Raw genomic sequence first — 121,822 nt, 5'->3', positions numbered from 1 at the left:
ATGTAATGGATTATGTACCAAACTACATTTTTTTGTCAGGTAATTTGTCAGGACAACTGTTTTTTAGTAATCCACCCAGCACTGCTCACTGTCTATAAAAGCATTGAGCAAGACACTGCATCTGCAGAGGCCAGCAGCAACATGAATCTTTAACCTCTGTGTTTGAATATGTCTCTTGACTGTACTCAATAAAAAGTGAAATCCATATAAATCTATGTATTGTAATGATTAAAGTGACATTCATTAATATTGCATTTTTCGTTTAATCTATCGGACCTGGACCTACACTGTTTGGTAGGGACCTGTCTCCACTAAAGGCTCTAACCCTAACTCTGAGAAGATCATTTTCTGTTCTGTTCAGGTAACAAACAGTGTATATATATATATAATTTAAATTTAAGAAGGTAAAAAGCAAATAGTCTTTTAGTAGGAAAAGGAGAGCACACCGCAACAATATTTTATCATGAACACTTGTTTAAAAGTCCACTGAGATATAAAGGTTTAGATATTGACAGAAAGGTCTTTGATAACTTACATAAGATGTGTAAAGAGAGGTGCACTGATTTCATACTCTATTTCTTTCTCATCACAGTGCTTTTTCCAAAATAATGGACAGAATGTTAAATTGAAATATATAAAATAGTGAAAATAAAATCTGACTAAAAAGTATTCTTATGCATTACCTGATTTTGTGCTAATATCACGGTAACACTTTACAATAGGTCCGCTATTTTGTATTTATTCATGTTTATGTACTAAAGTTTATGTACAAAATCATCAAAAAAAGTTACATTCTTAATGCATTTTTTTTTCTTTTCTTTATAAAATCAGAATGTGTCTATTTCCATCCTTGATAATCATTTATATATTATTTGGGAGGAATGGGTATACACTGAAATGATTCCAGTCTCTTATCTTATCCCTGATTGGTGGAATTAGTTATGTTCCAACTGTGGTCTCCCCTAGTAGTTGATAGTCATTTGCCTCATATCATTACATAATCATACTTTCACAAATCATTAGCTAATGATTAAATAAAGCAGACAACTGAAGTTGCTTTGACCCATTGTGGTAAGTAACACATTGTACAATATACAGTACAATACATTGTTGAGGAATTAATAAACATGATTAATTAATAACAATTCATGTATTACTTAATCTTTTAATCATGGACTCTTTATTAGTTGCTGATGCGGTAATTATGAATACTTTAGTTCTTCACGAGTCATAAATTAGCTCATTTTATCTGTGTTAAGCATGAATTTAAGCAAGAATTTATTTGTGGACCCATATTGTAAAGTGTTACCGAACTCTTTTTTCCAGTAGGATTTTGTCTGGCTACTATTGATTTGCATTACTGTTGATCAAAGACCTTTAAAACAGTCATAAACCATCAGTTTGTTAACCCAGTTCATGTTAGACATATTATATCGCACATATATGCAGGCATGCGCATATAGACTCATTCCCTCATTAATGTGGTTATTATTCTACAGACACTTTTATAAGACTCTGAGCCAGCTGTTGGACAAATGTGTGAACTTGACATCAATCCAGTACTGCACAAGAGAGACAGGAAAAGACATTATCAAACACAGACGGTTGGGCAACCACTGTATGATAACTTATCTAATCTAGGCCACAAATAAAAGCCTTTTTGTGAGGGTTTGCATGGGTGACTTTGTCAGTGATTTTAACAGTATTTATTAATGATAAGGGATTTCTTTATTCGGTTGATAGTTAGAACCATTTGGGACTGATATTGTGCTGTAAATTGTAAATCAATTGTACCAAAATTATGTTCCTGAAGTAAAAAAAAAAAAAACTAAGGTTTTGTATAGAATGTACAGTGTATTGTCTCAGAAGCATTTGAGGTTTGTAATACACACCATTATCAACACTTACTCTGGTTACAGGCAGCTTTCTGATAAGTGTTTGAGCACAAACTGTTCTGGAATGCTGTATATTGTGCAATAATGGCAGCATGTGCTCACATATAAACAGCAAAGAATAATTTTGGTGTAATGTAAATATAATTACTAATCTGAAATGGCAAGTGTAAAATAATGAATCATGAAAATCTTTTTGAACGAGCTTTAATAGAATAATTTTACAGTTAAGCGGATTTTTTATATTTAGTCATTCACAAACAAATGTGTATTTACATATGTAATTCTACATGTGGCTCAAACAGTCATTGACTCCATTGTTTGATGGCACATATGATTTTTTAGCAAACACATTTGTTTATTCACATGCTGCACGAACTTTGATCTGGACATTTGAGTTGGATCCAACCTTCGTTCCTGCATTGATGAGCTTATCTTTTGTCTTAGGAGGCAAGTTGCGCTTTTTAGAGTAGATAATGCCACGGATCTTCTCCGTTTTTGTGCTTAAAGTCCTCAATGATAGTTGTGTCCAGTTAGTCATGAACTGTGAACTAAACGAAGACGGACTTTCAGTTGCATTTGTTAGATACTTTGATAACTTTGATTACTTTATTTATTTATTTATTTTTTAAAGTACTGGCACCAGCCATCTCTGATATGCATTTTAATTGTAATTATTTTGAACATTGTATATTTGACAAAAAAAAAATCTTAATTTCTATATAACTTTATGTTTAAATAATGCTGAGGTTATCCTGAAAAATCTGAGGGGACATTTCCTTGCAATTTGATTGGTGGAAATTGGCAGCACTATGCAAAATAAACAGACAAAAATCGATCATCTCAAACCCACCCTGCTGTTTGTTCAGTAGTTAAACTTCTGAAAAAATCTGAAAGCTGTACTTGATGAAGACGAAGAACATTGAGTAGTAAGATTTTCAGGCTGCCACATGAAGAATTGGCCTATTAGTTTATTTTAATTCTTTTGAAATGTAGATTTCATTGATACATTAAATAAACACATGTATGTGCATTATGACACTGATGATAAAATAGCTTGATATGTTGTGTTTTCATCTATTATGAAACAATTTGCAAATTTGGTTTTGTTGTGTATATTTCAAGAGTTTTTTTTTAGCAGAAAAAAGTATAAAGGCCAAATCGGCACGCTTCCATGGAGTGACCAAAAGACCATTGCCCCTCTGTGTCCGAGGTACATTTATATTAGTCAATATGAACTGTTTGTTTTTCAACTCAGTGTTATCATGGTCTTTCAATTTCAAGATTCATTTGTTAACTTGGGAGGGAGCATATATATATATATATATATATATATAAGTTTTGATAGTGTAGACTCATTTTCTATGCTTTGCTGTGATGGATCTCTAATTTGTTTTTGTTTGTTTTTTTTTTATTTGCATAACATTTTGAAAATCACAACATGAATTTTAGAAGCGGATATTTTCAGATTGACGTAAGAACCCGACTGATGTTGGTTTCGGACGTCAACACGATTTTCATTTAACCACAATACAACATCTGTCCAACACTCAAGAAAAGGTTATATTGAACTTTAAAAGGTTCTATCAGTGCTGCGTATTTGGAAACCCTAAAAGGTTCCTGCAGGTCGCAAAAGCTGCTTCCAAATCATCAGTTCTCATTCTCCTGGATCTGTCTGCTGCCTTCAACACTGAACCATCAGATCCTTGTGTCCACCCTCTCATCACTGGGCATCACATGTACTCCTCTCCTGGTTTGAGTCCTATCTCATAGGTAGGACCTTCAGGGTCGCACGGAGCCCTGCGGGTCGCAAAAGCTGCTTCCAAATCATCAGTTCTCATTCTCCTGGATCTGTCTGCTGCCTTCGACACTGAACCATCAGATCCTTCTGTCCACCATCTCATCACATGTAATTCTCTCCACTGGTTTGAGTCCTATCTCACAGGTAGAACCTTCAGGGTCGTATGGAGAGGTATCCAAAGCACATCAACTGACCACAGGTGTTCCCCAGGGTTCAGTGCTTGGACCGCTCCTCTTCTCCATTTAAACCACATCACTGGGTCCTATCATACAGGTTTCTATACCATTGCTATGCTGATGACACTTAGCTCTACCTCTCATTTCAACCAGATGATCCCACAGTAGCTGCATGAATCTCAAGCTGTATGGCTGACATCTCAGCATGAATGAAGGAACATCACCTGCAGCCACCTGGCTAAGACTGAGCTTCTCGTCCTCCCCGCCAATCCGTCTCAACAGCATGACTTCACTATCCAGCAAGATTCTTCCTCAAACACCACATCAAGGTCGGTCAGAAATATTGGAGTAATCTTCGATGACCAGCTGAACTTCTCAGACCACATTACAAAGACAGCTCAATCATGCAGGTTTGCAATGCGCAACATCAGGAGGATCAGGCCTTTCCTAACTGAGCAGGTCACACGGCTTCTTGTCCAGGCCCTGGTTATTTTTAGGCTTGATTACTGCAATGCTCTTCTGGCTGGACTTCAATCATGTGCAACTAAACCTCTACAAATGATCCAGAATGCTGCTGTCAGAATGCTGTCTAATCATAAGTATTACATACAACAATGCAACAAAACAATGCATTGACATTTACTTTTGACTTTTGGTAGGCTACTTTTAAAAACGAGTACTTCTGTACTTTTACTTATGTAAAAATCGGTCTTTACACCTTTTACTTGTATCTGTACTTTCACTCAAGTAAGTAAGTTGTTTAGACACTGAAATCTGACAAGCTGTACACTGATTTGGGCTACATGAGAAATCACAAGGCAACATCTGCTGCCTCCTGGTGGAGATGTCGAACATATTTTTCCATCTCAAACCTATGAATGCTATCCTTTTGTAAATTATAACATTTATTTTGGAAGCGGAAGGATATAATTTAGATGGTCAATTTGAGCTATGTCTCTTTCAAGAATCGTTTAAGAATTGAATAATAAAATACAAATCCATGTTTATTTTGGGTAATGTTATGTCAGGTAGGCTACAGTCAAACCAAAATGTATTCAGACACCTTCAACATTTCTCACGTTGTTGTTTTTTTTCGCTATAGTGGGTAAAATGGTAATATAATATGACAATTTATCAGTGAAATATCAACTGATTTGATAACTGAGTTCTTAGGTTGAATAGCAGTCAGCTGTTAAATTTAAGTACAGAATTAAATAATAACAATTTAGGTCAACCAATTACCAAGCAATGCTTAAATTTTGCACCCACTTGTAAAAAAAATATCAAAAATGATATCTGGTGTCTGAATAATTTTTGGTTAGACAGTAAATTAAGTAATTAGGAACCAAGGTATAATTTGCCTTGATTGAATTTTAAAAATAATTCAAAAGCTGCCACAATATAGCATATAGGTTATGTGAATGTATCAGCTAATGTATCAGTTTGATTCATCTGGGTTTGCTGAGGACTGGATGGGAAAATGTATTCAAATTTTAAAGTTAAAGTGAAATGGCATATGCACCGTGTTTTCACCATCATGATGAATTCCTTGAAACAGGAAATGTATATTATAATATATAAATAAAGGCTATAATCAATATTTAATGACCTTTCTATACTTTACATTTTAGCTGATAGGAGTTGATAAAATGTACTGACAAGTTTAAGGTATAAATTGATTACGGGCCAACATTTCTCTATAGGATCTACTGCAGTAGCCTAAATGAGGCTTAGCTATGCTTTCAAATGTTTCCTCTGTCCGACCATATATGAAGAGTTCAGATGCAAAAGCCTCTAAATGCCATTTGAAATTTTCTTCTTTAATGATGATTTTTATCAAACTTGTATATTTAAGTTCAGTAATTTCACTTAAATAACAATTAATAGGTAATTATCATTGCCATTTAAGTGAAATCACTGAATTTAAATATACAAGCTTGATAAAAATGATCATTCTAGAAGAAAATTTCAAATGGCACTTAGAGGCTTTTGCATCTGAACTCTTCATATATATATATATATATATATATATATATATATATATATATGGGCCTATATATATTTGGCGGTTGTCATTTACAACACAATATACCAACATAACGGTCCAAAATGGTTCAATTTATAACCTGGATGGTGGAAAATGCCTTATTATAGTAAAAATAAATAAATAAATAAATAAAATAGTAATAATAATACATACTGTCATACCATTTAAAAAAAAAGATCACTGAAAAAGTCACCCATCCAAACCCTCACAAAAGGGATTTTATTTGATTAGATAGCCCAACTGCTATAGTATAGTTGCCCAAGCATCTGTGTTTGATAATGTCTTTACACATCTCTCTTGTACAGTATAGAACCTACAGGTTCACACACATTTTAGTTGATGGGAGTCGAAAAAATGATAAGTTGACAAGTTTACAGTAAATTGCTGTAAATTGTTTATATGCTAAACATTCCTCTATTGGATCCACTGTTGTAGATAAATGATGCTTATTGTCAAAAGTAAAGGTAGTATCCAGTAAAAATTGTATCCAACTGCAGACCAGTAGGCGCTTTCTTTTCCGCTAGCGACCAAGAACTGTTTTTTATTGCAATCTGCTCTACTTCGGAGTGTACGGATTCGTCCAAAGAATAGCATGGGTGTTTATGCCCTGACAACAACGTTGTGGGTGCTCAGAAATGATTATTTTGCCTTTTTTGTCGTCAACAAAATCGCATCGTTTCTAACATCATGAAATCTGTTTTTTCAATGTGAACGTTTCTCAAAGACAATACTGACATCCCATTCCCAAATAAACGAGTCCCCCCTACAGTCTAACGGTGGACTCGTCCATTGACAGCGGAGCAGAGCTCGGTGTGTGGTGTCAGGTCTCTCGCTCAATGATGAGGTTTCAAGTGCGCCTTTGAGATGTTATGGAGTCTGTAGAATATTCGGCAAGTTATAACTTTTTCGATTCCCTTTTTTTAAAACAACATTCCAACTTTTAGAGTACAAGATTAACCTGTATGTGTAAGCATACCTTATTTAGTTTATTGTTTTTAGGCTACAAGCTTCTGTGAGTTTTTTTTATAGCGAAAATGTTGAAAGTTTTGTGAGGACACTCCTTCTTCAGACGGACTAGCAAGGCTACAGCTGACAAATTGGAGAACGTGTCAGCTCTGTCGTTTTCTTAGAGGTAAGTTAAGTTGTTGTCTTTTTCTAAAGCCACTAGTGTATTTTTCAACATATGCCGGTTTTTGGAACCCATTATTTGCATAATAGCGGTCCATGGGAATTAACACACTCTTTATGGCACTAAAACTAATGCATTTCGGCTTCGTGTCTCATATTAGCAGTCTACGTTGGTTTTCACGATGACACGTGTGGTTGTTTCGTTTTTCTAGGTTAGAAAGATTTTGTTTTATTTAATTTTTTTTAGTTCATGGCCAGGTCACCATAAAAATCCATGTATGTTTGGGATGGGTTTAATGCCCAGGAAAGCTGACCATATGATGTTAAGGGACTCTATCTTACCCTTTGCATTTAATTTGATATTTGATGTATTATATCACTAGATTCATCAATTAGTATTATTATTATTATAATTATTATCCACAGAGTAAAATATGTGAACATATTTAGTTAGTTACTATATATAATACAACTGTGTGTAATATAATTATGATAGTTCTCTTATGTCATATTACTATTTGCAGTACAGCCTCTTTTCAGTGCCAGTCTGTAGATGGTCTAAAAACAATAAGTTATTCTTCCAATTCAGTCATCATTTGTAGTCTTTAATTCACCCACTGTTATGATCACCTTTTGGGTCACAGCATGATCTTCACAGCACGACTAAGAGGTCGATTCCCCACTTTTCCAATCAAGTCGCTCCATGATGCCTTGCAATAATCTCAGTGGCATATCTGCCAACCTGCTATCAGGGTCTGAATAAGCTCGGAACCATTGACAACATTACATTTCTATTTCCATCCCTAGTTCTGGTAAATATCAGCAAAATGGGTCAATTTGTTTTGGAAAAATTCATTGCCTGCTTATGATGATGGGAAATGTATTGGATGACCTCTTGGCATTATTAAATTTAGCGACAAGCTATTTCGAGGAAAAATACCCTGAATTCTCAGACAAGGGGACAAGTGTATTGTTTGTTTTCGGTCCACCGGAGCAGCAGAAAAACTGGGTTTTCTGTTCTACTGATCTTTTGACACCTGTCAGGGTACATTTTAGTTAGGCTACATTGGGGAATAGAAGGCTTAATGAGACACACAAACACACACACAGTTAATTGAGCTGATGTTTTATGCATGATGGGTCAATGATGAATACTACACAACTGCATGCTCAATTGCACTGATGTGTACAAAATATGTCCCACTCCCACACTTTCCAGGTTAAGTTTTTTTTTTTTTCTAGCTATTTGTTCCGTGCTCATGGCAACCTGGCACATATCTTTGTTTGATTTGAATGGGATGTAATGAAACCTGTTATTTGGTAATTAATTAAAGGCAATAGTTGCACTGTATAGCTTTTCACACTGGTCTGAAAAATCTGGTGTCGAGACACAACATTCACGTGTGCCAGAGTGGCAGTGTTGTAATTGGGGCTAGTTTATTGAGACGAGGGAGGGTAACAAGATGAGTTTGTGCAACCAAGACTGCTGGGAGTGAAATTGGAAACTAGGGCTTGTGTGGAAATCCTCAAGGAATGTTTAGGCTACGTCCACATTAATCCGGATAGATTTGAAAACGGGGTTTTCGTTTAAAAACGCTCTCCGAAACTTCTAAATTCACTGTACTGCGCATGCGTGAAACTTCACAAAAGCTCACTGAGATGATACAGATGGGAAAATAAATAATGTTATCGCACAATAACAGGATAATTTTATTTGGCAAAATATCTCACCATCACGGATGCGTCCAGGTCGCATTCAGTCACCATATGTTTGGTCTAAAACGCAACTGCTCTCCTGTTTTGCCGCAGGACAGCAAATGTGAATAAGCTACATTATCGGTCATCTTTGCAGTGCTGTGCTATGAAGAATAGCACATATTAAGTAACATAGAAAGTAACATATTTTAGCAATAGTGTAAAAATGAATAACACATAACAGGCACAATACCGATAAACATGAATATCTATTGGTACTACATGGATCACATGACTAAACTTGCGTCATCGTTTTTAAATACCTCCGGTTTCACTGTCCACACTACAACGCGAAAACGGCGTTTTCAAATTTATCCACTTTGGAGAGCGTTTTCCAAACGATACGTTTTTGTTGACTTAAAACGGCGTCTCAGTGTGGACGGAAGGCCAAAACGGAGAGAAAAATATACATTTTCAAACGAAAACGTATTAGTGTGGACATGGCCTTAGTTAGGGACTTAGTGTGACGGAGTAGTCCCTTTAGAGACATGGCAGAGAGAGAACGGGCAAGGGTTAAACATTCAGTGGGAAGAAAGTGCAACGAAACTGGCATTTAGGATAAAATGAGAAAAGATGTTAAATTAACAAATGCACATATATTCTTCTGGACAGACGGCTTTAGTAAATTAAATAACATATTGAAATACTCTCAAGCTTGGCTGCACATTTCCATAAAATGAATGACATTTCCAAAACTATTTTCGCACTTAGATGGATTGTTAACCCAAAAATGAAATTGTTGTCATCATTTCACTCTGACGTTCCAATCCTGTATAACTTTCCTTCCTCAATGGAAAACTTGTGCTGAAGAATGCACTAGTAATTTCTTTCCATGCAGTTACAATGAATGGTGACTAGAGCGTTCAAGCTTTAAAAAGGACTCTGGATCCCTATAAAAGTATCATACAAGTAGTTGATATGACTAATGCATTTTCTGAAGTGCATTCAATAGCTTTGTGTGAGAAACAGATTCAATTTGCTGTAAGGGTTTGCTCTCAGTGTTCATGATAGTTCATAAAGATGTCTGATTTGTGAACAGTGTTCTTTTGAGTTGGTGACCTTTTCAGTGAATCAGTTTATTCGATCCACAAAACCATTCAGAATGAATCAGTCTGATCCAGTTCTCAAGTTCCACTCAATTTGCTGGTCCTGTATAATAAGACTATCAGTGAATAACAAGTGAAGTGAAAGCATTAAATGTCAGTCTGTTCCTCTCACAAAGCTATCATATATTTCAGAAGACTTCCATACAAAACGTATATACGTATATTCAGTTCCCATTCTTTGCAATTGAATGGAAAATGACCAGTAAATTCTCCTTTGGTGAAATTTAGCCATGCAGGCTTGGAATAACATGAACGTATTTGAATGATGTCAACATTTTCATTTTTGGCTGAACTATCCCTATAAGAAACATGAGCTCAATCTTTCCAGTGTTAACAATGCAGAAGTTTAATGTGGAAGTAAGCTGTTTTCTGTGAATGTGTGAGACTTCCAATTTATTGGCCGCTATAGGGAAATGACGTGAAGAGTAACAAAGTGCAGTGAACGGTAAAACTATTTGCACTACAAACCAGTGTGTTTCGAATTAAGACATTAAAATATGACAAGAAATTCAACTTGGCAGTATCCAGCAGGATTATACAGATAAAACTGAATGAAAAGAACATACAATTTACAAATAGCCACCACACTTGCATGAAAAATAAGGTGGATGTGTTTTCCAGTTTTCTTTGACTCTATGGTTTATAGACAGACAGACACCAGTTGTGAAACCACCTGAAAAGCATTATGGTTTGTGACTGGAGTGGCAAAGGATGCTTTTGAATCGTGAGGTACTGGAGCATACAGTGATACACCATCTGCTCTCAATCCGAGGAGATGTGTCTCATTTTTCTCTGTTCTGATTCAATTTTTTTGCAAGGCGCTTTTCAAGCATTTTGGAAATTAGGGCTGTGTTCAACTCCTCACTCCTCTCATCATGTCTTTCATTTGGTTCCTCTTCACAGAGAATGAATATGTGAGTCTCTGCTCTATTTATGTGCCCCCTGTGATGTTGTTATTTCTACTGGACCAGGGCCTATGGGGACCCTTCTTTTTTCAGATTTTTTTCCATTTAACAGCCGCATGAGCTTACATTTTTTCCTTCAGAATGGAAAGTTCTGGGTTTCTTGTGGCTTGGTGAGTGTCTGAGGGAAAAGAGGGAGGGAGAAGCAGGCTACGCCCATGTTTCTGTCTATCTGCCTGCATGCTACCAGGCTAGCTTCACCCATGTGACTTCAGCCAAGGGAGGGGCCACCCTTATGATGGCCTTGACAAACTAAGCAAACGGAGCAAAGCCATTTTCTGAAGAGTTGGACATATCTAGAGAACCAAGTCTAAAAATACTCATGACATGCATTTCTGAAGGTAAAATGGTAGATACTACCTTCTTGAGAAAGTGTAGCTTTAACTGTAATAAATTGAGCATGTAGACTATATACACACACACACACACACACACACACACACACACATATATATATATTTACACTGTATCTTTGAAAATGAAAAAATGAAAGGTTTTTGGGTCAAACTATCTCAGTTATCCATGAGTTAATATTTATTCAACAGAAAAAACTATTTGTGACGGGTGTAAATCTGAGCCTTAATGACGATTTGATACGATGCCGATTTCTTGAGCCAATTAACGATTCGATTATTTTCGATACTAAAGAATTTCCCGCGATACGATTCGATTCAATACTAGATGTTTTTAAATTAAGGAAAAAGAAAAATTATATATAAATATATATTGACCATTTCACAAGATGTAAACACTGGTCCAGAAACACTTCTTGTTTCAGTTTGTAACTGTTTTCTTTATTTCACATGTAAAGAAAACATCTTAAAGATGTTGTTTAACTTTTTGATTCAGTTTTATATGTTCTGTTGGTTGTATTTTATCCCAGCTTTTATGTAGTGTTAAAAAACTGAAACAGGAAGTGCTTCTGGACCAGTGTTGTTTACATCTTGTGAAATGGTATGTAATGTATATATATATATATATATATATATATATATATATATATATATATATAGATATATAGATATATATATATATAGAGAGAGAGAGAGAGATATAGAGATATATAATATCTTATATATATTATTATATCTATAAGACCTTATGTAGCCCTGCCCCTTTTCAGCGTTGCGCTCGTTGTCTTTTGACTTCCAGTGTGTATTTTCACAGCGATCTTGCATAGGTATGAATGAACTACTCGTAAAAAAAATTCCCGGTCGACATTTTTTAAGACATCTGATTTACAATGTTAATGACAAAAATTACAATAGCCTACTCATGATAACTTTTGTTAACTCCACAATAAGTAAATCCACTTCGATGCCATACAGAGCGACCGCAAAAACGGAAGTTCAAAGACGGCGCCCACGTTTCATAAGCAGTATTTTTTGCAAACGACAAGATCTCTTACCACTGTTCCATCTGTTTTCCTGAAGCTACAAACCTTCCACACCCATGACTTGACGCTGACTGGAGTGTGTACAATTTCACTTTCATTGCCAGCTCGCTCTGGCGGTTCCATCGCTCTTGAAAGTCAGACTCAACAATGTGTGTGAATTCAGATTCAGATAGACTGTGAAGCGGTGTGAAGTTGAAGACTATAATGAGGTTAGCGCCACCCACAGTTTAGGAATAGGTTGTACGCATTTGTCGGAGCTGATGCTGAAAATAGACAGGCGGCAAAATAAACACATTAATCCCCTGCGGACGCATCGAATCGGCGGCTGTATAATCGATGGATCGATAGGAATCGATGAATATTTACACCCCTTGCTCTGTGAATGCAGCTCGAGATAGATGACAAAGGGTATTTTAGTCAAATGAAGATTTATTTTTCCAAACAGAAATATGTTTATGTCTTCTGCACCAGCAGTTTGCTCAGGTCTGAAAGTGGCTCACTGACTTGTGTCTTATGACCTATGACAGTAAAAGATCTTATAAAAATCGAAATGATTTTAAATAAAATGTAATGTAATTTAACCCTGAAGTAAAAAGTAATAATATTTTTTAAAAATGAAATTCATTTAGATACATTACACGATTTATATATTTACAAATAGCTTGACTTATTAATTTTTTTTTTCTAAAACTAACGTTTTCTAATTATAAATTATCAGATCAGATATTTTAAAAGCCCTATGACTTTAACACACAGTCAGGAGGGGCTCCAATGTGCATTGATATAATTTTCTTTTTTATTTTCTTTTATTTTATTTTGGTTTGGTGCTGCTGCATGTTGGTTGAACGACATGACGTTTTTGGTTATAAATTGATTTTGAAGTGGTTTTGTTCAAATATTATTTCTAAGATTTAAAAGACTGCCAAACTTCTTAAAAAAGTTTTTCTTTTGAATAATTATATGCTTTTAATGAGGTGCTTTCTTTCTTTTACTGTAAACAAGCAAGATTCAGAAATATGAACGTAAAGAAGAAGCTGTAGTAGAAAGAGTAGATAGAAGTCAGTGCATATGGCCATGTCGCTTATATAACCTATCGTTAATTTTCACTTCCTGCCACCTCACCGTTTATATGGTCTTTATAGGATTTGTTTAAATAGAACGAGCAGTGCCTCACACTCTGCCCCCTCTTAACGCTGCAAGCACAGGCTCATGTACAGTAAGAGACACCAACCGTTCCAAATTACCCACACACACGCAAAAGAAATAACATTTCTTCCTCATCTCCCTGGTAACCCACGGCCTCTTGATTGTTGCTAAGGTGGTCTGGTGGCAGTTATGCCCTCATATCAGCCTCCCTCAATGCCGCTAAGTGCCCTTCCCCTTTAACCCACTGTGAAGGAGTCAATTCTCACCTTAACAAGGTATTAAATGGTTTCCATGGATACCAGGATCCACTCCTTCACTTTGGAAGGCTAAGACGTTTCCCATTATTCTGAAACATACATCTGGCAGAGGAAATGTGAATCTCTTTATTGTGGCTTGCGTAGGTTTAAAAATATCTAAGTAGCTACTTTATTTCTTTGTGTTTGTGCTGACAGGGAGCAGCAAGAGTCTGCGCTAGAGTTTCATCATGGGTAAACAGAACAGCAAGTTGCGACCTGAGGTCCTCAACGACCTGCGGGAGAACACGGAGTTCACGGACCACGAGCTGCAGGAGTGGTACCGCGGCTTCCTGAAGGACTGTCCTTCGGGCCACCTAACGGTTGAGGAATTCAAGAAGATCTACGCCAATTTTTTTCCCTACGGTGACGCTTCGAAGTTCGCGGAGCACGTCTTCCGCACCTTCGACACCAACGGCGATGCCACGATCGACTTCCGGGAGTTCATAATCGCCCTGAGCGTGACCTCGCGCGGAGGCCTGGAGCAGAAGCTCCGTTGGGCCTTTAGCATGTACGACCTGGACGGCAACGGATACATCAGCCGGGCTGAAATGCTGGAGATCGTACAGGTGGGCTTTTGGTGTCATTTGTATTTCTGTATTTTAGCTGGCCAGCCATTGTTTTTTTTTAGAGAAGCTTGTTCCATATCAATATTGGCTCAGTCTAATGTTTGGTGATACAGACCTCCTGAATAAACAGATCTCCTCAATCAAGTGTTCCACAGGCCATATGGTCTTGCCACAAATGGTGACCAAACACAAAGGCTTTGTTCGCTACTTCAAAGGGACTGTTGACTCTCAATGTTAATAACATAGATGGCTCTTTTACACCTGCATCAGAGGACATGATGTAAAACAATATCTGAAAGTGACATTACATGTATCTGTCAGAGAAACTGGCTCATGATCATTTGCATTGATTACACTGATATGAAGTGTTGATTGAAGCTGTGACAGTGACAGCTGCGTTATGCAACTTTTGCATCAGTTGTAGCATTATAAAGACAAATGTGTTGCTATACTGATAACTGAAAGCGTTGCATGTGACCGCAAACTATCATATGTTTTTCACACGGTTACATTCATTTTCACAGGCAATTTATAAAATGGTGTCATCTGTGATGAAGATGCCCGAGGATGAGTCAACGCCAGAGAAACGCACAGATAAGATATTCCGACAGATGGACACGGACAACGATGGTACGCCTCCTGAGATCCGTCTCCCACTCACCGATAATATTTATATAGACTCCACGGAAAGTTAATGGCTAAACCACGGAAAATATGCACTGTAAAAAATGATATGCTGTCTTTGTTTTAGAGTAAAATCATCTAAATCAAGATTTGTCTTGAAAGTTTACTTTTCCTCCTAGTCAATTGCCAAATAGTTTCTTTCCTAAGCAACTTTGTTTTCCAAGTTGAAACCAAGACAAATTAAGAAAATAAATTTTCACAGTGTCTATGACAACCACAAATGAACAAAGTCATATTTAGAATTAATTTAAGTTCCAGGATATTTGATCACCACTGAAATGTTACTCTTGGAAATGAACAAAATAACCCTTTTGTTGTTGTTTTTTTTTTTTCAAATCTATAGGTAGACTGTCTCTGGAGGAATTCATCAAAGGTGCCAAGAGCGACCCCTCTATCGTCAGACTACTGCAGTCTGACCAGAGCACCTCTCAACAGTTATAAAACAGCTCTTAAAAGCAGCTGACAGGTGCCACTCACATGCACACTGAAAAGACAAGATTTAAGAAAATGGAGTCGCTGGCGTTATCAATGATACATTTCTATCTTTCCTGCTTGAAAGGTTTCCTTGTTCGTGGTTGGTAACCTCTTTCATCATTCCAGCCTGTTTTTATTTTGATGTAATTCTGTTTGGATTGCCATTGCTGAGTTGTCATGTCTGGGCCGGGTCGGATTGTGAAGGACCTCTTGAAATCAATCGTCAAAATTCACTTTTAGCAGCTACTCACATTTGAAAACTGAATTCCTCAGGGCCTCATTTATAAAATGTGCGCACGCACATTTAGCATGCGTATGCTAAAACTTTTCCTTGTGAAAGAGGGTCGGAGTATTGCAGGGATTTGTAAATATAAGCAATTCTTACCACTCTCTATTCTCAAATAAGGGAAATGAACTTTGACGTGCTATATTATATGTATCGGAAACCATTCAGCTGGGCACAATTTCAAGATCATTTGCGATTTGTGTAAATTCCACTTCGGGAAGAGAGGTGTATGCATGTTTGTTCTCTGAATCATACGTATGCACATTTGAGAAATGAGCGTAAGATTGAATGTAGGATGGCGTCTTCGCAACATTTTATATATGAGGCCCCTTATGATTGGTTGCAACGGACAGTTTTTTTGTCCAATCAATGCTCTATAGAATGATGCTGCAGACTTTGTCGTTGCTTCATATCTTTTAGTGATGGCTAAAACTATTTTCAGTGGTTTGCATTCCATTCAAACAGTAAATTAATCGTCAGTACCACGTGCACATTTTCAGAATGGCTATTCCGCTAAAACATGAAGTTTCTGCTAGTAAATATTTTGTTTTTCTGCTAGTAAATATTTATATTTTGTTTTGCATTCATTCAAGCTAAAGTATCTTCAAAACACTATTTTTGGTTAGATGTTGGGTTTTATGCATCAGGTGCATTTGGAGCAGCCTGCTGTCTGGCCAATTATTAGTATTGCTTCTTTTAGTATGTAACATGCCAACAGTTTTGGGTCAAATTTTTTTTTTTTGAAGGAAATTACTTTTATTCAGCAAGGATGCATTACATTTTCTACATTGTTATAATTGTTTTTTTTTTAAATAAATGTTCTTTTAAACGTTCTATTCATCAAAGAATCTGGAAAAATGTATTCATTGTTTCTACAAAAATATTAAGCAGTGTGTAATCTTGCTAAAAATTCAGCTTTGCCACCACAGGATTTCATTACATATTTAAAAAGTTATTTTAAATTGTATAAAATATTTAATAGTATTACTGTTTTACTGCATTTTTGATAAAATAAATGCAGCCTTGGTGAGAAAAGATTTCTTTCAAAAACATCTTACTTTAACCAAACTTTTGAACAGTAATGAAATGCCTACTTTTGGCAGCTGGGGTTTAATTTTCATTGTATTTTGATTTCAAATGTAGCATTTAGATTTCAAATCAATATGAATACACTAGAGTAAATGGGTCAGAAATGTGCAATTTATTCATTCATAATTATTTTTCTCCGTTTTGGTTTCAATTCTAACAAGCACAGACAAACTTTTCATAACCATTTCTGCCCTTAAGTTAAAAAAACAACAACAACAAAAACCAGCTACCGTCAGCCTTTAGGCTACTCATTAATATTTAAATGCTATTGTCCAATTGGACATATGGCACAGATAGAATGGCAGACAGGTCGTTAGTTTCCAATTTGGCTTTTACCAGTCCAGTGTCAACATGAACAGTATAGATGCTGTTGAATAAGTAGCTTCATGGAACGCAACAGTAATATCTAATCGTCTTCCCAAGTTTCTGCTAATGGAAACATTGGAAAATGCTCATAATCTGCTCTTTTGCATGTGTGGTATTTTATTCCTTAGTATTTTTTCTCTGCAAAATGACTGTTGAAGTGAAATGCCAAAATGAATATTTGTACTGGATATATATATATATATACATTAGCTTTCATTTCTAATTTTGTATAGTTAATTGTGGTGATGGTTGTATACTGCAGCTGGGATTGGGATGTCCAGACATATTGTCAAGCCAAAGCATCAGTAAGAATCTGAATGTTGCATCTTTACAACTGAATATCGTATTTGTTTGCATGAATTCTCAATAAACCACTGATTCATAGGCCACTGGTGAATAGCTTCTATAATAAAAATGACTCAATTTATTATTTTTGTTTTATTTTCATAACAAAAACATTTATTTCAAAACAAAGTTGTGTAAGAAAAATCTACACAACACCCACATTACACCCGGTCAAACACAGACAAATGGGCAATCTGGGATGCAGGTTGGCTGCCATTCTTTTCAGTAACAATTTTAAAACAAATAGCCAAATAATAATAAAAGAAAAAAAGTCACATGAGAGGGATAAAGTGTGAAAATGGAAACCACTCCAATGCAATGAGCTGCTGAAATCATAAAGGCGAATATAAATAACCACTGGTTTATCTCATTACCAGAAAGACCAGTACCATCTGATTAAATCTTGTCAATGAATCTGATATTAGAAAGTGTTCTATTAAGAGCCTCTGTGTGACGTCTGCTTACTGGAAACAAGTGATTGATAATCAGTCACATTCTGCTTCATCAAGCTGATTGAAAGATCCAATCAGTCACAAAGTCAAAATGTGAAGGAAAATGAGGAAGAGCAGAGCTCAATCATGATGTACATACTGAAAAGCCTGACGAACAGGGGGTGTTTTCTTTTAAAAAGCTGCACAACCATTTGCTTTATTTGTATGTTTTCAGGAGTCTGAAGGAAGTCCCTACCATCCCCTCATCCATGGGAGAGAAGACATGGGCATCAGTTGTGTCTCAGAGATCTAGAGTGGTTTAGACCAGGCTCATAACTCATCCTTCTCCAAATCGTCCAAATCCACGTCGCTCAGGTCAATGTCATCCTCCATGGGCAACTGAGGAAAGGCCAAAAAAAAGGGGGGGTTGAAAACAGGAAAGGATGACATCCATCCACCCTCACACTGCTCTCTCTACTCACCACTCCATCTTTCCCATCCCAAGGCTCCACAGTGTTAATCTTAGGCAAAGCTCCGCCTCCCACCGTAGCAGTGGAGCCACGGCCAACAGAAAGTTCCCTGCATAAATAGACATTAATAGTTTAACAACATAGAACAGACAGACAGTTAGAAGGGCCATTATAAACAACACCTTAAATTTACTGTATGCGAACGGTCTCTGTGACGTAACTTGTTTCCTTGTAACATAAACTTCAGCCTTCTGTTACCTCAGGAATTCGTGGATGCCAGTTTCACTGAATGAGCCTTTAAGTAGAGCGAACTTCATCTTGCGAGCATTAATGGCTGCCATTGCGGGATAGCCAAATCCACCGATCCCAAGAGAGGCCTCCAGCTCCATCTGTGCCCCTGCTTCAGTCCACAACCAACTGTGTAGAGAGAGAAGAGAGTGATGTGTCTGACTGCATCCCACTCTCTATTCCCTAATGTCTCATCTCTGGCACACAAGCAGCGACATGCACTGGTGTTATTTATGGGCAGGCTGATCTCAACTTGTACTCTAGATAATGCTGAAAACACTGACCCCCACATCTTCTTCTTGTATTTCTCTGCCATCGTCTTCATCACTTCCATGTAAGAGTTTCTTCCAGATGCACCTGTGAGAGCAGAGAGAAAATCTAAATAACAGTGTTGTTGCATCTTATTGCTTAATAAAACTATTGCAAATTGGTGCTTAATTGAAATAGAGCAGAAATAAAATAATTAGATTATAAACTTAAACATTGCCTTGGCAACTAACTGACAAAAAAAGTTGAAGTACTAACATTAAAAATAATAATAATAAAGAACTTAAACACCACTACAGAAACCTAATAAAATCTATATATATATATATATATACACACACACAAATATATATATATATATATAAACACACACACACATATACATACATATATACACAATTATATTTTAATTCAATACTATTTTTGTGTAAACTTAAAATCAATCATTTAAATTCAATTTAATTCAAGGTATAAAGATTACATTTAACAGTTATTAAATTAGTCCAACTCGTCAAACCAAGCGAACGTTAGATGACAGCAAATGTAAAAATAAAATGAATCCAATAACCTATAACTAATATACTGTGCATCCCAAATGACATCACTGTTTAAGAGGCTTGTCATTTTCTAATTTTTCTTCTAAATAACAATAGTTTTGATGAAATCACTTGATGCGCGTTTTAGGTTGCCGTTGTATCGTACCCGTGTCGAGAATGTGAGGCAACACAGCAATCATACATAGCTGATAGTCCTCACAGGTCTTCTTCAAAACGTCTTCACTCACAATCTAAAGGAAATAAAAACCATGTGAATATAGACCAAACTATACCTATTATTTATTTGCAAAATATTTATCAAAAAAATTGGTAACACTTTACATGTAACAAGGACACAGTATTTACTATAATAAGACCTATGAATAATTGCATACAACTACCTTAACCAAACCCCAATCCTAACCCACTAGGGAGTGCATTTAAACATAATACACATTAATTACACCATATTCTATAATATGCTTAAAAAAAATAGAAGAGAAAATACTCACCTCTTGAAGCTCTGGAGGTGGGATGTTATCAGAGTAGAGATCCATGGCACTAGCAACGATGTCAGATCGGGTACGTCCACCCTGAAAGTCCTCTGGCTCCTCTCCTTTACGAAAGATCTTGATGGTGGGGAATCCTCGAATCTACCGATAAAGAAATAAAGCAGAAAAGACACCGTTAATTAACTCAATGACCTGTGGAGAAAAAAAAAAAAGGCACAAGCACCACAGGCATTCAACAAAAATTTTCATTGTCCAAAAAATGAATTGATATTTTTTTGATGACATAAATGGGATCTGAAAATAAATTAGGGACAATATAAGAATTGCTGGTAGCACTTTATTTTACTGACCATCTTCATGCACATACTATGTAAATATTATAGTTATTACAATAACCCATAAACCTAACCTTATCCTATGTTGTTACCTTATATTAACCAGTACTTTTTAGGCAAGTACACATACTGTAAAATAAAGTGTAAGACAGTAAATAAGTACCCCATAGCGGCTTGCCAAGCCCTGGTGAACAGTAGCATCCACAGCACCCAGTTTCACTTTACCCTTCGTCTGCTCTTTGACTTCTGTGGCAGCTGCCGTCCATTCTGGCTCAAGACTGGAAACATTAAAGAAAGTCAGCACGGGAAAGCCCAGCCAGCAGAGGAATTTCATTGCATCTTAGAATCCTTGTAAATAATTGAACATTGATTCAACGCTTCAATAATGCATGGCACAGCATGTCAGGTACGATTTCAGGAGAATGACAGACAGACATGATGTATGCGAGACACAGAGGAAACCACTTACTTTTTGCAGTGTCCACACCAGGGGGCGAAGAACTCCACCAACCAGATATCATCGCTGTCCAGCACGGTACGGTCAAAGTTATCGTCGGTCAGCTCCACAACATCCTTCTTATTTCCAGCACCACCTCCACTCTGCTCACAACATCACAGAGGAGTCAATCAACCAATGGAAGGAAAACAAACTAAAAAATACTTCATGCTGAGCTTCAATACCTTTTTGCTGTAGTCTGAGCCTCCAGTCTTTCCACCAAGCCTGTCTTTGACCAGGGAGCGAAGAGCATTCAGAGCTGCGTCTACAATGGCCTGACTGGCTCGGCCACCTAGGACAGAGAGAGAATTAACAACATGCTTTCATATAGCCATAAAACACATTCTTTACAAGATGTTTGATGCAGAACTGAACCTTGGTAATCCTCTGGTTTATTTTTATTGGCTCCAAAGATCTTGATAGTTGGGAAGCCTCGGACTCCATACTGGCTTCCCAAGGAGTTGTGTTGGTCTGCGTCCACAGCACCCACCTTCACAATGCCCTGTACCAAAATACAAATGGTATCAATTATCTTTATAATTTCTCACTTTTTGACTTGTCCAGTTTATAACTGTGGTGAGACATGCTGCTTTTTATTTATGAATTTTTAGAAACAAAAATAAGGATTTTAATGATTCAGGTTTCAATTCATGTTCCATTACAAGTATGGTTCATTAACAACACAGTCCTTTTAAGAGAGCACCAAATACTATAATATTACTATAATAGTAAATACTATACTACATTCAAAGGATTGTGGTTCGTAAGATAAAAAAAAAAAAAAACAGCAACATGTAATATTTAATTTAATTTACAAACTTAATTTGGTACTCAAACATATTATTTTTATTAGTCATCAATGCTAAAAACAGTGCAGCTTAATTTCCGCAGAAACGGCGATACATTTTTTTCAGGATTCTTTGACGAATGGAAAGTTTAAAATAAGACGATATGAAAAAAAAGAAATATTCAATAACATTATAAATATCTTTACTGTCACATTTGAACAATTAACATATCCTTGCAAAATAAAAGTATTAATTTAGTTTTTAAAAATAGGTAGTTTATACTACATTTTGGAAGAATGATGCTTAATAAACCATTCTGAGCCAGTAAATTAAACTGGTTCTGAATAAGCCCCCGTTCTCGATTGTAAGTGCAATTAATTATTACGTAATCTTAAATTCAGAATTTACCTTTAAAGCTGAGGCTGCTTTTTTCCATTCAGGAGCCAAGCTCTTGCAGTGACCACACCTTTAGAAAAATACATAAACATCATAATGAAACATAGCTACACTGGTGTAATAATGATGCTCATGACTGTATTATGCATCATATGCAAACGAAGACTAACTCTTAAGGCACTTCATTTGCATTGCTTTACATCTCATTAGAGTAGCTATGACTCACACTTTCAATTTTATACAAGATAGCAACAGATTGGACTGATTCAGCACCAGCTTTCTAGACAGTAACCTGATCTGTAACTAAAGATCTAGAGATCTCTATAAGCAACACATATCCGGGTTCCACCACTCTTGCAACTTACCAGGGGGCATAAAACTCGACCAGCCAGAGACTGTCACTCTGTATGACTTCCCTGTTAAAGTTGGAGGGGTTGAGTTCAACCACATCATCACCAGCAGAGTAGAGGCCGTGGACAGAGAGTACAGTCAGAGAGCACGCCAACACACCTGAGAAGATAAAGGAGCATCAGTACTGAAGTACAGCAAATGATTTCAACAGCTCTATTAACAAGATCTACAGCATGAAACATTGCACATGGTTCATAATCATATCAACCAGGACTTTCTACTAACGTTACCAGACTCTAGACACTTACAACAGATTACTGCAACAATTATAACGCATTTAATTATTATTTTCCAACTGGTCTTCTGCAACATGAAGATGAAATTGCTGTAATGAATAGGCCTAACCCACCATGACACACTCTAACTAACGTTATGTACTATACGGTGCTACACTTACACGTATGTATTTAATGTAAACAAAGGCTTTATAAAACACACTTCAATTAGTTTAACTTTAGAGAGAATCAAAGTTTCTCCTTTTGTCAAATCAACGTCCAAACCAGTTCTACAGTTTAGGCTCAGTCTATGCATCTCACAGTTTTGCTTGCACACGAATTTGAGTCAATAAAAGGCGTCTCTTAAAGCTGAGTTCACGTCTTATGTCATAACTCACCCAGTAGCGCTCGCATTGTTGTTCTTTGTGCCTAATCAATTGTCTTGTTCAAGACTTCTTCAGTCTGTGTAATGCTGTGTGCACCCGCCGCGTGAACTCTCTCTCCACCTCACTAACTGTATCACACGACCGGTCTCCAACCAGCAGCGTAACAACACAGCACAGTCGTACCGTGGCCCGCACTGATTGGCGGCCCTCCACCCGGAGACGACCTTAGCCAATAGGAGCTCGACGTGTAGTTCTGCATCTCGGGAGAGGTACGGTGGCTGTGAGGGGGCAAAATTGTTTACTGAAATCTACAACACATCAAGTAATATAATGACAAAACGTTGCTATTTTATCTTACATTACACCACTTTGACCCAATTTAATGTAAGATAAAGACAAATACTGCTGGTATTTATAATGTAAAAATATATACAAACAAGACGCATGTTCAAAGAATGATTTTAATTTGAGCCATAATATTATAAAGTTTACATACTAGGTATTAAGTTACTTTAAGAAACCTCTTAACACACTAGAGTATAAAAAATAGGGTGTTCTTCAACTAAGGCACTTGGGTACTTTTAATACCCCTGAGGTAGATTTATTAAAACTATAGCAAATTTCAACGTTGTCTTTACATATTTAAATCTATGACAATATAAGCCATCTTAAGTAGATAAACCATTAGGTTAGTATTGATTAAATGCAGAACGTCCATTTTTACGACATTTCCTATCAAATTTCCTGTGTCAAATTTACACAAATTATGTTTAGAATGCACAAAATGTCAGCTATGCAATGAACCTTAGCAAAGGTCAACCATTGTTCATTAAAATGTCATTAGCATCAGTTACTCGGAATGGTGAGATATGGTGGATGGAAATGTTCACGACTTTCAGAAATTAGACTTAAATGACAATATTTCAGATACTGCATACTATTTGTAAGTACACAAATTAACTTTATTCCAGTTTTTTTAAGAGTTCACAGCGCCAAAAGGCTCATAGTTGAAAAAAACACCCATAAAAAAGCCTACATACATACAAAAAATAAAATTATATTATGCCATGCAATGGTAAATACATTTATTTAAATGCATTTAATCAGAAGTGCTTTTAAGTGATGCTATTGATTTCAATAATCTGTTTTGTGCATATTGTGATGATAGCAGGTGATTGATCAGCTTATCCTGAGATGTTGAAAATCTTCTCGATGAAAGCTGAAGGCAGAGAAAAGAACAGAAGGCCCAAAAAGATCAGCCCGGTTATGCTGAGCAAAGTCACCACTGTGGCCAACTTATACTGCCGCCAACCCATTATGCAGGTCACCCGTATTGGACTCAACAGCCACGACAGGCTAGTAGATGGACGACTGTGTGAAAGAGAACAGGGTTTTAAACTACCTCACACACATACATGCATACCCACACTATGGAAACAAGAAACGTGCAGTTTTTATTGCAGAGTTCATTTTATTGTCTTCATACTGACAAAAATAAATTAATCAATCCATATTGCACACTTGTGAACAAGAATTAAAAATACACTCTTTTTATATAAACCAGCCAAAATCAGTGCAAACAAGTCCATGGTCAAATGCCATTCATTAAATAGAGCAACAGTGCATAGCAAGCAAACAAGTACACAGCAAGCAAAATCAACAGTAGGACGTATAGGAAAGAGTATTCTATTGTTTTCTTTAAACTTGAAATGTCAAATTAAACATCATTCCCCTATTAGAATCTGTGTTTCTCTAAAGGATAAACAACATTGCTGTAACTTACTGGAATGCAGACGATTTGTGTCATGGACTGAAAGTGCAAACATCAAGGCAATGTTTAATCAAATAACATACTGTATATGAGGCCTGTAACCCTATCATAATATTTTTTTTCAGACTGCAGCCACTGATGAACAAGTCATCTTTCTTAAGACAAAGTTGCATGCTTATAGTGCTTTTAGCAGCGACACGTTCACGTCTAGACAATAACTACAAAATCCAAGAATTTGAAGCAATGCATTTATATGAACATATACCATAAACGCTAGTCCAGTTTCATTTCGTACCAAAAATAAGCACTGCTGCTTTCTTCATGTGACTAATTATTCTTGAAATGTACAAATAGAAAGATAAATAAGATAATTGATCTTTTCCAGGTAAGACATGCAATTTGACACCGAAAAAGATATTTGATACGTTATGCTTAGAGTGCAAATATGAGAGATGGTAAACTCTTGAGATATTGTTTAAAAATAAAACAAGTGCTTTAAATTGAAACCAATTATTAAAGGGACACTCGAGAGGTCAAGGGCAAATGACTCCTCTTTAGGCCCCAAGCAGCTTCTTGACCAGATAGCCTGGCATGCTGTAGAGAAACAGGCCCACCATGATTAGCAGCAGCAGAGCCAAGATGATCTTGATGATGAGCCACTTGTAGCGGTTGCATATCAGGTAACGGATAGCCTTCAATGGGCTCAAAAACCACAGGAAGGTGGTGTCAGGACGGCTGTGATTGGAAGTGGTGAAGGGGTTGCAGGTAAGAAAGATGAAACCAGGGATGATGGAGGAAGAGAGGTAATACAAATGTTAGTGGTTAGTAAGATGATTGGTAACATGATTGAAAAGTCGTAAAATCTCTTAAAAGGCATTTTAACCGTTTGACTTAAAAAGGAAAGTTTGATAACGTAACTATGAACATGAATATTGAATATTGCAGTGTTTATTATATATGTCACTTCCACTTGCAATGACATCTCTTCTCTGATGACGTGTGCGCCAGCCAATGATTCCATTAATTCCCAATGGATAAATGGACAAAATCATGTCCATCATCAAGTAAATGATGGCACAATTTTAATTGTTTGGTAAACTCTTCCACAGAGCTGGTAAAAACGTTAGACTAGAGTTAGTCAACGTCGGTCCTAGAGAGCCACTGTCCTGCAGAAATTATCTCCAACCCTGAAAAAAACCTCAACTGCCTGCATCCTAAGTAATCCTAAAGATATTGATTAGCTTGTTCGGGTGTTTTTATTAGGGTTGATCATCCATTGCTCTCCAGGAATGGCGTTGACCACCCCTGGCCTAGGTCTACTGTGTGTGTGAGAATGATACTGTAACTTTGCAGTGGGTTGAGCTCAGAGCAGTAAAATGACACATCAGGCAACAAAGGTAAGTTCAGAGAAAGCACAGTAGCAGACAGTCCTAAAATCTATAATAAATAATGCAAGTCATTGACAAAAGAAGAAACCAGAGGAAAAATGGCCACCAAAAAGACTTGCAGCTATGCGGTAAGAAAGAGTTGGGATGACAAAATGGAAAACACTTAATCACACACAATCTCTCAGGCCCATGTTGTAAGCCTTTAAAAATGGAACGAGTAACAAAAAGACAGAAATACACTGATGCACAGTTTGAGCTTAAAGGTTTGCTCAGAGAGAGACAAAAAGCAGAGAAAACAGAGGCAGTGAGAGAGGGCTACCAGTGATCTTCCCCTCTCTCCTCACGCCCCTAGGAGTTTCTTGACCAGGTATCCAGGAATAGAGTAGAGGAAGAGCCCAACGAGGAGGAGGAGCAGTAGCAGGCCCAGAGCCTTCAGGATCAGCCAGCGGTAGTTGTGCCAAATGAAGTATCGTATGGACTTCAGAGGGTTCATGAACCACATTAGACTGGTGTCTGGACGACTTTTTCCAAAACAGGAATGGTGGTTGAAATGAAGGAAACGAGCAGGAAAGGGTAGGCGAGGGAAAGGGCAGTCACAGGAGGAAGGAAGGATGTGAAAGAGGAGAGTGGGAGTATTAGAAAGGGAAGTTAACAGTTTCAGATGGGCATTCTTCACTGGACTTCATAGTAGACTTATATAGTCTACACTAGAGTATATCTTTTTATTCATTATCTGAAACTGCATTTTTCTCTCAGATGTGCTAGGTGAAGCGGAAACAAATATGTGTAAATGATCTGCTTTATATCTTACTTTGGTTTCTCAAGTGGCTCAGGTTCATTCCGTCCAAGGCCGACTGGACTTTTCTCAGCCTCCTCAGCTGTCAATAGATGGAGCTCTGCTTCCACTTTTCCCTGCAAACATGACATGGTTTGAATGTTCATGAGGTAGCCTTAGCAATTATTCCAAATACACAACATGCTGGCAAATTAGTAAAATAACCTTTAGATAATTGCATTGTATTAACTCACCGTAAGCTCAAATTCATCATTCTCATCTCGGGCCACAAATGGCCACCAGCCCTTCACTCTCTTCTGTTTGAAGATGGAAATGGTTGGCAGCTCATGTTCTTTGAGAACCATGTTGAGAGAGCACTGCTTGGCTGTTTTTGCCCCACGGGGAAACTTATTTAAGTCCAACTCAATCGCACCTGTGGAATTAAATCACAGGCGGTATAAAAAATATATTTTGAATGAAACACATGGACTTTTAATTGAGCACATTATTAACGACAATAATCAAATTACTCTTCAAACCCCAAATTATGTTGCTATACATGCATATAACTCATACATATCTAACAATATTTATGTTTTGTGAGCATACCCAGGAAGTCATCAGCAGAGAAGTGATCAGCATCCCACACTTGAAGGGTGAGTCGAGCAGGAATCTTGTACTCTGTCTCATCCCAGGAAAACATGGATTCCTTCTTGGAGATGACTATCTTCTCCTCAGCCATTAGATAGTCAAAGGGGTAGACAAAGCGCCAGTTGAAGTTTCCCTCCCCAGTTAGAGAGTGATAATGCACATCTGTGTCCTGTTTATCCTCCTGCTGTCCTTTCAGCCAACTGAGCAGGGAGATGATTTTCAATTGTTAGAAGTAGCACAATTATATTTTATTATTTATGCAAAAAAATATCCAAGCATGGTATACAGTACATAATAGTCATCAATGACTTATTGTATGTCACATGACAAAACATGCACAAATGAAATATATAAAATACTAAATAGACAACATGCATATGTTAGCATTTATACATATCAAGTTGTTGCTCCATTCTGCATCAGGAAACTGAACAAAATAAAAGTTATACCCCATGGTCATTGCAGTAAGATGTTATTAAACATTTTTTTTTTTGAAGTCTGAATTATTATATTTTAGGTCACACTTTATATTATGGTCCAATTCTCACTATTAGCTATCTATTAACACTGACTTTTGCCTCAATAAACTATTAATTACTGCTTGCTTATTAATAGTTAGTAAGGTAGTTGTTAAGTTTGGGTAGAATTAAGGGATGTAGAATATGATCATGCAGAATAAGGCATTAATATGTGCTTCATATAAGTACTAATAAACATCCAATATCCTAGTAATATGCATGCTAGTGGGAATTGGACCCTAAAGTGTTGCCATATTTTATTATAAAATGCAAAGACTAGATCATCAATGCATGACTCAGTGTTATGTTCTTGTTACTCTTTGAAAATATAATTTGAAAGAGAGTGCATGTAATTACAAAATAAATATACTCTCTAAATAGAAAAGAAAAATAGATGCTTGACCTGACATCTAGTCATCTGCACTTTAGGCTTGCATCTGCAGAGCTTTGTATTCTGTCCCAACAGCATTACATTATATAGGGCTACAGTCTGTATTATGTATTTCTTTGAACCATTAATAGCCAACTGTATGAATCAAATACATGCATAATTGTATGCGTAACTTTACAAGATAGATAGATTCAGTTCTTAAGCAAAATGTTGGTATGCAAATGCCACATGTCAGATTATAAATGTAGGTTTTGGCATGCAAAGAGACATTTCTTATGCTTTCATGCAGTAATTGATACTGTGAAAGACATCTCAGTCCCCAAGACATACTAAACAAAAATGGCTCTATAAACCAAGACCATACCAGTTATTAAATATTAAATTGAATATTAAATGTACATTTTATATTCAAATTTCTATATGAATTATGAAGGGAATTTAACTCAAAAGACAACTGAATTAATGTAAATACTATTATACAATTAAATCAGAGGTTATGACTAGAAATCTGCATCATTTTGAATGATATGGTCCAGTTTAACTAGGATCAGCATGGAAGGTAGTATTATTCTTTGGATGTGAATGGAGGGGGCAGGTACAGATTTCTGCAGGCGGTGGGGAGAGCGGTCAGGCCATGCGATTGTATCGTCTTTACCCCCTGACATAGATGTCAGACATCTTCTCTCCTGTCATGAAAGCATCGTCCTCTAGAACTACGTCATCAGTGTTCCAAATAATAACACGAAGCTCAAAGCTAGATAACAGCACAGCAATGACGTGGGGAGCAGGGAGGGGGATACACAAAAGTACATCAAACGCAACAAGACAGACAAACAACAAAAGGAAACAGAAAACAAACAAAAAGTAACAGATTAACCACACACTCTTCACACACCTGCCCATACCTACCCCCTCACAAATATGTCACTGGACTTTTCCCCTGTGAAGTAATCATCATCTTCCAGAATTACTTCGTCAGTATTCCATATTATCACCCTGAGCTCATATCTGGGAGATGAGTGGAGGGGAAGGAAAACAATGACAATGGGATCATCATCTCACACTGTAAATATTGTTTTAACCTAGAAAATTGAACTGGTTTAATTCAAATCAAAAATATGAGTTGTAACCAAAGTAAAAGGTAAAAACTGCTCCGTAAAGATGTGATTGACCTTTTCACTTTCTTAATGGATGTTCCTGGTCTTGTAATTAATTCCAAATTGTCGTCGTAATCAAAACGTTATAGTCTTCTCTTTTTAATAGTTAGTCTGTGCACACTGTTGGATATTGGTATTGAAAGTGCAAATAGCTTTTTAGGCATCATTTTACCAAACTCACAGGTCTGGTTCTATTCTGTAGAACTCACTTTCACAATTCAATCCTATCCAGATGAAATCAGGATCCGCTTTACATTTATTTCTACTTAATTATGCCATGCATTCAGAAATGCATTTATGTCATTAAACTGCACATTTGGACTTTTGGCAGTGCATGAATATCTCAGACTCAAGTAGGACCATTTCACAGTACAGGCCTTGTAAGAAATTGGCACATTCTTTAGATGATTAACATGAAAAAAATAAAAGGCAGATGAGAGGCGTGAAGATGGCAGAGTAAGTATGAGAAGTAAAATAATAAGGACAGTGTGTTGTTTCTACAAACTCTAGGTGAGAAAGGGTGTCATCTATTTTGTAGCTGAATCACGGTAGTATCTCTGTAGTTAAACATAGTTAAAAACTATTATAGTAAACAATTATATAGTAATTTGCCATTCACAGTTACTTCGTCATCCAAAGCTTTTAAGTCATCCAAAGAATATTAATTGCAAAAACAGTCCAGATAACAAACCAATCTGTTCCTTGCTTAAGGGTGTAATGAGCTAAGATTGAGAAAGTGATTTAAGAATGACTGATGACTAAAGCTTCCAATCTTTGTCTCATTTTCTTCAAGGCTAAACTCAGTGATGCACATATCAAAATTTCATTTTGTTCCATGTACCTAGAGACGTTAAGGAAAAAAACTGTAAAAAATGATTGCAACATTATGCACATATGAAATATTAAAGCCTTAACTGCAACAAACTATTTGAGATTAAAAGAGCATGAATAAAGGAAAGACAGCAAAAGTTTCACTGATCCTGATTCAAAATGTGTTCAAAATGGAGTAAACTGAGACTTCGAACAGAATCATCTACCTCTTTGGTTTGCGTGGTGATATGTCAATGGCTGGTCCTGGTGCTGGTATATCCATAGGAAACATGTCCACCCACATTTCAATCCTTCCCTGTGAGTTAATGAACATTTGATGAGTTAACCAGTTAGTTACAATATAATAATGACAAATTAATAATGATTTTTCCCTAAACTTTATTTTTTCAGTGGCGTTACAATTTTCATTTACATTCCCTCACTTATCAAGCATACATAAACTGCTGAAAATTATGCAGCTGTTTATTCATCCTCTGAATTTGCTACCAATGATGGAAAATTCAGCAAGGCCACTTGGTGAACATTAGAATATGTCCTTGGTAATAGAGCTGTATTTTGTTGCACACGCATGCATACCTGCTCTATGCCTGGCTTGTCAGGGTTGAGGAGCGGCCTGGTCTCTACATGCTCAGGGATGAGTTTACAACCAACACGTGGGATCTCCTCCCAATGCCTAAGAACAGTGAGAGCCAAGTGTTCTTCTGTCTGCTTCTTCAGACCTGTAAGCCAAAAATATATATCCTTTTTATAAACAATAGGACAATAAAAATGTTAAATTATCTGTATAAGCTCTTAAATGTCTCACCACTCTCATCCTCAATTTCTGTAACCCCAAGAAAGACGCGGTTTGCAACTTTGACCCTCCCACCAGGTCCATAGTGGGGTCCATCCAATTTGCCTTCTTTGCACAACTTAGCAAGGATCTGAGTTGGTTTCTGAGGGTCCCGCCATACATTGTAACCATGACTGTCAGTTAAAAATACAACACTGTTAGTTTAACACATAGTTTAAGACTTTACATTTGGCTTGGACAGTTCAAAACAATTTTCAAAACAATTTCTCTTTTCACATATGCTATTACAGCAATTATGATTACTTAGATCACATTATGTAAAATAAAGTAATCGATTGACAACCCCAAAATGTAAATACTTTAGCACGCTGTTCTATAAAGATTTGCGTCTTTGCAAATGTGTTGGTCCCATAAATCAAGTAAAATAGGGGCAGAGAGTACTTACACAGAGTAGTTGGATGCGATGCCACACGTGGGTCTGTGTTTGCTGTAGAATCTGTTCTCCAAATCAATCTTAGTCTCACCAATCAGGTCATCGGTTCCGACTAAATCCCAGTCATATACTGCCACAGTCAGCATGGACTCCATTGGGAATGTGGCCTCGATGTCAAATGACCTTAAGGAAAAGAGAGAGATAAGGGTGTGCTACATGAAGTGCTTTCAAGAAATTTATATCTTCTAGCTTGAGCTCCAACCATTGTTTTGGTTGGTTTACAATCGTATCGCCTACTCACTTTCCAAACACAGGATTCAGCTGCTTGGATATGTAGTTCTCCTTGTCCCGAATCTCCGACTTTCCCAATCGAATGACTATATATGGGTCTGCTTTACCATTTATATCTGCAGGATGCAGGTCTGTGGACTGAGAAGAGAGTCATGTTACTTTAGCTGACACAGTACTGCACTAATAACACCTACGTATAATTCAGAGTTGAATTCACTTACTCTAACGATATAAATCCTGATGAGAACATTGATAGGGTCATTGTGAGGTGTGCTTTGGAACATTCCCATGTTCGGATCAAACCCTGACTCCCGGATGATCTCCTCAGACAGTGGTAGTTTATACATACAGAGGGATCCCTGGTTCACAAGGAGACAGATTCAAACATGAAAAATGACATTCACACTCTCATTCTGAAACCTGATATTTACATATCTTTATGTATGTGTGTGTGTGTTCTTACCTTGAATCTGCCCACAATTCTGTCATCATCGACCACATTGTGGTCATCATCATCTCCAGCCTTTCCTCTATACAGATTGAAGGTGTGGAGCCAATCCTCAAAGTTACCATACTCACACTCCAGCTCTTTATTGTACACCTGAGAATGAGATAAAGGTGTTCATATTTATATTGAAATTAGCTAAAATTGCTACAGATCACAGTTCCTTTAGCTAATATACCCTTTTCAATTAAAAGTTTGGGTTGTGGATTTTTTACTTATTGATGTTTTTAAAAGAAGTCTCACGTTCTTATCATTTATTTGATAAAAAACACAGTAAAAACAGTAATACTGTGAAATGAAAATGATCGTTTTCAGCCATTATTATTACAGTCTTCAGTGTCACATGATCATTCAGAAATTATTCTAATATGCTGATTTGGTGCACAAGTACTTTTTCTTATTATTATCACAGTTGAAATGGTTGTATCGCTTAATATTTTTGGGGAGGCCATGGTACTTTTCAGGATTGTTTCATGGTTAGAAAATTCAAAAGAACACTATTTATTTGAAATCGAAATTTTTTGACAATGAAAAAAATGATCTTACTGACTCTTGAACAGTCGTGTAAGTGCATTCTGAATTAAAGTTCTTTATAAAGCAAGAAAGAAAAACACCTCCAGCTGTAGACTAATATTTTCAAAAAGACGTACTAACCATAAGTTCATCAACTTTTGGTTTTGGAGGTCGTTTTTCTGCGCCATCATGGTTCTTCTTTTTGTCCTTGGAGCTCTTCTTGTCTTTGCTCTTCTCCTTGGGTTTGGTGCCTTTCATAGGAAATTCATCAGCTTTGATCTCTGAGGTTATGGATGAATGGACACAGGTATAGATGGAAATGAGAAACGGATGAGCATGACACCTACGAGGCTAATTTGAATGGACGTTTGTAATGATGAACAATGATGTTTTCAAGTCATAAGAGCTATTTTAAACACTCAAACTAACATGGATTGTGTATAATTTACAAGATGGATCTCTTCATTAAAAACATTCATTAAATACTTTAAATACTCTTCATTCATACATTAAAATTCAATTGAATTACAAGTAATATATGGAAAAAATTGATCCCAAAGTGAAGATTATCATAGCTTGTAAACGTTTGTGTCCAACTTTCATGGCATGAAAAAGATCAGTATAACTGGGTTTAAGTCATGACAACAATAGTGATGGATGATATGATGGGTGATAGTGTTTATCAGAACTGTGTCCTGTGGTTACCTGCACTCTCTGCTGCTATCTCCAAATCTTCTCTTTCCTCTGCCTCTGCCAGAGCAGCCTCCTGGGCTCTGAGATTCTGCATTCACAGAAAGTTCAAATAAAAATGTACAGTATATATCAAATGTAAAGAATCTTTACTAAGTTGAAATTTAAAGACATCTCCTCCCCACCTCCATCATAGTCTCTATGGAGGCAAAGTATTTGGACCACCAATCCAACATGCTCTCATCCGGCTCATCTTCCTCCACATCTTCTCCCTTCTTCTTCTTCTTTTTCTTTTTTTTCTCTTTCTCCTCCTCGTTCTGTTAGCACAAAGGATATTGTGATGTTTATTTGATAATAAATGTAATGTGTTTACAGCGATTAAATCCAACTTAATGAAAATTAAATCTAAAACATTTAAATCTGTCTAAACCAAACCAAGACTTACCAAGTCAACTTTAACAACAGCATCGGTGGTCTACAAGGACAGGGCCACACAAAACATTCATCAAATACAAACATCCACAAAAGATTCTACAATAACATACTAGCATGTTGTTAAAGTCACCATGAAATCTGGAATGTGCAAAATAAATCATTATAAATGATTTATTGTGCACATTATTGTTATTTTTATTTATTTACCGGTATGTTCTGCCCCTGTAATGTTTAATCAAAATATTGCAATTCCTCTATCACAATTTCCATTTCATGCCAACTTTAAAATGGGACATTAAACTTAAAGCAGTAAAACGAACAGAACCACAGTAGGAACAAAAATACTCAAAGCCAAGCAGTTTTCTAAAATATAACAGCACGGCACATCTACTCACAGCATCAATCTTGACAACCGTGTCCATCTTCTTAATGTTGGGTTCAGGGTCCATATTGACCACAATATCACCTGAGGGATAAGAAATGGGACGGGAATGGGGGCGGGAATGAGACGTCCCATTGGTGAGAGCCATGTAGCCATTGGCCAGTCTAGCTGGAGTGGGTAGGGTCATAAGATTTAGCAACCAATGACCCAAGACCAGCACCAGGACAGAGAGGTTAAGACCATGAAGAGGGAAAGGAAGAAGAAATAGAGAAAAGGATGAAGAAGTCAGAAAAGCTAGAAAAAGAAATGGTCTGCACAAAGAATTCAAAATAAATAAAAAATTTTTTAAAAACGATAGACTGTAAATGCCTTTCTTTATTCACACTACCCTTCAAAAGGTTGGGGTTGGTAAGGTTTTTCTTTTGAAATTTTTTTTTTAAAGAAATCTCTTATGCCCATGAAGACTGCACTTATTTGACCAAAAATACTGTAAAACAGCAATATTGTGAAATATTATTACAAATGAAAATAACTTTTTACTTTTATATGTAATTTAATCCTGTGACGGCAAAGATCAGCATCATCGCAAGACGCTTCAGTGTCACATGATCCTACAGGAATCATTCTAATATGCTGATTTGGTTTCTTTTAATTACTAATGTTTAAAATAATTGTGCTGCTTATTTTTTCAGGATTCTTTGATCAATAGAAAGTTGAAAAGAACAGCATTTTTAAACAGAAATCTTTTGCAACATTTTAAATGTTGATGTTGATCAATTTCCTGCATCCACATAAAAGTTTGACCAGCTTGACATTTATGTCAGATGGCATGTTTAATGAATGTTAAGTAATTTGTCATCTTTGCATGCTAGAATTTAGTTATCATCATAAACAAAATTGTTCTTATACAAATATGAATTAGAAAAGCATTGGGAAAGTTACAATATTTTGCATTGTTATACTTAATTACAGATTTATGTCTATATGTGTATATGACAGGTACCTGTGTGAGCCCAGTTGTTAGCAGTCTTGTCTGGGGGGCTGTAGATGAACTTGCGAAGGCTGGTCACAGCATGAGACCCAACCAAGGTGTAGCGTCCAAATGCCCTACAGTCCACCACCCGAATATTGAGGGGTGGATGGAGTAGCTCATTTTCTGGCAGATCCTGCAGCACAAGATTACTTAAGTTAACTTTTTAAATTAAAAAACAGTGAAATATATAAATGTAATGTACAAATATAAATTAAATCACCACTTCAAACCACTTGACTAATGTGCTGAAGTTTGGATTCTTCTTGTAGTTCTGAATGAGGGCTGACTGAACTCCTTTCCCTGCACACTCAATGTCCACACGAGGCCTGTCCACCTGGGCCAGGTTGATTCTTTTAAGGTCCCTCAGACCCCAAAAGAGGACCTGGAGAGAAACAAAGGCTGCGGCTCAACATAACTGAAGCAAAAACGCATGAGCTTCAAATTTAGTTAACACAATTGTTAAAGGTACAATATGTAGGATTTTTGCAGTAAAATATCCAAAAACCACTAGGCCAATGTTATATATTTTGTTTAGTTGATTACTTGCAATATCCCAAACGTTTCCAACTATTTGTAAATCGTGAGACAACTGCGATTTTAACCAAGAAAACGGGTCGTGTGAGCAGGGGTGAGGGAGTCGTACTACCACAGTAACCATGGCGACAGACGTGGACAACTGGCTTATGCCTAGAGGACGCTCATGCTGTTGTTGTTTTATTCAAACATTATGGACCATGGCAAGCAGACTTTGAGACAAAAAGAGGACTAAAACAAAGATCAACATCTTTCAAGATGCTAAAAGCTCCACATCCGCGACTAACTTTGACTTCACAGAGACGCGAGTGTTGCATGTACTTAATTAGACAGGTGAGCAAATGTACATAAAACTAATCAATGTTATTTAGTTCAACATGATGAATTGTTAGAATACATGATCTGTATGTTATTTTAATGTTGATCAGCTTACTGCTATTCTCTTACAGCCAACTAACAATCTAACTAACAACATTCAACACACTAAAATACCGTTTAGTGTGATAGTGTAACTGTTAGAGCAAGTGAAACAGCGCTGCGTTACCTCAAGTTTAATTTGTCTAATAAACTGACCTGTGTGAGTATTAATTTAGCACTTGCGTGTAGTTCGGTAGAATGAAATGTCCTTATTCCTTAATATCTGTGGGACTCACGTTGTGTGTGGCGCTGGTATACGTCTCTCATTAGCAATCACGCCCTGCTTCACACCACAGTCATGTTAAAAACATAATTGTATTCACTCATCCATAAAAGATCCATCAGCTTGACGACAAGATCCATAATTACGCTTAATGCATCAATATACACTTTGTTATTGTAAGAGGATAGCGACCCCCTGGTGGCGAAAAATACTACATATTGTACCTTTAACAGTCTTATTGTAGCGTTCTACGGCTATTTTCACCTCTATGCGATATCTGCTGAGAACTGGTCTTATGCCCAATGGAACAGGCAGGATGGGCCCGCGGTCAGAATCAGTTGGGCCATCAATTGGAGGAAGTGCTGCCCGCCCTGCTGGACCAATCTGTGGATAAACAGATATTACAGAATGAAAATATATAACTCATTAACTGATGAAATAATAAAGTAATTACTGACTGATAATAATACTGATTAAATCCTCTTTTTTGCCAAACCCCTACCATGCCTTGAAAAACAGTAAAAAGAAAAGCACAGCAATAGCGGAGAGGATGAAGTCACTTAGACAAGAAAGGAAAACAAAGACAAGAATTAAAGAGGGGGGAATGTGATTTTGTTTATTGCACCTTGATTTGAGGCACTGCAAAGTCATGGACAGCAATGAGAGCCCTTCTGATCTCCTCATCATCATAAGGAATCTGTCAAGAATTCCATGGAAGTGTAAAGCAGAAAGATAGGACAGTGATGGGAAATGACATAAAAAGATCAAGAATCAAAGATAAATGAGAGGAAAAGAAACAGAGTGGTCTGTATATGTGCTATTTAAGCAACATTTACTGTATGAACAGATAGGCCAAGCATTGACAGAGTCCATTCAGGATTGGAGCATGTACATGTTGATCACAACCACTGTGTACAGGCCCCACCTGCAGTAGTTCAAAAGCAGCCAACAGATCTCCTGCAGTGCAGTTTCCTCTGTAGATTTGATAGTACTCCAGCTGGGGGGGAAACCGCGGCGGCCCGTAGTGTTCATCAACCATCTTAGTTAGTGGCTTTGCAAATGTTCGCCCAATGAACTCTGCTTTCCCCTGTATGCCACACACACACACACACACACACACACACACACAAAAAAAAAACATGACAGTTACACTACCGCCTCTGAACACCAGGGGTCAGTGTGGCCACATTGTAAAATCACTTTCACATTAGGGCTACTGTTTTGCTGGGTCTTTGAAGGGATACTCCACTTTTTTTGGAAATAGGCTCATTTTACTACTCCCAAAGAGTTAAGCAGTTGAGTTTTACCATTTTCGAATACATTCAGCAGATTTTCTGATATTTAGAAGAATATCAGTAACCAGTATCTGGTCTCGTTGACTTCCATAGTAGGAAAAAATATATACTATGGAAGTCAATGGGACCAAAAACTGTCTGGTTACTGATATTCTTCTAAATATCAGAAAAATCGGCTGAATGAATTTGAAAATGGCAAAACCCAACGTTTAACTCTGGGGGATTTGTAAAATGAGCCTAGTTTCAAAAAAAGTGGAGCATCCCTTTAAAATCAATCTTTGGTGGTCAATTTTACATTTTTGTTAAATGTAGAACATAAAGGTTTGCTTTCACAGAAGTCAAATTCTGCAATTGGTTGGTTTCTTCATCTATGCTCAATCCTTCTCTAAATTTAAAAAATGATCATTTATATTATATCTGACCTTGGCATTCAGCTGTCAATAAAATAAACCACAGCAATGATTACTACAAACTACTGTAGAGACTACAACTACAAAGAAACATCAAGTTGAACGGTCACAACCAAGGGAATGCAAGAGGTAGTTTATTGCCACAGGAAATTGTGTTTTTATCACCAATTAATGGAAATGGTGACTTGAGACTTGATCTTGTTTTTGGGACAGATTCCCAAGCAATCTCACTTCTTGCATGCCTTGTTGCATTCAGCTATCTATGCAAACACAGATTGACAGCAGTGTTGAAATGTGTTCACACTCTACTTAGCCAAAACGTCGTCCAACAAAAGGGCAGGACCAGAAGATTTTAAACAGGAAGAAACATCAAGTCAGGACAATAGGGCACATTTTCACACACTCTTATTGTGACGCACAACAGATTCTGACAACAGATTTGCCCACTGAACTAGCAAACAACAGATCATTTGGGATTTTTTGCTTTTATTTGTGACTATATAGGCTAAGACTTATATAAACTTACCACAGTGTCTTGGTCATATAGTTCAATAACTATGATTGGAGGGTCGTCACGGAGTTCACCAGCCTCACCGTAGAGTTCAACATTATCAAATACGAGCAACTGATCCCATGTAGGACACAGAGTCTCACTGAGGACCTGAAATTTACCACATACATGGATGATTCATCAATTGGGAGAACCTTTCTGCCTAAAAAAATTCTAAAATAAAAGGATATAGTATCTTTAGACTTGTTAATGTAATTACTTTTTCCTCATTTAAAGAGTAATTTCTTTAGTTTGACATTTGTGAACAAAACTATAAAAAAAATTAAAATAGCGGTTACAACCATTACGGCAAGCATTTTAGAAAACAATATTACATGTATTAATATATATAATACGTTTCTATAAATATATTTATATATGATGTATACATTTAATTTAACACTTATAAAACATAGTGAATGAAATGTTTATAAAACATTTTAAGGACTTAAAGTGCCTCTACTGAAGAGTACCCACAGTATTTGTGCACAGAGAACAGCATTAAATCAGACAAAACCGGTTCCATCGCATAACCAAAGACTTCAACACACACTCACCTCTGTCACCTGGCTGTGGGTGGAGAAAAAGACCCTTGCAAATGGGTCAGACAGGCCGCTGTTGTCAGCAGCAAACAGACTGCGAGCCTGATACATGTGTGCCCTCAGCTGAAACACCTGCTTCACTACAGAGGAGGATACAGCTTATCACATACTGCACATGTTTTAACATAAATGCAAAGAAACTAACATGTACAAACCATTAGGGCATATCTAATCTTACTGTTATAAACTAGGCTGACAGGAGGGACAGCTTGCATGCCAATTTCTTTTGCTGCTTTGTTTTCTTCAAAGCCGCTGGGCAGGCCGCTCAGGAAGTCTTTCCTCTGTTTGTTCAACCCCAGCCACAAATACATCTCCAGTTTAGCCTGAACTGTCCAGCCAGCATGCCCAAAGCCTTTCTTTCCAGGCAGCTATATTGAACACAAACACCCAATGCAGAACTTTTACATCAATAATATTCAACCTGATTTAAATAACACATTTATTTGTAGGAAGAAATATGAAAATGGGATATAAATTGAGAGTTACCCTGAGAAAAACAGCTTTAACTTTCCCACAGTCTTTGCCCATCTCTTCGTCAACAATCGAGAAGAGGATGTCTTTGGAGGGTATGCGGGCGTATGCTATGCGCTTGTTGTTGCTAATCATCCATATGAACACGTCAGGGATGCTGTGCTGGGGCTTAGAGGAAAATAAACAAAAACGGTGAGCCTGAGATGCCGATGGTGTATAGAGAATTAAGGTAACGTGATTCCTTTTACCTCATCTGCCAGGAAACGAAGCCTATGAAGGAAATTCAAAACTAGCTTGAGTTTTTCGCGAACTGTGTTTCTCTTCACTTGTGAGCGAATAGTCTTAGCCTGCTGACTCATACTCTCCTAGGAACAATATAACCATGTAAATTACATTCGACATCCAAACAGCAGTTTTTAATGTCGAAACTGAGACCAAATACGTTGAGTAGGTTTACCATCTCTCTCATACAGGACTTCAGCCTCTCCTTGTCCAGCTTGGTTCTTCCGGATAGATTCTGATCTTTGTTTGCCAGTGTAACAAAACGGCTTAAATTGTGGAGAATAGGGTGGGAAAAGTCAAAAGATTGCTGATTATGCTGTATAGACTTTAACTTTGATTGTTTAGATTCACTTCTACATTGTCTCACCTGCAACTTGTGCTGAGTTCTTCTAATACACCCCTAAGTCTGCGTTCTGGATACGCCTTCTCTGTTTTTATGATTTCTTGAACATCATTCAGACCTTCCTCCTGTTAACAAAGAAAGAAACGTGCATGCTTAAACACTATAACGATGTTTTACAAAAATAACCCTGAAAACTCCTGCTTAGGAGAAGGAGATTGACAGGATAACAGTCACATAGCAATTTTAGGAGGAGCCTGACCAGTTTATCTGCAATCTTGTCCATTATATTGGAGTTGTAGAGCCGTCTCCTCTGGTCCTGCCACCAGCTCTTGATGTAAATGCAGGGTTTCTTTTCAAAGTAAGGCAAGTGGAAGTAATTTCTGTAAATCGAGCAAAATGGACAGTTCAGTTCCAAGACACAAAGCTAAACAACAGCTATGAAAAAGTGTGATCTGCAAATATAAAAAAGGGATTTTGACACACTGCATTTGTTATACTAGTAACAGTGTAAAGGTTTTGCTCAAAACCATCATTTCCAGATGTTTGAAGACTCAATATTTCCTTGACATTTTATCTTTTTCCTTTCCCTAACCTCTGACCTGTCAGTGATAACTGGTTTCATAGGAGGGGTGGACGGCACAGACAATAAATCTCCATCATCCTCTGCCTCTTCATCGCTAGAGTTGTGGATGAGCTCAGACTCCTCTTCCTCACTTTCTCCTCCACCCTCTTTCTTCTTCTTTGTTGATCCAGGCTTGCTCACGCCATCTATCTGGTTACCATAGTTACCTAAATGGAAAAAATATGTACATGTGGAGCTGTAAATGTTTTATTTTTGATGTGTTGAATTTACTGAAGCATTGGCTGACTAAGTACATTGAAGAGTCAAAGTTTTGAAAGGTATTTTAAATTAAGCTCACCGATAGTGACTTCAAAGCTGATGGGTTTATCTCCAATTTTCCTGTCTATCATTGTGGCTTCCAAGAATGACCCGAAAAGGAAAAATTCCTCCATCTTCCCTGTGGCACTCTGAAAAAAAAAAAAAAAAGATCTTTAAAGGTCAGGATGCAAACATTGATTTTATATTAAAAAAGATAAAAAGACTGTTTCTGTGACCTTTTATTTCACAGCACTGGCACAACACAGCATTCTCAGACATGTCTAAGTTGCGTGTGAACTCATAAAATCATAATTGACTTGAGATGTTGGCAGCTCAGTGCTGCAAATTCAACCCAGCAGGAGTTTCCTCTCATCTAAATATATAATCTTTGATCCAATAAAACATTCAGCCTCTTATCACCCTCTTATATTCACTGTTCTTAGCAGAAAAAAAGAATTGAATCCATGCTCTTTCTTTTCCTACTGTAGTTACAGCAACTGATTGCTCATACAAAATCTATTTCAAAAGTGAGGGAATCACTTTTATTATAACTACGGCAGTTTAGTAGATAGTTTCTGTCATTCATACAATACAAAAGTTGAATTTAAAATAAATTCCCATATACTAAATGAGAATAAGGACTGACGTTCCAAAATGACGACAAAGCACCATTTAAGAGTCACAAAAATGGTTTATTTAACTTGTACTATATTTTAGCACTAATATAGCACTATATTTTAAGTCTTTTAAAGCCAAACAAAAGCTTTGTGCGAGAAACAGACTGAACGTTATAAATGGAAACTGTCGCAGATTTTTTTAAATGAAGTAGTAATGCTCGATTTGTAAATTATTTGTATTTTTGAGTAAAATCTTTTCAAACAATGTTGATCCACTTGTTTTGCTCATTAAATGATTTGCTCATTAAATGGACTTATCTGGTTCCGTAACACAAAGATGGATGCGAAGACTGTCAGGTGAATAGTGACTTACATTTCAGTGTGTTCTAGTGTTGTCAGTTGTTATGATACTGGAATTTCCAAATTCGATACGATACCTTGAAATATATATTTTCAATACCATTATCGAAACCATGGTGAGAACTGCCATATATACCTCCATAGAGATAATTAGTTATCTCATAATTTTTTTTAATATTTTGGGTAATCTGGTTGCAATACCTTACGCACAGAAGCTATTGCAGGAGGCTATTTGAATCGATGAACTAAATTTACAAAAAGACACAAGTAAATAATAAACAGTCAGTAATAAAATAAGAACAAATAAACAACTTGCAAACAATAGCACAAATAAATACAATAGAATGAAATAAACATGGCTTTAAGTTGTTTAGATGGGTCTAACAGTAGTATTCAGGAAAGAAATACTACAGAAATGGCAGTAATCCAATGTTATTAAATACAGATACTCACAATTAAAGTTATAGAAGTTATTCAGTCAAGAGCAGCAAGTGATTTTCTTTCTTTTTTTGTTCTTTGATTAACATGACAGACAGCAGCAGATTTATTAGCCTGCCACATCTGGGGGTTTGTGCACAGCTGTCAGGCAACATGACCATCAAGGGCCAAACATTTTATTTTTATTTTTTATTTTTAGGTGTGACATATTAAGACCTGTCCAGGGATAGCAGATGTAAAATAACCTTTTGGCTAATTCTGGCATACTATACATGTATTTATGTATTATTAGTGTGCATTGTCCCTGTTAAATAAACCTGAAAATAAATACAAATCAGAATAAAGCTACAGCACTGACACTCAACTGTAACTGGCTGAATGTATGCTTACTCAAAAGTGTGAGGGACAGAATCACCTCCCCGCGGCTGCTACTGTACACCCCTGTCTATAGCTTGGATTAATGCACAGGCTTTTAAAGCACCAGGTTAGTAATGCCATGAAGAGCAATTGGGACTACCAGCATCCTATGTTTGCCTCTTCATTGAGTGTGATAACAAATATTGCTCTTCAGTAAAATGCATCAGACAATCAATAGTTGCTCCCAGAGGCCACACAAAATCACAGACAGCTGGACTCCCACATCAGCAATGACTTTTTGTCTGAGGAAACAAAGCTTGGCCTTGTAATTTCCCAGTGGGCAGTTGATATTTCAAATAATCTAGACTGAGCTGTAATCAATCTGTCTTCAGATATGGTACAAGAGGTTCAGAAGGTTACAGATGCCTGGGACAAGATGGAATTTGAGTTTTTAAACACCGTACAATATGTAGGCCCGCAAAATAACCTATGTGTAATGTCATGGTGGGACAGGTACTGTAAGTATAGAATTAGTTAGGATTTAGAGATTTCAGTTCTGATCGCTCAAGTGAAATGTCACAGTGTTTTGACCCAATCTATAAAGAAGGAATAATAAGGAACCTCACCTCTGAGATGTTGGACACTGGCTCCATTTGTACCTCGGTAGAGCTTATTATCTCTGTGGAAGAGGTGTCCAGGATCTCCACTGCAATGCTAATGAGGAGGCGTGCCCTGAAGGAAACACCCTCCCCCAGCCCCTCGTTCAGGTCCTGGTGCTCATCCATCAGGGTGTAGTTGCGGGTAGAACCATACATATTCACCCAAGCTGGGCCCATAGTGGGCAAGAACCCTGGGGAGAGATGGAAGAGCAGTCAATTCCAGTGTCTTTTGTTTTTAGAGATCCACTCAAGCACTGTTTATGGATGTACACACATTCGTGTTCCATTGGGACAGATAACTGGTACCTTTGTCTCCATCATTTGAAATCTTGCGTAGATCGATGAAATGGGTTCCTATGGCAACATCATTCACCTTGTCTGAATCACGGATCTGAACTTTCAAACGCCTACACAAAGGTGGGAACATCTCAGTGAAGACTATTTGCTCATTCCAGATGGGCTCGTAGCTGCTCTTCTGAACTGACGTTTTACCCTGCATGTGTAAGGTGTCATAAGAAATGTGTATAATTAAAAAAATAACGGTTGCAAAAAGGTGAGGAAATGGATCTATTCGTGAAAGTTTAAATATTTATTACCAAAAACTCAGAACTAGAAACAGAACAACCGTTAATATCGTGATGTGAACGGACAAAGAACTCAAAGAAAGGCAGAGACAAATTTATCAACTAAATGAATGACTGGTGTAACGGATAATCAAACAATGAAAAACCATGGGAAGTAACTAACAGAAAACTAGGACACATGACAAACCCAGGCAAAATACAAACAAACAAGAGAATCCCTTACAATAGTAATTTTTCTCAATGTCTAATATATAAAATTGGATGGATAAAAATATTGATCTCTTACGGAGAGTCTTTAGGACTTTCTTACCTTCTGCCCTGCAAACTGCACTAGGGCATAAGGGTCCACAAGGTCCCTGTTCTCCCCGATAAAAGCTTTCTTCACGTTGGCCAAGATACTCGTGTTCATTTTAGGTAGTCCCTCGGCTCTATAAATCTTGACATAAAACCGAGCCCACTGTCTCTCTGATGGAACACCCTCCGGTAAAAGAAGATTTCTGTAATACATCATAACGAATATGAGAACAGACCAAGGTGACACTCAAATAAATAAATGAACAAATTAATAAATAAATGTATAAATAAATCATATAAATAACGCATCAGATGGTATGGTATGCAGTTTACACTTTTGTTCATGAACATTTGGGAATCTAAAGTACACTCAAATTTATAAATGCATGTAGGAATGTTTATGTATGAATATATCTGTTTCTAACCCCTCTATGTCATCCTCATCTGTTTCATTGGCCTTGTGGGGAGTCTTGATATTGTCTCCTTTTCCAACGACTGCAATGTCACACTTAACGTAACCTTTGCAGCCAGCTGTGATGTCATCAGGGTCGGACAGCATTGCCCATTTGTGATGGAACTGATGCTCTGTAATGTACAAGTACCAATTAATAGTCTTTTTCCTATCTAATAAGTACATATCTTACTTATTTCAATGGTTACTCACCAGCTTGTGAATAAACAGTTCCCACATCTAGTTTGAAGGTGCCTACCAGGGTCCCACTTCGTAGAAGGTTTTTAGAATGTATTACCTTAAATTTAGAAACAGAAATACAACAGTTTTCCAATGAGTTTTTATTTTATTTATAATACATACAATCATCTGCTGGAAGACGTGAAAAGATAATGTAAAGAGGATTAATCTACTCACTGATATCTTCAGGATCTTGTCAAACATGACATCTGGAGGCACGTGGAAGTCAAAGACAAAGTACTGTTGAGAGATAGAGAAAAAAAATGTATATAATGTCTGGATAAGAAGTTTATAAAGCTAGGTTGTTTTATGGATTCAAGATGAGTGGCGTGCTCAATTCCTTTTAAAAAAGTTTAACCTGGGTGCTCTTCGGTCCAAGGTAGGACATCTAGGATTTGTTAAGCAAGGAGTGCCTCGGTCATCAGAGATTTCTTTCTCTACTGTCTCAAAGCGAGGTTGTTTATCATATAAACAATGTGGGTGGATTTACATGTTATTTAAGTATTGATTCTGAAAAATATCATGAAAAAACGACAAGATAGCCTCTTTAGAGGTAGATTCTTGCAGTTCTAATCCGTTATACACTAGACGTGTCAGTAAACAGACTGCCAAACTGTCTGAAATGACAGAATTCTTTGCTCAGATTTTTCAGCAATGTGAATCTAACCTCATTGTAGTAGGGGCAGTTTGTAGACTCCTTCATTGATGTATACTTCTTTTCCTCTCCAATTTCGACACAAACCACAGGGTCCATGTTCAAACCAACCAACTGACGGGCCTCGATTACTGTAACACTGATCTGAAAGACATTTCAATCGGAATATTATCTAAATAAATTGATTAAAAATAATTATATATCTGGGGGGGAGAGTATAAACCACTCTGTTGGTGTGTGTCAGACGCTGATTAAGAATGATGAAGCTGTGTTTAGGTGGGAGGGGAATGTGTTATGCCAAGGGCTAATTAGTTAAGTTTGCTTTAGGGAATCAAATGACAAATGAGCTACAGTTTTCTATTGAATAACAGAATCATAAAGTAAATATATGCAAAGTATGCATATGTACAAATAAAGCCAAACTTTGGAAGGAAAATCAGTAAGTTTCAGTTTTTAAGTGACCATCTTATTCAGGTTTGCACAGTTAAAATTAACCACCAAATTGCGTTCGTTCTCATTTCTGCAACATTTGTGCCGTCTTTATTATACCCTCCAAAGCGACGAGTCGCCTTTAAACAAATAAACTTCTCTCCACAGAAACTTGCTTCCAGAAGAACACTTATTGCTACAGTGATTTATTCCTGCAAAGTGCAAACGAGTCCCAGAAGTTAATGTAGGACAAAAAAGGAAAAGCAACTTCCAGCATAATATGTACAGCCTAAGATAAGGAAATTAAAAAAAGGCCTAAAAACACTTACACAGCACACAAACTGTATATGGATTTCCTGCATGTAAAGGAATTACACAGTGCCAGAACTGAAACAAATTTGCAATTCAACAGCTCAACACAACAGCCATGCAGAGGACAATTAGTAAGCAAACATAAAAGGCTTCTCTGAAAAACTGAAGCTCAAGGCCAATGTTGTTTATTTGGGACTGCTCTGTATATTCAGGGCTTTAATGCAGAATGCACTACTCAAGGATAAATGCCACTGGTTTAATAGGCCGTGCAGTTACTGTGCTTTTGTCTCTCTTCATACCTGATAATCCACAGGACGCCCTGAACTGGGCTCCATCTTAATGTCAGGTTTTGATCTAAAAAACAAAAACAAGAAGTGAAGATCAAGCTTCATGAAATACATTTGAACTAAGCCTGTCAATTAATTAGTCGATTTAATCAAATTACACATGTTATGTTGAACCAGGTCTCCAATGTGACTATTCAAACGCATCACATTTATCACATTTAAAATAATAATAATTAAAATAACAAATATTTGCCAATTTCCCATTTTTAAACTCCAAATATTGTTCTTTCTTTACTGAAGAACTGAACAAGATTTGAAAAAAAAAGCTTTCAAAAAAAAAGAAATACTGAGGTTTTTATTCACTGTGACCTTTTGAAAGGATGCAAACAGATAAACTTGTGTACAGCTTTAAAAATACACATTGCGCACATCAGATATGTGACCTTTTGTTGGAGACGTTAGTGGTCACTGCAGTAACAGAGGCCAGTGATATTGTATCAGGGTCAATCCAACCGCCCAGACGCATAGCCTTTCGATCCAGATCTTCTGCATCCAAAATAGCTGGGTCATCTGTGCACAAGAGTACATCTGAGTTAATACTGCAGGTCTTTCCTATTGATGTCAAATGTAAAATCTCCAGTTTGTGACACAAATACTCAGTGAGAGACTGTAAAAACCATTTTAGTTTGGTTCCGATTTTCCTCTCAACTAACAAGTACATTTGCAACACTCTAATGATCAGCGATATTTACCTCCTTTTTTGTGGTCATCTTTGGAGCTACGTGTCTTGCCCAGTTTCATGGCTGAAAACACTCCTTTTCCTGTCCTACATAAAACAAACATTTGGGGAAAAAAGGTCACAATATGTTCACTGTGATTAGTTTTAAAATCACCACTACCTCTGATCCTCTCAAGCACTGAATAATTTATACCAGTTTAAACTAAGAAATATATTTATGTCACATAGATACTGTATAAAAAGCAGTCACATAAACACAAAACTTACACATACTATAGGTAAACAGTGGATAGAAATAAAAATATCCAAATATTTTCCATATACAATTTTTTGCTCTACAGGTGAAGCTTTATCTTGTAATTACACATAAAAAACAATTTATTCTCTTATAGACAGTGCTGGAGTGCAATCAAATAATCACTGCTGGAGCACGATAAGTTTTCCCATGATGGAAAATTTCTGTGATATTTATCACTCAGACGAGACACTTGTTTCAACAGCGAGACCCCTCCGACAATAGACCCAGTGGTGTCCAATAACTCTGCACTGATATTATGGTGATTAGATATCAGTTCTACAAAGGCCTGATGATGTCACAGGCCGGCTGGACAAATAATGGTCCTTAATTATTCAACAAGATGGACACAATTCTCCAATTAGCTGTGATCTGCGGATATAGATACTTTCTCAGGACAAGATGAAAGAAATCCCGATCGTTTTGTTCCTTAATTTCCTTTGAGGATTTTAAACAGAGTGAAAATGTATCAGGATCACAGTGAATTATCCATTACTTGGATGAATTGCATAAATCACCAAATAATAAGACAACATCACAAATTAGGACTGATTATGGAAATGCAGTTACTTATTTCAACATTTCAAGCATTATTCTGTATTCTCTATTTGCACTGCTTTGGTGAAAGCATATCCTCTGTAATCCGTTTCGTTGAATCTTTGTCGTCATCTCAAAGTGACACTATAGAAAAAGTCTTTAGAGCTTGCAAGTTTTTATCCATTAGTAAAAATTTTAAAAGTTTTTTTTTCTAGAAGTCAAGCAATTTACTTTTTAAAGGTGGACTAACACCCTTCTAAAATACATACTGAGCTGAAGTATATATTTTCTATACCAAATATAGAAATGACATATTTAAGGTAGGCCTATTTACCAGGCATGTGCTCAGGGTGCAACAGGTCACTTATTGAATGACTGAATATATATAATAAAACACCAAATTAAGCTTTCAAATGTTTTCTTATTAACAGAACTCATGGATTAAGCAGGTTTACTTAACAAGTCTATGAACTGCAAAACAGAAGGAAGTTTCCATTAACATTGCTATGAACTCCCCAACAAAAAACACATATACAGGATACTCACCAAAAGCTGACAAGCTCCAATAGAGAAATATGTGCACTGAGCCAAATGGGGTAAAAAAAAAAAGAGAGGTATTCCTGACTAGAGTGTGTACTACATGTCCATTTTCAGTGGCTAGTCCAGATAAAAGCAATACATTTAAAATAAACACACAGGCAAAGAGACACTTCTCAAACTAAATGGGCGTCCACAATAAGGGAGAACTTGAGATGAAGCTCAGGTATGAGTGAAAAAGTAACAGGAGAGTATGTGACCTCATACACACACACACACACACACACACACACACACACACACACACACACACACACACATACATAGATACACACTCACAAGACAACACTCACTGACACTCACTTTCTTACAGATGTGACCGATACAATTACTTATATTAGATAAAGGAAATTGATGTTATTTTTATGTTATATTTTATGTTTATATAAATCTATAAAAAAATGTGGGGTCAGTAAGTTTTTTTTAAAGAAATGAAAAAAAAAAAATTCCGAAAGGATGCCTTAAATTGATCGATACTTAAAGTGATCTTGTCATATACTGTATATTAGTAAACAAAGATGTTGCATAGTTTGTACTATATAAACTTGTATTAACACAAAATATGCAAAAATCTTTGTTTACTATTCTATAATATACTTTAGATCAATATTTTCCATTTTCTCCATTCTGTAAGTATTCATTTTACCAATTATAAAAGTGCTGTATTAACTGTCCTGACTTATCAGATGTACAAATGAACAGTAACTGGACATAATAGTCTTCACCTTAACTTAAACAATGTCATCTTAGTGGCCCTAACAAAAAATAAAAATAAATAACAAACAAACAAAGAACTCTCCAGACTATGCTTGGGCTTTCATTTAGATTATGATTAGTTTGGACAAAATCGAGAAGAAAAGGCTGTATTGTATCAAGACATGATAAGGTAACCTAAGACTAATTAAATGATTTTTAGAGCGTGATGAGACCAGCTCCGTTTAATCTAAGGCTTCACTTCACCAGTCAAGGAGAAACAGGCAACCCACAGCACAATCAACAGCACAAACCACAGCACAAACAACAGCGGTTCTCTGTGTCTTTGGGACTTGTTGGAGCTAATTCTGTCTCACATGCAATATTCTTACTGAAAGTCTAGCACTACTTCCTCTATGTAGGGCAGACTTTCAGCACTAACTGTTTAGTCAAGAAAGGATGGTCAGGAAACCATCAGTCTGACAGACAGCATTGCTACAGAGAACAAAGCCAGAGTCTCAGATTGCGCTTCGAGATGCACACAATGGAGGCACTATTGTGAATGCCTAGAAGGACATTTGTGGACACTGTCAGTCTTTAAGGTAGTACTTGAGACAAATAAATAACATTTGTTTAATCCCATCATTAAATGTCAAATTGTGCACTTTCGAGTAGTTTTCATATGGTCAGCTCAGTCGATCTACATTGAGTGTCCCTTAATAAGTTAAACTTTTACAAAACAACAAGCCCACTTTGATAAAGACACTACCCCCCCTTCCCCCTGTTTACTGAAGAGTGACCTTTGCATATTATTTAGTGTGTAGGGGTGAGCTCAGGTGACATTTTATATTTTATGAGTCAAGATGCTAAATTGGTATGCACTAAAAGTCACTGATCACAAACCTGATGAGAAAGGAACTTCATTTGTATTTACTGGCATTTAGACATGATGGAATATGAGCACAAATAGAGCTGATACAGCCCACCCTTGACAGGGTATAGCGGGAAGGGATTGTCACTGATTTTGGCGGCTTCTTCGGCCAATGAAGACCAGTAAGTAAATATCATGGCATTGTATATATATATACACTCACCGGCCACTTTATTAGGTACACCTGTCCAACTGCTCGTTAACACTTAATTTCTAAGCAGCCAATCACATGGCGGCAACTCAGTGCATTTAGGCATGTAGACATGGTCAAGACGATCTCCTGCAGTTCAAACCGAGCATCAGTATGGGGAAGAAAGGTGATTTGAGTGACTTTGAACGTGGCATGATTGTTGGTGCCAGAAGGGCTGGTCTGAGTATTTCAGAAACTGCTAATCTACTGGGATTTTCACGCACAACCATCTCTAGGGTTTACAGAGAATGGTCCGAAAAAGAAAAAACATCCAGTGAGCGGCAGTTCTGTGGGCGGAAATGCCTTGTTAATGCCAGAGGTCAGAGGAGAATGGCCAGACTGGTTCGAGCTGATAGAAGGGCAACAGTGACTCAAATAACCACTCGTTACAACCAAGGTGGGCAGAAGAACATCTCTGAACGCACAGTACGTCGAACTTTAAAGCAGATGGGCTACAGCAGCAGAAGACCACACCGGGTGCCACTCCTTTCAGCTAAGAACAGGAAACTGAGGCTACAATTTGCACAAGCTCATCGAAATTGGACAATAGAAGATTGGAAAAACGTTGCCTGGTCTGATGAGTCTCGATTTCTGCTGCGACATTCGGATGGTAGGGTCAGAATTTGGCGTCTACAACATGAAAGCATAGATCCATCCTGCCTTGTATCAACGGTTCAGGCTGGTGGTGGTGGTGTCATGGTGTGGGGAATATTTTCTTGGCACTCTTTGGGCCCCTTGGTACCAATTGAGCATCGTTGCAACGCCACAGCCTACCTGAGTATTGTTGCTGACCATGTCCATCCCTTTATGACCACAATGTACCCAACTTCTGATGGCTACTTTCAGCAGGATAATGCGCCATGTCATAAAGCTGGAATCATCTCAGACTGGTTTCTTGAACATGACAATGAGTTCGCTGTACTCAAATGGCCTCCACAGTCACCAGATCTCAATCCAATAGAGCATCTTTGGGATGTGGTGGAACGGGAGATTCGCATCATGGATGTGCAGCCGACAAATCTGCGGCAACTGTGTGATGCCATCATGTCAATATGGACCAAACTCCCTGAGGAATGCTTCCAGCACCTTGTTGAATCTATGCCACGAAGAATTGAGGCAGTTCTGAAGGCAAAAGGGGGTCCAACCTGTTACTAGCATGGGGTACCTAATAAAGTGGCCGGTGAGTGTATATATATATATATATACACATATATTCAGGGTGACAGACAACACCAAATAAGGCAAACAGGTCGACACAGTAAGCTTGCGGAAGACCAGAACCTGATGCCATTATGATCTGGCATCCTTTTATACTGCTTCAGCGACGCCGTCACATGACGTGATTAGGCTACACCAATCGAGATTGAATAGTTGACTTCAGACGCTTCATGCCGAAGGCAATCCCCAATGTGTCGATCCTCGATGCAACGCGAGTTCCCTCGTAAGGGAATGGTCGTGTGCTGTACCTTGTTTCCCTCCTTCTGGATACAGTAGTTATATGCTCAATGTTAAGTCTTTATAAGTGAGTCATTGAATCATTCATTCAAACCAATTTAAAAATAAACAAATAATTCTTTCAAATTAGTTAAATATTTTTAAAATAGACAGCAGCAATTCACATTTTGTCAGGACCTCTATAAATTACATGTTATTTTGTTTAGTTGTCTATTCAGAAATTGTGAGCTCATTCCAAACAAACAAAAATTATTGTCAATTCATCCAGTCTCGTGCAGCTCTAAGCACACATAAAAAAGAACAACATTTATTTTAAATAGAAATCATTTGTAAAAGGATAAATATTTTCACTGTCACTTTTGATCAATTTAAAGCATCCTTGCTGAAAAAAAGCAATTTCTTCCCACAAAACAAATCCACTAAGTGTGCATATGTCTGTGTGTGTGATCATGCAGCTAAAATAGAGTCAATAAAAAAGTATCACTGGCCATTTCTCAACCATGACTTGGAATAAATACACAGCAATACATTTAAACAGAGATAAATGGGGTGCATTAAAAATCATAAAGCAGCACAATAAATTATGTATCACTAGAGCACTTAGGAGATCTATTGGTGTCTGATGTTAGTTTCACTGGTGACCCAAAATACTGAGCTAAACCAGGAACTCAATGCCTTTTCTTTATTTCAAATCACCAATCAGAACAAAGTTGTGGTGTAACATACAGTAACTATGACAATTAGCCTACTTTTCCCCACAAAGGTTCACTCCATAATCCTAAATATTACACATTTTAAACAATTAGACGGTTTAAACCTTATTCCAGAGACATTAATAGACTAAAGTGCTTGTTTTAATGAGTCTCATTTGAATTTGTATTGCAATTTTTTTCTGTTGAATCTGTTCAGAACAGGTAATTCTGACAGCTAAAACCAGCCTGTGAATAGATATTTAAACTAGTTTACCTGGTCTCTAAGCTGGCATTAGTTTTAGCTATTCAGCCGGCTGGTCTCCCACTTTGTCCAGCTAAAACTTTACAACAACAACAAAATATTCAAAAGAGACAAGCATAATTAACTGGGTCACACTGTGTAAGTAAACCACCTTAGGACAGAATAAAATTTGGGTTTTTTTCCCCAAGCTGGGAGGCAATTTCTGCTTTACTCTAACATGAAAGCACCTCATCTAATCCTGAAAGTAAACATACAATGTTCTCAATATGATAATGATGTTGTACACAAAAGCTGATTGAAGCTGAATGGTTCAATTGAGGTATCAAAACCTTTTCAGGTTGGTTCAATGATACAGGTGCTTTTGAGGAGCTCTTCAAATGACATGTAAAGAAAAGAACAAAAACCCTTATAAAATGAAGGAAAACAAAGGACTGTAGATTTTTCACAAAAATACTGGGTTTTTCAACCCAAATTTGGGTCAAAGACAGACAAGCCCAGACAATGGGTTAAACTGCTGGGTTTGTATATTTTTGACCCAAATTTGGGTTGAAACAAGCCAGCATTTTTTAGAGTGTACAAGTGGTTACAAATAAGAAAATGGCAATGCAAATCCATCACAGCCATTTAAATATAGCTTTGGATATAAGTCATATACTTATTCCAATGCATAAATGTACAGTTGCTGGGAAGTTATATAGTTATATACATATAGACAAACATGATTGTGCAAAATACAAGATTTCATTCAGTGTTTCTTGTGGATAATAATTCTTTTTAAAAAAAATATTAGCCATACTCTTTTTCCTGCAACTGTGGATGGACATTGGACTGTTACATACAGAATATCTGAGTATATAAGGTGCCTTTTTAGTGCAACACAGCCCACATACTCATGAGATGTGTTGGAAGAGAGAGGGGGAGGGGGGGGGTGGTCTAGTGGAGATGAGAGAGGGGTCTAGTCATTAGAGAGGACTAGCACTGAGAAGCTTCAGAAGCTACACACACACACACACACACACACACACGCACACACACACTTTCTTTATAAAGAAACTCCAAAAGAACTCACACACACTTTCAGAACTAACTAAAACTCTACAACTAAAACTTGTAATCAATAATGAAACAGCACCAGGAATTAAGTTCAAGTGAGGACAGTGGGTGACATTATTAAAAAAGCAAATGCCGGTTCCCTTTCGTTCGGGAACTCCTACGTCTCGTCGGAGGAGTGCGTCTGTTTGCTCCGTTGGTTCCCCAACAAATGGTTAACCTTGTGAGTTCCTCCATCACCCCTCCGGCACAAGGCGAGGCGGATCACCCGGCACCAGGTCTATTACCTCTTGTAGGAGTTGTTATTAGACTGGGTGGCCTTAACAGTGGTCCCTACAGTGACCCATGTCTTCCACGTTCCAGCTACCCTCCGGGTTAGCACAGTGCCTTGTCCTCGACAGTCCCGTTCTGTCATCCCTGCTGCTCTTGCGGAACAGCAGTGTGATTCTTCCTAGCTAGCTCCCGCCGTAAAGAAAACTAAGAAACTGTTTTGGCGGGAAGCTAAGCTGGGCGCTGGAAGGGGCCAGCACCATGGCGTGCTATTAGGGATCCCAATTCGTTGGAAACTCCTCCGACAAGACGCTGGGGTTCCCGAACGAAAGGGAACGTCTCGGTTACGTGTGGTAATGGGAAGAGGAGGAGGGAACAGAGACGTCTAGTCCCGTCACCATGCTTGCTGTACCATCATAAAATTCTTATGTTGGTCACACATCCAAAAAGAGTACTCTGTGATTCTGAATGCCAGTCTCCACATCGGCACGGTGATTGACAGCTGCACACTCTCCTCAAACATTGTTCATCCACGCTGTGAAGTTGATAATTTCGCAAATGACTGCAATTGCAGATTTCAAACAGAGATGGCGACAAAGAGGAAAAAAACGCCAGACTGCAGCTTTAATTAGTCAAAGAGTTAAAGATGCTGACTGCTGTGAAAATAGTACAAAACGCAAACACTTAAAAAATCATGTTCAATTATATTCAGTTCAGAATTGGAATACAATGCATCAGCATGTTTTCAAGTCTTGAAGAGCAAATTCTTGGTGTGAGCTAAAAAGCCATCTATAAAGCATCAAAGACATTGGTTTTGTGCTCACTCCTGGTCAGAAACAGGAAATATGCTGTATAAGGACTCTACACACTTTATTTGGGAGAAAATAAGCAGACTTCTCTGGTGTGTGTTTGTGTGTGACTAAGCAGCTGTCATCTATGCCAACTACACAATGCATAATAAACTATCACATCACATCCTATTTATTCAGACCTGAGCGCTTCCTTCGCTTCTCCTTTCCCTGTCTCTTCTCATTTACTGTTACCATCTGCAGTTAATTAATGCTAAATAAAAATATGCCAAAGTTGCTTTATTAGTAACTATCATCATGCATGAATATAAGGCCCATTTTCAGAGGCATCGTGAAGAGAATAGCATTTAGATACAAACTATAGGTGAATCACTTCATCTCATGACAGTGACTCCCGAGTTAAGACATGAGAAGTTGCAGTTCTACAAAAGAATGTGAAGTTTAAATGAAGACAAAATTATAGAGAAATGAGAAGGCAAGCAATGTGAATCAGAACAGAAAAACACATCACCTTTCATCACTTGCTTAAGTGAACATGAATCTAAAAAAAACGATTCCAGAATCAATATTTGTTTTGATAACGATGTGACATGTTGTTTGAACAATAACTAATGAATTGCCATCGTCAAATACAATATCTAAATGAAACGGCTTTCAAACAATCCAAACAACCCTTCAAAAGCACTAAAATCTCTATTGTGGCTGCTCTAATTTTCCTAATACCTTTTAACAACTCCACCAATTTAGATTTTTCTAACATTAATCATTCATACACATCATGTAAACATATCCACATAAAACCACTAATGGTGCCCACGCACAAACCATGCTGGAATAGTGTTGTGTCTTTAATAGTTATAATTTATGGATTAAAGGCCCTGTGGAGACTGAAAGGCTTAGAGTAAATCAATACAACCCACACATTTAACTTGTCCATGTATTCATTACTCAGCAAAAATGTATACAATATACATGTTTATCTAGCACTGCGGTCCTGTGAGGCAAGACATTTGTTCCATTGTATATCACTATACAGAGGAATGCCATTAAAACTCTCTTAACTTGACATGTCAAATGGAATAATAAAAATATGCAAGAATGGTTAATCTAATTTCCTCCACATTATCTTCTTCATCACAGAGTTATCGGTGCAATATAAGCCACAACATACCGAGGGTGATGATGATGAGGGTGATTTTGTTAACAGTGATCGATTAAGAAGACACACTCACTTGCGGAATGTGGGAATGCCGTGGATAGATCGCCCAGGTGACGTCCCGGAGCTTTGGCTGCGTCCAGATAGTAAACTGTCTGTCTCGAATTGAAAGGTTCCATCACAGTCATCTGGAATATCAAGGAATTCACCATCGCTCCACACCTTCACACTCCCGTCCATGGTCTGATATTTGATCTCAATGGAAATATTTGTCTGAAATACAAAAAAAAATTAAAATGAATTACACATATACACAGTCAGTATGTCATATTATATGCCCAGTAAAAATATTGAATATATAAGGCATGTCTATCTTTTTCAAGTAGACTATTGAATAATTGTCTTTTTGTGCATGTTCTTTCAAGTAGGCTTCAAAAAAAAACGAAATTGACTTTTTAATAAGAATACATTACAAACGTTCACAGGTTTCACAAGCAATGACCACTCTTGTCTAACCTAGACACAACTTTTAGGCTGAGGAGAGGTAGAACAATAAGATTCAGGTTAGGTGTTAAGAGTTAAGTGCTAAGGTTAGGGTCATGCGACAGTCTGTCAGCATCAGTTACCCTTTCCTTCTCATGTTTACAAACTCATTAAAAGGAACAAGGAACAATTTAGCCTCAGTCCAACTTATCTCTGTCAACTGCCTGATGGTCACTTATCCCAGGGGTACAAAAGGGTGAACCTGAGCCCTGGTACAGCTTTACTTAGATATAACCCCTGCTTTAATTAAACAAGGCACATTTCAAGCTTTGCTGAGTTCTCATTTCACCAACAATAACAAAAAAGTAACAGTGGTTTATAGTTTTTGCACAGTGTACTGTAAGTACAAGTCAAAGACTAAGCTGCATGAAAGTACATTCATAAAATAAAAATTGCTTTAAAAAACATTACAATAGTGTCAGAATTGCACTGGGTCAAGAATGAAATGGCTAGAAGTGGAGGAGAAATACTGACATATAGTCACTCAATACTGTGTGACAAGTTTAGACTTACTTTTCTTGGTAATATATCCAATAAAATAAGTATGTTTATGGCCCCATGGCTCCATGGATCATTTATTTTTGGAAAGTTTTCTGTTTTTCTAGCAAAACAATGTTTTAATTTACACTTTGACAAAGTTTGAGGGAGCTTTTATTCAGTGTCCTGGAATATTAATGAATGACTGCATAGCCCTAAGCAAGATAAAACATGACCAAGAACAAGCCAGTGATCACCATTGTGTTGCATAACAGCTTAGACATTTTAACAATAACTCCTCCTGTGTTGTGCTGTAAAAAGGTGGGCAGATAATGAAAGTGTTGACAGTTTAAAGGAAATTATTGGCGAACATGTAACAAATTTAGGCGTGTGAACAGATTTCTGCAATAGTGTGTAAGACTAACACTTACTACTCCTTACAATAAAGTCAACTAAAGTCACAAACAAGTTACTTTTGGAAGTTGCATTTAAGATTTACTTGGTTCAAAAATGTTTTAAAGGAGCAATAACCAAACTGGTAAGATCTTAAGTGATAAGATTAGTAAGAGTCAAAGGAAGCTTAATGCAGAAAATAAGTTTAATATTAAAGCTACATGATACATTTCCTTTATAATCAAGCTGCTATAAGCAGGACCCATATAGAAATCAACCTGCACATGATGGTGAATATCAGAGAGAGCAAGAGAGAGAGAGTTACTGTATAGAGATAACTGTATAGTTCCTTATAGCCTCAGAGTAGACATGTAACCATGACAACGATGGTTTCATGCAAGTTGTGCAAAGCTAGACCCTCTGGTGAAATATGTGAATGGATGTTTTTGTGAGTGGGTGTGTTATATGAAAAAAAGAGCATCTCTGATCTTCCAGACCAGAAGAAAAACATGCACATGCACTGTCTGCCATCCTCACGTCTCACCCGTATGGCTGTGTTATTGTCGTCAATAAGAGTGTCAGACACCTCCAAGTGACCCTCCTCCACCACCTTCTGTAGAACCATGCGGAAAGTGCCAATTAACCTGCATACAGAAAAAGTTCAGTCAGACAGTTGTGTCAAATAACGATCTAACACTTTGGTCTGACCCGATGTTCACTGAGCTTGTAAGGGTGGTGATGCAGATACACTGCGATAGTTACAAAGAGCATGTGAAAAATATCAACACTGTTGTTATCACACACACACACACACACGCATGAGTCACGCATGTGACTCATTACATTTTTACACTCGTTTATATATATATATATATATATATATATATTTGATGTATAGCTGAAATGAATATCATGAACTTCAGTCTTCACAAATGTTATAATTGTTTATCATTTTTTTATCATTTCATTTTTTCATTTACTACTACTGCTATTAGCAGTCAGCCATGATCGTTAAGATTTTCTCTAATGCTCACTTAAGGCTGCACTCATTTGATCAAAAATACAGTAATATTGTGAAATATTATTCAATTTAAAGTAACTGTTTTCTATTTAAATCTATTTTAAAATCTCATTTATTTCTGTCATGGCAAAAGCCGAATTTTTAGCAGTCAGCATCATTTCCCAGACTTCAGAAATCATTATCATATGCTGATTTGCTGCTCAAAAAAATATTTCTCACTATATTCCCATATGAAAATGGTTCTGCTGCTTAATAATCTTGTAAAAACCAACGTGATTTTTTAAGGATTATTGATGAACAGAGTAAAAAAAAAAGTTAAAAAGAATTTGAAAGTATTTGAAACAAAAGTCTTTACTGTGATTTTATCTTGTCCTTGCTAAACAAAACTATCAATTTCTTTAAAAAATAAACTTTACTGATCCCAAACAGTTGTGTAATTCTGTGAGTGAAAGTGTCTGATAATAGTGTCCAGTTGCTCGTCTGATTTCAAAAAAACATTTTTTATTAGACTACTGAAATGTCTGGACCTTTGTGGGTTTACATGATTTTTCAAAAGCATTATACATTTATTGTTTGTTAGTAAAAAAAATGGAATGGAATTAAAGAAAATGAAGAATCTTGTATTGTGCAAATATAACATTATTAAAATAAATTTTTAATAACTATTCTGCATATAAATATCTGAATACTGTCCCCTCTGGTAAACATTTAAACATTTCCTATCAAAAAGGGCAGTTAAATGTATTTATTACCAGCTGCAATCACTTCTAGGGGCACAAACACATGCTTTTTATGTAACCCCAATGCCTGTTTTGAAGTTAGAGGAATTCAGACTCGCACATCTACACAAGAAGATCAACACACACATGGGAGATAGGAATGCGTAGTTTTTCTGCTTGTTAACTCAACTCATATGAAAAGTGACAGGCAGTGAACAAAAGCAATCAGGAACTCTGGACAGACCATTAAAATGCTACATGTAGTTAGCTGACACACACTCTCTTGTCTATTACTGCATCACTGTCTAAGAGAGACAGGCAGGTCTATCCATGTAGTCAGTAAATTTGATGAGAAAACAGATCAAACCACTCAAACCGCTAATAGTTTTAGCACCTGCCTCTGAGCTACAGCTGTATTTGGATGTGAAATGACAAACTCAGTCAGCACCATTGTTCATCCGGGACTCGATACAGGAAAAAAAGACCATTGTGATTGATATGCGACCAGCTTAGTGGTGAAATGATGGCTTTGTCTATAAACTGCATGCATCCACGGGTGAATAATTCACTGATCCTGGATCAGGTTCTGGCTCTCGATCAACATTTCTAAAGACCCCACATACATTATTGATCCTCTGAACAAAAAACAGACAATTGACTTTCATCTGCTCCATAATTTACTGTGTCCTGCCTTGTCAAGTCCGTTCTCTTTTTTTTAGGAGAGGTCAGAACCAGAGAATTTACAGTTAATCCCATGTTGCTTTTTTATTTTTCTTATACACATTTTCTACAGTAAATTGATACCAATTTAGAAATTGATCTTGATACTGTACATGCAAGTTGATTTCAGATGTCCTAAATGAAAATTGTAAGTATTTCTGACTTATTTATATTACTGATTTGGTGATTATATTTAATCCTTAAAAATGTACTGTTACTGTGAAGACTATAACCACCATATAAATTGAGAGGGACAATGCGCGTTTCTTCTGTTAAAATTGGGAGGAAATGGCAGGAGTTCTCATTTCGTTAGTGAGTAATATAATGAATGGCCGTGTTGGAATTCTGAGCTGGAATTTGCGGTTCCTCGGCACATTCTCTGCAGTTCTGCAGTTATCAGTGACAGATCCTGTTATAGAGCCGCACTGTACTCTCTGCCTTCTAGAGATATTACTAATTTAATGCATGAAATTGCACCCCAATTCCTGACATACATTCACCGACATAAAACGTTAATTCACACAGGCTTATTTCGAAACCAAACTAACCCACCAATACATTTTAAAACACAGTGACTAACATGTTTTTTGAAAGAAGTCTCTTATGATCACCAAGGCTGCATTACTTGATCAAAAATACAGTAAAAAAAAACAACATAATATTGTAAAATGTGATTACAGTTTAAAATAATTGTTTACAATTTTAATATTTTTTTTTACATTTACAAGTTTTTTACAAGAATTTTTTACAAGAAATTCTTTCAATTTTTACAAGAATTTTCAACAGCCATTGCTGCAGTCTTCAGTGTCACATCATGATCCTTCAGAAATTATTTTAATTTGCTGATTTGGTCCTCATGTATCACAAACATGATACTTTTTTTTCAGGATTCTTTAAAAATAAAAAGTTCAAAAGAACAACATTTATTTTTAACATTATAAATGTCTTTATTGTCATGTTTGATCAGTTTAATATGTCCATGCAGAATAAAAGTATCAATTTCTTTTTTTTTTTTTTGACTGATACCCAAACTATTTATTATCAATTTGATTTCTTCTCATATGGTCTTTATTTGCAGGATGCGATCCTATGCTATACAGCAGCCATCTACAACGTCACCACCTGGTGGTCAGTTGGTCATGAAACAACAACAGCAATGTTGAATGAATTACCATTGATTCTCAATTACTGCCTGATCTTCCCATGGCTAGGAAATGTTCACCTCTAATGTACTGTTTAACCTTAATATCATATCAATAATATCTGTCATAAGGAAAATAGAGTTTCTGAGCAACAAATCAGTCTGCTGCGTGTACACAATGGTCTCACACCTGGTGTTTTGTCCCAATCTACTGAGTTCGCATAGATCACGATCAGGTCAGGTACGTAATGCATATGATGGATAGAAATTACATCTGTAAATAAACAAATGAGTGGTGCGGTTAACATATGTCACAGGGGCATATGAATTATTCAGCAGATCCTCTTCTTATACATTGTGATCTATTCACAGGTGTCACAGTCAACTCTAAACAATGCCTATGATAACAAAACAAAGCGCTGACCATTGATTGTACTTAAATTAAATTTTTCTATTTAATTAGATTTTTCTAATAGTGCTCACGGCAGCTGCTTATTTACTAATTCATGTTGATGTAGCCAGACCAAGATAACCATATACACTCGCACACACACACCAACACTGACGTCCGCATCACGAGAAGTGTCACACTTTCAGGCCACAGAATTTGCACGTCATTCAGTGGAGAACAGCAAGTAAAGATTGTCAGCCTATTCAACACATCTGGAGGAGTACAGTACAGGTATATAGAAAACACCACAGCACTCCTTCAGAGTAGTGAGAGAAAAGCTTCACAGAGTGAATACTGACAGGTACATGAACAGGAAATAAACTGCTCCGCATCCAATCAACATTGTTAGGCGAACCTCTATTCTGTGGCTGCTCTCTCATTCGAGTGGAAATTAGAATGGGCAGTAATTAATTAGCGTAAATAACTATCAAACTACTAAAGGATAGATAAGATCTTTTCTATCTTTTTTACAACATTTTAAAATACCTAAAAGGCTCAAATAATCTACACTGCTACTGGACTATGGTCAATACAACATATTATGAAAACCAGCTTCACAAAAAAAAAAGTACGAGTTATGAGGTCCTGTATGGTCCGATGGAAATAACAAAGAACTATTGTTATACAAACAAGCCTTAGTTTGTCTAAGAGAACATTTAATGCTTTGTTGATAGAGTTTGTTTGGAGACCATAGGTTGAAGCCATGAATGTTAATTAAATGTCAATAAATACTATGCAATCAGAAGCAAGTACTATATATTAATAGGCTGCTATCTTTTTGTCCTGATCAGAAGTCACACACACAGCAAATGTTTTGAATTATCATACCTGTTAGTAAAGACTTTGCTGTAATTAAACACTTGGATCTCCAGCATCTCGTCCCCATCCACTTGACTCCCAATTGGCCATCGGAACGCCTGGAAAACAAACCAAACAAAGCCAAAAATCAATATGTTCAATCTGTTTTTAACAGAACTGATCATTTGTAGACATTTCCATATTTAATATCCACACCATATTGAGTCCATAACCAAAACAGCTCTAGTACAACACTGCACCATTAGATTGTCCTATGAGCACAGATAAAGGCAGGCGAAATTTATCGATAATGCTGTGCTTGGTGATCTATACGGAAGCCCATTTATGCTTCAGAATAAAACAGTAAAAATATCATTATGAGATGAAGTTTAAATTACACATAGTCACATTGTGAGATATAAAAGTTGCAATTACAAAAAAAAAAAGTCACATATGGAACCGAATTAGAAACAGATTTGGTAATTTGCACATCCTTAAAGCAGTCCTTTACTATTACTAAATGTGCCCATTTTGTCTAAAGATAGAAGATAGACACTAGTCTCAATCTAAATACACTAAGGTCAGCCCATTTACTTGCCATTAACATGACAAACTTTACCAGGGATTTCAGTGTGAATAATCAACACATTCTCATCCTTTGGCATCATATAGGTGACGCCATATGACATTTTGTTGAAATAATACGCACATGATGGCACCCTTTAGCGTCAATATAACTCGCACTTCCTTTTAAACGAATTGTTGCAAACTTGCAATCTATGACACTGCAGGAGTCTTTTCTGGTGCTAGGGCTCTAAACCAAGGGATGATGCATTAGCTTGCTCATGATCCCAGAACATGGACTCCCATCTGGTACACTGATCTATACAGACAAACGGGCTACCCTGAGGGCTGCTGAGGCGTTCTGTTTCACTGCGATTATGGAGAACAGCGGTTCTCCACTGCAAGGCTGTGAGACCAGTGTTTCTTGCCAAATCAATCAGTGCAGAGCTTAGACTGGCTTGGATGCACTGGCTAGGGGAATGAGATTTTTTGATGCGTGATTAAAAAGTCACAGAGGCCACGTGCAGGTAAATAAGGCTGTCACTTCTGCTTAATCCTGTTTGGAACACATAGTTTGGTTATTTACAGGACGATGGCCACATTTAACAAACAAATTAAGTCTTGAAAAATTCATGTGGTAACAACATGTCTACAGAACTGAACGCATAGTAATTTACTGTTATTACAATCACATTAGAGATTCGTTTCTGTTCTCCAAATGGTTCTGTTCTTCTTCACTCCATCACACATTTTGAGACAAGTAATTGCAGAAGCAATTATGAACTACAAATAAAGTCAGTATGTGAGACTAAATAAATGTGTTTTAGTCTGAATTAGGTAAGATGTGTACTTCCATTTCAGTTTCACCAATCCTAAGAAAAGAGTTGAGGTGAAAACAAAGATGATAGGAAACGAAATATAAATAATAAGGCCACTAAATTCATCAGTATGCTGAAATAATTAGTTGAACCAGGGCAGATTGGGGAATAATTATTTTCAAAGTTGAACTCCTGCCAGCTCATTGTGGATGAAATTGCATTATGTTTACATTTAACCTCAATAATATCCTATAAAATGAACAGCTTTTTAAAGTTTTGCATATAAACAAACAGAAAATATATTTTAAAAAAGGAAATTGAGCTTGTCAGGGTGCTATGTAAATGAGGCTTACACAAGGAAATAACGTATTTAAGAATCTAGTGAAACCTACACTCTAAAAAATGCTGGGTTGTTTTAACCCAATTTTGGGTCAAATATGGACAAACCTGAAATGTTGGGTTAAAAATGTAATGTAAAAATTTAACCCAACGGCTGGGTTAGTCCATATTTGACCCAAAGTTGGGTTAAAACAACCCAGCATTTTTTAGAGTGTAATGGGATAAAAGATGTTGAGCTTGGTTGTTGAGGTTGGGATGCTGTTATTAACCACACACACACACACAAAAGCAAACTTCTGTCAACAGGACACCTACGGTCTTATATTCCAAACACATTAGGAACATTTGTCTATTTGAATGTTATGGGTTCTCATCACAGTATGAGAAGTTAATGCGATGAGAGACATGATCCTCACTAGACAGGGAGTGATACTTACCAGATGCTTGTACAGAACTACATATTAACATTTTATAATACAGAAGGGAAAAAACTGGAACACGGGAGGGTCTCAAAAAGAGTCAAACAGCATATTGAAAGTCGTACAACACAAAAGGCTGAAAAGAGGGTCTATGTGAGATTTACTAGATGTCTCAAACCACCTCTATTCGCACTCGAGCAGTTGCACAAACCACAGCACAGGTCTATATGCTAAACCTACAGAGAGGAGCCGCCACTGATGGAGTATTCTGCAAGAATTGTGCGCTTTGCATGCCTTCACGGACTGAGCCAAATACACAGGGTAAAGTCCAGTCAAGCGGAGTGAGGATTTTCCCCTCAAATCCCTGAGCCCCAGTGCCGGAATCTATATTCACTCCCACGGATGGTGCAAAATATGAGTAAGAATAAACAAGAGGAGATGGAGCTGGTCCTTAGAGAGACAGAATTAACTGGCAGTGAGTGCTTATTTTAAACTCACTCGTCTCTACAATCCCTTGTGTACATTAACCTTTAGTACGTTTATTAGAAAGCTTGAGGTGAGAGGCGGCTCGGAGAGTATATGGGGAAGAATAAGGAACATGAAGAGTAGAGATAGGAATCATCTCTTTAACATCCTTATGCTCCCTGTTGATAAATGAACAAACAAACAAACACAGAGCTATTGGAAGTCAGTCAGATGTAAACAACCTATAATTAAGTTATAAACTTCCACAAATCTCAACCATTATCACGCAAACATAACATTGAGGATCTATAATAACCTTTTGTGAGATGTTTAAAATGGTCTGATGGGGTGTTATTGATTGTTAATTATAAATGAACAGAAATGCATTTTAGGTCAGTTATCGCCTTTATTTATTGCTGATGTTATCTTTATCAAATCTCATCTTTATACTGTATGTTGTGATGCCTAAATTCACTTGTTTTTAGTTTTTAGAGTTTTGTTTTCATTTCCTCAGACAAAATAGTATAGAATTTTAACATCACAATAATAATTATACCAGTTATAGATGGCCATAACATGAAAATATTGTCTCCTTGAAGGCCAGATTCTTAATATATTGAGCATCCCTATAAATGAAAAAACAGAATATTGTATGAAAATGTGCATAATTCTGTTTGCCGCAAATAATTATGGATAATATTATTACAAGAACCTGTGAAAAGTTGCAACATACCCTTTACAATAATTATTAATACTCTTACAAAATGCTGCTGGCTATCTAGAGAACAGATTAGAAGGAATTACAGTGACTGTGCCCATAGATGCAGATCAGATGAAGATCAAATTATCTTTGCAGATGATACGGCTGCTGATTATAAACTTTGAAAAAATTCTATGCAGCTGAGAGTTATTCTTGTAATAGCATTTGTAAGAAGGCTGGATTCATCAACCCTAAGACGTAGCGCTAGTTCACACTTGCTCACCATGACTAATTAACCATGGAAATAAAAATTAATTGGACAGAAATAGCATGGCTCGTGCACTCATTTTCAAAGCATAAGCTTCAACGCATTTTGTTAGATGCATGGTTAAAATGGGATTTAAAAAAAAAAAAAAACTTAATTAAATACGTTTTTAACAAAAAGTCTAATACTAACTTACTTTATAATGGGTAATTTCATGTTTTATAATACCAAAAAAGGCGATCACACAAATTCTGAAAGAAATGCTGGAAATACAGGAGTCTGCCCATGAAAAAAAGTCTTATCTCCTCCTGGTGTCATGAGGTTTGAGCTCAGAGAGCTGTGACATTACGGATTCACTCAGTGTCTTGTTGACTGGACTCTATTTCACTGCAGATAACTCTGAGAAATAGAGCCTATTCTCAATTTATTATTTTCTTTTACTAGATTTTTTACAGGTTTTGAAACCCAATATTTTTATAATATTAATGTTTATATTGTAAATAGAATCCCAATCAAATATAATATATGCTTAAAGGACAATGTACAGTTGGCTCCACAATGAATCTTAAAGCTCCTACTAAGAAAAATTACATTGATTTTACCATGTGCCAATTACAAGTACCATTACAATGTACAAAACAATCAGCATAGTGACAAGACAAACACTGAAACATTATTAAAGTAGAGAATTTTCACTATGATCAAGTTCTGTTTGTCTGAATCAAGAGTGGGTCTGGGTTTCCCTCTCTAACATATGCGTGAATAGATGAGCTCTCTGCTTCAGTGATGGTGAAGACCTGAGGTGATGAGTTTGTAATTCAGCTCTAAGAAACTAAGCGCCTCTTCACGTTTTAAATGCACGGAGAGTGAATTATTCAATGACAAAGGATCACACGCTCTGACATGCCACATCTCCCTCCCCCTCTCTCTCCCTCTTGTCTGTGATTCAGCTAATGGAAAGCTGCATGAACATTCAACTTTTTCATTGAAATCAATCCCTCTCTATTAGGTAAAAAATGTGCACTGGTCCTGACATCAAACCGCATCTCTAATCAGCCTCCTCAGTCAAGCCCTAGTGATTTTCTTTCTCACACTCGCTTGCCCTTCCATTTTTTTTCCTTCTCCTCCTCTCCTACATTTTTATCAGTCTCTTTCTCATATCTTGTATGCTTTGGTCTCGTCTTCTCCTTTTTTGTTTCTTGTAATTTAAGCTTTTTGATCTCAATTTCTCAGCGCTCATCTTCATCTCTATCTATCTTCCAACCTCTGCAATGTTTCATGCTGTCAAATCCTAAAGTCACTTCCTGACATTAATACAACAAGTTAAAGCACTTCTTATTTCAGATTCCCAGTGTGCGACCAACTCGCGGGAACATTTCAGCTAATTAAGCTCATTAAAACAGATTGTTTTGATTTACTGCAGTAATCGGGAATGATTTAATGTGGCTATTACTTCTTCACTCTTCCCTCTACACCATATGGCCTCACAGTGTGTGATTTCTCCTGCAGCACCTCAAACATCTCACCCTCTGCAGATTCCACTAGGTGACCTTATTCAATTCTGAGTCACAACAAGCTCATATCTTCCCCTTTCCTTTTCCATTAAATCTAAAGCATCAAAAGACATGGTGACATGGTTTTAAATGTATGTATTTTGTTTAACAATTGATAAAGACAGGGGGCAGTAATGTTACACTCTAAAAAATGCTGGGTTGTTTTAACCCAACTTTGGGTCAAATATGGACTAACCCAGCCGTTGGGTTAAATTTTTACATTACATTTTTAACCCAACATTTCGGGTTTGTCCATATTTGACCCAAAATTGGGTTAAAACAACCCAGCATTTTTTAGAGTGTAGACTTTAAGTGGCACAGTATGCAATAGAGATTGTGCAAGGTAGTTTAGTTAAATGCAAAATGCTAGCCTGTTTTTGAATGTATTTGAAACAAGTCACCAGATCTTTTGTTCATTTAATTGTCTATTAACTTAATCCGCACCTGTTATATCAGTAGTTCTCAAACAATTAAAAATAGTTCTAGGGTCACAAACAGCAGGGGATAACCATGCTAAATGCAAACCACATAATTAATTATGCATAGATAGCATATAAAATAAATAAGCTTATTAACTTTTAATAATGAAGGAGAAAATTATTCACCTGTCTGTTATTTAAAGCTGCAGTCCGTAGCTATTTTGGGTTAAAAATGATCTAAAATACATATTTGAGAAAATATATTAACCAGCCAGTGTTCAAAACTATCTGCTTAGCTCTGCTCTATTCAAAATGGCAAGCTTGTAATAATGTTTTTAATTCCAGTGGTACTGGTGAATTTCCGCGGGAGATTCGAGCATGTCTTGGCGTCATTACGTCACATCTTGTATACACACATCTGTACACATAAAGAAGGAGTCTCGGCTAGTCTATGAGTGTGAGGATGTTGGAGGTGGAGATTTATAGCCTTTTCTCACAGCACTTGATATAATTAAACATCAGTTTGATGGAAGATCCAAAAAGGTTCAAACGACAATCACCAGTGACAACAGATTCACCCATTGTAAAATGCAAAAGACTTTCGGACTTCGGAGTGGCTACAGAAAAAAGAGACTGCAACCGGACCCATGCGAAAACAACGATACATATATCGGAAGGACATTACATGTAGTCACGCAATGCTTATGTTTTTAACGTTAACAATTTTAGAACAAAGTATAACGTTAATTTGCATGTTTTTGCATGATATGATAACTTTTAACATTTATTGCTATGATAACATTCATTCATTTAGCAGACCGGGGACCTCCTTGCTCGGAGTCAACAGTGCTACCCACTGAGCCACTGTGTCACCCCTTTTCCATGAATAAATATATACATTTCTTTTTTTCAACTTTTTACACTATTTTGGTACTTGCCACTAAAATAAAAGTCCTAAAGCATAACTATTTGATAATCACAGCTTTACATATGTCTGATCTCTAGCTTGATAAGTTCAACCTTCATACCTTTTAAAATAACAAATTCATTTGTCACCTTTTCATTGGAAACACAACAACATCTAATGTGTAACGTCAACGTTTAATTCTTTGGCAGCAGTTGAAAACTGTTGGAAACAGAAAGAATGATTAGATTGACAAAAGAGAGAGATGTAATTTGGTGCTTCATTGAGCCATTGAAGAGAATGATCATATCAAATGAGATCTGCTGGTCATGATGACACAATTCCCCATCAGCATAATGAGAAAGCAACTCTTAGTTTCTTACTAAGAAAGACATTGATGCAGTGTAATAGGCTGAAGTTTTATGCTGGACATGAACTTAAATGCATGGGAGTAATAGAGCTGAGGAAAACAATGTTTGTCACTCTTCCTTAAATGGGTATACATGCTTGTATACAAACAGCAGACAATTTTTTTTTTCAACAAAAAGGATTCGAGGAAAGGTATTCATTCTTTAAACATACTTTTAATGCCCTTTGTTTCATTACACTCTGTATTCTTGTGCAACTATGTCATCACTTCAAGTATTTACTCATTAGCATTCAAAGAAAATTTGCACTGGTTTACAATTCACCAGGCCCATATATTAGACCCGTTTTCCAACTTTTATTATGTTATGCATCCCCAACAGCCGCATTAGAGACTCAAGTACCTTATCTTCAAAACAAAACAAGAAGTATATTCATTTATTCTAGATTACTTTTGCATTTTCATTAAAATCATTAAAGAAGCCTTAGAATCATTAACTACTAAATTAAAAATATTGACACTGTGCAAGATCTGTCTTTAATAAGACACCCCTGAGCTTGTTTGCCTTTTAACATCACCTTCATGTTTGCCAATCATACAGAAATGTTACAACCAAGTGTTTGTAAATAAAATGCAGATGGTATGTTAAGTCCAATGTATTAATCATATGGTGGGTGGACTATAAAACAGAAGCTCAACAAAATATGAAAATATCTGCAACAAACCAATACCCTGGCATTTATACAGATTTTAAAGTGAAGTTATGATTTAAAGGTTAAAAATAACTTACTGTACAAGGTCAAAATCCTTTTCAAATACCCCTTGGAAGCCATTTAAGAAAAGCCTGGGTTTCACGTTCCTCTACATGATAATAAATGTTAACAAGGTCTAAGAGAAATTGCCTATCACTATGGGCACTATATTCAGCAAAATCTTTCTCCATCTTTAATATTTGACGTAAAATGCTAATGAAATATGTACACATCTGATCTATTTCATCCACCACAAGAAGTGCCTTAACCAGCGTGAGCATCAAACTTTCCCATCAGCCGCTGTTAACAAGTTTCTTGCTGGACTCCTGCTAATAAAATCGATGGTTTAAAGATTGGCACTCCTGCAGAGCTGATGTAAAGGAGGGCAATTTTGCACATGGTTGCAGCAAGTGTCTGCCTAAAACCGTGTCTGTCCATCAGTCAACATCAGGCTGCATGCCTAAAGCAGTGTTCAACAGCCCTGCAACAATACGCCATAACAATCCACAGCATTGAGAAGTGCTTAAAATGTTATTTATATGATGCATAAAACGAGGAAGCACATATTGTGTGGGGAAAAAATGCATCACTATATCAGGTATGTTAAGAGCAGGATGTGTCTGGTTAAATTATGTACAGCTTTGTCTTTGCAAGCGACTGTGAGCTTGTTGAAGATAAAATAATAATTGCTCATACATAAACAATAGCTGGGTCCATTCTGATTCAAATGAATAGTCTATTTGTGTGAGTACAGCTGAGACCTGAAAGGTGTACTCAGCTGCACACAGCAAGGTTAGAAAACAAGGTAGAGCCCAATGATTTCTGCGTTGCCGAAAAAGAGGACAGAGTTGTTTAATCCAGTCACTTTAACGGTAGGGACATTCAATTAATCAAAATCATACATGGACTAGTGTCTGTGATTGTTAGACCGTAAAAAGGAACATGAAGTCTAAATGTTCTGTTTGTCTCAGAATTAATGAGCAGCTGCACTCAAGAACAAGTGGTTCTCATCGTATTTTCAGTGTCTGCTGTCTCATTATATGAGGACAAGATGAACACAAGAACTTCATTTCCAGAGCTGCTCTGAGAGTTCACTCCATGAGCATTTCATCACTGTTTCAAAGAAAGCTATCGTCATATAGCTATCACACAATCAAGAGACACATTCTAGCCCTCAAACGCTCCTGCAAAAAAATCCAACACTGATTATGTTGTTACGGTTTTATGAATTCGATTGATTAGACATGCTTTTTGATGTTTAAATTTTTAAGTCTGCAGACGGAAAATTACTGCTCCAAAGGATTTATTAAAAGGCAACGTTTTTGACCCTCAGGTCTTCATCAGGCACAATTGTGCTCAATTGTGACTTATTGTCCTGGAACTGAGCCCAATCTGGGTCTTTGGGATGTGCACAACATTTTTGTATTTTTTACATTTTTAATTAAAGCATTCAAATACAATCCAGAAAATGAAAATGGAAACAAAGAATTAGAGGGAAACTGATTAGGACCCTAGTCAATGCAATGTTCAATTGTTCTCAGATAATAAGGCTGTGAGGAAACAAATGGAGAGATACATGTCAGAATGAGAGATGGAGAGAATGTCAGTATGGTAGTACACGAAGCAGGGAAGTATGCTTAAAGGAGCAGTTCGCCCAAAAATTAAGACTTTGAAACACAAATAAACGAGAAATTTCTGTACCAACAAGGCATTGCATCAAGCAAGCAAAGTTGAGCTTCCTTTCACCATAATATGGTGAAAGGACCATGTTTCTGCAGAAGATTGGATTAAAACGCTTGATTCATATGGATTTTTTTATGATTTCTTTTTGCATTTTTAATACGAGAGAAATCACTCAAATATTATTTTTTTCCCTATGCATGTGTTTAGTATTTTTTATGCGTATGTGTGTCTATACAGTATGTTGCTAGATTGTGTATGTTTAGTTATATCTATGTAATTTTCTTTATATGGATATATAAAGAAGGTTTTTTATTTATTTTATTATTATTTATTTATTTATTTTTATTTTCAATATATATATATATATATATTATTATTATTATTTTTTTTTTAAGACTTGAGTGCTTGTATAGATTGGATAATTGTTGCACCACACCCACCTAAGCCTGTGGCCAATATCTTGAATTTTGACTCTTTAAATTCTGTATCTTTATGCCATTGACTGTTTGACTCTGAAGAAGACGCATGTGCGTCGAAACGTTGGTCATTTTATCCTAATAAATATATTAAAACGTTCTGTGCTCCGGTCCTGCTCCTTGGTCCTAGTTAGACCCTGGGTCCTTTTCCACAGCTTATTGTGTCCTGTTCCGAGAGCACTGGCTAGGCTGAGGCGCAAGTGATTCCTTTCCATTATTAAAAAATATCTCAATTTGTCTTTTGAAGATGAACAAAAGTATGGGTTTGGAAAAACATGAGGGGTGAGAATATGACAGGATTTTCATTTTTGGGTGAACTATCACTTAAACACGGATATGAATATGCATTTTATATGCAAAATGCAGAATGTGAATGTTAACCCATAAAATCTGTGCTGAACATACTTTCCATCTTGAGATAGGTTCTGAGTTCAATGTTGTGTGGATGCACCAAACTACATTATATTTATTCATTTAGCTGACGCTTTTATCCAAAGTGACTTACAATTGCTATATATGTCAGAGGTCGCACGCGTCTGGAGCAACTAGGTGTTAAGTGTCTTGCTCAGGGGCACATTGGTTCGCACACTGTTCGCTTTCTGATAATGCCCTGCTTTCATTGCATGTCAGTGTTAGGTAAACTAAAACCCATGTTACTTCTAATGAATATGAAATCTGATAGTGCCTGTCATACAAACCTGAAAATACAATGATGGGGGCCAAACACAAACATGCTATTAAAAAAAGAGAAGATGGAGGGAGAGAAAGACAGAAAGAAAGCGAACATATCCTACAGTGCAGTACTAGGAGTGAAGATAGGTCTGAACTGTCTTGCGGGGTTTAGTATGAGATCTGTGATGTAATCATAAGTGGCGAGTGGGCTCAGTCGATTTGAAGTGTGTACTGACCCACTCTAACTGCCTGGTAATGATTAAACTATTACCACCAAACTATTAGTGAGGGATAGAGAGGAAATAAAAAGGCCAACCAGAAAGTTCATAGGAAATTTAAGGACAACAATATAAAAAAAAAAAACTGATTAAGTAATTACTTAGCAGCACTTGGTTTTAAAATAGATTCAAAACAGCAATTTTGTAACGCTTGCTGTTTGCAGCTCAATAAATAAATAAATAAATATTTTTTTTAAATCAACAACCCCCTCCAAACGTCAAACAAGGCTAACACTAGTGTGGGAGTCCCAATCACGACTGACAACAAAACATAATTGAATTTCTGCCTACTATGAGGACACGGTATACTATGAGGATGGTATATTTTAAAGTGCCCCTATGCTTTTTTGATTATTATCTTGCATGCAGAGCGCAAAGGTCTGTAAAGTCTTAAAGATCAAAGTGCACGACAAATAAAGTTATTGTCTCCTAAAAGAAAGAATCGATTCTGAACTGCCCAAACCAGTTGTCAGCAATTCCAGGCTCACTTCCGTAACATACGTAGGTTTATACTCAAAGTGCTTTACATTGAACATCTTCATGTCATATTTAAGAACGAGAAGGCAAACACAGCTTTACCTCCTACCAATCAAATGTAAGGATGAGACCTGTAGCAGGGATATTTCGGAGTAAAGAGAGCAATCATTTAAAGAACTGTATTAGCGTAATGGCAATTTAGCTGGTCTATTGCCACTTCATACTGCTATGTTGCTTGCCTGAGGGTCTGTGCAAAATAGGAATCAGTGGGGCTAAATGTGATGCGTCTGGCCACGGTTGAGCGGTTCGATTCCTCGTGTGATTCCTTCACCACATCCTCTCTTGGGGAGTGAGCAATCAAATTTGTAGCCTATATATATGTATCAGAAGATGCATGAGTTAGTAGTAGAATATAGCAGGGTTGGGGCGGACTGACCTGCTCGAATCGAGCCTCATCCTCACAGTTTTCCAGCACCCGAGAGAAGAAAGAAAGACCTGCGGAGAGATGAACAAGGTTAAAGGTCAATGTGGCTCAGAAGAGACTAACATAACAGAAATTATTTTACATATTATATACAGAAGTGGCCTAAAGTGATGATTGTTTTTAATGACAATTTAAAATGTTTCATTGTTTTATCACAAATAAAACAATTGACTAGCAGCACAACTACTCATTACATTCAATCACTTATCAGACGCTTTCATGCAAAGCGACTAACAAATGAAAACATTTGAAGCAATCAAACCAACAAAAAGGGAAAAGTGCTGTGACCAGTCCCAGTTAGTCTAGAGCAGGACATGTACCGAGGTTATTTTGTTAATAAATGAAAAATAAATGAAATAGATAAAATATAAATAGATTAGAATAGCAAGTGTTGATGAAAATGCATCTTTTTCCGTTTCTTTTTGAATGTGGTGCTCGGGTTGAGTTAGGCAGTTCACCAGAGATTTCATTCTGCGTGTCCCAAACCTCTTCACATGACAGAATTATGTACATAACCAGTTTATCAAATCCCTCAGTGTAACTCACTGAAGACCTGTTGTAGGTAACATTATAGGATTTTATTAGGATTATAATAGGCAGGTCATCACAGCCCAGAAGAACCAAAGGGTAACACTTTTCTTGAAGGGGTGTGCATGACTGGCATGACACCTTCATAACCATGACATGACATATGTCATGAATATAAAATAGGGTTGATGCATGTTTATGACAACTGTCATTAAGTGTCATTTGCTCAATAGTGACATTTTGAATGCAAATATGACATTGTTTAAGATGTCTTTGTTATGACATCTTGACATAAACCATAACATCATAACCTGTCAGTGTCTTTGTCATGACAACTTGACATTAAATTAAGTTAAACTGTCATGTGGTTGGTTTTGACATTGGCTGTCATGAGGCCATTATAATGGTGTCATGAATATTTTTCTTGACCTCAACTACACTGGTACACATTGAATTTGTCATTAAAATGTTATAATGGCTTCATGAAAGCCAATGTCAAAACCAACCAACCGCATAAAACTTGTGTCATGTCATGATTATGAAGGTGTCATGTTAGTCTTATGCACATCCCTTCAAGTAAAGTGTTACCAAACAGAGCAACAGAGAAGACATATCATACCAATATCATAAAACTGCAAAATAGTTAAAATAGTGAAGTGTGAAACTGCTTTAGAGAAGTCTGACTCTGTCTAAGAATAATACAGATCGTTGTTTCTTGTCAGAGTGTCCTTGTGGGTACAAGTAAATATGAACGCTCAATACAAATATGTTTACACACCACCCTTACGCACTTACACATGCCATCACAAACACTAATATTGAGTGTTTATTTTAGTGTAAGGCCATAACTAATAATGATTTATGTATAAACCAGTGTAAACCATTGATTTTTATCAATGCTGAAAAAGGGTAAATACATAAATCATCATTAGCTATATGGCCTTAAACTAAAATAAACACAATGCAACATAGTCTTGTCTTCAGTATGTTTGTGTTTCACAACCATCGATTTTTATAACATATGCAATCCATTTATGATTTATTGTGCTATTGTAGTTTTATGCAATCATACCATGTCTACTGTTGTCTTGATTCTTTGTTGAACAATTGAGCTGGTAATTATCATGAAAATGCTTTAGAAGAGTAAAATTAAGAAAGTTATGTACTCTGAAAATACAGACAGCAAAATTCTCTCACTCTCAGAGAAACAAACAGCATCTCATCTCAAACTCATAGCTGGCTGCTGTTGTTCACAAGAGCTTTTCCCCCAGGTAACATTTATAACCTCTATACACAGTGCTGTAGATCACAAAATTCAGCTGGTGTGGAATATTTTTTACGCCAAACTCTTAATAGGAAAACAAGAATTGACTAAAAAAAACAATGGGGAAGACTTTATGAATTGCACAGTATTATTATACTCATTGAGGGCAAAAACTAAAGTATCACCAGGCTTACAACCTAGATTTAAAGATGCTTTTGCTTGAGGAGATAGTTACGAAAATGGTTACGTAACATGCATAAATTGAGTAAAAACTTAAAGGTAGTGCAAGCAATTTCTGAGAGGCTTAGCAAACATGTACACCTCCTCCAAAACACATGAAAGTGCACAGTAAACAATTTCGAGGACGTGAACAGCTCCGGGTACAACGTCACAGGTTGCTCTTAAAGGGATATTTCACTTTGAAATTAATTTTTGATATGTTTTTGCTTACCTCAAGGGCATCCAACATGTAGGTGTCTTTGTTTCCACAGTATTTTCAATTTTAATATTTTTAGGTAAAACCGTTGTTGTCTGTCAGTCATATAATGGAGGTTTATGGGGTCCACCTCAAAGAGCATGCACAGAGAAGTCCAAATTAAACATGATTTAATGACTTGTAAATGTAAGTACACATTGATGGCCTAAGACACGAAACGAGCGGTTTATGTGAGAATAAATGCGCAAGACCGAAGCGCCCTTGCCTTCAGAGCTTGGACGTGACTGTGATTACAAGAGGTAAAAACTATATAAATACTGTTCGTTTTCTCACACAAACCACTCGTTTCGTGTCTTAGGCCATCAATGTGTATTTACGTTAATTAATTTTTAATTAATTTTGACTAGTTTAAGTTTGACTTCTCTATGCATGCTTTTTCAGGAGGACCCCCTATACCTCCATTATATGACTGACAGACAAGAACGGTTTGACCTAAAAATATCAAAATTGAAAATACGGCGGAAACAAAGACACCTACATCTTGGATGCCCTAAAACATATCAAAAATGAATTTCAAAGTGAACTATCCCTTTAATTACAGTAATTACGACAAGAGTGGCGTAAATGCAGCTCATTGTTTTGGTTTAGGATAGGGCTGAACGATTAATTGCATTTGCGATAATATCATCAATTCGATTTTCTTACTGAAATTGCTTGTCTTTGTTGAAAAAAACAGAATAAAAATAATCATATATTTAAATCGCAATATTGGTTAAAAAAAAAAATCACAATCAGATTATTTTCCAAAATCATTCAGTCTAGGAGAAACTGTAAAAGGCAGCTGTGTGTGGCGCTCAGTGACTCTCTAACTCTGCAGGCATAGCCTTACAGAAGAAGCTGATGACGTGTGATGCCTGTACAAGCAGGGTGCGCTTAATTTTTTTAAATATTTAAACCATTTCCTACCCTACCTTCAATTAAAATGCATGGGCAACCTTTAACCGACAAGACAATCTTAAACAGTAAGTTCAATAATGCAGTCTTTACAAGGAGACGTCACATTCTAAAGCAATCAAATCTCATACTGTCTGAAAGCCAATATTTTATTAAATCATTTTCTATCTCCGATACTATGATAAGAATCACATTGTAATTTTTCATTGTTCTCAGATCCACTCTGAGGTACTCAATCTAAGTTATGCAACCCGCAGGGAAACAGGACACAGCTCAGTGGAGCCCTTCCGCTCCAGACAGCCTAGATCAGGCACACTGAGCCTGGTGGAGATCAGAGGAAGACCGAAAGGGAGGAAAGGAAAGGGTGGCAGGAGGAGAGCTTAATAGTCATTGCCCTCTGAGAGGAAGGGGGGAAAACAGTGGCAACAGGACAAAGCATCAAAATGGCTTCAATCACTTGCAGTGTCTCGATAAACTCCCTAGGAGTAAGTTGAAGGAGACCGTCACACTCACTGTCATTTCAAACAGAATGTGATTCTGTAAAGATGACAAAAAGATTCCCATTAATACCTGAAGACGTTTACTCTTTTAAAACATGCATCCACGTTTTTATTTACCAATGAAATGTTATTTGTCCTAGCTCATTTCTGCTTCATTTAACTAATGTGATGTTGTAATTTATCTTTTTATATGCCAGAAACATAGCATCAACACACATCTCTGGCTTTATTTTTCTCCCACCCTTTCTCTCTTACACATACACATTTTATGAAATAGAGAATGATTGCATCAGATCAACACTTAGCAACTGTCCAGGGTGCTGAAATACAAATACAGCTGAAAAAAAAAAAAGAAAGAAAAGGGTCTCTGAGCTTGGAAAAACATTTTGGAAAAGAATCCCAGTAGCTTATTAAAATGAATATCCATTGCTACGTATCAACAACAACGTATCAAACAATACTGCAGTGAACATTAAGCCTTGATATAATCTTCTAGATAGATGCACATATAATGAAACCAAGTAGGAAAGCAGCTCAAGCTTGTGTGCGAGTCGAAATTGTTGAGATGTATCTATAAACACGGGGGGTTTTATCATATAAAAAGCCCTTGTTGTATGATAAACACATGCGTTTAAGAATAGCATGGATTTCTACAACTTTTTATCAGACACACAATTTCAAGTTACACAACACAGACATTAAATAGAACATAAAACAATATAAAACCAACATAATGTATAGTACTACCCACGATGTTTAGTGTACAACTGCACACATTCAAACCCATTCACTGGAAATGAAAAGTATTGCTCTATACCTCTGAAAGTCACTTTTGCGATTCGGTCCCCTTTCCCACGAAGCTCCGTGACAGTCTTTAGGTACACCACTAAAGCCATTTCAACTTGGAATGAGGAAGAACAATTCAAAAGCCTACAACAGAATTAAAATGTTTCATCACAAAGACCGCGGATCTATCTTGACCAACGCTGCATAACTTATAACATGGTCTTAACTGCTTTTATTCGCTGCATCAAAAGAGAAAAAAAATCCTCTCGTTGTACTGGCTGCATCCTCTGTGCGCAATAACATAAAAAGAGTTATTAATAATTAAAGAGCTTTCATTTTCTCTCGCTTTACAATGCGCACACATGTACGTACACTCGTCAGATCCGCTGCGAGACTCTTTCACACTGCTTTGATGCGCCTCGCCACTGCTCCGCACAATGCGATGACGGATGACGCCGGCAGGGGGCAGGCACTCACCGAGGACTCTCAGGTGGGGGTGGATTCTTGCAGAAAACCCCACTCCGTTTCACACAAGCTTTTATATATCTAAAAAATACATATATATATATATATATATATATATATATATATATATATATATATATATATATTACATCGTATATATTATCAATTAGAGCAAAACTGACTAAATTACAACCGCATCATGTTATCCTGAAAAAATGGTCCAGTCAACCATTTGTTGTCTTATCTGTGGTGCAGGTCAGAGTCAGACGCAATGATTCAGCCATGACTTTCAGAGGAAATGGCTCTCATAACGCATACCACCACAATCTACATCCCATCTTATCTGATGCCGGGGTAAAAACATAGCCCTATTTCTGATCAGGGCAGTGTCAGAAATGCATTTTTTTTTTAAAGTACCCCTTGAATTGATTTTCATTTGACTTTGGGGGACATACCTTGATGATTAGACTATTTTTCTTTTCAAACATAGAAAATGAATGTGTGCTGTCCCTTAATGTTAAATATTCCAACTGAATCAATTAATTGAAATAAACTTGAATTAACAAAATATAGTTGTCACCTAAGGTCTGTTTCTTTGGCATTTTTGACATTCTCTGTGGTTAATTTCAGGCAAATCATAAAATTATATTTTCAACAACAGCTAGGCCTTTTTGTGCAACTCCTGAATCATTTAAAGGTACTGTGGAAACATTCCTACAAAATTCCTGAATGGAGAGACTTTTGGCAATACAACCCTAAAGTACATCCAAAATATCCAATATGCCGAAACGGCAGCAAAAGCTTCTCCAATCAGAGTGGCAGTAGCTATCTTCCCCAACTGGACCCAGTACAACACTAATTTCAAAAGACAGAAGAAGATCAAGGGGTTTAAGCCTTAAGAATTTAATGTGGATCATGTTCTCAACTGATCTCTTTCATCTTACTGATTAGTCATTCTCTTTTACCCAGTTGTCACAGAAGCACAGGGAAAATTACAAAGATAAGACTGACACTGTGCAACCTGGCAATTACTTTGTCATGCAGAAGAGGCTGAGAAGAACCCTCTATGTAAGAACTGTACTTGAGTCACCACATCAATAACTATCTTAAAGGGTTAGTTCACCCAGAAATGAAAATTATGTCATCATTAATGACTCACCCTCATGTCGTTCCAAGCCTGTAAGACCTCCATTCATCTTCGGAACACAGTTTAAGATATTTTAGATTTAGTCCGAGAGTTTTCTGTCCCTCCATTGAAAATGTAGCCTATGTACAATATACTGCCCTTGTCTGGAAAGGAAATAAAGACATCAAAAGTCTTATCAAAGTAGTCCATGTGACATCAGTGGGTTAGTTAGAATGTTATGAAGCATCAAAAATACATTTTGGTCCAAAAATAACAAAAACTATGACTTTATTAAACATTGTATTGTCTTCCGGTTCTGTCCGCACCAGGGTCCGCACTCCGCAGTAATGCTGCTGACGTAAGACACTGCTGACGTGTTCGAGAACACAGAGAACACGTCAGCAGTGTCTTACGTCACTAGCGTCACTGCAGACTCGAAAACGCAGAAACAGAAGATAATTAAATCTTTTTGATTAAATCTGAGTGCTTTCTGTCACTCTCTATTTTGGCAGCTATGCAACTAACACTTTGATAATTTACGCTTTTTTTTCACATGTAAACATATCAACTCGCACATTGAATCTTTTTGTCATATTAAGTTATCGTGTTTCTTCAGAAAATTAGGATTAAACCACTAAATTAATATAGATTCGTTTTATGATCTCTTTATAAACTTTTTAATGCATCAAATTGGTAGTTGAATATTGCTGTCAATGGAGGGACAGAAATCGCTCAGATTTTATTAAAAATATTTGCATTTGTGTTCCAAAGATGAACGAAAGACTTACGGGTTTGGAACGACATGAAGGTGAGTTATTGATGACAGAATGTTCATTTTGGGGCGAACTATCCCTCTAATTCCCATCTCACATGGACCTAATTGCCTCTTTCTCACGGTCCCCTGAGAGTATGGCTGTCCAGTGATGGAGTCTTATTTGCTGATGTATTACTCAGGGTTATTTGTGCTTGGAGCTCTGCAGTCTCTAGGGTTTTTTCTGTTCAGTTATGTTTACATTTAGCTGCTGGGCAGTTTCTAGAGTCGAAAAAAACTGTCGTTGTTTTTTTAAAATATTATTCCCTTCTCTTTCCTTCTTGTCAAGTAATTAGAGGTTATATCATATCTGCGTCACACAGACATAGCAGCTTGATCAGTCCACCACAAACAAGTCTGCCTCAAGGGCCCGCTATTACATTGTGTTAAATAAATAAATAAATAAATAAATACAAATCTGTTGCTTTTATTGTGGGGTACCAATCAGAAAAAAACTACAGAACTGAAATCACTCACTATGACCAGCACTGTCCTTCCGAGATGAGCTATCTTTGTGAAAATATAAGGATTTACAGACATTGTTTAAGTAAAAAAGTAATTGGATGTATTTGATTTGAGATCACGCCAATGGATGTTGTCTTCGAATCAGCAGGTTCTCTTTCTTAATTTATAGCCAGGTCTATATAACATACGAAAAGCTTTTCACCAACAATAAAAAAAGTATAAATTTTAGATAATATATAGGCTAAGGCTATAGAAATGGGATGGGAATCAGAGTAGCCTTGATTTGATTAGCATAATCGATAGCCTATGTTAAAGGCTATTAATTTACGCAGTTTAAGGATACAGACGTTCTCGAACTGCGAACGACTCCTGTCTATGGATGGAGAACGACAAACCTGTAAACTTTACAGTCCAAAAGTCGTTTCGTACTGGTTTCGTACCGTCCACTTTCTTCAAATTGCGCGCATGATTTTGTTTGAAATGTGTGGAGAATGCATATATTTTTAATATCTATACTTTTAGAACTGAATTTAAGCTCTACAATTTAGAGCTCTTTAAAATTAATATTCAGTTAGAAAATTATGAATATTAAAATACAATAGCTAAAACTTCATATTGCATTAAAGTATTACCTCGTGCACAGAATGAGGCTTGGGTAAACAGCATGATAAACGAGTTCTTCATCAGAGGCAATAAGTTTCAAAAGACATTTTGGTAGCCCCAAGTCCCGTTCGTCCCCGGAAGAGGGAGACAACGTCTGGGAAGGAGCACGTAGACTGCCGGTGAGAACGGGAATCGAGGCATCCGAGCATCCCATAGCCTTTCTTCCCTCAGTGTAGCGGATCGCATTAATACTGAAGCACTGTCTGCAATGTCTCCTGCACGGGCACGAGCTCTTCTCGGTCTCCTGGTCACACTCTGCACCCAGAGCCCACTGCTGTCGGGTAGGTCAATCTGCTTCTGTCTATGTTAATATTACTTCCCAAAATCAAGCTTTGTGAATTCTTTAAGTATATTTTTGTCTGTTATAATTTCCAGGGCTATCTTTTATGCTGTTGTCATCTTAAAATATTATTTTGTCACAAGCACTTATGACAAAAAAGCTCTCGTGAATTATTCATCTGCGGTTGATGGATCTCCAGGTCTGAGTTTGGTTTATTAGTTGGTCATATTGTGCGAAACCTGTAATAAACATTCCAAGCACTAAAAGCTTATGCTCGAGAGGGTGAGACTTGACAGGCAGGTGCACAAACTTTTACTTTTAGTTTTTATGGAACCGTGATTTTTGTAGCAATATGAATCAGTTTTTAAAAAGGTCATCATGCAGGCATCTATGTCCGTTCAAAGATCATTATTTCTTATTTACAATCGGCTGGATACATTCTTTAGCAAAATCTTTAACAGTGGTGTGTATATATGAAGAGTTCAGATGCAAAAGCCTCTAAATGCCATTTGAAATTTTCTTCTTTAATGATGATTTTTGTCAAACTTGTATATTTAATTTCACTTAAATAACAATTAATAGGTAATTATCATTGCCATTTAAGTAAAATCACTGAACTTAAATATACAAGCTTGATAAAAATGATCATTGTAGAAGAAAATTTCAAATGGCACTTAGAGGCTTTTGCATCTGAACTCTTCATATATATATATATATATATATATATATATATTATTGAGACTAAAACTTTGGCCTACTGTACAAGTTCTACTTCTGGTCATCCTTGTTAACTACTGCTAATTGATTGCGGTTAATTGAGGCATTATAACTCACCCGTGGTTAGGCAAGGCAAGGCAAAGATAGATAGATAGATAGATAGATAGATAGATAGATAGATAGATAGATAGATAGATAGATAGATAGATAGATAGATAGATAGATAGATATATATATATATATATATATATATATATATATATATATATATATATATATATATATATATATATATATATATATATATATATATATATATATATATATATATATATATATATATATATATATATATATATATATATATATATATATATATATATATATATATATATATATATATATATATATATATATATATATATATATATATATATATATATATATATATATATATATATATATATATATATATATATATATATATATATATATATATATATATATATATATATATATATATATATATATATATATATATATATATATATATATATATATATATATATATATATATATATATATATATATATATATATATATATATATATATATATATATATATATATATATATATATATATATATATATATATATATATATATATATATATATATATATATATATATATATATATATATATATATATATATATATATATATATATATATATATATATATATATATATATATATATATATATATATAGATAGATAGATAGATAGATAGATAGATAGATAGATAGATAGATAGATAGATAGATAGATAGATAGATAGATAGATAGATAGATATATATATATATATATATATATATATATATATATATATATATATATATATATATATATATATATATATATATATATATATATATATATATATATATATATATATATATATATATATATATATATATATATATATATATATATATATATATATATATATATATATATATATATATATATATATATATATATATATATATATATATATATATATATATATATATATATATATATATATATATAGATAGATAGATAGATAGATAGATAGATAGATAGATAGATAGATAGATAGATAGATAGATAGATAGATAGATAGATAGATAGATAGATAGATAGATAGATAGATAGATAGATAGATAGACTGTAAGTGCAGCTCTCAGCAGGTGTTTTATCAGATTAAAGCCAGGACAGGAAGTAACGGTTAACCTCTTTAAAAGGTCATCAGGGAGTGTAAAAGCACAGATGTTTTAGACATTCTTTTGCTTTCAGCTCCTCAAATCAATTTCAGCCACGTTTTCTCTCTCTGCCCCTCTTTGACTTTCTTTCACTCTCCCTGTCCTGCTGAATTCTGAAGAGAATGCAGAGGAATCTTGGATGAGAAAAGTGGTAGCTAAGTCCTACTGAGCCGTGTTAGCTGCCACGTTACAACAGGCCTTTTTCTTTCTCACTTGCTCTTTCTCAGTGTTTTGGAAATGTTCTTTATATGAGGTCACCCAGTGCAGCCTGTGACTGCCATCAGCAGCTGCATATTATACAGTCTTCCTCTCTTTTCTCCCCCTCTCCATCTTTAACAAAACAAAATACATCCAAAACAACTAAATCTTAAAGCCATGGGCTGCTTCGATATAGTGTAGACGGTAAAGCTTTACTGATTTCAAGCCAAAAAAAACCCCTTTTAGATCTCTTAATGCATGGTGCCCAACTGCAGCTTCAGAACCTTTCCAGACATCTGCTTGACAGATAAAAGATATATTGGAAAGAATGAGGCTTAGGATTTTCTTCCACAACCCTGCACTTTAACAACACGTCTGTTGTTACTCTGGTAAAAAATTAGCTTGTGTTGTCAGGTAAGAGCTCTGCCAGACAGAGGAAGAGAAAAGTCATGCCCTGACCAGCTACTGGAATTAAATCTTGCTCAGATTTTCACCAAGGAATTTGCGGAAAGTCTTTGATTGACGCGAGCCAGGCAGGAAGGGTTAGAAACTTAATCTGTCGATAAGTGAGTATGCAGCGACACAAGAAGCCAGCATTTTGGCATGATGACCATGCTCAATCTTTCAATCCCTCGCGTTTGAGGATTGTCTCTCATCAGGGGAAAGCCCTCCAATATAACACGTGGGTATATTACAGCAGCAAGCTCAGGCTGAAAAGTGTGTGTAAAAGAGTTACACTCTAAATGCCTTTTGCGTTTATTTGAATGTCATCCAGACACCTAAATGAAAATAATAAGCAAGTGAATGTTTGTTTATGCCTTTCATTGAGAAAATGATGTCAGAAAAGCAGGTGCTTGCCCTGCAGGTCTTTCCGTGAGTGCTTATAAAAACAATCCAACAAAACTGACAGGACCACAGGGCATTTACTTTCAGCCTCTCAATAAACACCATAAAGGAATGAACAACATAAATGGTTCGGAGCCAGTGTAAAAGAGTTTCAAGTGATTTGGGTCAGTTCTTGAGTTCGAAGAATCTTACATTTGTTGACTATATACATGTGATTTTAAGCCCTGCTTATCTAAACATTTGGATTTCTGTGATTTGTTGAACATTGTTTTGCAAATTCTGCTGATGGAAATATGTCATCAAACTGATAAAATCCAAATGGCTCACATCAAAATTGTTTTGTCAAAATTGCGACAGTAAGTTGTGATAGTCTTTGAATTGGTTAAAAATTACAAGTAAAACATTTCCAGTTTACAATTAGCAGGGCAATATGCAAATCCAAACTAGAAAAAAAATCCTTATTGCTGGGAAGATTCTTATGTGACCTTCGGCAGATAAAATGTAGTCTTCCCATCTTTACCAGGGGTTTCAATGTTTAAAAAAAAAAAAAGAGAGAGAACCACTGATGTAGGTGATGTCCACTCCATAACATCAGCCATGGTTAGTTTCCTCCAGTATTTATTTTTGAAGAAAGATTTAATTCTTATGTTTTACAAGTCTTGATTTAATCAAAATGTGAACCCTCCCTACATCATAAATTTTAATATGGGCCAAGTCACAGACTGAGGTTTGGTGTTTCTGTGGCCTGTGTGTGGTGTGTGTGTGTGTGTGTTGTAGTAATTGCATTGACACGTGTGATGTGGTTCCAGATTATGTGGATGTTCCATTGCCAATATTACAATATAAAGCAGTGACCAAGAGTCCGTGTGTACACTTAAAGAAATGATAGAGATTGATCTCTCTCACCAGGATTAATGCCAGATTCATGCTGTTGTACAGTAAACAGGCACAGCGATGAGAGATTTGCTCTCTCTAAATCAGAGCAGGGTTAGAAAAACAGACTGAGCACACTATAGTACTTCAGACCGAGTATTGCTCTACTTCAAGTTGTAGAGTCATTCAAAAAGTCCACACAAAAAGATCTACATTACACATAACCCTCACAAGCTAATTGTCATGCTGAGTTTATACAATTTAGTTTAGGTTACTATAAAAAAGGGAGCAATGCCATAGAAGAACCATTTTGGGCTCCCCACAGAACGTGAACTGATGTTAAAAGATATATTTTTTTCTTAGTGTGAAGAACATTTTAATAATCTGAAGAACCTTTTGTGCAATTGAAAGATTCCATGGAATTGTAGATGCCAATAAAGAACTTTTATTTTAAAGATTGAATGGCCCTCTGCAATAATTGATTCTGATTGGTCAATCACATGCTTTCATTGGTCAAATATTTCAGCATAATAACAACTAAACTGAATGACTGCCCATTGTTCCAGAGCAATTTCCACATAGCTGTGGAATAATGTGCAGTCTGTTCTACATAATTCCAAAATAAACCACTTTAAGGTGATTCAAGATATCTCTGCTTCCTTTTGAGGTTTATTTTGTGTCAATGACCCTCAATATTCCTTCCTTAGACTAATAGTAGCTTATAAGATATCGGATTGTAGTTTATTGTTATTTCCTGCAACTGCAATCTTACGGAAACAAACTCACCAGGCTGGTATTGCAATGTTATTGACAGGCAACTTTACACTTTCTCTCTCTCTTCATCAGGTTCTAAGCCACTGCCGCCACGTAATGTTAAACTGACCTCGGTGGATAAGGGGTTAAAGGTCACATGGGACTCACCCAGCGAGCTGGACGGACAGCCTGTAGATAGCTACAGCATTGGCTATGGGAAGTCAATGAAGTCACTACGCTTCGTCACTGTGGACAAGGACAGACGGTCAGAGTTACTAGAGGACGTAGGTGAGAGCGTAAATCAATCATTCTTTAAATGAAAAGCTAGAGACTCACATTGAGTACTTCAGCACTATGGCAGGCTCTCACGTGCATGTTGTGTTGTTTTAGAGCCTGGAGTCCTGCATTTTCTCAAGATGAGTGCAGAGAATAAGGATGGGATGAGTAAACCTGTCTACAGGGCAGAGACTCCAGGAGGTGTGTGTTTGCCTGTGTGTTGAGAGAGATCTGCATGTTTCTATGACTCTCTATTCTCTTCACTATGTTGTACTTTGGTGCATGGATATATAAAGTACAGTAAGCGCATTAAACACATGTGCATGTTAGAATTGTCCTTTAAAAATATAGTATACAGGAATTCCTCAGTGTTGTCAATATACAGTGGCCTCTAAAGATATGGATTTCATTGCATTGGAATATTAAATTTCAAACTGTTCTCAATTTTCTGAACCACATTTTAACCATATTAACTATAGAGATCTATATATACATTCATTATTGAAACATGTCTCAAATGCTCCCAAAGGCTCAATTTATTTAAACAGAAATATAGTAATTTGAAGAGTTCAGATGCAAAAGCCTCTAAATGCCATTTGAAATTTTCTTCTTTAAAGATGATTTTTATCAAACTTGTATATTTAAGTTCAGTAATTTCACTTAAATAACAATTAATAGGTAATTATCATTGCAATTTAAGTGAAATCACTCACTTTAAGTGAAAGAACTCTAGGCACTTCTGAACTCTTCATATTGCGAAATATTACAATTAATAATAATTGTTTTATATTTTAAAATGTAATTTATTCTGGTAATAGCAAAGCTGAATTTTCAGCATTATTACCCCAGTCTTCAGTGTCACATGACCCTTCTGAAAATTATTCTATGCTGATTTGCTGCTCAGTAAACATTTCTTATTATTGTCAATGTTGAAAACCCTACTGCTAATTTTTTCAGGTTCAGGGTTAATACCTAGTTACTACCCAGTAATTGTAATTACTATAATAAGTACATAGTATGTACATGGGTAACAGGACTGTAAAAGGAAGCATTACCAAAAACTCTTACTGACCCAACAGTAGGAACAGGAGTTTAGTGTATATTTCTAATTTTGAACATTATAAAACTGTAGCACAACAAGCCTTTAAGCTGAAGTGTACACATCATTTTAGTAGTCACTGTACATGGATGCCATTAAATGTCTAAATATACACTTTTATTTGCCTCATTAATTTAGACTTGTTAGACTTTAACACACATTATTATAATGCTTTTACAAGGGAAGTATGTATAACTTGAAAGCTCTCTATGCTTTTTGTTCATTTCACAATATTAAACCAGACTGGATGGCTAAAACACTCATGTGTAGACTGCAGTGTGTAAGGATATATCGTTTTTTTTCTTTTTTTTTCTCCAAATAAATCCATTCACTGTTGGCATCTGGTGAGATTGAAATCCCCAAAGATAGAACATTTATGTGGCCAGTTCTTGTTTTTGCATCTTACCCGGAGCTCGAGTCAAGAGCCTTAAGCCTTGTGTTGTGGTAGCCAGTCACTCGTCCAACGCAAGCCACATACATTTCTTTTCACGTCGATTTTTTTCAGTACGTCCATGTCCGTCTCCAACAAACAGGATCTGGGCATATTGCTGCAAGTCCCACAGCACTTTCCCCAAAACATCTGTCATAATAGAAAAGCACATTAATAATCCTGCAAACAGATCATAAATGTTCTTGGCTGAGGATGATTTTAGCAGTAGTAAACATGTCTTGTGTTACAGCCTTGTTTTAAGGATAGCTGGTTGTTTTGATGCAACATTTTGTACACATTTATGTGTAATATTTATTTTTTATTATGTTTTGTCTGATAATCCAGTCAAAAAAAGTGCCTATAAAAAGAGGAAATTGCTGTAAATTCGTGATATGGTCACATGTGTTTTGTGACATCTTGGGATGAATGATAAGGCATTGACAACTTTTCTACTATTTAGGCATCAAAACATTATAATTTAAAATTTGAAAAACATTTTTTTTTTCAAAGATTATAATTAATTATTTTAAAGGTTAACTGCATTTAAGTGTTAGTTGGCTGCAAACTTGACTTTAATTGTAAAAAAAAAAAAATGGGAATCGATCTTTCTCAATTAAATATCCAATATCAGTCGATAAGAATACATTTAAATGACTCAAATATCGACCAATAACCAATATGGTACCGATTTAGTATGCATCCATATGTTTAACCACACCGCTCTTTTCTCCTGCAGGGAGAGAGTGGGTGAAACTGGATGGCTTTGCTGTCGAGCCTTTCAACAGATCCACTCCAGGTAGGTTCAATACTTTTCCAGCCTATGATTAATGCACAACAATTTTATGAGGAGTATTGCCAAGCAGGTTGCAGATAAACATAAAATAAGTTATGAAATAACATTTTAAGTCAAATCCAACCTTCTTGGAATGCGTAAAACTCCTTCAACTTCAAAAATATAGTTGTGTCTGTACATTAATGGTAAATGACAGATTTCAGACATGCAGGCTTATGGAGAACAGCTATGTTGTTTTTCCCTTGAGAAGGATTAAAGTTTGGATGTGTATTTGGATGCCAGAAAGAAAGACCTCTGATACCCCAAGTTCCTGGAAAGACAGTGGCAGTTTTTCAGTTGTAAACTTGTTAAATCAAAGCTTTTATTTCTCTTTTTCATGAATCCACTGAGCCCACTTAAAGCCAAACTCTGTACATGCGAGCCCCCCGAGGGGAAGAAGGAATCCCAGATTTAAACCAAGTGTTAGTATCCTATTCCTACAATCTCAAGAGTAAAAGAGAATCCCACGGATACAATTACATGTGATGATCAATCTGTTAATACATACAGTACCACATGGACTACATAGATTTCTTTAGAGATTTGGGAACAGACAACAAAAAATATTTGGAAACAGAAATATTGATTGTGGTCATTTATTTTAACCTGGCCCTAGCCAGATGAATGTCGTTCCGCTTAGCTCCGCCTAGCTTCACTCACATCCATCTGGAACCTCTTCCATTGAGAGTGATTTCTCCAACCAACTTTATGGCTTAGCCAATCAGGACGCAGGGCGGGAGTTTCATAGATGTGATGTAGTGGAGAAGCGACCGTGAGACTGTTTTGATTCAGACAACAATGGTGGCTCGCATCGAGGAAGCAAGCGTTAACATTGATGCTGCTATTTCATCCGTGTTGTCCAATCGACCTAATATGGTTTCATTAAAAGAACATCAGAGAACGGCTCTGACGGTTTTTGTTGGTGGAAACGATGTTTTCGCCCTTCTCCCGACCGGATTTGGCAAGCGTCGCTTTTTCCTGCGTCGCTCTCATTAGCGTCACGGGTTGGCTTCGGTGTGAGTGGTTGAAATAGCACGTCAATAAAGATGACAGACAAGTGGCTTATCCAATCATATGCAAGGATTTTTGATAAGGCCCAGCCTTCTGAAACGCCATTTCAATGGATCGGTTCCAGATGGATGAGTGGAGCGAAATTCATCTGGCTAGGGCCTGGTTACATTTATTTACCATCTACAGAAATGGCATTTCATTAATATTTTATTCCCTAGGCCTGTTGTATTGTCCATGTTTGTTATTTGTTATTGGTGTTGTCATGATGTTACCATAGCGTTGCTCTGGCTTTGCCGCTGGGTTAACTAAAGACATATGGGTCGTGTCATTCTACTTTGTAACTTTGAATTGGCAAGAATGTGTCAGGAAAAGCTCAATTTTGTTTCACAGCCACCATTGTTGTGCTATCATCTCTTTGGCAGTAGAAATAAGTGGGACCAACTATAGTGAGCATGGTCCACATGTTGCCCAGCTGACTCTGAGTCCACACATGGACATGGTAACTCTGGTCTGGCCCCTGGAACCTGGAGCTTGTTATCGCATCCAAAACCTCCCACGGAGAGAATTCGTGGAGATAATTTGTTCAATCAGCGAACAAATCCGACCTAAGGGGTGGAAAAAGAGAATGATGTGGCATCACGGATCCATGACATCGACTTGGAAGATTGACACTATAAAAACAATGAGCGAGGGAAAGAGTTAGAGAAGGGTGAGCTACTACGTCTCACCCCTGTTTCAAGGCCAGTGATATGTGTGAGCCTGCCTCAGCTGTGTTGGCTGGACTCTCTGAAGTCTGAATAAGTGTCTGTTTGTGTGTACAGAGGAATATGAGTTGCTGTTACCATCATCTCAGTTCATTTCGAGACCTGACATTTCTTATTAAGTGTTAATAATGCTGGTAGAGCTTGATTATAAGGTGAGTGATGCCAGAGCAATCATAACATAGTCCTTAAGCGTGCCCTCATAAAAATGCCTAGCTATAAAGGATATGAAGCTCCTTTTTTCTCCCTTTTAATCACATTTTTTTCAATACTCAAAATAACCTGAAGTTGGGTGCTTTCAAAACACTGCTTCATGAAACAATGACAAATCTTTAGTTTTCCAAGTGTGTCTGTCTGCGTCTCGCGTCGTCTAAAATTGACTTAAATATACAATTTAAAATTATTTTCATAATTAAAACACTTTAAGAATTGAGAAAAAAATAACAGGAGGAGTTAAGGCATCTTATGTAATTCAATCTGTATGCATAGGTGGCGTATCCATATCGCTAGGTGGCGATAGTGAAGCTTAAAAGTGAGGGAAGTGAAGTAGAAGAAGAGCAGTAGTAGTGTCGACATCAGCGATTCCAGACATCCCTAATGGCTGTTCATATGCTGATTTCACGCAGCTGCCATTTTGAAATCGAAAGCAAGGCTCTGGTGGGAAGAATCCCGGAAGTACAGATAGACAACAATGTCTTGGACTACCAACCTGAAACTGCTGCCGCGATTTAAACTATTAGATGTTAATATCCAATATAGGATATGTATATAGTTCCTTCCTGCTTCTTTTTTTTATGTTCTGAATATATATAAAAAAAATATTTAGAAATTTATAAAATTTTATTGCAACTATGAAAGAAACGCATGTACATTTTTAGAATAACAAATTTCTACATTAAACACAACAATACGCCATCGCTTTCGCAAGTCTCCTATGATTAAAGGCGACACTTTTCGGTTTTCTTCCCACCGGAGCCATTTCAAAATGGCGGCTGCGTGAAATCAGCGTATTGCATACAAACGTATTATGCTTATACAGCCTTTTCAATGGGCCACTAACAATCAAGAGCGAGTTGACTGAGCATGTGTGAATAGAATTTCTATATATGAAATTGACTTAAGCAGATTATTTTGCTATACTAACACAATACAACAAGACGAAGGCATCACTCACCTGTAAAAGGTTAGCACATTTCTTTGGGAATTTAAATCTTGGCGGTTTCACAAAAAGAAGCTGCGACGCGCAAGCAAATAATATTATTAATAATCAGTATTATGATATTATGTCAATGTTTGTTTTGTTGCTAAGGCATATATTATTTTTACTTTCCCTGGAACAACTTTTCTTAGAAAGCTTGAAGCTAAATTGAGGTAGTAAAATAATTTAAAGCTTTTTTTAATTTTTTTTTTTATCAAATAGCTGAGAAATATAATTGATAGCTTAATTTCACCCCATTTTCTATAACGATAAAGACTTAATTACTGAACTTTTTAATGCTACACTCAACTGTCACAATCAAACTTTAAATTACACACAGACTCTAATGAGGAAATGTGACTACAACCGATCATCTGAGAATGATTAAAGAAGCGAAAAATTACAGACGGATGGAGAAAGAGAGGCTGTTTTTCATTACCCTCTCAGGGATGTACTGCAAACCAGAGGGAGAGACAGAGAGATGCGCGTGTGTTGAAGGAAAGAGAGAAGGAAGACTGTCTGACTGTCTCATTCGCCTGCCAAGTCTTGTCAGATGTGGGATTACAGTAAAGCAATAGGAGAGGAAGTGAGATTGCACATGACTGTAAACTGTGTGGCCCTGTACTGTACTCACTATAGCAAATCTCCACGCGTCTCCACAAGTATTTCCCAATGTTGTTTGTTTTATGAAAGATTGCAAACATGAGTCGTCCTCTGTGAAGTACGCCTGGATTTAAAAGTGTGAGACCACTTGTGAAAATACTTTAATAATTATTTTCTTTCTAATTTAATACAGCTTTTTGCTTTACAAATTATATTATGTGTGCTACAGTGTAAGCAAGGAAATTTGAGCTTTTTAAACAAAGGTGTTAATATCTTTCTATATCATAACATTTCTTTGTTTTACATTTTTCAAAATCCTAAAACGTTGTTTATTTCCAAGTTTAAATTAGATTTTGAATCTAGATTTTACGGACCCCACCAGGTTTGATAATGCAACTCAGTACAGTATTATCACAATGAAGTGATTTCTATTAAAGTCAAGCTTTCTAAAGCACATTTAAAACAACAGAAGTTGGCCACATGTGCAATAAAATCATGATAAGAAAATAAGGACAAAGATTATGTTTCCTTTGAGTTTATTTCTTTGACGACAGAATCTCAGTGATTTTTAAACTCCAATGCCAATATTATGTGTTTTGTCTCTCTTTAACTAGACAGGATGGTGTCTATAACTTCATCACAGATTAATGCACGCCCCCCAACTCAGAGGACGGCACTAGGACAGCTTAGGGCCCCTCAGTCATCCTCAGGACCAGAGCCCCCTCATCAAGGAGGACACCTCCCTCTCCGAGCCCAAAACAAACACAGAGTGGACCTCAGCCAGCACCAAGCAGATCAGCGCAATGGTAACAAGCCCAAACTGGGTAAGGATGTTTGAAAGTGGCTAATAGGAATTTCAAGCTGTTAAATTGTGTTTCAGATATGCATACTGTATGCCTTTAGATCGAAGCTCAAATATTTGTAAACAACTCAGATTGCATGTCTTCAGTATATCTCATTTCAGGTAATGTGTAATGATACGTGGCCGTATCTGGTATCCCCCTTCTGTTCGTAGCATCTGAGTCCGTCTATGTGGTATCACTGCAGGCACCCAGAGCCCAGGGGAGAAGTGCACCCATCAACACGGCCACCTCGAGTAAAAAAGTGACCACAGGTAATCACACATCATAGTAGTACTAACCAGCAACCCATATTCAACATTTTAGCTCACGCAAACCTAATATTCTTTCTTTGTTATACCCTTTGTTATGCCTGTGCCTGTGTGTTAGAGCCAGTGGTTGTAGATGAAGTAGAGGACATCACAGTTAGAGTATTGTCTCCTCAGTCTGTCCTTATCACATGGGTTGATCCACTTGTTGAAAAGAAGAAGGAAATACCAGGGGGGTCCAGGTAAAAAAAATTTTTTTTTCTTCATTTTTTTGCATGTGGGCTGCACTGCATACACTACCGTAAATAAAGAAATAAGTCTCTTATGCTCACCAAGGCTGCTTTGATCAAAAATATAATTTCAAATAAATGTTTTCTACTTAATGTTTTAAAATATCATTTACACCTGTGATGGCAAAGCTGAATTTTAGCAATACTCCAGTCTTCACTCTTCAGGGTCACATAATCCTTCAAAAATAAAATATATATATGTATGAAAGATATGGAGGCTATATTTGAGGTATAGAACTAATATGTGTGCAGGTATTACACCGTGAAATACAGAGAAAAAGGAGAATCTGCGAGATGGGAATACAAGGACACCACTCAGAGACGTCTCATGATTGAAACTCTTTCTGCGGACAGCATGTACGAGTTTTCTATTTGTATCTCACAAGGAGATCAGAAGGGAAAATGGAGTGCATCTGTGTTCCAGAGAACCCCTGAATCAGGTTTGTTTATGCTTCATTGCTTCCTGATCTTTAACACAGATGTTTTGCTTATTCTGATTGATCCAAACCAATCTGACTTCTGACCTATAATGCTGCCTGAATCATAATCATACACTGTTCGTTCATTGGCCAGAGAAGAACTGGCCCCCTGACTGAGCCTGGGTTCTATCAAGGTTTTTTTCTCCATTCTGCCACCTGATTGAGTTCTGCTTCCTTGCCAGTTGCCACTGTCACCTTTTTGCCATTGGCTTGGCTCGCTTAGTTTGGGACATTAAATGTAACATTTAAATTAATATTCAACAATAGTATTGATTTGCCTGCATTGACACTATTGTACAAGAACTAAACTTAGGTCGACGATGACATCACCGTTTTATTCAGAGCGGCTATATATAAATGAACTAAATTAAACTTTTTTAAAACAAAAATGAAACAACATTGAACCTACTTAAGCTGGACTGTGTCTCTATTTTCTTCTGGAAACAAACTTTTTTTTTTGCATTATTTTCCTGTTATCTCCGTAAAGCTGCTTTGAACAGTCTGTATTGTAAAAAGTGCTATATAAATAAATGTGACTTGACTTAGTTTGCATTGTTGAGCAGCTAAATTCTGTTTTTTTATTATTGATATACTTATCTGCAAACTAAAAAGGTCAGTGTCAGATTGAAAAAAAATCTTAAAATTGTTCTGGAAATTAAAGTATTCTATACAAAAATGACTACATTGTTTGTATTGCATTGTACCCCCATACAAATGCACACACAAAGCTTAAGACAATCTTGCTTTAGTTTTTTAAACCATGTAAGCATGATCTAACTGCCTAGTTCATTGTAATGTCACTGTTTACTGTGTGTTTGGATTGATCAGAATGACCTCATTCCTCTGGAAAACATAAAGCTGTCTTTTGTTTCCATCTGAAAAGTATCCAGGCAGAAAAAAAAAGTTAAGTTAAAGAGAATGCACAGTGCTCTATGTTTGTATATTAATTTGTTTGTCATTTCCGTTTTTATTTTCTGCTACCTTTGTCTATACAGCTCCCTCTGGCCCTCCAGAAAATTTTGAAGTAAAACCACTTAGAGGAAAAGGTACTGCTGTCACAGCAACCTGGGATCCACCTGAGCAAACCAATGGACGAATAAGAGGTAAGACCACAGGGTAGGCTATCAATTCAATAAGTTCCAAATAGACCATGAGAACCATATATTTTTTATTTGTTTATTGTGTAGTGCACCAGGCATTACTTAGTTCATACAGTTGTATCTGCATATAAGTATTTTAACATTGATAATATTTTATAGAGATATCTGACAGCTCTTTCTATTAGTTTTGGAATACATCCTACATAAAGAACAGAAAATGACTTTGGCATTTTGAGAGCCAAACATTACTAATAGTTGACCATATGTTTTTCCCTGAAACCACTTTGGGCATTGCCAAAATATATGGGAATGATAAGCTTCTTCAGCATCAGAATTTCTCCAGCAGGCGTGCAGAGCACCAGTCTCAAAAGCTAAACCAATACAAATGTACATGTGGAAAACACAAATGTTCTCTGTTCATGCTGAAGGAACTTTCCTCTTTACTGTGTTATCCTTGGCCTAGATTTATTGATTCAATCTTGGGTATTCCCAGTGTACATTGGAAAATATTCAGCTATGGTACCCAAATTAAATTGACCATACTGATTGATTTGACATCTACTTCCAGAGTACATCCTTTCCTATGCTCCTGCTATGAAACCGTTTGGCGCAAAGTCAGTTACATACCGTGGAACCACCACCTCTGCTACCATAGATGGACTTACGCCAGGTGACCGCTATATCTTCAAAATCCGTGGAGTCAATAGGAAGGGACAAGGACCACAGACTAAAGCCATTATTATTTCAATGCCTGCATGTAAGTATTCCCAACAGATGTTTTCCCCAATAAACATGACTACACTAGCAGCTTTACAGAAACTTGCTTAAGACTGGGATCTCAATTTTGTCTCCAGCCAGCACTACTCACTTAAGGAACACGGATAGCCACAGGACGAGTCAAAGTACCTCCAAGACATCATCCAACATTGAATCAGACAATAAGGAGCCAGACGAGATGGAAGAGTCTGATACTCAAACCACAACTCCAACCACCAATAGGCGGGGACGCCCTCTTTCTCAGACAAGGTCCTATCACAGCATCTTATCCTCTGTAAGGGGCTCTGTCAGAAGCGGAGGTTCTAGCTCAAGGTCAAACTCACATTTATCTTCAACTAATACCAAAGATAGAGAAGGAAATATAGATGAGGAAGAGAAGCCAACAGAGAGTCCAACAAATGAGGAGATCAAAGCAAATGAGGCTGAGGACACAAAACCAGAGAGCAGTAACAATGCGTCACCACAAACAGAGGAACATTCAAAATACTCATCTGACACTAAAGAATCAAAACCCAATAAGTCAGACTCTGTTCATAAAACATCTGAAGACAAACGTCCTTCTTGGACCCCTCGCACATCATCAATTGTTGATATAAGCAGATTAAGAAGGCCTTATTCTCGCACACATGGTTCTCGATCAAGGATGCGGAGTGAAGATTCTTCGAGCTTGTCACAAAACCAAGAGTCTGCAGCTACAAGAAAGGACCTGACAGCAGTCTCCTATCCTGAAGGAAAGAACTCGTACAACCAGATAAGCGTCACTGATAGGACACCTGTGATCTCACCTCAGGAAACCAGGCCTGAACCAGCGAAAGAATCAGAATCATCCTTACCCATCTCTTCTTCTCCAACTTCCTCCACAGCATCATCCTCTTCTTCCACTTCATCTTCTTCAGTAGCTTCTCCATCATCATCCTTACCATCATCATCATCTTCAGGTACAAGAAGGATTTCCTCCACGTCAGGTCGAGTCACAAGTTCAGGATCTGGTGCTATGTATCCTAATGGAAGAAGAGTTGGAATTTCAACTAGAGCTCAGAGACTTCAAACAGAAAAGCACAAACCTGATTCGTCATCATCTGCTTCTTCACAATCCACACTGCAAACAGGAATCAGGACAAACAATCACGATACAACAAAGGAACTTGATACCAACCAAAAAAACACGGAGCTAGGCACAAGAAAGGATGAACAACCAACTACCACTGAAGAAACCAAAAAAAGCCTTTCTGATTCAACTAAAGAGGAACACCCGGAACAAAAGGAATATTATGATAAAGAAGAAAAAAGTGATAGTTATGGTTCTACTTCCCATTCTCCTTCAAGGACTAATCCTTCTACAACAGGACGAAGTTCACCCTTTTCATTACCTAACCGAAATTCTAGGAAAGTTATAGGGAGTCGCAGACAAGATGGCAGAGTACCTTGGAGTAGGACTGCCTCATCTGTAGGTGCAGGAAGGCCGATTGTTAAAGGATTTCCTTCTCGTTCTATTGCTGTGAGCTCTCAGGACCTTAGTGATAAAACCAAAGTTTCACCCACAACATTCCCTTCAAAGCATGAGATGAATCCTGTCTCGAATAAACCGAGTGTGCTAAATAGAGAAACAAATATTGCAACAAGTTCCAACAATCCCAGTACTAATGAAGCTGTAAAAAGTAGCAATGATCATGAAGATGATTATCTTTACGAGGGAAGCAAAGAGACCTTGGAGAGTCAAACCAAAGAGCCTGTCTCAACTGCAGCATCTAAAACGACAACAACAGTTGTGAGTGAACATCAGAGACATGTCCAGAACTTTGAGAGAGAAAGTGTGGATAGGCAACAAAGTAGTACCAATACCAGTTCGAAGTCACTTCCTACAGTTCCCCAAAGAGTTCCTATTTTGGCTTCTAATGGTCGGGTCCGCTCACCTGTGGTAGCAAGTCGTCTGAAAGGGTCACGGCTTCCTAGTAGGTTGTACCCAGTACAGCACAGAAGATTTGGCTCTGCTTCCACACTGGATACATCATCGCCTGCCTCCTCTCAAAATGGTCCAGCAGAGTCACCACTTATCTCAGATCGTGTCGGGAGTAATACTAATGTTAGGCTCACTCCAGGTTCAGTTTCTCGCTCTTCTCATGGACTGTCTGCTGGTGAAAGCTCTAGTGGGAATATATCTCCTGAGTCTCGGAATCCAGTGATGGGATCGAGGCTGCGGTCAGTTTCTAAGGAAAGCACTCCAGCCAATGGCTACAAACCAAGTTATGGAAAAGGTAAACATTATGTTGTCTGCAAGGATGCACATGCTGTACGTACAACAATTCCAGTGTGTGCACAAGTACACTTTATCTCATTTCTACACATATCCATGTTCAGGCAAAAATGGACGGCCGAATCTGACAGCTGCAAATGGCAGAGTATCCTCAACATCTGATGAAAATGTAAAACCAAATGGAGTCCGACATATCACAGGTCCTGATGGAACGAAATGGGTGTGTTTACTTGCAGCGTTAATTATTGCTACATTTGGCAGCCCTGAATAACTTAAAATCCATAAAAATGTGTAATAAATGATATTAGTTTATTTACAACTGGCAATTTTATGTTATGCACTTCTTTTTATTTTCCGGTTTATAAATAACGAAAGATTTAGCATAAAGTGAGCCATGGCAGGATTGTAGCCCTGATAGTGACCCTAGAATGTAACTACCCATTTCCATGACTTCTGTTACGTCTGTTGTATGGAGACAATAATCAATCAGAGGGTACTGCAGTCCAAACAAAATTATCTTTAACGTAAGCAAAGACAGTCATGTGAATAGACCTGTCTCTCTAGGCATGGAAACTCCACAGACAGGGAACCCTAGGGACACTTATTCAAGCAGGACTGTTTGACTGTTGCCTCATTTTTTGTTAAAGAAAAGATTTTTCTCCTTTATGAAGTTTCATTCACTCTTTTAGATTGTAGATCTGGATAAGGGTGTCCTGATGAATGAAAACGGAAGAGTCCTTCAAGATTCAAGGGGAAGACCCAGAAAAGTTATTCTTGGAGAGGATGGAAAGACTATCTTTGGTAAGTGGATTACCATTTTAATTTAATACTATAGAAAACTATAAAAATGAGCAGCATGTTTTAAACTGACTTTTATCTCTTTTTGCTATATTAGATGACCAGGGCACCCCACTTGTAAACCAGGAAGGATTAGCATTATTTGGTAATGGAAGGGACAGTCGACCTGTGATTAATCCAAGTGACAAGTATCTTACTGTTGGAGGAAAACCCATTGTGGGCTTGGACCGCCCTAAACCCAGGACTACAACCACTACAACCTCAACTACAACAACAACAGAACCTACAACAACACAAATGGTAACAGAAACATTGGAGCCATCAACATTAGCTGCTGAGCCTACATGTCCACCTGGACTTTATTCCCGACTGGATATGAATGGTTTCCCAATAATGGATGCTGATGGAATACTTAACTGCTACTCTGAAGGTGAGATGAACTCTTTGCAGCCACACAAAACACATAATGTCCTTCCCATAATGGTGTAATGTGTGTCAATGCAAAAATGATGCAAAATATACTGTACATTTTTTGGCCCAGTTTGTGACTAAAGTTGGCTCTTATATAATGAGTCTTGTCACAGGCATGTTGTTGGTACCCACAAGACCTGATCCACTGTAATTTAGAATCAGTATTCCGAAGATAATGTGAGTTAGGAAGGATGTACACAGTAAACCTCAAAGGATATCCTCTTATGTCTGAATAACTTCTGCTATGCTTTGGATCTGTCTGTGATCAGAGTTTTTGGAGACATTCGTTTGCAGGAAACTGTCATTTCAAAGGTTGATTGATCTACTCCTAGAAGTGTACACACTTGGTGTGTTTGTTTGAAGTTCCTAATCAGTCTGACATAGCAACATTGGCCTAACCACTGGCATCAGTTTAGCGCATCTCTGGCATCTCTATTACTTGAAAAATTTTCAATGCACTCCAAAATTTCTTTGTGCGCTCCTACATTTTTTCATTTAGGAGCACACGTGCTCCTTGGGAAAAAGTTAAACCTTAGCTTAGAACCCTGCTTCATATTTGCGTTTCCCAACCCTACTCCTGGAAGCACACTAACACTACAAATCTCTCTTTCTTCCTAAACAAACACACCTGATTCAACTCATCTCTGAAATAGTTAAAAAAAATATCTCTGCACTTCTTTTTATTGATTCCACATCACAACCCTCAGCAAGCAATGCCTTTACTTCATTCATCCTACGTGTGCACACACCAAGCTTTCCCCTACGCATAGAACTGAGTGATCCAATGCTTTGTTCAACTCAATCCTTTTCATTTTTGTACATTTCAACAGCCATGTTTGACACAAACAAGCACAATCAAGTATCCAGCTTTCCATAGAATCAGCAGGCCACAATGTACAGATAAGCATCAGCTTCTTGTACCATGCTTTGATCAAAGCCAAAATTTTCAACCACAGCTTTTAGAAATAAGTTCACCCTTGTTTACTCACGCATTGGATGAATTTCATTGGATGGCTTGATCATTCCAGAAGTAGGCCTTGATTGGGCCTACCGCATGCCTGCATGTCCTTCTTGGGTGTTTTTTTTTTAACTTAATGTAGTGGCTTCTTTCCTTCTTAAGCCACTTCCGTGAGGGAAAGTATATTTGATGCTACATCTGTTTTAACAAGACTTGAGCTTTATTGTAACAAAAAGGTGAAAACTTGAAGACAAAACTCGGTGCTCCAAAACAAACAGTGTTGTGTAATGTAGGTCAAAAAACTGTCTCTCTGCCCTTGCCACATCACTTCCTGTTTAAGATGGCTACCTTCTTCTTCTTCTTCTTCTGTTGTTTAAATGGTGGTTGGCAAACCAACTTAAGGTGCATTGTCCGCCACCTACTGGATTGGAGTATGGAGCACTACTTGATAGAATACACTTGATGGAGGAAAAAAAAAAAAAAAAAAAACTTAGAGTAACTAAACACTAAACCAACTTTTTTTAGTTAATGATCTGTAAGAATGGATCATTATTAATACTAGTCATTGATTCGAGTAACTTTTTTGACATTTGTTTATAAAGTGTTCTATTTCTACAATATATGGTGTAAAAACGTCTTAGTGCTGCCCTCTTCAGGTTGAACGGTGGCTACTGCAGTTAAATTTTTCTATTGGATGTTCCGCACTTCGTGACGTACGCAGGTTTCAGCTCACCACGCGAGCTACGCCCTTGGCAGTATAAAAACCATCTTGTGTCGTCAAAACCACTGTAGGGAGTCAGCAGTTGGAATTGCGAGTATTGAAAACGATCAGGATAGAGTGTTTTAGCATCTATTTCGTCCCCTCTATCTCCGCTGGGGTCTGCCCACTTTTTCAGCATTTTCAAATATTGCCAATGGGTGGAGTCAGGCTCTGACCAGGGGTTTAGTTACCCTTTAAATTATATCTTTCTTATGGCTACCTTCAGGAAGTCCCCAAAAAGGGGTTCAATTCCTTCCCCTTACCACAGGGGGGAGTGCAGACAGTAGTTACATACAACCATGACATTAAGTAACATTATCAATAGCCCTATAGCTCCTACAAGCTCATTAGTAGAGACTTCCCAGACTTGCTCATTAGACCAGAGATAACAGGTCTGGAGTCATCCAAAATGTGCACTGTTGGTGTGCCTTTAGGAACAGGGTTCAGAAACAGAAAAAAAAACTCCCTGGACCTGTTTGACACATGGCCATAGAGGACTGTGAGAAATATGAAAGGGGGGTGCCGTAACGCCATTGTGTTTTTCAAGCGCGTAAATGATATATATATATATATATATATATATATATATATATATATGTATGTATATTATGTGATTTTTCACACATGCACACGATATTCATACCTCGTTCTAAACAACTTTGCCTGTAGGACCACTGCTATCAATCAAATCACAAAAATGTTTTACTTTAGCTTTTCCCTTTGGATAGCTATAACAGGGTCATTCAGAGATGGGCTTGGCCAATTGTACACAAAAGCCTATAGTTTCTAAACGAAAACTCAGAACTTCACAAAATTATGTAAGCATATGCAAAAAATGATTCTAAACAAGCATGCAAACGTTTATGCAGAATGGGCTATAGGTGTTGCTATAACAGTTATAAAGGTTTCAAAAACAATATTGTAAATGACCTGAAATTGCAGAAAATGGTATTTTTCGCCAATGATTTAGGTGTTTACAGGCTTGTTGTATAATATGTCTTGCGCTTTAAGGCCTTAAAGGGCTTGAACCCCGTTAATGGCTGCTTGCAGCTATATTTTTTTCTACATTTTCCATACTAAGTGGCTTTATAAGTTGCAAAGCGAAAATCTGTGTGATTGAATATGCTCAAACTTGGATGACCTTTCTTGATTAAAAACTTATATAATCATTTGTTATGTAATTCGGCTGGTTTAAACACAAGACAGCCATTGTTGCCAAGTTGCCTTCAGGGACAAGCTTGTTTACATAGAGTTTTAATAATTCCTTGGCTTGTTCAAAAAGTAATCTCCTCATTGTGACAGGAATCCCTGGGCTAGAGTATATTAACCATAAAGAATAGTGAGAGCAATAACATTAACTTAACTTTTAAAACAACATTTAATAAAGTGTTGTGCTAACTACAAAAGAAAAAGGACATTTTTTTGACACTTAAAAGGGCATTACTACAGAATCCAACCTCACAATGCCCCAAAAGTATTTGGATGCCTATGTATTATATAAAATATTAAGCCATCCAAATACTTTTGGGCCATTGTGAGGTTGGATCCTGTGGACTTTTACTCTTTCTGTTTTTAATTGCAACTCTTCATCTTACAGATGAACTTTTTGTGGAGACCACCACAATCCCAGTCCCACTTCCCACCACAACACTGGCTCCCACAACACAGACTCCTACAACACTGGCTCCCACTCTTGAGACACGGCCTTTTAACAACACCCCTTCCTCTGAATTTGATGTGGCTGGAAAGAAACGGTTCACAGGTAATATATTTGCTTTACTACACACTACAACAGTTAGTACTCTAGTATAAAATGCTTTAATCCATTTTCTTATTGGTTCCAAACTCAGCAATAGCATGTTGAGATTGAACCACTCTGGAAACACAACTGGCCACTCACAGTTAATTTATTTCCAATCACCACACCATTTCCTGTAGATGTGAGGCACTGGAGAGTTGAATGGTGAATGTGAAGGAAACTTATCTGGCCTACAAATGCAGCTTATTCCCTTGGTGATGTTGTAAGCAGCAAATAAAATGTGCATACAGCTGACCTTAGGTAGGATTTATATGCAAATACTTCTTGTCCCTCAGTGGTGGAATGCTTTTCCAAACTTCACTCAATCAGCTGAGTTCCTAAAAAAAAAAAAATCAAAAAAGAGACACGGTTCTTCTGTAAGCACTTGAATAAATTCATAACCAAAAAGATTGCAAAGGTTCTATCATTATCATTGCACTATATATTCTACTGTTGTGCACTGACTCTTCAGCTGCCCAACTTTTATCATTGCTAAAATTGTTGGTTCCCTAAGCCTAATCAATTTGTGTTTGTATGCTTTTACACCTAGCATTTTTAGTTGACTCCCATGCCAAATATACATAAATACACACAAAACACAGTTTGATCGGATTGTGATTGCATCACCGAAACTACATCCTGAGGTGTCTGGTATAGATTTTCACCACATTTAATGAAGATGTAAATGCAGACATGTTTTCATTATCGGCATTCAGCTACACAAGTAATAAATGAGTTTATGCTGTAAATAAACATGTCACTTTGACAGACTGAGTCGTTAAAGTCCTGTGTTGCAAGTTCTTTTCATTATTCTGCTCTCGCAGTGTGAAAAAGACAACAATCACACGCTCTTGTGATTATCTCACTCGATTCAAATTATTTCACTCTATTACACGTGGAATCAAACTTCTCTCACAATAGAGAGCGCTTTTAAACTTTTCACCTCATTTCTTCGCTTCTAGACCCATTACCATCCTCTACTAACGGGTTTGCAAAGAATTTTTTACCCATCCAATTTTGAATCATGCAATCCAGCCACACTGAAAATACATTGAGATTAAGGTGTGAATGCAGTCCAGCTAAAAATATCAAGATATGACACAAATGTTAATGCCAAGAGTAAAGGGTCTATCATACAAAATAAGCAAACATTTATGTGATTTGACCTCCGGGACAGTTGTGAAAATTGTGCCATATCAAGAAGTTACTAGTAAATGTGTACACTAGTCATTTAAAAGTTTGGGGTCTGTTACTGTAAAATATTTTTTACAGTTTTTGAAAGTCTATACTCACCAAAGCTGCATTTATTTGATCAAAAATACAGTTAACCGTAATATTGTAAAATATTATTACAATTTTAATTCATGCTGGGAACTCCAACGTGTCATCGGGGAGTTCCCTGACGAATTTGGACGACACGTCTCCATTCCCTGTACTCAGGGAACGAGGGTTACATACGTAACCAAGACGTTTTCTATTTTATTATTTTAAAGTGTAATTTATTCCTGTGATTGTTAAGCTGAATTTTCAGCATCATAACTCCAGTCTTCAGTCTCACATGATCCTTCAGAAATCGTTCTAAAATGCCGATTTGGTGCACAAAAAACGTCTCGGTTACTAATGTAACCCTCGTTCCCTTAAGGAGGGAACAGGAGATGTGACGTCGACAGAAGGTCTATTATTTACGAACATTTATTATTATCAATGTTTGAAATCAGTATGCTTGATATTTTTGGGGAAACCTTAATGCATTTTTTGAGTTAAGAATTTAAAGTTCAAAAGTACAGAATCTATTTGAAATAGGAAACTTTTGTAATGTCAAAATGTCATTTTTGATCAGTTTAATGCATTCTTGCTGAAAAATGTCTTTATTGACCTCACACTTTTGAATGGTAGAGTATTGTAAAAAGGGAAAAACAAAAGATATCTCTTTACCTTCACCCTCCCCATTTGGATCATGTTACTCTAAGTTTACCTTCTACTTTTAGGGGTCTCCCCGCTGTGGCTACAGTGTAACTAAACTTGTCAACCCTCACACCCGCAACAAATACCACATATCATGTGTTGGTAGAGACCATTTTAGAGGCCATTGACTTTACAGGCTCTCAGGATGTTTCATGTGGGGAGCTTCTGTAGGAAATATTTGAGAATGCCTGAGTGAAAGTATTTAGACTCCACTCTATAAATTATGGATGAATGTCTGTGGGTTTGGGCTACCTTCCCAAATACTCAAAGTGTGTTATGAGGATAAAGGTTATATTATAGGATACAGGCTATTAGGATATTGTTTCAAACAATAATTCATATTTGTTTAAACATCCCAATTGTATAAATTAATGCAATTGTTTTATGTTGCAATCCTATTTCAACCTTACCTTACTCTAGTCAAGCTTTGTCAAGTTTTTACCAAGACTGACAGTAATAGCCTTTCAACATCAGGTTCAACAGACTCCATCTTTCCGAACTTAAATCTCCACAAGCTATACAACTAGCTCTGGAACATTGTATCAGGTCCAGTTTGCATGCAGAGACTGTGCCAGTTGCCAGATGAGTTTCAGAAATGGTTATGCTGAGCTGGAGCTTTGGCTAGTGATCAGGCAAATTTAGTTCTGCCCTCACTGACTTTACAGTATTGCACTTGCAGAAGGGAAATTCACTTTGCTATTGTAAGTATCTAAGCCTACGGAGGCGTATTGCATTCACAATTAACGAGTTAATTTAGAAAAACAGCAAAAAAAAAAAAAAAATTCCATGAAAAATTAACTCGTTAATTCAGAAAAACAGAGCAAAAACTTTTTTCTCATGAAAAATTAACTAGTTAATTCAGAAAAACAGAGCAAAAAAAAAAATCCATGAAAAATTAACTCGTTAATTCAGAAAAACAGAGCAAAAACTTTTTTCTCATGAAAAATTAACTAGTTAATTCAGAAAAACAGAGCAAAAAAAAAAATCCATGAAAAATTAACTCGTTAATTCAGAAAAACAGAGCAAAAACTTTGTTTCTCATGAAAAATTAACTCGTTAATTCAGAAAAACAGAGTAAAAACTTTTTTCCATGAAAAATTATCTCGTAATTCTGAGATAATTAACTTGTTAATTCAGAAAAACAGAGTAGATTTTTTTTCTTCAAGTAAATGCAAAACGCCTCCGTGCTAAGCTCATATATAACAAAAAAAAATTAAATAAAAAATATATTTTATTGGCTTCTATAGCCATGTTTTCGATTGTCCAATGTTTGCAATTAAATATTTAAATGGGATTAAATTATTATTTTGAAAAATTCATATTATGTTATATAATGTTATTCATTTGAAATGTCTTTTTGATTGACTGTTTAAAATCTATGGTTAACAATGGACATGTGTCAGGTATCACTGATTAAGGTGCATTTTTTGTAATGACTGTATTATGAAAAGACAGGGGTCACACTACCTCCGTTCTGTTTTTGGTAATTAGCCAGCAATCCAGGAACTCCTGCTGTTTCACGGCTCCTCTGATGTGCTTGTCTTGGCAGAAATGTGACATCAACTTCTCTGGCTAGATGCATAGGAAAACAGCAGAAGAATGAGAAAAACATTATTAGCCAACTCTTCATTGTTTTATGAGGGAGGCCCTCTATGGTCCCTAGGTTGGTGATTGTAATGCATTTATATTACTGTATTAGAATGACTTTGCCTAGCAGAACTTTGAAATGAAACAGAGATGTCAGCACCATTTAGACCACTGGAGCCAGAAGCACTGCTGAGATCTTCAAATTCAAACGTATGATTATTAAAAGAACCCAGGAACCAAGCTGTGCCTGTAGAGAAATACTGCATGTTACAGGCTGTGGCTACAGGATTTGGCCTCATAATGCGAGTATTACTATTGGGTACAAGAGTAAAACTGAGTTGAGGATGCTGTCATACATTAGAATGATAGAGCCAGTATATAGATTGAGCAGAAGCACTTCAACATCAACATTCCCTGGTCCGGTTTGACCAAAAAAGCTTCATACCTATAAATACCAACACAGAGAACACAACTCTTTGGTAAAATGTCTTATCCTCAATGCGTGGAGAAATAAATCCTGACACTCTAGACTTTGAGCTCACACTTACACATATGCAAGCCATTTAAACAGTGAAACATGTCAAGATAGAAGCCCTAAATAAAACGACATGAGCTAAATGTGCTGATATCAGCTGAGAGAGGCTTCCTTCTGGCCCAAGCCTCAGACGTGTCTTTGAATATTTATGGGTTTTTATATCCTAGGGTGTTCTCTGCTCTCCAGATACTCCAAAAAATCCAATGTATTTCACACTGCTTCTGTTGGGTTTGCTCACACCTTGGTTCTGTAGGTGTGAATACAGGTTCTAGCAGTTTCTGTGCGTATAAAAAACTAAAAATGTAGCCTTGTGCTGTATAATAATAATATTAGAAGATATGTCTTGACTCTTCTTAGCATGCATTGTTCAGTTTTTCTCCCCATCGGTTTCCTCTTCACACACTGTATTGTGGTTTTGGTTTTATCACCCGTAACGAGTGCACTCAATGCAGCTTGTTTGTGTGTGTGAGTCCCATTTGGTCACTCCGGAGGCACATGCACAGAAGTGTGTTTTTTGTTCTGTATCAGGGTTCAACATCACATGGAGCTTTTGATTAGGTCCAGGTGTGAATCTTGTGGCCAAATCAGACAGGGGTTTCTGGAAGTGTTCACAGCTGTGGATCCAGCTGGCACTGGGTTCAACGACAGAAATAACAAAATTTCATTGAGCCAACAGGAAAAGTCTACAGCAAAATATCAACAATTGAAGCTTTTATTGTCTGCAACCACGAGCAAGCTTATATTGGGTACATTCTTAAACTAGGACAACAAGCTAATGCAAACAACTCAACAGAAATGTAATGTTTACTGAACGGTACTTCCAAGTTATTTGTTGTCAGTTTGCACGAACGTCCATGGATGTTTTGCAATCCTTTTTGTATTACTAGATGTACCTAATAAAACATACAGATTGAAAGCCAAAGGCAATTTATGTACTCTACCGTTCAAAAGTTTATAGTCAATTTTGTTTTTCTCAGAATGGATGCATTAAATTGATCAAAAGTGACAGTAAAGACATTTAAAATATTACAAAAGGCTTCTATTTCAAATAAATTGAAATTTTTCAACATTAAAAATAAGAAATGATTTATGAAAGAATGATTTCTAAAGGGACATATGAAAATAAAAACATGAGTAATGGCTGCTAAAAAATCATCTATACTATAAAAAAAAATACATTTAACTTTAAACTATATTAAAAAAGAAAACAAAATTTGACGGTATTTCCATTTTTACTTAGTAAGCATAAAAGATGTCTTTACATTTTTATTTTATTTAATAACCCCCACCATTTGAACGGTAGCGTACACAATAAATTGAAAATCTGGGATTTGTTTTGTGTAAACCTGGGAAAAGTTCAAAGCAAAGAAACGTTATGATGCAAAATAAAGAATACAAATGTTTCAATTAAATGAATTGACTCTTTATACGTTCAGATGGTTTCCAGTCAAGCTCAAGATAATCTCCTATCATGCCGGAAAACATGATCCTCAGGTTTTACACAAACTTGTGCTGTTGCCATTAAAGCAACCAAATACTATAAGATATTATGACAGGGATTCAGATTATCACTTAAATTGTCAAATGCTTAGTGAAAATGTATTTGCCTTTCTTTATTTCTTCAAATCACATCTTTTGCTTTTCTCTTTTTCTCCTCACTCACCTCCTGCTCTCAGCTCCCTATGTAAACTACATACGTAAGGACCCTGGAGCTCCCTGCTCCCTCACTGAGGCTCTGGAGTATCTGCAAGTGGATGTCTTAGCAGACTTGATGGAGAAGGACCAACAATCATTTAATCAAAAGCAGCCACCCAAAAACAAGCCCCATAATGTCACCGTGGTTGCTATGGAGGGCTGTCACTCCTTTGTGATTTTGGACTGGGCACTTCCACTGAAAGATGACATGGTATCTGGTGAGTGACAGTCTATAACAGTTCATTTAAAAATCCTGAAAATTGACCACAATTGCTCAAATAAAATTACAAGCTTTCTTTCGGGATCGGGATCGAATTTAAATCACAAATGAGTAATTAACTGTTAAATTTGAGAAGGCTTGATTTTTAGGATAAGGCCCTGTCCACACGAACACAGGTATTATCAAAACTGCCACTTTTTCTATGCGGTTTGGCTGTTGGTCTAAATGCAGTATCCGGTCACTGAAACCGAAACTGAAACTTTTGCCAGGGTGGAGAATTTTAGAAACTCCAGTGTTGTCGTGAATGTTCCCACCCTGTCCATTCTTTCGAAGTTAGTGGCCACCAAGACTGTTTTGTTACCAACATTCTTCAAAATGTGTTATTTTGTGTTCAACAGAAAAAAAAACATGAATACAGCTTTGGGACAATATGAGAATGAGTAAATGATTACGGAATGTTCATTTTGGGGTGAATTATCCCTTTAATTGTGGCAGGCAAACAGCGCTGGCATTTTTAAATTGATACTTTCCATGAAAGAAGCTGTGTTGGGAGGGCTTCATTATTATTATTATGATGCACTATTTTGACTTGTTCAGTAATTGATTGAAATGGATTGTGTGTGCTTTGTAAAAAATATGCAAGATTGTGCTCTGAAATACAACATACTGAAGTATGAAATCTGTAAAAGTGTATTATATGGAATTGTCTTACATTCTGTCTGGTTTTCATTTAATTTGTATTTCCAAACACAAAGCAATATATAACAACACTGCTCCAACATTATTGACCTTGACAGATTCATCTTGATTCACACATAAAAAGAGGCAATTCCCACAGCCACTGTTAGTGTCAAGATGTGATGTGTAAGGAGTTTTAAATTCAGGGGATTCCCTGCCAACAGTCAACAGATAAAGTTGCTTAGATGAATGGTGCAATTTTTTCAACACATGAAAAATAAAGTCCACATGCTCTTGAATAAAACTTTACAAGGCAATCTCATGTTACTGAACAGTTTTTTTTATGTTGATTTACATAGTTTTAACTAGACCTAAAAGCATTTATATTTGCTATTAATGCATGAACAAATTCAGCATATTTATTTATCATTTTAAATTGAAAATTAAATGTGTTTGAATACGCATTTATATATACCACCTGAAATTTGGGACAGTAAGATTCTTCAATCAGCATATTAGAATGATTTCTCAAGGATCATGTGACATTGAAGACTGGAGTAATTGTTTAAGCTTTGCTATCAAAGGAATACATAACATTTTAAAATATTTTAGACTAGATTTTTTTGTCAAATAAATGTTCAAAAGCGATTTCTTTCAAAGACATTAAAAATCTTACCGATCCTAAACTTTTAAATGGTAATTTATGTAACAAATCTCCTTTATTAAAAATGTATGTTACTTTATCCTCCCTTCTTTCATAAAGCTTCACTCCTGCACCGCCTCTCTCTTTCATTTAAAAGGATGGAAAATACGCACATATGCTTTATATACATCCTGCTGCCTTGGCAGGAGTTTAGCCCTTCCATGACGTAATAAAGAACTAGGATTATTTTGAAGAATCCCTGCACAGACATGACATAATGTATCCTCATTTATTTGAATCTGTTTGCATATCTATATAGTGCACGGTTCAATAGTTTACTCTCTCTTTTATAGGCTACATGGTACACAGTGCATCCTATGACGATGTCCTAAACAACAGATGGTCAACCAGACCATCAAGTGGAACACACCTTCCTGTTGAAAACCTCAAGCCCAATTCCAGGTGCGATCCAGCATATGACAGGACTCTTGCACACAGATGCAAACATATCCCATCAATTCATTCACTATTTTACATGCTTTGCATGTTTGCTGCACATTCATTCATATGTTCATTCATTTATATAATCTGCAATGATTGAAATTGAATACAAAGAAGTTTGCATGTAAAGTCTCACAAAACAACATGACATCATGACTTTTGCGTAAACATACACGCCACTTTCGAGCCAAGTGGCGTGTTATCTCTACGCATTTTTAGCTATCCGCGTGTATCCGCATGTTTGCGTGCATGTCTACGCCATTAACGTCCGCGTCATTCCACGTGTCTGTACACGACGTCAAATCTCCAGTCATAAATGCCATTAACCCCAGTGACGGTTAAGTTTAGGGATGGGGTTGAGGTAAGTCATATCTTTTTCTTTCCTAGGATGGTAAGGGAACAGTCATAAATGCCTTTAACCCCAGTGACGGTTAGGTTTAGGGACGGGGTCAGGTAAGTCATATATTTATATAACGTTACGTCAACGGCGTTCATAAACACGCTGAAAAGCGATTATGCGTCTTGATAGCACGCCAAAAATGGAAATACGAATTGGCGTGTCATACACACGTACTTCATGAGATCAGTCTGCACAAAAAGACAACTGGAACACATTCTCAATGAAGATCTTTTGGGAACCTTCCTAAATCATGCTTAATCCAACAATATGATGAAGGCTTGCTGGTATACAAATCTACAAAATCATTTCCACTTCCTTTATTTGGACATACATTTATATGAATGGGTCATTTATTTTCCCCTTGTTGTGCAACATCACCTAGGAATAGTTTTGGAGATGTCCATTTTTCCAAACAATTTTTTCTAAGTCTTAAACAATCTCTGACATGATAACTGATCTAAGATGTAGTTGAATATGTTCAGTAAAAGACAGGTTAAGTCATGGGAGCAAGGGACTAATATATAATAGTAGGGCTGTCATATTATGTCATAACTCGTTAATGCATCCATTCAGTTTCACATATTTGTTTCAGTCTTTGGAGCAGATAGGAACTGATCAATCAAACCCAGATGGAAGTTTGACAAAAGTCATTTGCATTTTTTTGAAAGATAGCAATATATGTATTTAGCAATGATGCATCAAATCGATCAAAAGTGACAGTAAAGACATAATCATGCCATTCCACAAAAAAACAGCACAACTCTTTTAAACATTGATAATAATAATGTAGAAATGTTTCTTGAGCACCAGATCAGCATATTAGAAGGATATTGAATGACTTCTGAAAATTCACAGGAATATATGAAAATATACTAAAATAGAAAAGAGTTTTTTGAAATTGTAATTCATATTTCACAATATTTCTAAAACTGCAGTCTTGGTGAGCATAAAAGACTTCTATCAAAATTATTACAAAATCTTACTGACCCTAACGTTTTAAAAGGTGTAAAGTTGTAGAGGACTAGACTGAGGACTAGTGGAGGACAGTTGTAGAGGACTAGTAGATGAATTTTGTAGAGGACAAGTAGAGGACTGTTATAGAGTACTAGTAGAGGAATGTTGTAGAGGACTAGTAGAGGACTGTTGTAGTGGACAAGTAGAGGACTGTTATAGAGTACTAGTAGAGGAATGTTGTAGAGGACTAGTAGAGGACTGTTGTAGTGGACAAGTAGAGGACTGTTATAGAGTACTAGTAGAGGACTGTTGTAGAGGACTAGTAGAGGACTGTTGTAGAGGACTTGTGGAGGACTGCTATAGAGGACTGTTGCAGAGGACAAGTAGAGGACAGTTTTAGGGGACTTGTAGAGGACTAGTAGAGGACCGTTGTAGTGGACTTCTAGAGGACTAGTAAAGGACTGTTGTAGAGGACTAGTAGAGGACTGTTGTAGTGGACTAGTAGAGGACTGTTGTAGAGGACTAGTAGAGGACTGTTATAGAGGACAAGTAGAGGACTGTTATAGAGGACTAGTAGAGGACTGTTGTAGAGGACTAGTAGAGGACTGTTATAGAGGACTAGTAGAGGACTGTTGTAGATGACTTTTGTAGAGGACTAGTAAAGGGCTGTTGTAGAGGACTTGAAGAGGACTGTGTAGAGGACTATTGTAGAGGACTATTAGAGAACTGTTGTAGAGGACTTGTAAAGGACTAGTGGAGAACTGTTGTAGAGGACTAGTAGAGGACTGTTGTAGAGGACTAGTAGAGGACTGTTGTAGAGGACTAGTAGAAGGCTGTTGTACAGGACAAGTAGAGGACTGTTATAGAGTACTAGTAGAGGACTGTTGTAGAGGACTAGTAGAGGACTGTTGTAGAGGACTAGTGTAGAGGACTAGTAGAGGACTGTTGTAGAGGACTTGTGGAGGACTGCTATAGAGGACTGTTGCAGAGGACAAGTAGAGGACAGTTTTAGGGGACTTGTAGAGGACTAGTAGAGGACCGTTGTAGTGGACTTCTAGAGGACTAGTAAAGGACTGTTGTAGAGGACTAGTAGAGGACTGTTGTAGTGGACTAGTAGAGGACTGTTGTAGAGGACTAGTAGAGGACTGTTATAGAGGACAAGTAGAGGACTGTTATAGAGGACTAGTAGAGGACTGTTGTAGAGGACTAGTAGAGGACTGTTGTAGAGGACTAGTAGAGGACTGTTATAGAGGACAAGTAGAGGACTGTTATAGAGGACTAGTAGAGGACTGTTGTAGAGGACTAGTAGAGGACTGTTGTAGAGGACTAGTAGAGGACTGTTATAGAGGACAAGTAGAGGACTGTTATAGAGGACTAGTAGAGGACTGTTGTAGAGGACTAGTAGAGGACTGTTATAGAGGACTAGTAGAGGACTGTTGTAGATGACTTTTGTAGAGGACTAGTAAAGGGCTGTTGTAGAGGACTTGTAGAGGACTGTGTAGAGGACTATTGTAGAGGACTATTAGAGAACTGTTGTAGAGGACTTGTAAAGGACTAGTGGAGAACTGTTGTAGAGGACTAGTAGAGGACTGTTGTAGAGGACTAGTAGAGGACTGTTGTAGAGGACTAGTAGAAGGCTGTTGTACAGGACAAGTAGAGGACTTATAGAGGACAAGTAGAGGACTGTTATAGAGGACTAGTACAGGACAAGTAGAGGACTGTTATAGAGGACTAGTAGAGGACTGTTGTAGACTGTTGTAGAGGACTAGTAGAGGACTGTTGTAGACTGTTGTAGAGGACTAGTAAAGGGCTGTTGTAGAGGACTAGTAGAGGACTGTTATAGAGGACTAGCAGAGGACTTTTTTAATGTAGAGGACTAGTAGAGGCCTTTTGTAGAGGACTAGTAGAGGCCTTTTGTAGAGGACTAGTAGGACTGTTGAAGAGTACTTTAGTAGATGACTAGTAGAGGGCTGTTGCAGAGAACTGTTGCATACATTTCATCCACAACAAAATTGCCTGATCTAATAATTACACAAAGGTGTATTATTTAGTTTTCTTGAAATCAGATCTTTTAGACTGAGAGTCCTAATAATGATTTAATTATAAATAATTATTCTCCTCACCCTCCAAAACACAGAAGCATAAAAGAGTTGTTGTGTTTTTACTTACTAAAGAAGTTGCTATTTTGCTATATTGCTATTACCCACAAATTATAGGAACAGTAGATAAAGGAGGTGTTTATGGGCTGCCTGGACATTTTCCAAAGGATGTGAAGTAATTTCTGTCTACCAGACCCTTCTAAATGCTTTCTTCACCAAGCAGCATGCCTTCAGTGGTGCATTACGACACCCATGAGGTGTTCTACAGATTTCCACAAAATTGAAACGCATTCAGAAAGTTCTGCACATCCCTTATGCAAGTTTGTTTATTAAATGTTTTCTGCCTATTCAGTTGGTATTCCCAACACAGATTTAGCTTCAAATCAGCACAGAATAAGCAAAAATCATCCACAGATCTCATCTACTCCTGCACAATGGTTACTCACACATGCATAAATGCAGGCAGCTGTGTGCAACACCCCAGGTTTGATTGACATTTGTTTTGTACACTTTCCCAGGCAGGCAGACTCTCTCCTCCACTACCTTGAGAAAACACTTGAATGCAAATGCACTCATTACAGATGTTTGGTTCATAGATCAAATGTGGAATGAAAGGATGAAGTTGTTTTTATTGTCCCCTGGGATTCATTTAGAAACCTCTGTTATTATAGCCTCTCAGCCGAGCTCAGTGACTGACAACTTTATAATTCACACATGAAGTGTTGATAAGTTTTATGAATGATTTGCAATAGCTTTTAGAACTAGGTAAATAGCCCACACTGTGAACAATAACAGCTCCTTCTTAGTCAAAGCAACAATGACAAACCACTTGGATGCCATATCGAGACTGGAGCTTTCATCAATTCCATGAAGAATTATGGTTCGTAGATTTAAGGAAAAATAAGACACATACTGTATACACACACACACATTCATTCTTAGTAATATATGGTCAAAAGGACAAGGAACACTGCACATGGACATCTACATCCTCACTGAAATATGACAGGTCCCCCTCCCATCACTCTCCCTCTGGCAGTTTGACTGTAATTGTCCATTTTCTCTTTATTTTGGTCAGAGTTTCCACGTGGCTGTGCTAATTTGATCCAGCAGTGCTGATTTTGTCATTAAACGGGTCCTGAGTTAAACTAAGTGAAGCATGAGCTTACTGAACAGCTTCTCACAGGCAGAACAGTGCTGTTAGCTCAGCCCTTTGTACTTCATAGAAGTTCTCTGGTTTAATTTTTTTGCTTGTCTAATTTATCCTCAGAGGTAAAGGATGTGCCAGAGTCAGAATGAGGGCTTGTGGTCTGGTATTTGTCACATAGAGGTTTTGTCAGATTGGAAATTCCATGTTGATGTGTTGTTCTCTTGTGCACCCTCTTTGACATGCAGCCTCTTCTTGTCATTATTCCTTGTCAGCCTTTTCTTTTAGCCAGAAGCTCATTCTTATAATTTCCTCTCATGCATTTTATAAATGCACATTCTAACTGTGGCTTTTCCTTTTCCTTTTTTCCCCTCCTTTTTCCTTTTATTTTCCAACCTCTTTTCCTCTTCAACATTTTAATTTTATTTTCATTTCTATACATGCCTTTGGGTTTTTTTGTTTTTTTTTTGGTTTTTTTTTTTTTTCGGATTCACTTTTTCCTTTTTTCCTTTTCCTAATCTTCAAAGTTTTCTTTTCCTTCATTTATCCTACCCCTTTTCTTTCCTTTCATTTCCTCTTAGTTTTCCTATAAATTTTTCCTTTCATTTTCCCGATTTTGCTTTCATTTTCTTTTTTCTCATCCATTTTATTTCCTTTATTTGTCCCACAATTTCCTTTCTTTTCCTCCTCCCTTTATTTGTCTATTCCTATTTTTCCTTTTCCTTTTCTTTCTTTTAACTTCCAGTCTCTTTTGCTTTCGTGGCCTTTATTTTTCCTATAATTGTTGTCTTTCCTTTAATTGTCTTTCCCTTTTATAGTTTCCTCCATAACTTATCATACAATCCTTTGGCTCTCATTGTAAATTAAGTTGCGTGTTAGATGTACACATAGGATGCTTTCATGAAAATAGTCTCTTCATGACAGCAAACCATGCTTTTAATATGGCAGATTTTATATGTGTATGTTCTTATTCTTGTTCTCAGGTATTACTTCAAAGTTCAAGCAAAGAATATCTTTGGACTGGGGCCACTCAGTGAAACTTTAACATACGTCACAGAGTCAGGTGAGACTTCTCTTGTCTGAACCCACATATAGGTTGTTGGTTTAAAATGTTTTGAAAAATAGTAATTAAATTTGTGTTTTCTTTAAACTAGATGATCCCCTGCTCATAGAGAGACCCCCAGGTAAGAGATACATCATTAAGCATTATATTCCTGTATGTTTTATATTCTCTTCATGTGCTAAAAAGACTAGCTTGTTTATGCTGATGTGCTGGTGTCCCAGGTCTTTTTATAAGAACCACTGTTCCCTTTTTTCATATTTTTTAAATGTAATGACCTAAAATGAATTCCCTTTCTAGGTGGGGAGCCTATCTGGGTCCCATTCTCATTCAGGTATAACCCAGCCCACAGTACCTGTAAAGGAAGTCAGTTTGTCAAGCGCACCTGGTACAAAAAGTTTGTAGGTGTCGTCCTCTGCAACTCACTGCGCTACAAGATCTTCATGGGAGATGGACTGAGAGGTACCGACCTTCCTTTCTAACAACATAATACATTTAAACTTTGATCTACTGCTTAGTGTGTCGGCAATATGAAGCAGTCTTTTTTTGAAGTGCTGGCCTTAAAGCCTAACGTATCCAATCCAAACCACAGTTTCCCTTAGCTAAACTCAACGCACTGTCTGAGGTTTGGGTCCAAAGGGATACTCAAGCTACAAATGTTTTCCATTTTAGAAACATTCTACAGCGTCGCTGATACATTTGGCCACGGAGAGGACCACTGCCAGTTTGTCGACTCCTATCTAGATGGAAGGACAGGACCACACAATCTCTCCCTCAACCTACCAACAGCTCAAGGTACGACATCTTTGAGCATGCTCTGTAGTTTGGCTTCACTTGATGCCTCAAATCTTTGTGTTTGCTCACTGCCGCTTAAGGGGGTGATCAATCAGCATTGTAACATGATGCCGTTTGTGGATTTCAGGATATTATCGCTCATACAGACAAGAGCCAGTGAATTTCGGGGCCATTGGCAGGCGCACACCACATCCTTTCGTTGGCTGGTATGAATGTGGAGTTCCAATCCCTGGAAAGTGGTAACAGGGGGAACTCCAAGAGGACATTTCCACAGGCAATCACATACCATGTGTTCTCTTCCTATATCTACCAGCCAATCACAGCGGTGAACTACTGCTCACCATGGCAAACAAACCTAAATCCTATAGCATCTGCTTCTGATGGAAGGAATATAGTACTTTGAGTAACACTAATATTTCTACGTATTCGATATCAAGCACTTTTAAAAAAAAAAAAATCAGTCTGTATATGAGGAAATTGCAGCATGTGTATTTGAGTTTATTAACAGTGTTTTATTTTCATGTGTTCTGTATTAGTAATTATTTCCCATCAACTTCACCTGGAATATTTATCTTACAGTAACTTCAAAGAAACATTTTTTGGCTTGTTAAATATCAAAGCACAAGATCAAATGAATTCGTAATATCTGAGAACAAAAATATGACATTTGCAATGATGTAACAATTTTATCGGAGTGATGTTTGCTGTTGTTTATATAACTTGCTGAGGTTTTGTACTCTTACATTTTTGTATTACCCTCTTTTTAAACAAAAGTTGGCATGGAAGTATTGCCCATATTAGGGCAGATTGAAAAAAAAAACTATTTTTATTTGCTCAGGAAGGTTCAGATTTGAATAAAGGTGCTATGGAGAAAATGTAACGTGATCTTCATCTCCCTTTGATAAATAATACGGTGCCACAGACTTCTGTTCATTACACACCAAGTCTGTGATTCATTATATTATAATTGTAAAGAATAATATTTTATATATTGATCACAAACAGATTTCTGCGAACCACTTTTCAAATCACACCTTCTTTAAAGACTCACACTGCTATATTTCTAGGGGAAAAAAGTACAAATAAATTAAAATGCAAAATGTATTAACAGAGTACAAAAAAACAATAAATGTCAAAAATACAAATCTGGGAAATATTACAGTCACCTTCTTAATTAATTTTATATATCCAGAACATTGTCAAGACCGGTTGAATTCTTTCTGATTGAAACGTATGTGCTTGTGGTCATGCCACTGTGGTGGGCTTTCCACATAATAATAGGTGGTAATAACTTATCCTCCTTTTCTAAATCTATTTCGGATGAAGTGTTTTAGCAATAACCCTTTATTCTGACACATTTCAAAGCCTATAACTTTACAAATACCAAAATTACAAATAGAAAGTCCTTTCCTCCTACACACCATGCAATAAATTTTATTGCACTTTATGTGCCTTTTTTATTATCTTATTTATTATTCTCATCTTTTGCACAAGATAAAGAATGAATTCTTTCCCATCATTGAAAAATAAACAAAAATGATGGTATGCCACCTCAATGACTGGCATCCATCCATGTATTCTGGCATTGTTAGAAAGGTGCGTCTCACTTTGGCATTAGATGGATTCAAATCGAGTGAAAGCCAAGGTTTCCTATCTGTAAGTACAATAGTTTATTATCATTAAATAAAAAACCCATTGATGTTTTATTTGGCTCCTAATAATCCACATGCCTAAGGGATCTCTTAAGTGTTTTTCCAGAGTTGGGTGTAATGGTTATTTTTAAACAACAGATAAATATGAGAAGATCTTCCATCCATTTTAAGAGTATAACGGTTCTTAACTTGCCCTCATTCAGTCAACATATATAGAGCTCAAATCACAAATCAATGAGAAACAGTAAAAATCTAAAACTTTTGGCCATTTGCAAGTTCAGAATTAATCGATTCATGGTTTGTAAGAGGAACGGTCTTTAGAGATAATGAGTTTGTAGTGGGTTGCCAGAGAGAGAGAGCAAAATGAGACCGGACAAACACATCTGCTAAAGATGTTAAAAGAGGAAGTGGGTGAGAGAGAGACTGTTTCTACAAAAGAGATGTGGCGTGCAATGGAACAATATCTTGTGGCAAATATATTTACAAACATGGAAGATGTTGTGGGTTTGGAGAACATGAGCAACATGTCATCGCAATGACCACACGATATTGCCACATAGGGAACCATGATCAAATATCTAAGGTTTACAGTTGCCCCAATGACGACTTTATACTAAGCCGAAAAAGGTCAAACACAACACAAATTTTATTTACGTTTTTTAAAGCAATAATGGACTCAGAAACAGTCAATGAAACTTTTGAGGTTGCTGATTGGCTGCGGATTAAAGCTACTTTTTTTCATAATTTTACTGCAGGCAGTTTCCAATGTCATAGATTGACAACGAAAAGGTCTGTTTGCTATCACTTAGGCCTAATTGTGTATTTGTGGTATTATAAGACATATGTGGCATATATACACAAGGTATGCGATTATCAAAGATCAGTGACATGTAAATGCAAATGTAGTGTTCTGTAATAAAGGTCTTCCACAATGAAGGTCTGAATGAATCTTTACAGGGAATTAAAACATTAAAAACATCCTTTCCCTTTAATTTAGTGGAGAACCACACATGTGAGGCATCTAACTTTGTTAAACAATCCCATTAATGGCT

The 121,822-nt window shown here is 36.8% G+C and overlaps 5 protein-coding genes across 26 annotated transcripts; 3 read left to right on the top strand and 2 right to left on the bottom strand.

Moving 5' to 3' along the window:
* Positions 1–6,761: 6,761 nt before the first annotated feature.
* hpcal1 (hippocalcin-like 1) lies at positions 6,762–15,489 on the top strand. Its single transcript, XM_039693547.2, has 4 exons — positions 6,762–7,048; positions 13,862–14,271; positions 14,796–14,901; positions 15,299–15,489. Exons 2-4 carry the CDS (start codon positions 13,894–13,896, stop codon positions 15,394–15,396), a joined length of 582 nt encoding a protein of 193 aa, XP_039549481.1. The 5' UTR covers positions 6,762–7,048; positions 13,862–13,893; the 3' UTR covers positions 15,397–15,489.
* Positions 15,490–17,593: 2,104 nt separating this feature from the next.
* On the bottom strand, positions 17,594–23,249 carry pdia6 (protein disulfide isomerase family A, member 6). The gene is made up of 13 exons (XM_039693550.2): positions 23,059–23,249; positions 22,400–22,544; positions 22,047–22,104; positions 21,226–21,352; positions 21,036–21,142; positions 20,824–20,954; positions 20,518–20,632; positions 20,020–20,160; positions 19,674–19,758; positions 18,989–19,061; positions 18,675–18,833; positions 18,429–18,525; positions 17,594–18,345 (listed from the first exon to the last, which is right to left on the bottom strand). The coding sequence occupies exons 1-13, from the start codon at positions 23,072–23,074 to the stop codon at positions 18,277–18,279; spliced, it is 1,323 nt and encodes a 440-aa protein (XP_039549484.2). The 5' UTR covers positions 23,075–23,249; the 3' UTR covers positions 17,594–18,276.
* Positions 23,250–23,961: 712 nt separating this feature from the next.
* On the bottom strand, positions 23,962–102,611 carry otofa (otoferlin a). 22 transcript variants are annotated; one of them, XM_089118684.1, is made up of 49 exons: positions 102,313–102,611; positions 89,618–89,791; positions 80,960–81,090; positions 74,820–74,878; positions 63,263–63,351; positions 58,927–59,026; positions 57,046–57,242; positions 48,046–48,119; positions 47,737–47,863; positions 47,306–47,360; positions 46,278–46,409; positions 45,788–45,850; positions 45,584–45,668; positions 45,345–45,504; positions 44,936–45,122; positions 44,348–44,534; positions 44,009–44,232; positions 41,651–41,759; positions 41,330–41,519; positions 40,990–41,110; positions 40,755–40,855; positions 40,563–40,653; positions 40,354–40,470; positions 40,121–40,273; positions 39,813–40,002; positions 39,590–39,714; positions 39,009–39,143; positions 37,703–37,864; positions 37,403–37,474; positions 37,042–37,161; positions 35,824–35,985; positions 35,574–35,736; positions 34,584–34,738; positions 34,199–34,228; positions 33,939–34,070; positions 33,769–33,844; positions 33,205–33,344; positions 32,509–32,646; positions 32,267–32,404; positions 32,056–32,183; positions 31,767–31,937; positions 31,334–31,494; positions 31,105–31,247; positions 30,735–30,823; positions 29,450–29,548; positions 27,590–27,831; positions 27,235–27,413; positions 27,017–27,117; positions 24,074–24,417 (listed from the first exon to the last, which is right to left on the bottom strand). In XM_089118684.1, exons 3-49 carry the CDS (start codon positions 80,994–80,996, stop codon positions 24,231–24,233), a joined length of 6,096 nt encoding a protein of 2,031 aa, XP_088974810.1. In that variant the 5' UTR covers positions 80,997–81,090; positions 89,618–89,791; positions 102,313–102,611; the 3' UTR covers positions 24,074–24,230. The 22 variants fall into 22 exon arrangements, with proteins under 22 accessions (XP_088974814.1, XP_088974813.1, XP_088974801.1 ...); XM_089118683.1 differs by lacking the exon at positions 102,313–102,611 and adding an exon at positions 98,634–98,771; XM_089118674.1 differs by lacking the exons at positions 80,960–81,090; positions 89,618–89,791; positions 102,313–102,611 and adding exons at positions 79,367–79,479; positions 79,563–79,622; positions 79,708–79,831.
* On the top strand, positions 80,083–80,901 carry cimip2c (ciliary microtubule inner protein 2C). The gene is given in 4 exon segments (XM_089118258.1): positions 80,083–80,102; positions 80,104–80,154; positions 80,498–80,708; positions 80,770–80,901. Coding segments are annotated over 4 exon segments (414 nt in total).
* Positions 83,028–120,279, top strand: fndc1 (fibronectin type III domain containing 1). Its single transcript, XM_039693549.2, has 22 exons — positions 83,028–83,146; positions 87,930–88,124; positions 88,227–88,313; positions 90,378–90,437; positions 94,661–94,870; positions 95,062–95,160; positions 95,276–95,396; positions 95,697–95,884; positions 96,919–97,026; positions 97,592–97,780; positions 97,878–100,055; positions 100,159–100,274; positions 100,744–100,855; positions 100,950–101,282; positions 104,639–104,803; positions 110,603–110,839; positions 112,516–112,624; positions 118,247–118,326; positions 118,418–118,447; positions 118,624–118,785; positions 118,996–119,118; positions 119,246–120,279. Exons 1-22 carry the CDS (start codon positions 83,074–83,076, stop codon positions 119,359–119,361), a joined length of 5,091 nt encoding a protein of 1,696 aa, XP_039549483.2. The 5' UTR covers positions 83,028–83,073; the 3' UTR covers positions 119,362–120,279.
* The last annotated feature ends 1,543 nt before the right edge of the window (positions 120,280–121,822 follow it).

The sequence above is a fragment of the Pimephales promelas genome, chromosome 13 (genome assembly GCF_988280905.1).
Source record: "Pimephales promelas chromosome 13, fPimPro1.hap1.1, whole genome shotgun sequence".
Lineage (NCBI taxonomy): Eukaryota > Metazoa > Chordata > Actinopteri > Cypriniformes > Leuciscidae > Pimephales > Pimephales promelas.
The sequence above is the reverse complement of the archived record's forward strand: the minus strand, read 5'-3'. Positions and strand labels throughout refer to the sequence as shown.

Bases quoted from the DNA above. Each gene is read 5' to 3' on its own strand.
- pdia6 (XM_039693550.2), bottom strand. The intron at 22,105-22,399 runs GTAAGTTGCAAG...ATTTTTCTAAAG, and splicing joins GTCGAGTTTTATGCCCCCTG to GTGTGGTCACTGCAAGAGCT. The intron at 18,834-18,988 runs GTCAGTGTTTTC...CTCTCTACACAG, and splicing joins TACAAGAAGAAGATGTGGGG to TTGGTTGTGGACTGAAGCAG.
- hpcal1 (XM_039693547.2), top strand. From the start codon at position 13,894: ATGGGTAAACAGAACAGCAAGTTGCGACCTGAGGTCCTCAACGACCTG. The intron at 14,272-14,795 runs GTGGGCTTTTGG...TCATTTTCACAG, and splicing joins AAATGCTGGAGATCGTACAG to GCAATTTATAAAATGGTGTC. The intron at 14,902-15,298 runs GTACGCCTCCTG...TCAAATCTATAG, and splicing joins GATGGACACGGACAACGATG to GTAGACTGTCTCTGGAGGAA.
- otofa (XM_089118674.1), bottom strand. From the start codon at position 79,445: ATGGCTTTAGTGGTGTACCTAAAGACTGTCACGGAGCTTCGTGGGAAA. The intron at 32,405-32,508 runs GTAAGAACACAC...CTTGTGAACCAG, and splicing joins GAATTGTGGGCAGATTCAAG to GGATCCCTCTGTATGTATAA. The intron at 27,118-27,234 runs GTGAGTTAATAC...TCATGTTTGCAG, and splicing joins ATGATGAATTTGAGCTTACG to GGAAAAGTGGAAGCAGAGCT.
- fndc1 (XM_039693549.2), top strand. From the start codon at position 83,074: ATGTCTCCTGCACGGGCACGAGCTCTTCTCGGTCTCCTGGTCACACTC. The intron at 118,327-118,417 runs GTGAGACTTCTC...TCTTTAAACTAG, and splicing joins AACATACGTCACAGAGTCAG to ATGATCCCCTGCTCATAGAG. The intron at 118,786-118,995 runs GTACCGACCTTC...TTTCCATTTTAG, and splicing joins CATGGGAGATGGACTGAGAG to AAACATTCTACAGCGTCGCT.